Source organism: Calliopsis andreniformis, chromosome 2 (genome assembly GCF_051401765.1).
Source record: "Calliopsis andreniformis isolate RMS-2024a chromosome 2, iyCalAndr_principal, whole genome shotgun sequence".
NCBI classification, from domain to species: domain Eukaryota; kingdom Metazoa; phylum Arthropoda; class Insecta; order Hymenoptera; family Andrenidae; genus Calliopsis; species Calliopsis andreniformis.
The window spans coordinates 3,225,014-3,368,264 of record NC_135063.1 but is presented as its reverse complement, the minus strand read 5'-3'; the positions used below and the strand labels follow the sequence as shown (position 1 = coordinate 3,368,264).

Here is a 143,251-nt window from a genome sequence, read left to right as displayed (position 1 = left end):
GGCTTGTTCTTCGGGGTCATTGTCTTCATAATCCCAGTTCTGGTTTCAATCCTGTTTGTATTACAGTTGTGATTTAAAGCGATCTCTATTATAACATCTTCTTGGCATACACATAGTCCTATTAAAGGCGGAATCTGCTTTTCGAAGACGCCGCCTCTTTAGCCTCGATGAAAGTGAGACAATCCATCCATATTTACATGTCCGTCTCAATTTTCGACGCCTTCCAGCTTCCCTCCCTCAAATTCCGCGAATACTCTATTGTATGGGCACGGCACTTCCGCTGCTTTAATTCGCGAAAGAACACCAAAGGTAAACCCATCCTTCATTTACGTTCGCTCGAAAACCCGAGACCCACATTATATCAATTACCATTCCCCCTTTATTCATCGCATAATTCACGCAGACGAACGCGTGATTCGATCGCGGCAATATTCGGCGAGGCTTCGAGACAGGGAGCAAGGCGCGAGACAGGGAACGAAGGGGGCCAAGGGCGCCGCGAGCCCTCCGGTAGCAAGGGTAGCATTCGGTTCGCAGACCCGAGGGGGGTCCGTGGACTGGGCGTTCTTTAAGATGGCCGATCTCTCCGCGGCGCGGAATCAATATTGTTGGATTGCCTCGATAACGCCTCGTAAATATAATAAAGCCCTCGGAACCCTGTTCCCCTTCGAAGTCGCGGGGCAGCGCTGCCTAACAGAGATAATGGTCGAAGCCCTGGGCAGCCGGTAGGCCGCCGATGGAGGGGTTCAATGGAAGGGCCTGAACCCCCTCTACCCTGTCGCGCGTCTCGCTCGCTCCGGCTGAGCTTTCTCCCTCTCCGGCAGGCGCAACACGTCGCGGCTGACGCGACCACAAGCGAGTCAGTGAGATTCAGCTCGAGCCGGCGAGCGGTCGGCTCTCGCCGCGTCCTTTACACCCGCCTCGTCCTTTCCTCGCGTCCTGCTCCAGTCGCCGGTCCTTCTACGAACTCTTCCACGGCTGTGTGTGGTCCTCTGCCTTCGCCACCGGACGTGGTTCTCCGCAGAAACGCGATAAAAACCGTCCGAGCCGTTCAATCGACGCGATCGGCACCACCGAGTGTGACACTATCCTCTAACGAGACGGAGCACCTTCGTCGGGGTCGTCGAGTACTTGTTGATATCGCGTGGCTAGGAGAGACCGAGGGATCAACCGTGATCGTTGACGAGTTCGAGGACGGAGAGGCACGGCTCGTGGTCGACAGAGCCAGATCGCGGAGACTTCGACGAGCGGTACGAGGATGTCGCCGTCCGTGGACCACCCTGATTGTCGTTGTCGTCACCGTGTACCGGTGACGACGATCCTCACGGCGATCTCGCGGTGAGATCGCGTGCCCCCCGGGCGTGCGTGTTTTTGCGACCATTTTCGGAGTATACATAGACGAGTCTGTGAAGTTCAGTCGGTGAAGGACAGCTTTTTTTATCGATACAAGCAAAAGGAGTAGCGTCGACATTCTTCGAGATTTCGTGGTTCGTCGAAAGTGTGATCGGCTGTTGCAGTGAACGAAAAGTGATACGAGTTGGGTTGACGAGGACGAGCAGTCGATTGAGAGCTAGTGGCAAGTTCGATAGTGATTATTTTGAGCAATGATCCCGGGAATGACAGTGAGTCGGTGGATGTCCAGTGAACACAGGAACGTGTGATTTTCTCGGGGAACGAGTCGCGAAGAAGCATTCGTCGAGAAGTGCGATCTGAGCGATAGCAAAGCGCGTGTGCATGTACGCTGTTCTCCGTGGGAAGCTATACGAATCTGGGATTAATGCACGCCGGAAATCACAGCATGGAGGACATAGTGAGTACATGTTTCCTTTTGAATATACAACTCTTATTAGAGGAAAATTTTGTCGAGGAAAGTGGGAAATTATCGTGAAAATTTGATCGACAACGTGAGCATTTTCATGATCAGGAATTGCCAAAGCGTTCATCAATGATGAACGTCGTAATCACAGGTTCCGTAGAAATGATGTACGATCGTGTCGAATACTGCTGCGTCGTAGCACGTAATTACAAGACGAAAACTGTGCACGCGGCCTAAGTGAAGCTCAATGCGTGGTTCGAAACAAGGAAGTATGCAATTATCCGAAAACAAACATGGTTGCACAGCACGCTGAGGATTGTGATACCTGACAATAATATTCGGTAAATTCAAATTCCTTAATCGTTTAACCACTTACTATGGAACTGTCAATTATTGATAAACGTGTTCCGAGAAATGTCTTCACGATTGAGGCCTGTAATTTTTGATATCGAATACCAAGAATTACAAGAATTACAAGAACGATGCTCTGAAAATGATACACTGCTGTCACGGGAAAAATGCCAGTGGATATTTGAACGTATAAAATTTCATGAGCTATCCCAGCAGCATTCCTCTTCAGTGTCCAATTGAACCTTCCGACCAAAGTACTGGTGGGAATAACACTATAGTAGCCAAATAGTTCTCACTACTATTGGCAAGCTGTTAGCTACATACCTACGTTTAATTCTATTTCAAAACAGTTCTCGAGTACCTCTTCCACAAATCAAACCATTATTTCAGACATAGACTATTCAAGCATATCCACATTAATCAACATAAAGTCCTAAAAAAGTAGTTAATATCCATGACAAAGCTGGTAATCCAACCCCAGTAAAATAAGAATCATCACGCGTCCCTCAAGCAGGCTGACAATGAGTGTAGTCGGGCAAACGAAAACGAGCCCGCGAGATAAACGCGTCGCGATGAATCACGGGTCGAAATCGCACGTGGGAACCGGCAAATTAAAGTCATAAGAGAAGGGAGGCCGCAAGCGTGCGTCGTATCTGGCAGAAGTACTCTGGATGGATGAGCGTCGACGCGCATGACAGCCGGCGTATTAAGGCAGCGACAGACAAATTTCCGCAGCGGGGTCGCAAAAACCGCGCGTACACTCGCGGGACGACGAAAGTCCGTCGGGAAGGAAAGTGGTCCGCGAGAGAGGGATCGTCGCTCGGTAGCTCGTTACGCCCAGGTCGATTAGTCTTCGGGGCGGCTCACCTCGTCGGGATGCACGTGCACGGGGCTTGCGTACGCGGCGAGGAGAAGCAAATTCATTAAAACCGGTTCATTTAATAGGCGCGCGCATTACGCGCTCGCAGAAATTCAAGGGGAAAGGCGGACGCGTTCGTTGACGGAATGGTGTCCTCCCCCTTGAGTTTTTCTCGCGGAATGGGGGTGGGTTGGTGAGCTCGTTAGGAGAACTTCGAGAAATTGTTTTCACATGTAATTAATTTCTTCCTTTTTTGTTATCTCCGCACGTATAAGATACCCTCTAATGAAATTAAATTGAAAACAGTGATTTTTGAAAGCAAAGGTATTCTAAAATATTTTCTTTAAAGACTTCAGAACCTGTCGCCCATTTAATACCACAGGACGTACTGCGCAGAGCTGGTAAAGTTGCACCCGAGACACATTTTGATATAGTAATAATCTTGTGTGTATAGAGGATACGTCGACTCAATTAGTAGTAATGGCTAGCCAAGAATATGTTGCGTCTGAAAGTGCATGTGAAATCAATTGGTCTTATTTACTGTAATCATATCCACATTTTGTTCAGATACAATCTTACCAGCTCTGTACAGTAACATATGAACCGCACCAAATCAACGTCAACGTACTCACATTATTACATGTAGGTAAATCATATGTAGATACGTTCACCTATTCATAATATCACAGCACAACGCAACATCAATATTGTTATGAATAAGTGAACGTACAACATTTAAATTAGTCTATATTGCTGATAAGTTGGCAGACGGAAGGAATGCGGATCTGTTTGGTCGAAGAAGAAATAAGTTAATTTACTTAGACACGATTATGGAATCGAGCCACATGGACTGTTCTTATTGACCGAATCGGTTACATCTACTAACAATTCGTACTTCCCATGGCAACGAAGGTGAGATTAGATGCTGTCCCAACTACCATCTTACCAGCCGTATACAGTACACGCAATAGTATGAATTCATTGACATTTATCCGCTGTGGTTCGTCTATGTTGTACTACGAAACGGTCGATAGCTTTAAGTACTTCATCTATTCAATATTCTATATCGTATCCTACAATCTTAATTAAGTAGACATAAAAATTCAGCAATGTTTAGTAACAGCTATATTAAACTTCAGTAAATATTCAATAGAACACTAGAATAAGAGGAATCCAATTCCTCTTCGTTCCAGGTCGTTCAATTAGTCCCCTAAGAAAGGACACGGGCACGCGTTGAATCGACGCGTGTGCGTGGACGCGAGACGTGTTCGCGCACGGTGCGCTTATTAGTTGGCATTGGTCGGCTCTCGCGCCTTGTTCGCGCGGGACAATGAGCCTGGGATTGCATATTGTTGTTTATATTTACGCGTCGCGGCATAAATCTTCGTTTAACTCGCATTCAGTGGACGCTCGGCGTGGATAAGGGTGCGCGTGTGTGCGCGTAGTCGACGCGAGAGGATGCCAGCTAAGTGCGTCGCGGCGCGGCGCGGAGCGGAGCTCTCCGTCACGGATAAAGCGTGGTCTTCATTAAACCTAACCCTCTTTGCGTGCCGGCCGACCATTAAGGACCGAGGACCGGCCTGCGACTAATTTGTACTGTAAATGAGATCTCGAGGATCGTTACCCCCATGAAACAACGCCGCTTCGAGGCGACTCGAACCGGGGCCCGTGCGATCCTGGCCTCGAGAATTAGAGGCTGATAACGCGTCGGGCCCCGTCACCACTCGTCGACCTCGTTTCTGAGGATTTAGGCTGCTTTTCGGTTATCTTCGTAGCCTCTAGCTATCGTGTTTATTTCTCCAGCCGCGTGTTTTTAATCGTTTTAAGTAGAAGTGAGGAGGATGGGGTGTGAGGTTCAGTGGTAGCATACGCCGTCAGTGAAGGGGTTCTGGGGACCAACGCAGACCAGTCGGAGCTTCCCAGAATTCATTTTATGACGCGAGTCGGAGTGGTTGTAATAGAGTGAGAAGTACACAGGCCGATTCTTAATTGCAGTCGAGGGGTAAAGAGAAAAAAACGTGAAGCCTTTATACAAGTCCTCTGTCTTACCGTAGTTACGTGCATCCGTTCATCAAGCGAATCCTTCGTTGCCTAAAGCACTTAGCCAAGCAATCGTAATCTGAGTCTTCACCAATCATCGTTATACCAATATCGTAACAACCTGTTCGGGATCTCGAGTCCATAAATTGCGCGACCTGTGCCGAGCCTCCCACGTTACAAGGGAAACGACTCGATTAGCGGAAACCGCGATCGTTTAATAGCCGTTCTTCGTCCAGCATCGCGATTTTAGAGCTGCATCCCGCTTGAAATTTCTCTCGTGCATGCTCTTCTCGACACCGACAAGCCGCACACAAGGAAATGCATGCCCCTGGGCCGCGATCGCCCCTAACACGCCGTGAAATTGCAAGCACGGCGACTCGGCTCGCTCGAAATTGCGAGCCGAACGCGCGTTCAACGTCTTGAACTCTGTAAACTGCGATGACATTGTTGGCCTCCGCTGTAATGACACCATTTTAAAGATATTTATCATGGCGTCGATGCGAGACGAATCCCACGTCTGCAGCTGCACTCATGTCCCTACCCGAGATACGCTATTAGAACAATCGATAAGCTTGGTAAAGCTCATAGTGTTCACATTGAATGTTGAAGTAAGAAGAAAATCCTCAAATTTCTTTTCTCTCTCTATATAAACTTCTTCAAGATTCGCATTCAATTTCTGAATGCAGGTTACAGGAACATTATAAAGTTAATAAGATGCTTCTCTAAAGATCTCCGTCATTTATCAGACACATAGATAGTAACAGGTTATCACACGAAAGCTCGGTTGCATTAAAAAAACTTACCAGCAAATAACTTGGCTAATGACGCCTCAACGTTAAAAGGATAATAAAAGTGTTGACGAGCAGTATCACTCTTTTCGACTGTAATTCGTGTATAATGTTTCCATGAATTGAGACATTAGTATCGGTGGAACGTGTTCCGTGAGCGACGTATTCCTACGAACGCTTTTCCGCTCACGAGAAAGCGCGCGCATGTCGTGATGACTACCCTTGTGCGTTCGAGGTAATTTTCACCGGCTGACTGACTGACCTAGCCGCTTATGCGCGCCGCGATCAAGAATTACACCTATCCTTGGCCAGCATTTATATCACGGTGGGCAGACGCAGAGGCGTAGCGTAATATTTCGCCTGTCCACGAGTGAGTTTCAAGGAACGCAGCTATCAGTAAATTGCCGTCGCAAAATTACGTATATCGTGGCTCGTATTTCACCGAAGGATTGTTTCGCGAAGTATACACGAAGGGAAATTTATCGGTCGGCCCGGCGTTAATTTTCCATCGTGACAACGCGTTATTCCAGCTGGTCGTGCTCGTGCCACGGGATCGTCTGGGAATTTTCGTTTTCGCGAGCGTAACATCTCGGCCCTATCGTGCACTTTCACGGCCCCTGGCCGATGAAAGCGATTGCCTTCGGAACGACGTTGATGGCAACACCTCGACTTTCTCTAGGAAGCAAGTTTTACCCGGGAGGGAACTTTGATGACACACAGATATCCACAGATTTTTCTTGTCCCCTTTGTTCGTGGAAAAGGTTAGCAGACACGAGTTCTATCACGCTTCATAGATTGTACAGGCAATTTATTTATAGTTGCATGAAGAGTTTAGTGCGTGGGGTTGAACAGTGGGAATTGACACGTGAACCGGAAGTTACACCCTGGTCTCATGCAATCACTATTTTATAAAACTGAAGGGGAAATTTATGTGTTTAAAGTCTTTATAGACATCGGATTATTTGTCTGTTTATAATAGTTTGAATAACTTCCCAAACTTGCCACTTGTAACCACAAGAGAAACATTATTCAATGCCCCAGTGCATGAATGCCACCGATGATGGACTCAGTCACAAATCTGCAGCTTTACAATCCTCAACATCATCGAAGGCAAACACCTTCGCGTTTATGGAGACTACAAACGTTCATAAATATGAAACGAGACGCAAGGATCTCCGACTGCTCCAGAAACGGAGCAGTAACACTTGAAACACACCTGCAAGGTGTATCTCAGACGCTGGTAGCAAGAATAGCGTTCATAAATAATGTATCCAACGAAAAGGAATAACTGTACGCATCTGAAACACGTTTCCACGTTCACCAACGTTCATGCTTTACCCTGGCTACCGTAATAACTGGATTTCTAAGCAATTCCAAGGAGATATGCGAGACGAACGGAGGACTTTCTCTGAAACGCAAAAACGCACACACAGAAATTGCATACAACTTTAATACGTAATCTCATCGGGATTCGATTTCTGTTCATTAAGTCCAGCCCGTGTAATTATCGAAGTTTGTTCCGGCATGAACGAAATTGCATGGTGACCCCATACCGCCCGAGGTGCAAAGCGGAACGTGTGCCGCGCCGGGACGTTCCCCGCTTTCCCACACAAGGTCAATTACGCCAACTGGATTTAATTATCACGACTGCGGAACTCGAGCACGCCGTCGATTAATCGCGACACAAATTACACACTGTTTAATGATTAAAAATAAGCTGGATCGGAGAGGGGACGAACGGGGCGTAATAATGTTTCGATACGAGAGAAATGCTCTGCGATCACGCAACCCGCGGGGAACGCCATATGCCGCGAGTGAATTTTATCACCGTGGATCACGAACGGCGAACGGTTCGCTCGACGCTCGCGTGCGTATGGTATCACCCTCAATCGCACGAATTTTCTACGCATCTGGCACGCTCCCCGCGAGCTGAACAGCGTATATCCTTCGTCCTCGAGAAATTCACGCTGCAAGTTTTCCCTGGCGCTTTTTCCAGCCGTTCCTCGGTCGAACAGCTGCGTCGTTTCACGTCGAGGGGAGGCGATATGGTCGACCAACTTTGAAACGGGACCCAGGTTGAATCGTGAGCATTAACGAGCATTAAATGGATTGGGAGATGGTGAGCCTGTTTGGCTACCCACTTCTGGTGAAGGTGAATGTAACCTCCCGAGGGGCTGATGGCATAAAATGCAACGCTGCTTTATTCCCCGATTCTCACAATATTCTTGTGGCTAGAATTGGCCAGAAATTACGTCTCGGACGGTATGGAACATCGGTGAAGTAGGCAGAATGAAAAGTGAGTCACCAGCGAGCGGAGGCGGCCTGCACTCAGGTTTCCTCCGTTGGGGGCTCCTGCTAATTGGCAGTTATTTTACTATCCGACGTCTACCGGCGTTGCCCGTATACGCAGCGTCTGCATGCATATGCATACGAAGCTTCTCTGGAAATTCTTGGACCGCGGTGCACGGATTCGCCGCGATAGCGCGCCCTCTCGACCCCAGGCAGCTCGAGACCGATGCACCCTTGCCTGGGCCACGTTCCACCGCGGAAACTGCCAATCTATTTACATATCGCCGTGGTCCTTCGAGAGCTGACGAATCGATAACGCGGACACGACTTCACGACATTCCTTTTTCTCGTGATTCCGAGGGATACTGCTGCTGGGAAAGGCAAAACACGCGGATTGATGAGATGGGAGGGATGTGGTTTAATTAACGTTGGGATAAAATTGAGTGCTCGTGTCCAACTGGGAATTTTAATTCTTAATTCACAGGACATGGTAGCACGCTGAAAAATTACGACTCCAATTATGCGAACGGTCGCCGCTTGGCAAAACTACGAGTTCGAAGCACAGTAAATCACAAATATACAAGTGTCTACGTAATGCAAAAATGGCAAGGAAGGTTTGTACTTGGTTTTGACAAACATCGCGATTCCCTTAATTTATTATCGTAACGCGTCATAACAGTGATATATCGGTAACGAGTGTCGGTGTTCTGTCTAATGGCAGGAGGAAGGGCCACATTTTTAAGGAGGTTCGCTTATTAACAAAAAGGGGAGAGAAGTAAGGGTCAGAGTTACAAGAGCCACCGGCGGATGTATGCATATTTATGCACCAGCACTGGGAGTAGGTATTTCTTTTCGCGGCGCTGAAGGCTCATAACGCTTGAAAATCATCGGAGAACACCCTCCTGTGATGAATTCGCGTGCAAGAAATGTCATTAGCTTCCTCGAGAAATTTATCTTTCTTACGGGCGGACAGAGGAATCGTGCTTTCGCGAATCAGGACGACGCGTCGCGAGCTCGCATTCATTGTCGCGTCATTATCAGTACTTAATCACTGTCAGGAGGTGTTCGTACACTCCTTGAGTCTTTTCGTGAAATTATCTTGGTGACTTCTTAATAAAGCCCTCACGAGGGTGGAACGAAAGAAATAATCATGGAATATTTATTCACTGTCCCAGGAGTACCTTTCACCAGCGAATCCACTAATTATTTCGCGCGATCTAACTAGACCATGAACGAGTTATTAAGCGCGACGAATTCGAGAGGAATTCCATGCATCGCTCGTGCGTTATTACCTCGAAGATTATACCGTGCTCGTTAATTACGCGCTCCGCGCAGCTCAAGACCCTTTCACGAGCCTCTTCCGCTGTCTGGCGAACTGCATGAGACGAAACAAGCGCATTAGAGGCCATAGCCACGCGAAACTGTATACGCGAGGACAATTCGATACCCCATGGACACGACATCGCGGGATTTAATCGTTGTTAGATGAATTCAGCGGCTTCTTAATTAGCAAATCGTCTGTTCGCACGAGGGAAAGGAGGGATCGGCGCGAGATGCAGGGGAACGAGGAAGAGGCAGCATACCGACTCATGCATTATGTATAGTACGGAATACACACGGTACTGGACGCCTAGGAACATTTACTGGCTACTCGCCGGCACAAGGCGCACCGGTACCAGCATTTATAGAAGTACGCAAATTGGTTGCAACCGCCGGCGCAAACGCCTCTCGCGTCGGGAATATGCGAGTCGTGGAATCGTGGAACGCTTCTCCCTCGTATAATCTCACAAGGATAATTATAATTGTTAATCGTCGCCGAGGTGCACGGTAGAAGCTGACGATCCCCCGATGCGTCGCGGTTCTCGTGGTATTTTATGACGCCTAGGCGTCAATTATCGAGCGACCGGTGTAATAGGGTCGAGGGCGAGGTTGTTTCTTTTGCCCTGATGCTCCCCGCGTCGCGACGTCTAGCGAAATTGCTGCTTCTTTTAGGTTCTTTTTATGGGTGCGTTGCCTTCGGTGTTAAAGCGATTTGAAATTAAAATGGGGATGGGAAATTGTACCTACGGCGATAAAAGTGATTCTGGATTTTTAATATTAGATAGTTGGCGTTTTATGACTTCTTCCTTCTTGGTTATATAAGATTTTTGCAATCTGTTAAGTCCCAGTAGGCGTAGTGTTAATTGATCAATTTCTATAGATCATCTCCTTGTATCCTTCTATAATTAACTTTCTTATGATTATAACGGATATGAATAAAAGATAGAGTTGTAAAAGAATGAATGGTCAGAGAATCGTACCAGCTGGAATTAACTTGCTTCATTGAATTTCCCATCAACTGATCCAATTAATTCCTACAATGGTGTACGGTAGATCGATATCGCCAGAAGAATTTTCGCACACTTTCTTCTTCTTATGCAACCTGCGTAGCCCAAGCTTCTTAAGCGATTTCGCCGCCTCATTTATGACTCTATTATCGCAGCTCGATAAGCCTCGTGTACAGCAGGTATAATGAACAAAGTTTTACATAAATTCATGAAGCGATTCTCCGAGCTGCGGGCGTAATTGTACTTTCGTCGAAAATGATACATCGAAACACGATGCATTGCCTGTGTCCCCTTAATTGCACGCCTATAGTGGTGTAGCCAGGAAATTCGAAAATTATGAATCCCTTTCGTTATTCGGCACGGAAAAAACGAGCGCGTAATAACGCCACGCGGGAAGTTCTTATAATCAACGCGCACGTCCGAAGGCGAGTCTTTAATGAGGGGCTTGTGCAAATGCTCGAGCATTCACCACGGCCACGTACAATGTTGCAAGTCTTTGATACTGGTGATTAGGTATACCGCGATTCGAAATGCTCGAGACACGTGTCTGAAATACGGTACGTTAAGCAATGAGTTTGTCAGGACCTTTTCCCTTGCTCTTTAGAAATCTGCACTTCATGTTTACAACTACTGCCTACATGGCTATTATTCATCGAAGTGGTGAATAAAAAGTAACAATTGATGAATGTAGAAGCTACCAATCTCTAAGTTACAATTATATACAATCTTCTTTCTCACAGAATAAGTTATCTTGTCTGCTGCAGGTATCCAGATTCACAATTCCATGGATCACGCAAGTCTAAATGAGTTTATCATTGGATCTAATAAGATGCAATCCCTCGCTCGTAAACTGGAATAAACGGACGATAAAATGTTTGACGTTACAACACGCGAGTTCTCGAAGCAGCAACGATCGTGATAAATTTCTTTAATTAGATTCTTGTAGATAGAAACGCATTGTTACTGGTTTCTGAGCTGCATATACCGGTTCCTGGTTGACGATATGCATCATCTCCATCTGCCCAAGGCACACGAGTGATCTCGATCACGAAATGGTGGGATCACGGAAATTCCATTCCCCCAAATGCAGAACACCGTAAAATGGAAACGCATTGTTGCTCGCTAACGATTCTTACTTGTTCCCGACTAAAAGTCATAATTTCCCACGTTACGGAGCCAGAATGGCGAAGATTCGCGACGCGCGGCCTAGCTTTCTCAGGCGATCTTTCGACAATGCGCGTGGGTGTGTATCTTCCTCTTCTAAGATAACGCTTTTACGTTTGCATACATGCTTGTCTATAAATACTTCAGAACAGTAGGTACAAAAGGACAAGATTTCTTTATTACCAACGGAAGCATTGATAGTTTGCTTCTTAAATTGCATAAAAATTTCAACACAATCTACTAGATTTAGAGATCTAAGAGATCTACTAGAATTTCACACAATAACAGAACTATGATTATCGATGGAAAAACAGTCGAATCGGTAACAGGAATATCATCAGTTTCATTATAATGAGGATCAAGTTTTTCATTAATTACATTTACGCCAGGGCAAATGACGTATGACTCGTCATAGAAATTAAACGTAAGTTCTGCAACGCAACCAGCTGTGGTACGATAACAGACGTGAGTGTAATGTATTAATGGAGACTCGTGAGTACGATACGCGATCAGTGTCAGGCCCTAGAATTATTAGCTTTATCTAGTATGAAATTAAGACGTAGGCTGTTCCTTGCTGGTGTCGGAGTTACGTGCCGCGACTACGCTCGAAGGTGTGTACCTCGTGCAACACGTGCAACCCCGTATTAGGGTCGGAACACGTGTATACACGCTCTTTTTCGTGAGCAGTACGTGCACGTCCTAGACAGCAATCCCTGAAATCAAATTAACGGCTGACAATTGAACTGTGCTACTAGTCTCTAGCCACCTAGATTTCACTTTCTTTCGAACGTGGAAACAGTCTTTGAAAAATTCAACAAGCAATCTTACTATGTTGAGAGATATTCATTGAAAATTCAAAATGATATTTTTCTTTCATAGTGCATTTAAAAAATTGTGGGAGGACACAGTGAACCTTTCCACAAAAAACCTGTTCGCAATCGATTCTCGATTATGTAACGCATTCGTTGAATGCTTCGCTACGTGCAGCCATACTCGTCAATATATACAAATCTCTTATCAAGGGTCTCGGTTAACTATCTACCTATCTTTTACACAAATTTTCTTAAATAATTCTACTTTCTAGTTTCTACATTTCAACTGTTCTGACTGTTATCATACAATAACAGAGGGAAAGTATTGTGATGGGTCAAACTTCGACCCATCGTTATATTGAATATAGACGTTCAGTGAGTCTAAAAAAGCCAAAAAGCTGGTGTTTAAATTTTGTATGTAAGGATGCGTGTGTATGTGAATGTGTTGGTGTATATTTGACTGCATATTTCTACATTGGGTTCTCGGAATTTCCCTAAACTTAATATGATAGTTTCTGTATATGGGGCATTGATATCATTACAATTGTAAAAGATTTGGTTATAAGAGTAATGAAGTTTACCCAAACATATGTGTCTGGTGGCATTTATTTCGCTGTATATCTCTGAACTGGATTGTGGAAATTTCACGAAATTTAGTATGATAGATTTTATATACCGGGCTTATGCCATTAGAGTTGCAAAAATGCAATCTTCCGATAGTAAGCTAATCGCGCTCAATTTGCTTGTCAATTTTTCTATTGTATTTATCCGCGTAACTCCGCTATACAATTAGTTACAGAATTACGCGCAATCTAACTCGCAACGCAACGCTGCTTAGAAGAATCGCCAGCCTCCGACGCGTTCATTTGTAGCAAGTCTTCGTTCACTGAACCACGAAGCCGTAGGAGCGTAAAATGTTTCCTAGCAGAGCGGCCGTCGAAGAAGCCGAACGCGGTGGAGAGATCGGCTGCACTTCGAAACGCTTTACGAGCACGATGATGTATAAATATCCCGCGCGTTAAGCGGCGTTCCCTTTCGCGCTGCTGCTCGCGGAGCCACGTTTTCCGGTGCAAAGTACATCGTAGCAGACGAGCGTAGGAACGTAGCTCGCGGCATCATCGATCAGGGGGGACTCAGGAAAGCGGAGCGGGGCCAGGCATTCCGACCCGCAGAGGAAGAGTTCGCCACAGGCTGATATGCCCTCGAGGATAGCCGCTGGCTCGGCTTAACTAACGCCTAACTCGTCTGAAGTGCAAGCTAAGTGCGACGAGGGTACGCGGAGCAAGTGCCTCCCCTCGGCGCGGAGGATCGCGGTCGTTGCGCGTTAATCGTCCGCGTGAGAGAAAATCACAGCCTGCTCCTGCGATTCTTTCCACCTCGGCCTGAGTCCACTCGATAATATTCGCTGCGCTGAGAAACTCGTTAGCTCGCGCAGGTTAGCGCTAGACAGAGGAAGAGGGAGGTCGAGTGCGGTACAAAGAAGGGCTTCCTGACCGTGACGCCCACACGCAGCGAGACCCGAGTCAAGGCTACGTCAAGTTCAAGGGGAAAGAGACGTCTGCGTCGGGCCGATTGGACGAGATCGATATATCGAGCCGCACGGGTAGAGATGCCAAGACTCGCGTTTATGGTGACGTTAAATAGTAATGGCATTGTTGGCAAGGGCAATAAACTGTATTAATGAGGTTCGTTGATGATGCTCGCCGCTACGAGGTTGTACTGCGTTGGATTTCGTCGAGACTGCTCTGTACACAAGGATCATGGGGATTAGGTACTCTAGACTTCGTTTTGGAATACCTTCGCGGGAGAGCTTGCCCGTCTGTTGGCTAGAAACGCTCGTTTGTTTTTTCAATCTGTCAAGCGAGGATCGTTAAAACCTTTGTTAGATCATGTCTTCTAAGAAAAAAGATGGTCCGAAACGAAGCTACCCCCTGGACCAATACACCATGGTGCACCTAAAAAACGATAGGATGCAAGTCTAACGACGAATTCCGTGCCAAGCTTGAAAGAAGGAAACGAGAGCAACAGGAGGATACGCGTCCTGGTGGCGATCACGAGATCACGCAAACTCGAGGTGGGCAGAAATGACAAGACGAGTGGACAAGCGTTCCGATATAATTCGCGGGGCTGGATTATTGAGACATCGAAGGAGCCCATTGATTCCCGATGAAGATGTCCGGTTGTTAACGAGAGAGATGAATAGGGAGGTGGCCCTGCGGACCGAGAGGATCTCGTTCGGAGGAACTGCGGTGAGGGATCCGACAAAAGCGTTCTCGATGCACGCGAGAAGTGCACACAGGATGGAAGTTTCAAAAAATAAATTGCTCGATGCAGCGTGGCTCTCTCGCATGCGTTGCTCCCTCTGGATGCCGTGGTCGCGTCTCTCTCGTCCAACCTCGAGCAAAATCGTGCGGATCGGTAGGCAAATTAGGAGACCGCGAGGCCCGAAGGCGCGACGGCTTTCTAATGGAGACGTTCGTGATACGACAGAGCAAACGGAGGGACGAGCAAAAAGGTGACGAAGAGAAAGGGCTAGGAAAGGAGAGGGGTTAGGAGGGGGGAGAAGGTGGTCGCTTTAGGCGAAAGGACCCCGTGGTCGTTTTCCCAAGCGTGGTGGAAGAAGAGGATGAAAGGGAACCGCTCTTGGCTCTGGACCACAGAGGAACGAATAAAAAGGAAGCCGATTCGTAGGTAATTCGTTTCTCCTTTTCGAACCTGTATTTAGGCGACTGCCCCTTTCTCCTCGGATCTCTGCCTCGCTCGTATACGCACGGGCAAACACTCTGGGGATCCTTCGTTACGTCGACTCGATAAATGATCGAGAAATGTAGAGAGGATAATTCTCTTAGGATTTATTGGCGGATGTCGACGCTGAATGAAGTTCTTTACTCTAGAATGAAGTTCGCCACACTGATAATTAGAATTACTCAGAAAATATCTTAATATGCAGCCACCTGGGTCCACATTAAATGCATAAACGTAACAACTTTCATACAGAAACATGTCAGAAGCATTTCATACGTACCTCATTCGGTAGTTGTTTACATAAACGTGGGCCTCCAGCCCTTTTTTAACCGGTCCCATGTGGCCGAGAGCATGTGGCAAAGCGATGACAGTTGGTTAAAATATTGAAAGCAGCTGCCCCGTTATAAACAGTAGAATTTAATACACTGTACTGTGCTCAACCCTTTCGTAAACATTTCTCCGTCTTGTCTTATCCTTTCCAGAGAACTAGCCTCATTTTTTCTGTTGCTCCCACTGCTTCAAAAGGCTACTCGATCGTTTCTATCCACAGAGCGCAACCGCGAGGACGAAGCATCGAAATTCCTCCTGGACAATTTTCGCGCAGTGGAACACGCCCGACCTGCCAACCGACAGGCGTTCTTGCGCGGGAAACAGCGCTTAAAAGCCGCTATAAAAGGACTGAAACGCAGCTGGAACAAGCGACGCGCGCGACTCCACTTAAACCCCCTTAAAAAGAAACACAGATCCTGTTGAGAGAGGGAGCGAGAGAGCGGCCTCTCCGAGCCTAATTAGCGTTATCAACGCTCGCCTGGAGGAAGAGGCACGACTCTTGCTCTCTTGGCCAGACGCAGAGGACCGAGCTGCATTCTGCGAGCTGCTGGTGTACTCGAAAGGACACTCGGTGAACGAGGATGTTCCTGTTGCTACTTAATACGCTGCTTCTGCACTATATTCGTCGGAAGCTCTGGCAGAGCGGAGTACTTAGCCATCGGGTGGTACTATTAATGCTAGAATTGCCTTATTTGATGACTCCCAACGACATCCTCTTGAGGATATGTTAGTGAAGTGAAACTGGAGACCTGCGATGATAATAATAACTGAATATAACTAGCTCGATGCGAGACAGAACCACAAGTGCCTTCTTCGTTCGCAGTTTCGGGAATCAGGGCGCAGATAATGCCACCCATAAAACCGCAGTAAAGTGGTGGTAGCAGACTGCTTTCCCGCGAACACTGTAAACGCTCAAAAGGATCGTTTCCACGATGGGGTGCGCGGAAATCAGCCGCTAAAAGTAGCCTTGACAAGAACCGAGAAATCTGCTACAAAAGGACAACTTTGTGCTCGCAAATAAGTAACACGAATGAGATCTGCGAAGGCTTCCATGTTTGGAATTGCTATCCTTTCAGGCTCGTAGATTTACACTGTGTCCTTGTTGAAGAGGGCTCCGACACTTCTCAGATGTTGCAACTAGCCGAAGACATGCTGATACATTGCTGTTCGCGGTGACTCGATCTTAGCTTCCACACGCGAAGCCAGTTCGGTAACAAGACCCAGAAGAGGAGAAAAATTGACGATAATCGAGGTGAGGAGAAGATCCTGAGGGGCTGAAGGGAGCAAGCCGCGATCGGTTCGCACGATCTCGCCCTGACGCACTTAGTCCACAGGGGAGACACGACGAAGGCACTCCGCAATAAATATCCCATTAGGAACGCTGTGTTATGGCTAATATTATGTTAATTGCGTCCGACACCATTACGCATGTTTGCTGCGTACCACTACACAAGAAGCGAACAGCTTTTTGCCGGTGGTGTTGCTTGTCCCGTGCATTGAAACTCTCGAATCAGTGCTCTATAAAAGAATTCTAAAGGAGGAATTATGATAATTAACGTTTCTTAATCCACCGCATTGGTAGTCGCCGTAATGAATTATTCAAACACGGATTATCGGTGGAGAATCGAAAGGATCATTCACGACGAAGTTGGTGACGTAATCGAGCTGAGTATTGGACGTTTCAGGATTTTACGGATGATTACGGGATGTGTTAAATACAGCGTCAACACGTTTGAGTGAATTTCAACTGTTTCACTTTAAATTTGTGTTACTTTCGCGATTCTACTTCGTGACACCAGGTCCCCTTTAAATGGAAACTTACTCGACGACTTCTCGTCCCTGCTTTCTACCAACTTAATAAAGATATTCTTATTTGCCGCTGGAGGCTCGCGTAACCCGTGGAGATTTCGCATTCAGATAAGCATCGCCTAACTTATGTAGTGACCTTAGCGGTTTTTGCGAACTGAAGTCGTAACGAAATGAGGTGGCAGTACAAGGCCATGTGGAAAGATTGCTTCTTAAATTTGGTTGCAGAAAAATAAAATCACACATTTACTCCTATCAAAAGAGAAAGAATGAAAATTTATAAGGGGAATTAATTTCCTATTTACGTATTTTCTCATAATCTACACAACTTCATTATATCTAGATGACATCGAGGAATTCTTAAGCGTGTGCTTTTTTAAACAAAGCATTTCCTGCAAGCAAAGAAGCATAAAAAATGAGAGAGAAAGGTCTCGCGAGAATCAGAGACAGCGGACGGCGATGGCTCGCGCGATAGATCCTCGCGCGCAAGGGTACTCGGCGAGGTCCACGGGGGATTCCTAATTCCCATGCAAATCAGCCAATTTATTTGGCAGACCGGCCTCGAACGATTAGGCTAATGCGAGCTGCTTGCCCCACCGCGACCCTCCGTCGCTCGTAAAATTGTGTTCTCCGCTCGGCTGAGACTTTAATTCGCGGCTTCTTCTGGCACCGGATTGGCCATGGTGGTCTCACCTCGATCATCAACGATTCTTTCGACCGTGAAACGTAAGGATCCCCTACCTTTTCATTTTCTTCTTTTCAAAAGGCTGTGAAGGATTGCATAATTACTGATCAATCCAAGATGGGAGTTCCGATTTTGTGCGTTGATTCGAATAGTTGACGCGTTGCGTGGCTCATAGCCAAGACACGAGATTAGAAATTACGGTACACGATTGAAATTTATGGCCCATCACAATCCCAGATTTCATCTGAGGAAATCTCGCGATCGGCAGCTTGTGCGCCGATCTACGCCCACGCTTCGATCTCTCTACCGGCGTTCTCCAGTCAGGAAACGTCGACTAGAACAATGGATGGTACTGATGATATTCTTAAATCAAAGCTATCGATTAACGATAGTCTTCGGTTCATTATAAAAAAACAAGCCCTACTGACACGAAAGTTCTCTGTGAACTCTTCAAACACTATGCAAATCTATGCATTGATCATCTTCTCCATAATCATCTAATCCTAATCTGTCGAAGAAGTCATATTCCTAACCAATTCTAGCGCAGTTTTCTGAAAAATGGCTGCGAATTTCTAGTCCCATCAATATTCATACATTTACCCATTTAATCTAGTTTCACGAGGGCGACCACGCCGTCCGCCACCGACCGACAAAGTCCGAATCATTATGTCCGGCCCACGCATTCTTTCCGCGGCGGTCGGAGGTGCACAGGCCCCCGTCTCAGCTTCTCTTTTTGATCGTGGTCTCGTCGAGAGCCGAGGCGGCTGCTCCTCCGCGTCGGGAGAAAAGAGGAACGTCCGCGAACCCTGAGGGAGGGAGGACGAAAAGAAGGAAGGAGACGTGGCAGGAGGGAGAAAGAAGGTAGGAGAAGGAATGCAGGAGAGACAAGGAGAGACAGATAGAGGGACAGGGAGGGTAGTATACGCCGGCTGCACCGGCGGTCGAGGTGGTCCGAGCTCTGCTGGTGGCCTGCTCTCGCACTTACACACTCGATCGCACATTCGATCTTGGGTCGCGAGGCATCGCAGACGACCTCGGACCCTACGTCATCGGCTACGTGGAAAGAGAGGCGGCGAGGGCTAGTCGACGTAGAACGAAACGGAGAATTGGACCTGGGAAGCTGTTTTGGCTAGGTTGGCAGACTGACTGGTTTTTTGATCGAGCTTCAGGGTGTTCTCAGACCCACTCACTCGATTTTCAGTGAATGGTTACGTGTATACTAGACAGTAATGTTTCTTGTGAACCTTTTGTGTTGCCACTAATCCTATTAACCTTTGCATACGAATGTTCAATATGTATCTCGTTTAGTGGAAGTTTGTCTTTTGAGCGCCTCAAAATAAAGGTCATTCTCACAAGTGAATACTACAAACTGTGTTACAATATACAATTCCTCAGATTAGATCGACAGGTCATGTTTCTTACTTCGAAATATCACTAAGTAGGTACCATGAATACCATGGAAACTTCACGAAGTCACCACCAAGACCTCGTGAAGTCCCTGAAGATCCAGTAGATAAGAAGCTCGTCGAACCATACAGTACTCCAATAAAGAATTGTTGCTTTGGTGAACATTTACAACGCAAGCTAGTCGCCGCAAGAGGCAGCATCGCGATCTTCCCATGAAGGGTTAGCTAAGGAAGAGGAACCGTTAATGACTCGAAAACAGTTTCCCCTAATGAAGCACATAGAGATTGCGATTTACGCATGCATTTCCATCGTCTAACGAGAGGCATAAGTCTCGAAAGTAGGATATACCAGCGATCATTTTTCAGATAGATCCGCGGAAGAAGGGAATAAAAATATTGGCACGAACTCGGTTGATGGCCGCGTGTCGCTCAACTAATCGCTGAATAAGGCCCACTTGGAGGAAGTCTATCCTCTCTAATCACGAAAGACCGACGGTTTCCACGTATCCGATGATCTCGAGGCGATACCTGGACAGGGGCTGATTAAAACGGTGAAATATCGTCACGATCTTGCAGGTGCGCCTCTACTCGTTACGTAACGCAGCTAGAATGATGGCTACGACAAGATTGTAATTACTAAGCCTAATGAGGCTGGAACCAATCGATGATTGGCCGTGATTTGGCGAGGATGGCTGGGATCTTGGGCAACTGGAATCGCGACTCCGTTAGGCCGATCAGAAATCGAAACATGGATAGAAGAAAGCGAGATAAATGACAGGAGACATTATCCAAATGTCTGGCATTCATTTTGTAGTCCTGAACCGTACCATTAAGTGGAGAAATCTAAAAGATACGCATCTCTTCATTTGTTGGACATCTCGTGTTAACAAGGAAGAAAACCGCATACTTGAAATAGTTTCGTAGACAAATCGAAAATAATTTAGAACGTAAAAGGTGAAGAAAATTTGTTGGTATTACATCTGCTCCGTTCAATAAATCATTGTACTCGTTCTGTATGAAATATAAATCTGAATCTCGTCAGTGTGGTCGTCTTCTCCTTATGGTCGTTAAGTCGCGATTCTTGCGCTTCTTACGAGAGAAGGATGATTCCTCGCGTCTAACAGACCAGAAAAACGAACGAATGAAACCGGCACGAACGTGATTCGCGATGGTGAGTTCGCTCTCTCGCGTCAGCATCTTCTCTCGACTAACATACAAGACTTAATAGAGACGGAAGGTTTCGAGCGTTGAAATGGGATCAAGATAACACTGATCGCCGCGGGATCCTCGGATCCGGTGCGGATCAGTCGAACGAGAGGAGGGAAAATCTCAATCGTAATAACTAGCGTTTCTTCGTTGCGAACAGCCTGCAAACGGACTTCCATCGGCGGTGTTGATTTCGTGGAACCGAGATGCTCGTTCCCGATATCAGGACGGGTAATTAAATCGCTAGGATCGCGAACGATTTTCTCTCATTATCGTTGTCCACGGTTCATTGAACCACGATAACTATTTCGTATTGAGATACACCTGCCTCTCGGAATGGTTATCGTTAACAGTTTAAATAAATGAATTCTTAGAACTCCTACAAATACAATTGTGTATGTGAAATGGAATGAGATACCTGCATACCCAGGGGAAAGCAAATGTCCATCAGCGAAGCAGATAAAACTTCACGACGAAGCGTTTTGCGATAAGTGATAATTAATGAAAGTCCTCGATTTGGTGATTTTTTGGCTAATTGCAAGCAACCTGCAGCAATCTTGAAACGATACGATATCGGAGAAGCATTTTACCTTGTTAATCTGTTGCGCACACAAGAATCACGTTTGCCCGATACCAGCTGCAAGGATGCCCAGCAAAAAGTGTTATTTAAAACGTTTCGTGATCTAGCGGTATTTACCCGAAACGACTACAGTTTGAGCCTATAAGTCCTAAGATCTCCTCAGACACTAAAAGCCTTCAATCGATCGGTATCTTAAATCCTTCCTAAAACCTAAACGTCTCATCGACGTACCGAGAACCAGCTTTTAGAGGGACTTAAACGCTGTTTCAACCGAGCGATCTCTGTCGTGTCATCTCTATCTCCCTCGGAAATCAACTTTGACAGGTGCTAGCTAAAAACGCGACAGTCTCATGGCCCGTGGGTCGCTGCTATTTTCGAGGGAAAAGAAAAACCACGAGAGCCGCCAACGTATTTTTACGTTGCCTGGACAGACCAGAGTCTCTGGTTCGGAGTATCAGCGACAGATGCGTACTTCGAAGAGCCAATTTAACGGTTGCCACAAAAGCGGATCGGGCAAGCTGTGGAACGCGTGCAGAGACACCGAGGTTGCGCGAAGAGAGCAAAACGCAAGGGAGAGGAGTCAGGAAGAAGGAGGGGAGAAGCTGCATTAAATCTCACCCTCTTCTGGCACCCTTGCCCCTATGCATCGCCTCATGTGACGTGTATCGCGCTCACAAAAGAAACCGACCTGATCTGCGACCTACGAGAATAAAAAAAATACTGTGTGTACGGGGTGTTCCCTTTGAAGCGATTTTCCTAACCCACGTTTCATCTGAAAGAACGAATACATACCATAGACGAAGCTGGCATGCATGCAAGGGGAAACAGTGAATTTTGATGCCCTTTGACTTACTCCTTTGTGTACATTTTAGATAAAAGTGAGTAGCTGTTGAAGACAGCAGTTGTATACTCGTTTGAGGTGTTACAGATCTTATTTGCTTGTAGAAGATATTTATTTCCTCTGATTTCAGTGGGAATCCGAAAAATATTTTATAGTATACTCATCTATATGAATTTCCAAATGTATTTCTTTCCCATGATGGATCAAAACAGCCTGCCATCGATTATCTGTCAAACTTCTTTGAAAATGCACTTCAAATTCCCCATAGAGAACTGTATGCACACGTGTGTGCACGTGTGGTGAAAAACCAGAATCCGTTCTCGCGGTTGACCTATCCCGACCCAGCCTTTTGTAACGTCGACGCGTCGTCGTAGCGTAGGAACGTCGAGGATGTCCCTCGATCACCAGAGAAGGGAGCACAATGGCATTGCTCGCGTGCAAATACGCTCTTGTCGCCGCTCGCGGCTCTGTCCCGCGTGTCTACCTCGAATAGATACGTTTTCTCCAGCCAACAGACGCGTACACGCCTTCTTGGGACCGCAGAATAGAGAAACTGGTGGATGAAATGGAACGAATGGAAGGAAAAAGAGGGTTGTCCCTTATCGAGGTCCAGTGTCGAGGGGAGATCGGTGGGCCACGTACTCTACGACAAAATTGAAGTGGAGGGTGCCCAAATGATGTGGCTGGACACAATAGCGCTGCTGATTGCGGAGTCGGAAAAATATTTGCGTTACGTGATGGAAGTGGATCAAGGAAATCAATGGGCTGGCATAGGGAGCGACGGTCATGCGTTGCTTTAGTTTAGCATCTGTCGGTTGTAGGAGGCTTTATTTAACGTCTTTAGAATTCGGTAATTTAGAAACATCAGTATAATCAATGTAATGGAATAGTAACACGGTCCACGGTAATCTGTTTGCAAAATGGTAGCGAGAACACTAGTAATTTCGAAATGAAGAAACTCGAGGAGCCAGGAAGAGGGGAGGAAGCATGCCAGGGAATCACGCGATTCGTCGGGGCCGCCTCTGGCAGCTAAGCCCGAATACCGTTGATCGAAGTCGGCATCCTTTGAGGACGGTCCAATCCGCGGTGCGCACGAATTTAAAGGATTTCGTGAAACCGCGGCTAAGAGACGAGAGGGCACGGCGTATCCTACTCTCTTGGAGCACAGCTTGAGGCAGGATGAAGACGTCCAGAGCTTCGTGGCAGCTCAAGGTCTGCCACTTCTCCCTTCTCCTGGGAACGCTTCCCCTCTCCGACTCCTAGGTTCCCTCTTTCTCGCTCTCGCCCTGCCTTGTGCCCTCTGCTCAGTTCTCTCTTTCCTCGTCCCTCGTTGTCTTTGACCATTCCCTCTCTTTCCTCTGTCCGTGTGTCCGTCGTCTGTTCTCTCGTGCCGCCCTCGGCGGTTCGGCATTCGCGAGAAGGAGACTTGCGAAGAAAGAACGTGTGCTGGCTGGCCAAGAGGGAGAGGGGTGGCAAGGATGAAAGCGAACCACCGCGAGGAGCGACGAAGAGGGATATGACTAGCAGAAAACGGGGAGGGGGCAGGAACCCAACCGACTGAAATAATAGGTTGCGCCTGCGCGCTCATTAACCTTTATACCCCGCCAGGCTACAAGTACCACCGACCTTCTTCCTTTCTTCCTGCGATACGCTGGGGTGTACGCCTTGGTAGACCGATACGTGTGTTTGCTTTGCCGTGATCGAGCTCCGCGTGAGCCGCCGATTTCTGCGTTCGGCTCTGCTCTTCTCTCTCACCACCTTTTGTCGGGCTTCGTTTCATGTCTGAATCAAGGGACGCTCGTTGCCAGTGGGTTCAGCTTGTGTTGCGAGTTTCGCACAGGTATAGAGCTTTCGGAGGAAAATCTTTAATTGTCTGAGATACATGAAGATAAACTGTTCGTGTAAGTGTTAGTAGCTTAAGTTCAAGATCAAAGGAGGTCCACGTCTTCGAACGTACCGATAGCCCAAAATTCACCATAAATCAGAGCTCCCCAGTGAGAATTCACACCCCTGTTGAATCTCCGCCGGTGCGTCGCTTTGTTCCAAATTTAAAGCACGCCCTCGAGGCCGCTCCCCATTAATTTCAGCGACTAGGCCGCCAGTCGATCTGGATTTTTCGAGTCACTGGAATCCGTTTGACCGAGCTCCGTTCCGGAATTTCTGTCGGGTGAGCGCGACTAATGCGATCGCGCGGAGGCTCGCAGCGCGACGCAGGAAAGAGGGTTGCTCGTGACGCATCTATCGGGGCGCGTGTGCGTGAGCAGAAAGGAGAGATTACGGCTGGTCGAAGAAACGCCTCGGCAAGGAGCGTTCGTCGCCGAAGACCGACGTGTTTACGGATTAAAATGTTGCATTCTCCTCGACCGAGAGCCGTCGGCCCTCTCTTTTCGGGGATTATGAGAGATTCGATGTTATAGGCCTCTCATACCCTCTGTCGCATCGCCCTGACAAACGTCCGATCTTTTTGGATCAGCCATCGAAAACGATTTCGAAGAAGCTCCTCTTGTAATCGACGAGCGCCGCTGCGTTGCCCTTAAAACTGTCAGCGAGCAAATTCTTCAAGATTAGAGGACAATTCGCTATAAGAGTATGAAGAGAATATGTGAGATTCGAATGTTTGTAAAATCTTTGCATATAACTTTCTGTTGTGTAGTAAATCTCTACTGTAATCTAGGAAAAGTGAGACTCAGTTTCAAAATTAGTTGATTACGAGGGAAATAGTGAAGCTTATATTATATTATATTAGCTTAAAATTCGGGTTTTGAAGATTTGACTGGAGCGAAGGATCAATCAGGAACCGCGGTCTGCGTCAATGTATCGAAGCGAGATCGTTTATCGTCCGATGGTTATCCTGGAACGCAAATCCTCCGGGCAAAGAGGGCGCAAAGACACGGGTCCGCACCACGCGTTCCACCATGGCGAAATTCGTAAGAATTTGATCGATTCCAGCTATCTCAAGAAGCGACGAGACAAAGGAGGCGCGCACGGTAGGAAGCTGATCGCCGGCCCGTTTCGTACGCTCAAGCCTGTGCGCTTCCACCTGACAGAGCCCCCACAGATTTATCACTGTGCCTACCCGAACCAGATATCATCTCGCCTCCGCCGTTTACGTGTCCCGTCATACGTAATCCCGCCGCTCCGACAGCTCATCTATTTATGTGGCATTTCTTTTCTCATTTCATTCCCCCTTTGCCTTTCTTCCCTACCTTTTCGTTCCTCTTTCTCTGGCACCGCCTCGAAACCCCCCGCCAGGTAGACACTCCTTCCACCCCTCAGGGTTCCCCTGCTCCTTGGGACTCGAAGGATCTGCGTGGACCCGGAGAAAATTCGATTGACTACACTTTTCTATCCTTGTGGTATGTGCTGTTCTAAACTGTGCCTCAGGGAATTGTTTGTCTATCTTCAGGATTATGTAGACGTCGCCCAGGGGAGGTGAAAAAATTGTATCAAATCTTGAATTATGTGTAATTGATGGTATTCAGATATGAAGCACGCAAAGGGAAATAGTGGTCTCTGTGGCTAGGTATTTTATCACATCTACGACACTGCGTCAGCATTTCCGTTTCCTTCGCATACTTCTAGCAACAAAACATCAGAGTCCACTTTCACTTGGTGGTAGACACGCCATCGAGGACATAACGTTTCCGCTGAACCAACTCATTTTTTAGGCAGCCAAGCGATTATTAGAACCGAAGTCGAAACATTTCTCCGACTCGCTGGACGCTTGTTACCCGTTCTAATCTTGATCAGACACGAAAGTACCCAAAGGAAAAAAGAAACATTGCACAGGAGGCGTTCGAAGTCCGACAAGTTTGCCGCTGCCCCGCATATCTCTGAGAGATCAGTTTAAATATGAAATATCGCGGCGTCTATGAGCATGGCGACGTTAAAAATGGCGCCTGCTGTAGCGTTTAGGGGGAACAGGTAGCGACAACCTTGAAGGAGATTGTTTTCGTAAGCCCGCGGTGGAATTCGTTTTACAACGACAGTAGGCAGCGGAAAAATGCGAAATTAAGAGTGATACTTATTCGAGCGTCGTAAAATGCTCGCTACTTAGTATTAACGAGCCGTGAAGCGTGTTCCGCGTGGCAATAAAGATTAGGAGTATCGTTATATGACGAACAACAGCATTCTTCGCCGTTGGTCTCGTTAAGCGTGCCTTTTCATGTTCTTTTTAATGACTGGGATGTCGTTGCTCACCAGATACAAATGAGTTAACGCATGCTTGCTCACCGAAACTCTAAATTACTGCTTTGGATACAAATTAACCATGAAATTAACAAAATTGATTAATGCAGCGTAGATAAATAATCATATCACAGTAACTAGCTAATTTCATTTGAAGCATCAATTCTTCGACTACTGTATCACAATTTTGTTCTCTCAAAGAAATATATATACATGATCACAGAACATTGAACACTTTTATTTAAGATTACGATTGTTTTGAAAATATAGTAACAATGATGCAGAATGCGGTGATACAACTAAAGAGCTATCAAATTGCAGAAACAGAAAGTACCGGAAACTGGGGGAAATAGAACTCCCTGTGTTCCCCACTAGAAGGAAGCGAAGTATGAAAAATATGCGTGTTAATCTGCATACTCGCGTGCGCGGTGTTGCACTGTGGTAGCTATCTCGTTTATTTCCGAGAAATCTCTCGATTTCTCTCCGAAGCGGAACTCTCGTGCCGGCGAAATGCGGGGATCAAGAAATCACAGACGAGTTTCGTTCCAGTGACGTCGTTCCCGGGCTAAATCGCTTAATCGGCCGAGGATCTCGGACGTTAGTCGGCCTCTACACGCTGTCTCTCCCGTTTAGCTTCACCGGATGCCGGCTGTCCGTCAGATTTCTGGCGATGAATCGCGGGATGATGCCTTCGGCGTCGCGATGGATCGAACGCGGAGATACCGTCGACTCGGCGATGATAATCGCTCGAGCGAGATGTTGCGGTTAAGTTCATGACGCTTCGAAATCGATACACTGGGTGGCTCTTTCCTCTCGAGAACAATTTTCAGAACTTGCTGGAGAATTAATACACGCTAAGAAGAATATACGCTGGTAGCCAAAGATTTTGAGTCGCTTTGCTAATCAAGAAACACAAGGACTTAAATTTTTAAACGAATTAAACGTCGCTGGATATGTTAACTTCAGTTTGAAGCCATTGACAGGCTGTGTGAAAATTAATTTATAGCCTTTCGAGACGAGTTTTTCAAAATTCAGACACCTTAAATCTTGCCCCCTGATCTGACAACCCAATTTTAATCACCTATTGTAAATCGAAAGCCTTTGTTCGATGCTGTGCGAGATTGTCAGTGGCACTTGAAACAAAAGGTGCCATTATCTTATTTTTAGCCAGTTTTGCTGTCGCTGACGAATGCAGTCGTGCATAGTATCGTTGCACGAGGACTTGCATTTTGAACGACCGTTGAAACGCGTGAGCGGGGATAGCCGCGCTGAGTCGCGAGCACCGTAATCAACATCAAGAAACGCGAGTGGACAAACGATAATAGTCATTCGAGCGGATCGAATCGAAATGCCGACTGTTCACGAACATCTTATTTTCCACGGGATACCGGGGGAGCCAATAAGAGAAATGTCTGGATAGATTTAATTCACGGTTCCGCGTTGCACGCGTGGGCGTGGCTATATTGGAAGTCGTATGCCAGCCAGTGTTGTACATATGTGTTGGATACGTAGCCTTTAATTTCTACACACCGGTTCTAGCTGTAAGTAATTAGCCCTTTAGCAGTCTAATTATGTCTACACTTGGCATACTAGGCGCGAGGCTGGGTGCGACTTAGCTCCTTGTTGCCTTAGCTGCGTAACGAATTTGTAGTCGCAACTGGTAAATTATGGCTCATTGTTAATGCACATGTAACCACCAGTAAATTAACAGGGCTACCTTATCTGTACACTAAATGATGTTAGAGATATTCTAAGCATGTGCAAAGGTGGTGCTGCATACTAACTCTATTCGTTCTTCCATACAATTTTGAAAACTACCAATACTCGAGATTAATTACGAATATACATATTCTCTCAATTAACTTCGCCGATGTTACAAATAGAAGATACAAATTTTCCGCGAGCTTCATAAGCGCTGCAGATCCAGTCAGCCATATATGTTGCACTAATTACTACCCGTTTATCTTCGTGGGATAGCTCGTCAAGCCCTAGAGTCGAACGACTGCGGATAGGCTCATCGCGATTGCTTGCACCTCAATAAACTTGTTGGTTGTCCATTACCGCGAGCGCAACATTGTAAACGCTGAGAAACGACTTTTCGCCGCGTTCGTCGGAATCGTTGGAGATAACGACCGCGCTGGAGGATGGGGGGACGTTTTACCGGAATCGCGACTGTTACGATCGACGGTGCACTTTTATAAACTCGTTATTGCAGCCAGTATCGCGGCGCGATCGCGCCGTTAAAGTCCAGTGGAACAGCGCGAACCTCACACAGGAGGCGAGCATTAAGAATCCGGTTCCCTGTTCAATGATGATCCGAGGCCTCGGCATCGACAACGACAGCGACGTGGTTGCTGGCTTAATAATGTCCCCGACACGAAATCGTAACTTTGTGCGGCGAAGTTCGAGGCGAGAGGTAGCGAAACCGCCGGAGGAACGGCGCGCGTGAGAGAGCAAGAGGGAGGGTGGCGAGAGGAGATCGCGCTGAACGAGGGAAAGAGGAACCTGTTATTTCGGCGAGGCTTGAAGCCGAGGCGAGATTACACGCTGTCACACACCGTTCCTCGTCCGAACCCTTTCGGCTGCTCTCCGCGTCTCCGCGCTGGCGATTCTCTCTCTCTCCTCGGGCGTTCTGCAGGGCCGTTTAAAGGGGGAGACGGAACGCGGATGACCAGCCAGCATCTCGACGTCTTATTCGCGCGATTATCATCGCTCGTCGATTTGCGTTTCGTGGCCCCCGATCACGCTGCTTACCGCTTAATGCGGCCGTCTTTCGTCTTTAACCGATCGCCCCGAGTGTCGAGTAACGTCCGCCTCGGGATAATTATATTTTCTGTGCCGACCACGACAAGCCGCGACTCTGGAAACCTTGCTTCAGTCGCAATTAACGTGTATAGTCGGCTACAGGTGGGTTGGGTATCTTTCGCGACGAGGCGGCGAACTTTGCCGCGGAAGCCTAGAGGTAATGAGTGATAACAGGAACGTTTCTTTAATGCATGCTCTTCTGTAGTAGCAGCGAGGTAATTAAGATCTTTCATCTACTGTGCCAGTCTGTTCTTTCAGTTTTCTTCACTACATCTTCGACGAAAGGCTTTTTGCAAGGAACGCAATAAATAGCTCACCACTTGCATTTTTCATCTACATAGGTTTCAGCATACACAATATATTCCAATCGTAATGTCAATATGATAGGTACCTACTCTAGGGGACTGCGTCAAACTTTTTATCGGTATATACTAGCAAATTACGAGCGAAGCGATACTAGCGATATCGACAGTCGAAACATAGTAGTGATCCTAGCGACGGCGAACTTATCGTGTCATCAGTTCGACGTTATTACCCTGTCGCTGGTGCAAACGACGCCGTTACAACGTTTGCGCGCCAAGACAGTGAGGCGGGCCATACATCAACGTCGCGAAACGCGGCGTTATTGTTTCGCTCGCGCACAGTAGCGATAATTTCATCGAACCGAAATCTAGATTAAGACTGCAAGCGGACGCAGCGTGGGCACAAGGGGAGCGAACCGTCGAAGCCATATTTCACAGATCAGTTTCTCCTTTGGAGGAGCCGCGGCAGCCTTCGCGAAGAGGGAGACTCGCGCCGCTGAAAAATGACGTTTCGCTCTGTTAGCCACGCCGCGTCAAGCCGAACGATGGAGAGAGATTGAAAGGTATCGGCAGTTGGTAGTTACATCGGTAGCGTTCTGAACCGATCGTGACGTCGATCGTGAACGCCGATCGGAAGTAGACACGGTTTTCTGGCGCTCTCGCGTGACACTCTGTCTTTCTCGGCCGCGTTCAGGCGGCGCGGTTTCACGATGACGACGATGATATCGCGGCCCGCCGATCCGCATGAATACCGAAGAATCAATCACCGTGGCCGATCGATGTGCCCGATAGCGGGCCCGTTGGTCTGATCTAGATTCGCATCGGTGGACCCCGCTATTGAAATCATAATAATACGCCGATCCATTATTACCAGCCCCTCGCCAACGTGATACAGATGTCGTTTAACGCTCGGCGTTAGCCAGCCAATGCTCTCGCGGTAATTGATCCTTCGCTGCCGCTGTCGGACGATCTCTAAGGTCATTGGTCGTTGGATAATCATCGTGGAGGAAGATCCGCGAAAGTACTATATGTGGCTGGTAAGTTGACAGTTGGGACAGTACGTAACTCTACCTTTGTCGTCGTTACAGGCACCAATCTCTTATAGCACAGAGATGTCCTAAAAATGTCTTAAAGACATCCAGAACATTCCTAAAAATGTCCAAAAGACGTCTCTGAAATGTTTAAAGTTACTAATCAGTATGTTTTTAGGACGTCTTAAATATCATTCATAAGACGTCTTACAAACGTTCAGATTATGTCTATAAGATGTTCAACATCCATAAAATAGACGTCTTCAAGACGTCGTATGCTATCTGGAATTACATAGTAGATGTGAACGATTTACCCAATTAATTAATGATAGTTCATATAGTTATGATTATGTCCGAGTAAGTTGACTTATTTTGCTACGATCGATGAGATCCGCATTTATTTCGTCTGCCAACTTACCAGTTGTAAGCAGTACTTCGATCTCTTAACCAGGAAGCAAATTTGCACAGTGGCGTTAAGATTTTTAGTAAAATTAATGTAGTGTCACTGTAACCTTTTTATTAGTAGGAATTATTAGTACCTTCATATTATCAGTTGTCTAATCTCATTATTTTGATGGTTATCAAGAGACATTAATATGCCCCTACCACATTAGTAATTTATTATCGCAAGGTACATAATGTACAAATCGTTACCTAATTCCGCTGCCTTGATAGAGTCTACGTTGACTATTTTCTCTATACCGCAACCTGTTGATGGAAATTGATTCTGATAATGAACTGAAGTAGAACACCCGGTACAAAATACCACTGTAAGCCGTAGGGCAAACGATCCGAAAAGGTGGCGCGTGGACCGGTTCGAAACCACATTCCCCCTTTTGACAGAAGTGCCGAATCATTCGGCGCTGTTCCACTGTCAACGTCGGAACAGAGAATTCTTATCGACGGGATATTCGGGCGTAGCGCGGCTACTCTTGCGCAGACGATACGTCGATATCTTACGCTCAATTAAGCGATCATTGTGACTGTTTGAATGCCCCGATTCTTCGAATTTCTAAGAGATCGTTAAAGCAACGTTACGACAACTCGTGAATGCAAGTTTAAAGGATGAAGAGACGATGCGCGTGTGATTGAGTGTTATTCCAGATGGTCATATACTATGTGATAAAAGCCTTGTAATTGTATTTTTCCGTAATGGAAGTTGGAAGTGTCATATTTCGTAATATGCCAAGATTGCCTTGCGAAACAAATTATCTAAAGCTTATTTCCTGAATATCTATTATTTCATTTCCTGTCGATAAACAAACGTAAAACAGCCATTCTCAAATAATGGCATAGCTGAGCCAAGTATTTGCCATACTCGGACCGTTAACGGGTTAGGAATCTCGAAACTCGGCAATAAAAGCTTCAAATACCAAAAGGTATAAATGAATTTGCACTAAAAGCAAAGTAATACTAGTATGATTGCAGCGTGAAAGACCGTTAGGACGAAGATAGATACGCGTTTTCGAGCTCCTTCCGCAATTAAGCAAGATTTACGCGAACCTCTTGAACCTCCCGAGTTGGTCCCTGGAAACGTGGAAAGAGGATCATCCTTAAGCGGCACTGAACTTTCGAGCTATTGGATGCAGGCACCCGTCTTTAAATTCATAGGCGCATTAGTTTGCTGTCTTACGAGAGACCTCTGGACGTCGCGCGGCATCGAACATTACTTTGATAGCTGGGTGGTGGTTCCTATTTCACGTTACGATCGACCAACGGTGACGATCCAGCGCGTACCACGTGAATAACCAGCCTATGGTGCCGTATGGTAATCGCTACTCGGATTCCTCACCACGGGTCGCTGGATCATTGCGTTTCCTGGCAATAAATTGTCGAGCTGAAGCTCCGCGTGATACGTACAAGCTTCCACGGGACGGCGCGCTTTGTATCTTCTAATCTATGGATCCACCTTGTTAAAAATCCAAACGTTGGGACACGTACGCGCCTGTGTATCCCGCATTCCGACAAAATTTCCCATGCGTGAGTGCCCAGTGCCTAATCGCTTCCGCGATGTCCTCCAGCCCTCGGGGTAAGTTAATAAATCATCCATCGAAAACCTAGGCTTCTTTAAGCCCACATCGTCGTCCTGCAGTTGCGAGAAGAAATGGGAAAGCAGTGGTGAACACCGTCGACGAGAGTATCATGTTTGACGGTGCTCGAAAGCGAGTTTCAACGCTCGTAGATGGTATGGTTGACGAGCAATCAGCCACCGACCTTACGCTTCTGCCAGTTCGTTCCAGTCGTTCAGGGACGTCCGCGTCTCGTCGCCTGGTTCGCCCGTCATAGCAGGCTCTCGGTTCGTGGGGTATAATCACTGGGAGGGGTCGTCGAGCATTACAAACAGCGGCGTGTCACGCGAACTGGCCGAGTTAGCGCCGCTCCAACCGAGGCAGGGACCACGGATGCGAGGATAATGGAGACACAAATAAAATCGGTGGAAAAAATGGGAAGGATCAGGGAGGGTGAACGGCGAGATGAAGATGGAGCAGACCGTCTAAATGATGATGACTGAGAGTGTACAGATGAGGATGCACTAGAACGTCCTGAAACCGTTCCCTTTCTGTAAAAACCGTCAGCTGATCGATGATGACCAACATTTATTGTGTACCACCTGCGTACTGCTGTTGGAGGAAGAGGAACGAATTTCGAAGATTGAATTTCGCTTAAAATTCTTCAGTGACCATCGTACAAATGTATAATGTGTACACGATTCAAGAATCGCTATCCCCGCGGTCGAGAAGAAACGAATGAGATCGATACAAGCTGATGGAGTTAACGGTGGAAGCTGAATGAAGGAAATGAAGAAGGTTAAAGACAACGAGATGCGAGAGGTGGACTGGGCAGAAAGAGACCGTGACGAGGGAAACCGCAGGTTTCTGCAGAGGTCCAGAGTCTCCAGGTTTCGCAGTGAACGCGGACGAGCGGTATAATATCGACGCGCGGGAGAGAGCGTGGCGGGGAGGAGAGAGGGAAAGGAAGAGATCTCTTTCCTGGTGGTTGGGAAGAGAGGGTGGGAGCAAGGTGGATCGCGGATTGAGTCATTATGCTTGCTCGGAGGAGACCACAGGCCTTGATGCCGGGAACGGCTGCCATCGGCTTGTGAAAGGAAACCGACCGGATGATTCAACGTATACAGACGGACAAAGTAGACGCAGTGCTTACTACACGCTGCACTCATCCTTTCCGCGTCCCTATTCTTCTTCGTCTCCTTCATCGATGCCCTCTTCCTATGCCTGCCCGTCTCCTCTTTCCTCGTGCTCTTCAATCGTTCATAGACCGCTCGACGGAACTGGTTATAGCGTGTTCATCAAGTTTGGCTCTGCATCGTGTCACGCCGCGGAAGCTGAAGAGGGACGAGAACGATAAGAGCCTTTTTCGACCGCGACTGCTAATTTCTCCTTTCGATCGTCCAAATTTCTAGTGTTTCTTGTTTGCCATTTATTTCGTGGACGATGATAAACCAGCGAGACTCGTTAGAAGGCCTTTATCAAGAAGTTCAACGAGGATTGAAAACGCGTGTTCCTCCATGATCAGAAAAAGGGGTTGTTCTCCCTAAGATCAGGGAGGGAATCGGTATTCCCGTCAAGTAATTAACGTTGTTAATGAAAGATATAAGACCGGCATAAAAATCAATCGGTTCCCATTTTTGTTCGGCAGCGACGATAAAATCGCCTTCATCGTTCTTTTTTTGTTTCTGTTTGGTACAATAAAAGCGACCCCAGCTCATTACGCGAAAGTTCGTTAACAGCACCGATTCTCCTTCATAATACGTTGCGTAATTAAACCAGGTGTAATTTATGTCGGTCGCGAATCGCGTTCACCTTTGTTATTTGCCAGATAATTGACTTTGGTGAAACTGACCGTTCCTGAATTTTTTTCCCTCCCGGGGCGATAAAAATGCGCCGCATAATACGCGAAATGCATTTGTAAATTCTATTCGCTTTTTGCCTGTAATGCGGTCCATTGTACGGAAATAATTTATATTAATAACTCGGGATACGCTTTCACCATATCAAAAGGCTTCAATCTTTATTGCTTGGAATGACATTAAACTGAAATGAAATTGTGTCGTTAATAAAGGTAGTTTGTTGAATCCGACATTCTATACAAGCAATTTTTCACTGTAAATACTATAATGTTCTATATATCAGTAATTTTAAAAGTTATCTTCTTATCATACAGGGTGTCTCAGAACTGGTGGTACAAACGAAAAAGGGACGATTTTGCAGGAAAAGACAAGTCGAAAATATACAATAAACTTTCTTGATATCATGTTTCGCCCTCGAGAAAATAGAATTTGAATTATGGTCGGATGCAGTCGTACGAAAGTATAATTTTGGATGTTTGAAGAGGATAAGGAGAACACTCGGTCTGACCACTGACTGTCTCTATGTCATGTTAGAAACATTCTTCTTTCCCCATGTATCCATGAAACACCTAAAACTGTACATAGTTCGGTACACTTGTACTCTGTCAAAATTCAAAGTCAATTTTCTCGAAAACGAAGAATGATATCAACAAATTTTTATTCTACATTTTCGTCTTACTTTATTTTTTCATGTCTTTCATTAGACACTACTAATAAATGTATTGATGTTGGCACAAAAAGACATTAACAGCTAGCTCAATGATGTCGTTCGTTAAAAGGATGATAATACGATGAGGTTAAGGCGTATCTGTGACAAGGACACTATAAACGAACGTAGCACAATATTATGACATCGAGTTGGTCCATCAACGGGTTCTGCACCAATGCTATTATGGGACTAAGCCGCCACTGGATTTTATCTTGGTCCCCAAGCTAGTGTAAGCCAAACGAGCTGACAAGTCGTCGATTCGATAAAGAAAGGAAGATCGAGAGAGGAGGCGACAAGTACAAACGAACGAGAGAAACCACAGGTACCCAGCGTCGAGGATCCGAAAAATCCTTGCCTGGAGCCACGCGATCGATTACCTGGCCCTCGGAAAGAGAACGTCCAGGAATCTTTTGACAAGTCACTTTAGTTGACTCCGGGCAGCCTTCTTTTTCGCGGAATCGTTCCCATCGCTCCCAACCGATACCAATCTTGCTAACATATTGTCGAGACTACGGACACCACCGTGCGCGGTGAAATGCATATTTCGGTGGATCGCGTGTCGCTTCGTTCTACGCTCGTTTATTTTCCCTTCCTTTTTTCTTTGTCTCCCGTTGGAAATGCGGAGCGAGCGTGGACGTCCCGTGGCGTTTTCAAATTTACTCCCTCTTGATCTCGTTCGAGCGTCGGTCGAACGAGAATTATTCTAATACAAATATAAAATCGTGGGGAATTCGTTGGACATTTGTTTCTCATTAATCAGCTCCAGGGCGGTTGTGTGGGTCGAAACGAAACGGTAGAAAAAGAATTCCTCGGTAGCCGAAGATCGACTCAGTCGTAACGACGAGCAACGTGGCGAAAGAAAAAATACGGTCGGCTGAAACGCGTGCAGAAGACTTCATTAACTCTCCTTAATGCGAGGGAGTTGCGTGGCACTGCGTGCATCAAGGTGCGCGCGAGGTAGTGCACGGCGAACAGCGGGGGATTGCAATTTGCAATGTAATTTGAAGAGGACTTCGTATTTTCACGGACATCCCGAGCACTCTGCTTGCGAGGCGGATAACGGTACATTAGTATTACGCGTGAAACGAGCCGCATTGACGTTTTTGCTCGAAACCTCTATCTCGCTTCGGTCGAACTTCCGATGATGTAACAACAGAATTATTCCGCAGTCGTAACTGTAGCTTTTGAGAGAAATTATATATGATCATTTGGATTCAATGTATTTGAATATGGCATATATCATGAATGCCTTAATGCCCTTGGCGAAGAGAAATTCCAATTTCACTGTATGATGCGTGTAGATCAAGCGAAGCAGATGCTCGGATGCTCAGAAGCAGATGATTATGAATGCATAAAATCGACAACTGAACGAAAGAGTGTTCGTGTCGTTTGAATGTTACTAAAGTTAGGGAAGAACAGGCATTCGCTTACTTGATCTAAACTAAATTAGTGATCCTCAAAGGAATGATCGGACAACCACGACAAACTGCTCCTAAACGAGAAATTAATACGCATACAATATGTCCCTTTTAAATGTAAACGACATAGTAATATCTCACAAGCAACTAAATAATAATTTCATCACACGTGATGAAAAACGTGTTCCTACAAAAAGAGTTCTCACAGAAAAGATATTAACACCAAATGACATGTCCCATCATATCAAATAACTTTTGTAAGAACTCTTTTTCATAACTTGAACCTCTTGTGAGATATTCCACCGTTTACTGCTAAACAGGACACACTGTATACGTAACACAGCAGAAAACTTCAAGTTCATGGAAACATTACAGTTTTCTTTCTTTTTACATATTCTTTATCTCTGTTTACTTCCGCTTTAGGCTGCGTTTTCTGACGAATGGTGTTCTGACGACTATATCTGAACTTGTCTCGCTCATACGATAAATAGTTCAAACAAATTCGTCAGAACACCAGTTCCTTAGAACACGCATCCACAGAAACCGTAGCCTAACGTGCAAATAATTCTCAACCATCGCCATAATTCTCAGCGATCATCACCACCGTGTTCGATCATTCCCTTGAGGATCACTAGTCGAAACTAAACGCGCCATCAGAAAGCGCGTGTTGTTCGGAGACTTCGATGCTCGCACAAAACGGGACGTGTCTCGGGCACTCAGCAATTAAGCGGAATCGGTACTCGTCGCAGCGACGGAAGGGTGGGAGGGGGCAGCATGTCAGAGCCGCGTTTCGAGCCTTTCCGGGCATCGGGAATTGAAGAATTTACGAGGTTGACCGACCGAGCATTTGCCTTTTCGCCGCGCCTCCCTTAACCCTTCCCTTCATTGCTGGTATGTATCTACCGCATCCTCAGCCTCTCCCTCGAGTTCCGCCGAATTTCGCCGAGGCCCACGTCGAACATCTCTCGTCTCGTTCCGTCCGTCCATCCATTCGTCCCGTTGCCAGCGCGGATTCAATGTCCATGCAAAGTAAACGGCGGCCCGGGAATGGCTGTCAATTATCCGTTATATACGGCCCTGGCCCTCGAACCCATTCTTAACGACCCCTTAAACCCGGCCACGGTCCAGTCCCCCTCCCCTTGACGTGCATCGCGTCGAAAACTTGGGCCTGGAGGCCTGAAGGAACTCCCCGACGGCGACGACGGCGACGACACGACGAAAGGGACGAAATTGAAGAGGAGGCAAGGATTGAACAGAGCGGCTGCAAGAAGGAGGGCAGAGCAGAGGCGGTTTCCGGGAATCGTTTGGTATTCCAACGCTACCGCCGTCCGCGGCACCTTCCTCCTTCAAACTGCGGACAGATTCCTGCTGGTCGTCTTCGTGGTCGTCTTCGTGGTCGTCTTCGTGGTCGTCGCCGCGCTGGGCTCCCGATCGCTTCTATACCGGCGCGCCGCGAAGTGTGTCAGAATTGCAAATGGACAGCGCGGCAGCCGACGAAACACAGGGACCAGCAGCTCGGACGGAAAGAGGGCGCGAATTCCAGCGTGTAATTCTCTAAGATGGATTCGAGGCGGGAGCAAGGAATTTCAGCGTCAACAGGGGGAGAAGAGTTTCGGGAAAGGGCGTCGAGGTGGACAGTGGGAACGATTCGTCGCGGTTGCAAGAGAGAAGTGTTTCTTTGTTCGGTAGAAAAAGATCGTTTCCTCTTCTAGCTGATGTGGTTTTTTTGGCGAGGAGACGAAATCTCTGGTGGCTGAGAACTTTAACGTTTCGCGGAATACTTCTTGTTCCTAGCTGTGATTGTCTTCCGAGGATCATGGATTGCTTCGTGGTTTCAGTTTTGGCGGTTTGTTTCTAGACAATTGCTCAGATTTGATTAAAGTGTTGAAAATGAAATTTAATTGTAAGAAAACATTGTCGGTACGTTGAAGATCTAATTTTAAATTCACGATGGGCTAACCGAAGATAACGAAAGCTAACGAATCTTTTAACGACTCAACATCGATTAAGCAGCAGAGCACGATTGGCCAGTTTCAAACGAACGTTGCGCTTAACAGGAACGAAGCATCACCCCCTCGCTCGTAAACGCCAACGCGTCGTAATTATAACGATACGTCCCGTTCGAATGTAACGAGCAACACAGGATCGAAAAGCCATGGTTAAAGCTTTCAAGCGGTTCGTTACGGTAATAACGCAGAAACGCAAATCAATCAATTTCTCGTGCTTTTTTGAACGAATTTATCGACTGGCGCATATCGGTAATAGTGTCAGCTTCGTAGACACTTCGTTACGGTTTTGTAGCTAACGCAAATTAAAAGTGTTAGATATTACTTTCACTTACCGAGCAGGAGATCCCCAATGAATACTTTAGAGGGTGATTGAATTAAACTTTGGTTAAGGTGTTCACACAACACTGATTTGCCTTATTTTCGTAATCAAAGTATTCAGTCCGATTTTATATAAAAATTCTAACTTTGTACAATAATTCAATTCGGAGTAAATCACTGGAAAAATTATGGTAACAGTAACACGACAAATTTTCGGAAACTTAAAATCAACATTATATCTATCATGTATGAAGATAGCAAACAACGATGTTCGACTATCTGACTTGTGTTTTATATACAGGGCCGTCGTGTATAGGTGGGAAGGTTGTTCAACGCACAAGGGCAGCTAATCGTAGGGGTGGCATTTTGATTGCAATAGTATTTATTCTTATGCAGTGTTGGGAAAATTGTATTTCAAATAACGAATAAAAACTTCAAATTTATTCGTGACTATCATATGGCAATTTTATTCGTTGAAAAATTACTCGTTAGTCGCGAATAAGTATTTAGCGTTATTCGAAACAGGTTTATTGGCTACAGTTATATTCATTATTCGACCTGATTGAATATTGATACATATGTACATTGATAGAAGGAGGTAATCGTAGCAAATCATTGCAGTAGGAAAAGCATTTGTGAACATTTTAAAGAAAATAGTCGACCTTTATGAAGGACAATTAAAATGTAAACAATTAAGAGAATGTGCTTGTATTTTAGTTACCGAAATTAATAATAATTTAATATATTCACAGGGTACATCGTATAATATCAATGATTTTTGCGTTTACAATTTAAAAAATTTATAAAATTAAAAACTTTTTTTATTCAAATGTCATGAATTATTTTATTTTACTTTTTTTATAAAACCATACATTTTTCTAAGCATCATTCGATACAGCTAGTTATTCCGTATTAGAAGATATATTAAGTTATTTGCCATAAGAAGCAGTAGATTAGAGGATGCACAGTTTTAGCTTCATTATTACAAAGTGGTCTTCTTCAATTGCACACAATATTTGTTACAGCAACATGGTAAAATATAATTAGTTATAATTATACATTTTCATTATAATAAAATTACAATTATCAAAATATTTACTTTTCCATTTACTTTTATTAATTTTGGGGGGAGGATTTTTAAAGATTGCACAGGGGCAACTCATACGCATGCGCTGACACTATTTATATGTACACATAGATAAGTACAGAATGTTTTGGAGTTTTCTTACAGAAAGAAACAAACCTAGATTGCATACACACTGTGTTTGAATATGGAAACTGATAGCATTAATCGCGGCATCTGTTATGTTAATGGATTTATTATCCTTATTATAATTTTCATCTTTAAAATGAAAATAAGTGGATAGGCTAGTGCAAATATTGCACAAATTAAACAATCGCGAATGAATTTAGGTACTTGAAATTTCCGGGGTTCTGAACAAGGTACATATGACATCACCAGGTGTGGTTTTGTAAACGAAACGATCTAAATATATCCAGTATTATTTAAAGTATGTAATCGCCATCCACGTACATGTATTGTTAAATACACAATCATAGTGACATCTGTTGTGTTTAATCGTGATTATTAGTTTTGATATCGCTCTATGTTTCTTATACGGGGACCATTGAATAAGAGAGAGGGAGAAATATAAAATGTTGATATGGTCATAATCGTTTGAGTTGGTCGTATCAGTTGTAACACTGTGCACGTTTTATATACTTTATATATAATTTGTGTGAAGCGTATATCGCTACTCCTGAATTACTCGTACTGCAACACGCTGTTATCGCTTCGTGGAAAGTACTCTCAGTGTGTTAGCGACGATCAAAATTCTTGTGAAGTTTTTCCAGACATGAGATCCGGCGCGGCGGCGACGCGTCAAGCCGCACGTTTTTTCCACGGGCGACGCGATTGAAAGCACCTGAAGCGTGGAATTCGCGGTGATTCGTCGGAGTCGCGTTGCCGCGCGGATAATGGCTTATTAACAAAGCGTTGCTGAGCCGCGCGAGGAAGTGACAGAGCGGTCGCGGACCGGTGGGGAACAAGAAAAAGAAGATTGAAGCGTCAAGAGGAGAGGAGGGCAAGGCGAGGAGCGAGAGTCATGTTGCCAGGAGTCCAGTCACGGGTTTCGTCGACGCCTTCGAGAAAAGGGTCTTGACACAACGGGGCTTTAATTACGCCGATATCACGGTAATTAAGCCGATCAATGCGTGCCATTGTGCGGTGACTGCGGGGCCCCATCGGCTCTTAAGGCCCATCCATACCGACGGCCGTGGACCCCCTTCGTTCGACACAAAAGCACCCCGTCCCCCGTGGGACTCTGGGATGCACTGTGGCTGCACTCAGCCATCCTTGTCTACGTAACTTCTTTTTGTCGAGAACCGCGACAATGGACGAGCGAAAATTGACACGTTCTGGTGCCCGTGATTCGACTCGTTTAATTGAAACTCGAACTCCTTCGCTCACCCAACAGTAGCCAAAGTCACTGTGCAACTGAGGGAGGAGTTAATTTCTTGCGAGCAAGCGAAACGAAAGTCTGGAATACATTTCTTCTGCCCAGGCCCTTGCTTTTTAAGAGACCATTGTGGGATTATACAATGCTTAAGTAATTTGCGTTCAGAGTATGGTTTCAATCTATGCATTTAGCGAGACATTTGGAATTGCTATTTCATGCCTCGAAAAAATAGACTCGTTCTATAGTACAGGCTCTCTAAACAAATATGCTTCAACCAGCAATCCCTGTCCAGATAGTCTTCTTCTGTATTAAGGGAGATCGTCTGTGTGATATACGTCGCTTGCGGCGCCTCAAAGTAATCGCAGCTTTAGCAAGCAATGGTACCAGAGAATTGCTCAAAATCGCTGCTTCTCAAATCGTGCTAGCTGGGAGGTTTGTATAGTACACGACAATGTTGCATTAATCGTATGAGATTGTATTTCAATCATCCAGACGATACTTTTCCGCAATGCGCGCGCAGATGTGCATACTGAATTGATTCCTTGAGGCTTTCGTGGTTCAAATGTTAGCGGTTGGTACAGATTGATCCAAATTACAGACGAGATGCTTCAAGGCCATAAGGAATGCCTATTAAGTTAGGGTATGACTGAATAACTCTAAGCGATATCCAAGTGCATAATATCCAGTCATGAATGCATCTCGATGCAACGTAAGCACGAGATAGACCTCGGAAAGAAAAGGAATATCTCTGAAGATGCAACGTCATTATTCCTTTGTATGCTGCCCCAATTACAAGAAACGTTTTCAAGGACACGCATTATTCAGTCGATGATGAGTACTGGAATGCTTTGTCACTGTTTATCAAGCTCTAGCCGACGTGTACAACTTCCGAATGCCAAGGGGAAAAAGGGACGAGGGAAGGGATGAGGATTTGTTTGCCACCGCCCGCACAGTTTTCATTGTTTGTCGTACGAGTTAGGCCAGCGAAGTCCTCTGAAAGCGCCGCTTCGTCCGACAGGTTTTGTGCCGTTCCAAAGAACAAAACGAATCGAACGGTACACTTTAGTCTTCTCCATTACATATTTGCACCAGGATTTCACGGTATACAGCGGAATATAATCATCAGTCTGATTGCTAAGATATTGGAACATATTGCATTGCTGAATCATAATTGAGTAGGCACTGAGAATGGATTATGATTACATCGCGAGTTGAACGACAGTACAAGTGTGAAATTAACCATTTTAATACATCTAGACCTTGGAGTCACAGTGTATTAAGTCATATAGAAGACAGATAGACTTTATACACTCTGGGCTGGAGTTCAGACATATTAAGTGCACAAACCTACACCTTGGGATGAAATATTTTAAAGTGTGGTTATTGAACTTGTACCAATATTCTATTCATTGATTTAATTTTTTTGATTACTTATATAATATTTCTGTACCTCAAAGTCAGAGTAATCTAAGTCCAGTTTTTTCAAAATTAAGTTTGTTACAGGATCTTATTGCTTTCTTTTCGTTTTATTAGAATAATAGGAATTTAGTTAAGTTACGTTGTAAATCAAGGAAATTTAATAGTATAAATTACTTCGAATACTATGTTAATAAATTGATAATAGCATTTGTTTTTCGACTCTCCTGAATAATGACAAAAAAGAACTTGGATTACTCTGGCTCTGAAATACAAATTTTGTACAATTCTAAGAAACAGAGATCTTGTTATAGGTGACGGTTGCCAGCACGAGTACACCGAGCACCAACACGGTGCATCCAAGTGTCAATGACATGGACTGGTTCGCTGGCGTGGCCGAGGAAGAGCTGTTGTATTACACTGGCGTTGGCAACGACGTCGATTCTCTTTGGGCTGTGATAGGAAGTTTCGTGCCACCGCCGCCTAGGCCACCTTATTTACCCGAGGAGGGTATCACCACCGACGGACTTACCACCTGTGATTTGTGCTCGTGGGCGTGGAGGAACGACAGGCATTCCTTTTCCCTCGACGGTACTCTTGGTAAGTGCTTCACCACTGCACAGTTATTTCCTTAGTTGACGCTTTCACGTTGATTCCGATGTCCATCAATGTCAAACCTTTTCAATCTATCGTCATCGTATTCGCGCGTAGACGCTCGTTCGCGTCGTTTATTCACCTAACCAAACGTTCCAACGATTATCCTCTTCCAATTAAGACTTTTTCTGAGAATATTTTCGTTCGTTGATGAATCTTTGTAGGATGACATTCCCCGATGTCTCCCACGTGACTCGTTTCCCTTGTCAGCACTTCAGACTTGGACCTTTCTCTAAAAGGGTTGGGAAAGCATCGCTGGTCGCGACATTAGGGACGTTATTCCTTCTGTACATACTCGAGCGTATTTGTGGCGTGTTTGGTCGGCAAACAGCTTTTCTAGTCCAGTGGATACTTCAGAGAATGTTTCCATCTGGTCTCGACTCAATTGTGCTGGCTTCCCCAAAGTATATCTCTTCTTATAAACCCCATACGAATCGTAAATTTTTCATGTACCGTGTGGCGAGGTTGTGTGTGTTTTAAAAATTTCCGTCGAAAATTGCACCCTGCCCAGTGCCTTCTCTCCTCGATTTTTGCAACGGATTATTACACGATGCAACGATGTACAACAACTGAGAAAATTATGCCTATTATCGGACGTATGGTGTTCCATCTCGCAGCCTCTCGATGGTCCCTTTTTACACACGAAAAGGGCTAGCGATTTCATTACGACGAGATCTTCGAAGTCGGTGGTTAGGCAGCTGTGGATACAGTCGCCGCGTTGCGAGCCAGGCTGCTATTAGGGGGCAAACGAGGTGAGCAACCAGCGCGTCAGCCCATTAGGATTTAATGACGGGTAATAGGACGTTAGGATATGTATGTATCTCTAAAGCAAATATTGAGTAACCAAAAGGCGACCAGCTCGATAGGATCGAGCTGGCGAAATAATCGATCAATTTGCCTGGATAAAAGTTTCGCTACGAAGACGTGCGTAAATTTATACGTGATGGGTACCATTTTCTCCTCTATAAATTACAATTGCCTGTTAGTGAAAACCTTGCTTCAGGCTGGCTTCTCTATGCTTTTTTCGCGCATGTAATTGGTGATGCATTTATAGTTACGTAGTGGACATCAAACGAGCAAGGCGTACATCATCTCAGACAGCCATTATTTGGCACGTCACTTAGTTGTGCCTGAAGAAATTCGCTATATTGCTTCCAACCAAAGTACATTTTTCAGTGTTGTAGGTCCTCAGGGTCAGAGGTTAGCGGTTGGGCTCACCGTGGGAGGCCCGCCAAGCTTCGGGCCCGTGGGACTCCATTCCCTCTCTTTCCTTGTCCTTCATTCGATTCGCGCTAATTCTCGTGACGGACAAATTAAGACAGATAATTCGAGGGCTTCGCCCTCGCTTTGGTCCGACCTCTACATCCGGTGCTGACACTTCCACCAATCAGACCGCTGATGCCACCGCTAGTATGGCGTTTTTTCTGTCACTTATAATTACAATTCCTTCTAAATTATCGGTCTTATTAGCGACAGCAGAGTATATGATCTTATCTATCAGAGAAGCTAATGTATTCGGCTACCAAACATTCGTTCACAATATGGTAAAAAATTCCATGGCTCCGACTCCACGGAAATGAAGCCACAAACGTTGGAAAGGGTTCTCAGGCGTCATAGGCCGAACTCCACATCCGGTCGAAAGAATTCGGCCAATCAGAAGGCCGAGTTCTCGCCCGGGCAGATGGTGGTTCACACGTACGCGAGGGGGATACGTAAGTTTCCGCGGCGTGGCAGGGTGCCCCACCTCTGGTTCCGGGCCCTTCTTCGCCCTCCTGCCTTGTTTCAGCCCCTGCGGGCCCTCATCGTTCTCCAGCCACGCATTATCGCCATTACCATGAATTCCAGCAGTTATTACGCCTCTGTTGCGCCGCCACGAAAATGGCGGCCCGGTGCATTCTACCGTGCAACAAGGAGGAGGACGCGCTCTGCGACTCTCTCCTCTTCCTGTATTGACGCCTGCGGTCTTGGTGTGTCGTACCTCCCGAGAGTCTACAATTAACCTGGCGGAATGATAGCAATTCTTCATCCTTTCGTTGCTTCCAGCACGGAAGACAGATTCAACAATCTTCTCGAACTATCCATAACTTCAATATGCTACTACGTTAAATACCAATCGAAGCCTAAGGTATACTCTACGAGACTACTTTCCATAAGACGACGGGGACCACAGAGATGGTAAAACGGGACGCAATGAAACACGGTGGGAAACAAAATTGAAATTTATTTCCAGCAATCGGACGATCCTCCCGCGAGTGATGGATAGCCGGTAATAAGCTGTGCGGCTGCTTTCGATACTGTTATTAAAGCGATAAATCACGCGGAGGGAGCCAGGGTGTTTCGAGCACAGATAAGATCGTTTGCCTGATCCGCGGCGAGAAACGCCATTGTCTCGCCGAAACCGACGCAATTACGCGAAACGCAAAGATGAAGTGGTGGGGCAGAGGGAGTGGGAGAGGAGAGGGAAGGCCGCGAGATGGGGGCTCTTTAAAGAAGCCCCACGATGGGGTAATCATCGCGTCACTTCGCATCTTCCGCGACGTAATAATTACGAGATCGCGCCTCCGCCTCTTGGGCCGTGGTACCAGCGTGAGCCTGCTTGCCGAGAGGCGGTGAAGGAGGCAGAAGGTACGAACGGACGAAACGCAAGGGACAGGGAGAACTTAATTCGAGCTCTCGAGCTTCTTCTTTCGAGCTCTTGTAACGACGTCCTGCACGAATCGACGTGACTTTAATGTCGGACCGTTTCCTCTTGTTCGTTTGGGATTCGTCGGGGAGAATTTTTGTGCCTCACGAACGGACCTCGAACTCGCCTCGTGTATCAAAGGTGAGCTGTTTCAAGCGTTGTTGCAATCGTTTTGGTGCATTTGTTGAGGATCTACCGCCATGTGAAGAACACTTCAAAAGATAATAATCACATAGGGACAGGGTCCGCAGAAATCCACTCCATTGCAGAAACAGAGACAAATGTTAAACAATTTTCATATTTTCAAATTATTTAACATTCAAATTTGTAATTTCACTATTTTCAAATTATATTAAAATTTTTTAGTTTACAAAATTTTTAAAATTTGTTATATCTTTTTTGAATTTCATAACAAATATAGTGAAAATACCAAGTATAATAAAAATACTTTCTTCTTCTTATCTACGTACATTATAATCAGAATCAAATGAACCACTACAGTCGCTAATTTTACCTGGTGTTCCTGATCGATCAATTCCCAAGGTGCGAAGGAAAACACTTGCATCCCAGAGGGTGTGACATCGCAACTCGATGAGAAGGAAAGAAGACAAGGTAGAAAGACGCTGTCAGAGAAAAAAGGAGGACAGCTGTATACATGGAGTAAAAAGAAGCAGGCTCGTTACGTAGCCTGGTTTCAGGCGTATACGATACAAGATAACATCAGCCCAAGACGAATATACGTAGCCACGGGTGTATAACGCGAATTAAAAGATGACTCAGACAAGGGCGGTCCCTATTTTCGAGTCCCGAAGATATCCTAACGAGCTTTCGAGGAAACAACAAATCCATGAACGTTTCCTTAACCGATAAGTGTCGTTCGCTGCTAGAGGATGAAGATGTTCGTTGATTTTGCACGCATCAGCTCTCGTCGCGTTTGTTCGACACGATATCACAATCAACAGCTTCTTAATTGATGGCCTGCGATCATTTTGAGCGATATCGCGCGATGAACGTGACGAATTGCTTCGTTTGAAACCGAGCTTCACGTGGAGATTCCTATTTCTCGCAACGAGTGCTTCTCCAGTCGTTAATGGACGCTGGCAGCGCCGTGTATACCTTCGCGTCCGTTGATGCGTGCGAAATGTTGTGCTGTCGATCATCGATGGGGAAAAATCTCGCAGCGATTTCTGATGGAAATGCACCGCCTCTGGGTGATTCCGTCTACTTAGCATCCTGCACTCCTTCTCGTCCTGTTTTGCGCCGATCACGAGAGCCGTCGTTTTCCCTGCGATGACGCCATTCCCTCGAACGAAGACGTATCGACTTAATTACGAAGTAGACGGACAAGTCAAATTGCTCACGGAAGCTCCAGGACGGAATTTCAACCTGAATCTCTTGCTCAATTGCTGCATTTATTCCAGCCCCGCCGTTTCCCCTTACTCCTCCACTTTCTTTTGCCTTCACGGCAATCCGTGATATACATACACTATATCACTTTGTATCGAACTCCCGAAGTGACCGCAGCTTCTACAAATGTTCCTAAACGAGCAACAGCGGTAAATCATTGCAAAGGACGCTTCAAAAAGTGTCGCCTCCTTAATTGAGCCCCACATCTAATCGAGGGATCCATCTTACTTAGTCGTCCTTTTTCCCCAGAGTCAGGACGCGTCCTGTACGCTCCTCGATCGAAGAAAAAGAAGGAACAGGCAAGTTCGCGCCTGTAAAGTGCGAGCTCCGGAAGGATGCAAACGAGAGCGAGCACCGGGCTTCGGGGCCCCTTTCGTGCGACCGAAAATTTTTCAGGGCCCCTCCCTTTATATGCTCCCGAGCCGCGTACTTTTAATCTTAGAAGCGATCTCGCCCACGTAGATTTATTGGCAGTGGCCGTTGCGCGCTGCAGGGCTACCGTGCACTCGTGTGCGTCCCTTTGATTGCGTGCAACCCGATTCATTACGCGCCCGATCGTATTTATCGGCCGCTCACGGCTAATCCACGCCACCCCAACGAATTGTTTTCCCCTCGATTCGGTCGGGGAATGCGAATAAATTATGCGGAAACAGTTAAACTGTCTGTGGTGCGCCAGATAGGGAGTTATAGGGTGAAAAGGGATGATAGATCTTCAGGAGATAAATCCATTAAGCTCTGAACCGCGAGAGAATCGCTTTAAAACTCCAAATAAGGATCGTTAAATTCTTTGGTCAATGTATATACAGCGTGTTTGTCGGTCGTTAAAACACAGGAAACAGTAAACCGACTACAATGCATAGAAAATGGAGAAACAATAAATTGTCTTCTCGATAATAAAATACATCAAAGTGTGCACATTTACAATGTAGATAACTGAAGTGAATAGATACCAATTATCCGTGAAATAGACAGGCGTTATTAATATGCAAATAAACGGCTGTTAAATAAATACCTAAATCATTAATACATCTAATAACACGTTCGAAGTAGCACATCAAGTGCATAGATTTGTGAATGCCATATCCCATTGCTGCGTCTAGCGCACGTGAGCGAACGAAGCGATTTCACAAGTATCCCGTCTCGGAGTCTAACGATGATTGGATTGGAATTAATTACTATCTTCCCTCGGGTTATGCCGTTGACAGTGCGCACGAAGCGATTTCTTCGCGACATAAATTATGCCAGGTTTGTTTTATAACGCGTGCAAGTCATAACTAGGGAGGTGTTGCTATAAATTAAAAGACACGATAACGAACACACGATAATTAGCGCAGTGGAGCACGACACGGTTCGTTAAAGAGGAGAAAATACCGTCGATGCACGCAATAGAAACCGATAGAGTGATAGATAGTTTAATCATTTACTCTCCGAGATTGCACAAATCTTTTTGTGTTATTAAAATAAGAAATTAATAGGTTCCAATAAACTCTTCGAGTTAGTTTTAGACCCCGTATAAATGTTGTGTGAAGATAAAATTCTTGTACTCCTCTACCATCCTCGCGCAGGTGTGCTTCCCAGTTATCAGCCCATTTACGATAACAGCGTGCAGCACTTAACAAGCTTCTTTTTTGAAGAAGTCATAACTTGGAGCCGAAGCTATCGGACAAGTTGCCCGAGATGGGTGTAGATTTTTATACGGGAACGCTAAAGAGCAATTTACCGAAAAAAGAGCGAACTTTATGTTCCATTTAACGAAGGGTTTAGGTTATTGATCCTTCGGAAATATCAGTTACCATGTTTTCTTCCATTATATCTTCTTTAGTAGTTACATTTTGTCTTTTGACATTAGAAACTAGTTGTATTGGTCTATTGTTGCAGACGCTCGTTCACTGGCTCACCCATTTACTCGCTCTTCCACACAAAAGATCGCTTTCCATTTAGCTTTTCACTAAAGCTATCTGGATTTTAGTGGTCAGTTGCTTTGTACATCTACCTACAATATCAGAGACTTAACAAACTATATTTTAATCCTTTCCATCATGCTACAAGAATCTACTTCTTCTACATATAAATATTAGATACATAGCACTTTGTGCCCCACTGCCGACTCACATAACAACTTCAGCAATCTTTAATCGTAGATCTCGAACACACTCCGAAACGCAGGTGTACTCTTCCACCCAACCCATTTCCCTAATGATAGCGTCTGGCTCACACTTAGTGTGGGTTCTCACGGGGATCGCACTTAACAAGCTTTCTTCTACGCGGCTGAGGCTAGAAGACGGCCGCGTTGATACACCGACCTACGCGATTCTCGCGGCGGTATTTCGGGTAATTAAGATTACAAGCCCCGTCGATTACACGGAGACAGGCTGTCGCGTGTTTCAGCGAAGAGGGCCTCGGGGCCCTCTCTGAAGACCTTTTATCTTCGCCACTTACCGAACTATGCCGAACTTAGACGTCTTATCTCGGGGAACACGGGCCATCCACCGGGTTCCGGAAACATCCGCGTTCCTCTCTGTTCCCTCTCGCTCTCTCGTTCGTTCCCGCCACCATTTCGCCGCGGTCTGCGGTGACACAGCGTCGCTCGTTTAGGAATTCTTGTCGGTGGATCGGATAGCCGGGAGAAGTGGCCTCCGTTATTTATCCCGGCCAGTTTTTTCGCCTTATCTTGTTTCACGCGACGGGCGCGCTCACGAGGAGGAGAAAGAGTTGTTAACAGCCGGTGTATATCGCTACATTAGAAGCGATAGAAATACCACCGAGTCCGCGGCGGTTCGGCGACGGGACCTGGGCCGTGAGTGGAGGTCGGTTCGCCGAAACGGCGGCACGCATTGCTCCTCCGCTTCCTTTCCGCCTAAACGCGCGACTCGTTAGCTAAAAGCCACCAGTCGAGACGCGCCATTTATTCGGTGCGCCTGCCGCCGGCCACCCAGGCTACTTTTTCTTCTTCTGAACCGTTCTCCCCGATTCTGCGCCGCTTATGATGTCGTGGGAAGGGAAATAATTGGGTATTCTGGTGGACAGTTGCTGCAACTGATTGAGCTATTCAGCGCGGTGGGAGATTCCTTCTCGGTAGACTCTGCTACTCTCAATGGGCTGCGTCTACTGGGTTATGGATGGATAGCAGGCTGGTTAAACCGGTACACGGCGAATCGTAGATGGTTACGAGTAGTGGAAAGCTTTTTGTTATGGGAGTGCAGCAGGCGACGGTAGGCGATAGAAGTGGTATCAAGGAGGATGGTAACTGAAGATTGATTACCCATTTCGTAGACAGAGTTTCTAAGCCACGATAACGCAAAGGAGCTGAGAAAGCGTTTTGGTTTCTCTTGTTTCGAGCAAATGGAATCTGGTTTTCGCCTTTTCGGCGTTTCCAAGATCGGTCCTTGGATAAAGCGAAAGCCTCTATCGCGTGTTCACTCGTTGTGAAACGCGTATGACGCACACGATCGGCCCTTCAGACACTATAGACACCGAGGCAATGGAGCCATCAAATTACAATTGCTCGTTGATCTATTGGAATCGCTACAAGAGGCCGACTTCCACGAAAACGACAATGCTGGCTTTGTTTTCGCGTTCTGGCCCCCATCGCGTTTAGTACCGACTATGAGTGCGCCTCTCGAGCCGTGCACGTCAACTCGAAGAAGTACCTGAAGAATACGGAGAACGTCGAATCTATTCTTCCACTTTCTGTCGACGCAAATAGAACTCGACGTTGACGTGTGCCAAGTGCCTTCGCGTCATGATCGCGAACAGTTGACATGCACTATGAACGATTCCGTTAACTCGATGAGCTTGTAGATTATTTCTAAGGAAGCCTTGAAGGGTGCTTGGAGTGGAAGCTGTTTCTTTGAGCATTTTAATTCGAGAAAGAGAACGTGCTTACTTCTATGGGAAAACGAATGTTTAATAACTGAAGTATTTTCCTATCATTCCAGTTTTTAATTTCACCCGTGGTCAACACACGTATTGGTTGCAAAAGAGACAATAAATTACAATTTTAATAGTCCTAGAGAATTTTTCTAAACATCAGGTTCTTAACCCTTCGTTAGACCTAGTTGAATTGTAACCCTGATAACGACAGCAGCCAGTTCGTTAATGTGCTCTGTTCCACAAAGAGTCTTCTAACGCATCCCTATAATGCGGGTAATTTATAGCGGTTACACAAGTTATTGTGTTATCGCGTAGAAAGACTTTCTTGGCGCATAAGATACGCTCTGTGGTGCATGACGTTCAGTGAGCCAATTATGTACAATCTTGAGCAACAGTAATCACTTAGCCAGCAAATTAGCGATTCTATTAAACCCGTGCCTGTGTTCTGCAATTAACGAAGACTTTAGTAAATCGATTCCACATGTAATTTAATCAAGTTTCCAGAACGAATACTCTTCTCGATCTGAGCTTCGATCCCAGTTGCAGCGACGATGAAAAATGAAAGAGACAGCCCCTATCCATCGTTTTTGATCCTAAAAGATCAACGCTTTCATCTCTGGCGCGTTCATAGACAAGTGAAGAGGCAGTTGACTGTCAGTTCGGCTATCTTCCCGGCCACACCTTTATAGACAGCATGGATAGAGAAGAAATACGCTTGGAAGCTGGCGAGGCTCCAGATAGGATGACAGATAAACCGAGCGATCGATCGTTCAGTTGGTGATGGATCTGTTCTCGGCCGTTCCTTTATTCTGCTCTCTTGCTCCGCGTACTGTACTGGACACACCGCGGCGTGTGCACTTTACACGCATACTTTTCCATCACGATCCACGATCGTCAGACGTCGTACAGCTTTATCTCGATTATAGTTTCGAGATGGCAATTGAGGCGGCCGTAAAAGCAATATAATTCCATCGTCGATGGATAATGACCACGCCGCGATATAGTAATGACACGATTGCTGCACCATTAATGCAGACGTTGATTGTAGATTAATATGACATAATGCAACATCCAGTTACTTAGTTCACGTGCCAGAGTGCCGAGGCTCAGGATTTCTTATCTTTGTTATTTCCCTTGCCTGAAGTTTACTTTGGAGCATCTAAAGCTATTCATCTTTTTTCTATATATTTTCATAGCATTCGACAAGTAGAATTCAAAAATGCTACTTCTAATTTTAGAAATTCAACGACCAAAAAATTATGCAGTGTCTTTAGCGTATTTGACAAATTACCTCGACGCCATATTGACTCCTATCCTTAGTCCGCCCAAAGAGTGCAGTCGATGACTGTAAGTAAGTGCACGCATATGTTGCCAACAATTGTTTGGGCTTTAGACCTTTTTCACATGGCGATTTGGGAATCGCGATTCGCGTTCGACAATTCTTTCATTTACTGATTCCTAAATCGCGATTCACGTCTATGGTTTTCTTTGTTTTCCAAATTACAAACAACGAAGACATTTTTAGAAAAAAATGTTTCCAATAAAAGTTAGCTTCAGGAGAATCATCGTGTGAATGCTGCCACTGAATTATATATAATATATGGTCCGTATCTATCATACGTGAATCGCGATTCACGAATTGCCGTGTAAAAGAGCTTTTAGGCAAATTAATTGAATGAACATAGCAATTTTTGTTTAACCTATTCGCAACCGTATTTCTTCATTTTAGTACATGTTTGACGTATCAGTACGTCATTGGTTGTCGATGGTTCAAAATAGATTCCTTCATTAAAATTACTAAAGTTCAGAGTAATATTTTTGGATTCTATTTGTCAATGCTACTAGATGACAAAAAAGGCAATAATTTTGAATGGCCCGAAATATAATCTATCCTATTCCTTGGTATTTTGCACTTTATGTGACGATTGAGCTTATCCACACATCCTTTAATCAATCTCCTGATCACCTAGTTCCTCACCTTCAAATCTCAGCTCATAAATCCACGATGGAATTCTCCAAAACCTCAGAGTTATAGATACCTCCTGTCGTTATCGCACACGTTTATTACCACTAAATTCTATCACAAATACCCTCCGCCACATACTTCGCTGCTACTTTCCCCAATTAACTCGTTAAGGCTGTTAACTAAATCAGAGTGGTCACACGTCCAGCACTTTAGCATGCGTCTCAATAGTTTTTGGGTCAACGATCGACGCAGGGAAATGATTTACGCGCCATTATCTTGACCCAACACGCTCAAACCGTTTAGGAGCGAGGAGCTAGAACGATTAGCGGTGAAAGTCTGTGGCGTGTGAATTACGGCATGTCCCAAGGGGAGCGTGTACCCCTCGTACGCGGCGGGGAGAGCTACGGCGTGGAAGCGGCGACTTCTAATTTCTTGAAATGCGTATCGTGCCTGGCTGCATTGTCGGAAATAGCCCTTGGAAACGACGCTATAAAATCGCAAGTTAATGGCCAGCTGACAACGAACGGAACGTATTTCGATAATTAACATCGTCTGGTTGATTTTGGGGAAGTGTTGCGAGTACATTAGTTTAAAAAGGTGATACGTCCCAGCATGAGTAAAAAAATAGGTAGCGAAAAAAAATTGTGTGAGCAAGTGCTCCATTAACGAGGCGATGACAGCAGGGATATGTCTGAAATACTAGCATCCTGTTGATGGCCAACCGCAGTCGTAAATCCTAAAAGACAGCCGTCAGTCGTTTTTGGAACACGATCTGTTTACACGAGCATTTAGGAAGCAAGCTTAAATATCTTCTGACATCCGAATAGCCGGGTAGAATGCAAGGAAGCTCCTGATGACTCTCGGCGCGTCCCTGCACCGGTTTTCAGCCCTCTGAGACTCGTAAAGGGGGAGCACAAGTGATTTTCTGGCGGAACGCGTCCTCCCCTGGAAGCATCGTCGTATATCTTCTCTGTTCATGCATTTTTGCGTATAATTCGGTCGTAAATAAACATAAGACCGAAATTCATCGCAGCGATTTAAGAACGAAATTCGCAAAAATTAGCCTCACGGCTAATTAGGTATTGGGTTTTACAGATTCTTCACTCGATAATTTCAATATACTTTCGCTTCGTCTGCTACCATCATTTTGATGTTTAAGAAATACTTGACTACGACAAGAGAGTGGAAATTTTAAAAAACGAATCGCGATTAATTAACATGTCTCTCGAAATTTATGTGTTTGATATCGCGAAGCATCAGCGTCATTGATGAATAAATTCAAGCGGTATTCGTAAACACGTATCTTTTTATGAATCACTAATCGAGGAAATGGCGCCCACCGCATCGGTATTAAGACATTCAGCCGTGTTGGCTTAATTGCTCGGCCATGCTTGCGGTTTCTGTGATTTATTCCGCGCGACTATTCTCAGTAGCGAGTCAAACGAGGATAAAGTCGTGAATTTATAATGAATTGGCCAAAGTCACTGGTATATTAAGCCATCAGACGAGCCTATCGGGGGACATTCTTAAAATCCCACTTTTATTTACGACCGGCCAAGCGGCTAATTTCTCGTGTAGTCGTGGGAAACTGGCATCCTTCTACGAAACGTGGTGGTTCAAACGTTTTTAGACGAAAAAAGACATTTCTGTTACATATTTTTCTGGATGGCCCTATAATTTTCTCTGAGCTCCTAAATTTAATTAGTACAACAGTCTCTTTCATGTTTTTCTAACAATTCAGCAAGGGAAGTAAGAAGCAATTTGGTTAACCAACTTTAATCTTCCAAATCCGAGGGGCTCAAGACACAAGCACCCTCGCCCCAGTCCAAGCCTCATTAACTCAGGAAATGCTAAATTATCGCAGGCCACAGCGTACCAAAGAACCTCCAGTGCCCTCCCTCATCTTCTAAATCCTCTAAACTCGCCATCAGTAAAAAGCCAGAGCTCCAATACGTTAATAATCCACGCAAAGGCAAGGCTGCACCATGAACCGAAAAACAACCGATGAAATATCCTTAAGAGCGCGTAATTGTCGGCTTCCCTTTTCTCTCGAGCCGCGCGAGGTGCTCGCAAGCTCGCTGGCCGGACAGTTACAAAGCGCGCGATTAACAATAAAAACGAGCAAACCTGCAGTGGGGTAGAGTAACAAATAGCAGGAACACGAGGCGGAGGAGAGGAAAAAAAAAAGGTCGAGCGAAGAAAAAACAGAAAGGGAAGAGGGTACCTCGGGCTAGAAGTGTCCAATCGGGGGAGATAAGGCGGAGGCAGAGAAAGAAGAAGGATTGTGGCTTGAGCGAAAGGAGGCCAGGAACGGATTCGCGGATTTCGCCCGCGGAGCCAAAAAGCCGAGGTCGATTAAAATTGCTGGCGGTGGCGGGAGACGGCTCAATTATCACCAGCGTGCGGGCCCTGCGCGCGAGCAGCCGCAGAGCGACGCGATCGGGGGGAGGCTGGAGCCCCGAGCGACCAGCGGCGCCCGTCTTCCCCGATAAATTATTGTTGTTAATGACATATTTATTGGCGGTGCGCGCCGGCCGATACTGGGAAGCAGCGGCCTATCGATCGGTATAATTTGCTGATTCGAGGTAAGCTCGATCCCTCTCGCTCTCCCCTGCTTCTTTTTCCCTTCCCTCGGAACATCTATTTTTCTTTCCAAGCGATCGTGTTCTCTTGGTCTCGTTGCCTCCTCCAAGACTGATTAATCGAACAAGGGCCGCCTCGAGCAGCCAGAAAATCGCGAATACACCGATCGAGTGGCGCGCGAAGAGTAATTGCTACTTTGCGGCACGGCGCGGCGGTTGTTCGCGGCTCCAGTCGAATCTCGCAGAGTCGAATCGGAGCAGGCGCGTGTGGACGCGTAAAAAACGCCGCTGGTTTTTTCCTTCGACCTCGTTTGTCGTGGCCAAATACTCGGTACTGTAATTAGAGGGCCTGCGAGGACGGTTTTTAATTAGCCCACGGCGCCATTGTTCCAGGTCTGTCCCGATGGTAATGAGTTCGGAAGAGATCTTCGGATACTCATTTGAACCGTAGCTTATTTTCTCTATATTTTAAGTGTAGCTTGATGACGAATAATTGATTGCTCTGCATTATTAGTGGCGCTGATACTTCGGTTTTATATCGCCAAAGGTGCGAGGAAACCAAAAGAGTTTAGCTGTAATGAATTTATTTCGTCAGCAGTCACTGTGCTTGAAATACCCAACAGTAACGTTTACGTCACCATCTTAATTCCCCATTCGCGAGCGGCTGAGAACTTCAACAATACTACTCGAAACAAACGAAAAAAGTGTTTCTTTGAAATCCTGAATGTCGCCGTCGCGTCGGTTGCGCAAGTATTCCTTTCACGACGTGAAATCTGTCGGCGCTCGATAGGCAGATTCTCCCGTCGCGAAACGCTATCAGGACCCACGAATCGTTCCTTAATGATGATTAATGAACGTCACGCAGATACGTAGCTGCGCCACTCGTTACATAACATTTCTCAGTAATTAGCAGACGCAAATATAACTCAAGGATCACGATTGTGAGGTCAAGTCGGTCTTCGAGCCTTCCTCGGTGCTTAATTATTTTGTCGCTAACCGAATGGCCACTGCTAGGAGCTTCGCTCTCGCGACGTCCAACGATTTGCTTGTAAGTCCTGTAACCACTGACAATACGCGAAACAGGTGAATGATTTCTATTCGTGCTCAATCCCTCTGACAACATGATAAACGCTCGTAATTAAACGTTGCCGTGAAATATGGAAGTTACGGATGATCGCATGTCAGACCGTTTGACGATCGGCTGAATGGCGTCTCGAAGCGGAAGCGAGGGAATGAGTCGTGCAATCATCGGTAACCGTGTGTGCTCGAAGGAAAAGTGGCGCCGCGAGGAAGTTGATTCGATTGGATGAATCACGAGATAAGAGGCACCGTCCTTTCAGCGAGATTGAAATCGCCACCGAATTAAGTTATAATCGCGTTACCGGCCAATCTTGCCAAGTCGTATTTTCGACATTTCACTGTCTACTCATTTGAGTCGCTGTAATACGACGACCTTAATCAACCGTCCCGAATTTATCGAGCCAAAATGAAGGTAATGAACGCGCACGAGTGAATTGTATGGCAGAGCCTGTCCGCGTCCGCGAATCGAAGGACGTTAAAAATAATCGTGCCTGTAATTACCGTGGTTACGGGGTTGTTGGCTCCTTTTAGAAAAACCATCGAGGAATCCAGACGAAAGAAACACCTGGGTGGTATGGGGCACTCTTCGTCGATGTGCTTTAAGAGGCATGGACGAAGGTGATGTCCATCGACGGACACGGTTTTTGGTCGAGAGAAAAAGGCCAGCGCGTATCGACGGAAGAGTGGAGTTACGGTAAATCTCTAATTATCGTGGCGCGGTCTTAGGGGCGTTCGGTTTTTTCCATCCGTGAAACGTGTCCGTGATGCGAGGGATGGCCTCGAGAAGGATAATGACAAGTCGCTGTAATTACGCATATTGAGCCGCGGAGTAATTTTGCAACGAAAGGGAGAACGTGGATGGTACGCGGTCTGAGTTGCCCTGTCAGCTGTTCACGACCTTTACTTTTCGACTTTTTACCAAGCGACAGAATAGTAAATAATGGCACTTAGGAGGGTATTCTGACCTAGAATCTTAAGAAAGTCGATTTTTTTAATCTCATTTTCTGAAAGTATATGCCTTCGACAATATTTCTGCCAATGGATATTGGTGGATTCGCAAAATTAATCACGTTAGAAGCGTTTGTTCGGAATTTATGATGCAGCGTTGTATAGTATTAGGTACACTTTAAACGCGATTTTCTCGAAACTAAAATAATGCTTTATTTTTAACATGCCAAAGATAGAGATAGGTACAAAAAATCGGTAATCTGACTTTAATGTGCTACCAAGTTTTTTAATTTCAATATTTTTGCACAATTCTAGTTCCGACTATAGCCACGTTCATTTTCAACAGGGTTATTCTCAATTGGTTCCTTTTAGCTAAGCAAAACGGCCGGAATCATGGCAACTATGAAGACACTTTCAAGAGAAGAAACTCTACTAAAGCAGCTATACCTCTTACAATTTGCAATATTTTTACACTAAAAAAATTGTGTATACTCCTTAAGTATAAACGAGAAATGTTCAAAAAAATCTAATATAAAAATGTGTTACCATACAAAAAATGATTATGCCAAAGAACACTTGCAAACTTACGGTCTAGACTAAAATACACTCTTAATGGGAGATTTTACTGCAAGACTTTTTCGCGAAGTAGGAAGATGTGCAAGTAAAAATGACATTTACGATCAACGTACTTCGATAAGTTCTTTGCATAGGACGCGTTTTTTACGGGAGGATTAGGTTTTATTGCGTTTCTCGGAATCACCGAAGCAGTGACGTCTCGCACTCGATTTCGCGGATGTTGGGGAAAAAACTGCAAAGCAGCAAAAAACGCTGGATGCGGTCCACGTGACGAGCTTCAAGCTATGAGAGAGAGAGAGAGAGGGAGAGATATGTCAGATATTTCATCTCGCTGTGTTCGCCGCCTGTACGAGAACCGGTTTTTTCTACTAGCCTGGCTTGCACAAAGTAGAAAATTTACAAGCCCTGCTTTTTCTAGTCGGCTTGCAGAGAAAAGGAATACACAGCAAAAAGTGCACAATAGTGTCGCGGCTTCAGCCATTTTTATGAATGAATACGGGTGCATGCATAACTAGTGGCATTTACACGCTTAACTTTTTAGTTATTATTTCAAGCGATAATTGTCTCGATGTGGGCTATGTATCATTTATTATCAACAACCTTTCCTTCGCTCTACTTGCGTCACGAACAAATAGCTTCGTAGATCTTTGAAAGACCACCATTGGTTGATCCATAAAAAGCGCTGTGATACAGAGGCTGTCAGAGAATCGATACATATCAAGATGATGCTGATGATTAATGTTTCGAAGACACTTGTCCGTAGCTTTGAATCGAATCTAAGCTCGAAGTAGTACCACGATTCATCTTAAAATTAATAGGTTTGCGTAATAGATTTCGGAATATGTTTCGCCAGTCTCCATTTAACGCTTCCGTTGGGTGATTATCTGTTAGATGGAGAACGGTCTTGTCTCGCCATTCGGCGGAAGCGCCGCCGTGTCCATTAATTTAGGTGTTCCGATCGACAACGGCGTAATCCGCGTAATCGTTAATTTGCATAATGGTCGCGGGAATCGCAGAAAACTCGTACGAGATATTCTTTAATTTCATTAAAAATCTTTCATTGAAACGTATCTAAAGCGAATCAGAGGCGAGAACTGTGTAATATGGTTTAAAGAACGGAATGATTCAAGAAGAAATAATTATTATAAAAACGTGTAAAATCGAGGAGAAATGATTGATTGTCAAGTAACTTTTCATAGGAACTTTACAACATAAGTTTTCATATTTAGCAGATATTTGTATGTTGCAACGAATTGCGTAAAGGCTGATCGACTTAATATGGATGCCAATATTGGAGAACGATATAATCAAGTGATTATTATCTACCTAATAATTTGAACTTAGTAATAGGTAGGTGAATTTGCTATTATAATAGCATGTATGTATAGTTAGACATATTGCTAGAACCACTGCTTTATCAGATATACCTATCAGTTTTACGTGAACCTACATATTCAGCAGTTGCTTGATTCTGCGAATTTAATCGATCGATCAATTATGGTGACATCGTTATCATGATCTCTGGACTTACACACATGTTCTACGCCGAGATTGTGAATTTTTCAGAGCATTCCTTGGTTTCGCTGACTTTGATCGGCGTCTTTCTGTCCCACTGACTCCTTCCACCCCTACAAGGGTGGGCATTCCTGATCTCCAGAGGATTTCTGTGTTTTCTTTCTTTTTTTCTTAGCTGTCTCTATCCGTTTTTCTCTGCTTAGCCCTCACTCTTCTCATCTACGTCCTTTCTCCTCAGATTTCTCACCCTTTTTCCCTTCTTTCTTCCCTCATCTCACACTGTCCTTTCCTCCTTTTCTTTCCTTTCCTCTCTTTCCTAGCGCCTCCCTACACTTTTCTCATTCTTCTCTTCTTAGCGCTCTTTGCTTTTTCTTTTCTCCTTTCTTCTTTCCCCTTTGTCTTCTATATTCTGATTTCAGTTCATTCTTTTCTTTCGTCAGTAGATACATATTTCCTTTTTTCTCTGAAAGAAATAAGAGGGTAGGCGGAATCGATGATGACGGAAGAAGGAGAAGATTCAGATGAAGAAAAGTTAGCTGTGCTAGGAAAGACCAAGAATGAGACTATAAACTGAGACTTGTAAGAAGAGTGGATAAAGAATCAGTTAAGATTAGTAAAGGGACGAGGAATTAAGTGTGATGATACACAAAGGAAGAATGAAAGAAAAGTTAAGGGGATAATCCCTCTTGAAAGCAACTTTAGGCGCTCTTGAAAATAAAGACTTATTGTGCAAGGTGTTCCAGAACTGGTGTTACAATTGGCAAGGGGATAATTCTACACGACAAAATAGGACGATGATGCGCAATAAAATTTTTACATTTTGAATTTCAGTAGTTATACGTGTTTGAGAGGTAAACGAAGAAAGGGGAATCATTGCAGGTTACGGTAGACAGTCACTGATCAAACCGAAAGTCTTCCCATATTGCCGTGTGCTCTTCAAGCATCCAAAACTGTACTTCTGTACACTTGTACCCGATAATCCAAACTCAGTTTTCTCAAAACCGAAACATGATATTAAAAAAATTTATTCTATATTTCGACTTAATTTTTTTATGTAGGATCACTCACTTTTCGCTCGTACCACTAGTTTGGAGATATCCTGCACAAGCACAGATCAAGAATTTTGATATTTTTCTTGCATGTTCAGTCATTTTTCAAGATAACATAGTGTAATTTTTATCTAATTATCTTTATTATTATTCAAGTTATTCAATGTTTTCCACAGTGTATTGTTTTGAAAATTCAGAGATACTCTTAATCAATATGAGTGTAGTGAAAACGACAAAAGGGAACGATTAAAAAAAAGTGGAAGAAGAACTAGAAATTGATGAAGATGACTGAAGAAGAAAAATGGGCATAAAATACGAATTTTTCTGAAGCGCCACTAGTTCAATTTGTTTCCTTCATTTTCAATAAAAACAATTCGTAACGTCTAGAATAACTGCAGCTCTCTGTACGTACTATGTACCTACGTTGTTATAGAATTAATGAGTTTATCTTCTAACAGCCTCGTATAATCTTCATATTTCGTTTCATTTCATGCTGTTACAATTTATCACTCATAAGTTCTTCGTCGTAAATATCTCCAACAACTTACCTTCTTCCCCTACGAAGTTCTTCCGTGAAGTTGTCGCGCCGCAGGACGATCGCGCCTCTACCCGCTTCCATTCGCACCTGTTCACGGTCGTGTCCCACGAAACGGACGATATTCGCATAAATCCTGCGAAGCATAAGCGCGAACTCGTTGCGTGTCGTGCGTGTGCATCGCCAGTGGCAGAGAACACGTGTAAAATCGGGCCCCAGAACGCGTGTACCAGTTGCATTCACGTCTTCTTACTTGTCGGCCCCCCACGAACATTTACAAATCAAAGACTAGATTCTGCTGACCCGTGAAATGAAAAAGGCAATCAGCGAGGAGAAATTAAGGATAGAGGATTTATTATTGACCTTGATAATTGGAAGCTTTGAATTTTGATATACGAAGCAATCTGAAGCAGTACTTCGTTTAAAGTAGACGGAGATGCAAGAAGCTGAACTCACTAGGTGATAATTAAATTTGTTTAATGCAAGTTTATTATTATTACTATTTGAAGTACTTCATTTAAACCTGTTATTGGTATTAATCGCAACACGCAAAAAGCAATATATTCTTGGACAACTGTGCTGTGCGTAGGATTTATACGCATTTCTAAATAATTAAGTGGTTTTCGAATTCGAGATTCTTGCAAAATAAGGTATCGTTAAAATCTCGACAAGAAACCGTCCACTATGTAACAAGGTGATCAGGGAACTGGTTGAAGAAAGAAAATCAAATTTACTGGTCGGAGAAACTCGTTGAATCTAAGTCGTTCCTGCTCGTTGAAAAAATAATAGTGCAAGAAACGAGTTCGTCCAGTAGTTTTGTTATCAACGCATTTGAATAAATATGATTCTTTCGCGTGTTACTGTGCAATGTTCCACTCAACGCGCCTCCCCGCAAGGACCGTGTCATTTGCGGAAGCTTAAGGAGAACTCTTTAGCCCATTATGTTACTACTTCATTCTTATTACGATCCATTTACAATACTCTCCAAATAAGCTCCGTGCACATAGTATTTTATAGCGACAATACAATTTAAATTTTGGATAATGTTTATAAAATCGTTAGTGTTGAAACAAAATTCACAACTCCTGTTTTTGTTACAACCCAGTTAGATATTAATTTATCTATTTATATCAGCTCTACTTTTAGATATATATATAGCAACCGATCGTTTAGAAATTTATAGCAACTGATCTTTTAGATATTTATAGCAACCAGATTTAGTCTTTATCACCTACGATCATAAATTCAAAATTCTCGAGTGTCTAACTTCGATATTTATTATGTCTGCTTCCCTTTTCTGAACAACTTTCAAACTCATCGCGAATAACCTACTAAACGCAAGTCGATAAATTAAAACCGGACAGAGCGTAAAATTTCACACGAAACAATTTACAGGAACTTCGTGTATGATGATGGTTGTTTGATCCTGAAACGAATGGTGGTAACGCGTCTAACGAGATTAAACGATCGTAGAACATCAGGGCGAAGTTCCTGTGTCGCTTTTATCTCGATGGAGTTAATGGCCGATCGTTGACTGAGCTGAAAATGGCAAAACATCAAAACGATCTCGTGTTAAAGCATGATCGAGACAAACATCACGGCAGACATTGCGATTTATTATTATTACCGTACATTTATTTTTGCAATACAGGAAACAAGCCATTCTATATTACAGGAACCTGTTGAGGAAAAACTTCCTGTTTCAAAGACTTTGATTGTATGCGTGATAAATTCATTTGAAATTGCTTATTCAAACATTATCTTGACATTTTAATAAATGCTCAATTTGTTCTTATTAAAATTGATTTATATCTGGTAATTCTGGATCATATTTAAAGGAGACAGCTTTTCTTTTTACGATCACCGCAAAAAATGCCACAGAATATACGTTCGATTTTCTCGATACAAGTAGCAAATGAGTCGATTCATAGTACGTACTGCTTTAACTAAGGAACAATACAGAAAATCTTATGGTCCGATGATCGAATGGATTCATATGAACGACCAAAAATCTACTAGCATACAAAGAGCAGAGCACCGCAGAAACCGTGTCCCCTTTTTATACGCTTGATTCGTTTCTGACAGGGAATCCGAGATGAAGGCGCGTTCCCAAAATCGAGCAGTCCTTTTTTCCCAGTTTATCTCCTGGCTCGTCGAAACAACGTTGTAACCTGACACATAGCGAAGCTGTTCGCGCGTCTCGGAGCTGACACGAATTATCCTAGGTGGCCAGTCTCCGCGGGAGATGATTGATAACTTTCTTGTAAGCCGTTATCAGCCGTGGCGCGCGCGTTGTTATGTTCCCGTCAGAAACGTGACACTGATAGACGGGCCTGTTCTTTTTCCTTCTGCGTCTTCCTACTCCCTCATTCTATCAGTCATGCTCGTTTCTTCGTCTTTAGGAGCACTCTTCCACGTGACCTGCTGCAGTTAATTCAATCTCACGTACTGCTGCGTTGAGCTCGAATCTTCTTTTTGATCGACACTCCTCTGCTCCTTCCTAATTCGCCTCTCGACACGCTGGTAGAATTGTCGATGTGGAAAAAAGATTTCATAAAAAGAATCGTATTGTGAAGATTGGTTCTGTGTTAAGAGATCTTTCAGCAAAAGCAGTTTAAAATTTTCTGCACTGATGTATAGTTATTAATGTTCTAAAATTGAATTATAAATAAAATGTAAATTGAAAGCTTAAAAAAATCGGATACTGTTTCCTATAAATAATACCTACTAGAATGTACGTATAAAAGTAAGAATACACTAGAGTTCGTGAACTGTTCAGGAACAGTATGGAAATTAAATTTCCTAGCAATCAACCCTTCGCGTATCTGTTCGCATACTGTTTTTTGGCGTTCATGGAAAAGTCGAGTAAGGCTGATAAAAAGTTTGCGAACAGTGTTCACAAACTGTTCACTGGAGTAGACCCAGCTTAAGATTCATCCAACTTGTTTTAAAGTGATCGCTCAGGTTGTGCTCCGCACAAAGGGGCGTAGAACTGTCGGCAGCTCCCGAACAGCCACGAGTCGAAACGTTACTCGGTCAGTCGACGTCCACAGTCACGAAGGAAAGCAGTTCTAGCGGTGAATTCTCAGAGTCGAACGGATTACGACCAGCCCTCTTTTCCTCTCGAACGAACCCTTTCATGCTCTCTCTGTCGCGAACGATCGGCACATCGCCGGGCCCAAGCACGCGTGCGTTTCTGCACGAGGCGACAAATACAATAAACTGGGTACAATAACGCTTTCAGCCGTCCCGTAACGGGAGCACCTATGTCTGTCGACGTTTTATACGAAGGGAGAGCTAAAATGGCCTGTGAGAACGTATGGACTCGAAACAAGTTGTGCCTTTATGCATTGTGTCTTTTAAAGTAGGTGTCCAGTGAATAAAGTTTGAATAAATATGTAACACGTTAATATTGGAACGAAATACGGGGCACACGTTACGTTTTCAGTTTATTGTCTAGGGGAGGGTATAATCAAACATCGACGTCGTAACTCTAACACTTGGATATCCTAGAAAGTCTATCATTTATCGGTCACTGGCATTCATTACACCAAATGAGTATTCTTTTTTTCACATAAAATAGGATGTCATCAAGAGTATTTCTGTTTTAGCTACTATCTTGTTTCAACAGAATTGCACCTCTTCTCCTATTTGCGATTCCACCGGCAGTAAACTCGACTCGAGGACTCGTCCCGCGGAAAAAGGTCGCGATGATTACGATTCTAAATTAGGAATGAAGCAGAAACGTTTCATTAAAGGATTAAGATATCTGGTGGAATCGGCAGAAGCTGGTCGCTAATGAGCGCGCAGAGAGCGGAGTAATCGTCGCGAGGATCGTGCATCGACCAGACAGAAGCGGTAAAAGCGGCTCGCGAACTGTGAGAATCGCGGGACGAACGGTCTGAAAACTGGTTGGACGATGGCATCCACCAGAAAGGTGGCTCGCGGAAAATCATTGAATCGACTCGCGAAAGAGCGCGCTTAAAGCGGCCAGTAAGTGGTTTTGTCGTAACACGCTACTTCCATTTCCCTTTCTGCCTGTCCTCCCCGATCGTTTGTTTCGAATCTCGTGCAGTCTTTCAATTACCGACGATAACTTCGCGCCTGATTGCATGCACGAGTAGTAAGATTGCTTGGCCGAATGGAGGCTAGGGGGTGAGGGTTTCGGTAGGTGTCCTCGAAGAAATAATACCAAGACTGGTGTAATAAAGCTGCTAGTGTCCCGCTGAGCGGAGACTGAACGCAACTCTGGACCAATTACAGGGTGTCTTGTCGAAGTTAACATGCAATCGCAAGCTGGTTTACTCGAAACTGTCGTTGGATATTTGAGCAAAATGTAGGGGGGAAATAAAGTCTGAAAATAGTTTGACATTTTTTATTTAATGACTTTATTCAATTTTAATATAATAACAAAAATGGGCAATAGTAATAAGTAAAAATGTTTGTAAAATGAACACTAAATTAAATAAAAATGATTCTGGAGTATACTTGTTACGTTAACCGATAACATTTTTCCTTTCTTACAGAAGCTCCTGGAGAACTGGGATGGGTGCTCACTCTAGTGATAGTGTCCTTAGTGTCGGCTGGCATCGGCGCCGTGGTGATGGTGACGCTCCTCCACTGTCGAAGGTCAGTACACTCTATCGTTCATCACCCTTTTCTCTCCTATAAATCGTTCAAATAGCAATAGGTTCTCGTGAAAACGATATTCAGAGAGCGTTCGAAAGAATGGGGTACTTACTCGTAACTCGTAAGGAATCCGATTAGCAGCATGCTTGGCGCCAACGAAGTTCCATCAAATCGATTTCGCAGACGGATTCAATCTACCAGTGGCCCGACGGGGGAATTTATCCGTTCGATCGTGGAATCCCGAATTGAAATATGAGAACGTAAACACCTGCGCGCACGGTCGGTTTCCGCGAGATTGCCTTCGAAATCCGTGCAAAGAGGAAGAGGCAGCGATGCAGCTCGATACGGATCGGCGATCAGGTAGATCCGCGAAACGATCGCGGTTTAGCAGGGCTCTCGCAGCCAACTGGGCCCGATCGATTCCCTTAAATTACCACCTACCCGCAATGCATCAAAATCCCGAGGCCGCTTCGGCAGCCGTAATAAGGAGGGCGAACCGGTTGCTAACTAGATCAGTCGATTTGAATCTGGTCGAGTGACAAGACAAAAAACGCCCTCGGGGAGAAAACGGGGGAAAAAACGGATCGCGAAGGCGTACGAAGGACAGTCGTAACTACTGTCGTGTCTTCGTTACAGCATGACGAGAAGCGGTGGATCTTTATTGCGATCGGCTTCCTCCGACCGAGATCGAGACAAAGACTCGAAGAGAGCGGTTGCCTCGAATTTTTATCGGCACGATTTTAATGGCTCGTTGACGAGAATGCAGGTGAATGACTCGCGAAGCATCGTGCGGGATGTTTGTGAATCGCGTGAAATGGTGGATAAGTGGGAAAGCCATTAAAAACGAATAAAATGTGAGAACTTTAACTGCGGCTTTTTTTATTTCTGTTCTACGATACAGAATTAATTTTTCTTTCAGGATTAACTAACGATTGCTTCGGTGACTAACAGATCCGTGTTTTTTGTGTGTTACAGAATGAAGAGCGCTGGTGGCAGAGGTAAGATTACGTAAATTATTATAAACCTTCATAACCTGATGGTCTTACGGCTACCCTCGTACTTGTTTATTAATACAGCTGATAGGATTACCCAGTAAGCCGCTTATTGAGGTTACGATTAATGCAGCCATGTATGCGTACAGCTATTATTACAGGCCGCTATCGGCAATACACGGATTTTTATCCGTTTATTTTTGTAATATAATAGGCCTGTACTTTAACGCAGGGAAATTATGCCAGCCCGTTCGCGAATTCGTTTCGTTCGAGAAAATCTTAGTCATATTTAAGAATATTATCCTCTACCGTTTTTCTGCTGCTGGTTAATATTACCGAGGTACTTGTAAGAAATAGAAAACTTGTTTGAATAATAACGCATAGATGGAACAATTATGGTTCAATTACACATAATTGGCATAATGGAATCGAAGCGTGTCGGGATCACAGACCTAACGGATTATACATACTCGAAACGATTTGCAATTATGCCAACCTCGGCCGGGATATCGGTTCACTGTTCCATTTATACTTCGGTTCCTTTGACCTGCCGTTAAAATATGATATCCGGCTTCTAATAATTCCCTTTAGAACCCCCTTGTTGAATATTCTCTGAAACCTTATCTCTATTCAAAAAACTTCGCCACGTGTGCTGCTGACGCTGAACCGTCATCGACAGAAGGGATTCGAGCCCTTGTTGAGGCAACCACTCACCCCTGTCCTTATTATAATGAATATTATTATTAGTCGCGGTTCAGTAATCATATAATCCTGTACAATAGAGCCAAACTAAAGAAAAAAAAAAAAGAGAACAAGAAAAAGACATACTACTAAAGACAGAGATAATTACTATAGCCTCGCCGAGGGTCTTGCAAAAGAGTACAGATAAATTAAAAACTCTCTCGACTCCAGTAAATCGAATCCAACTTAGCAAACAGATTCCTCCAGATTTACTCGAAACGAAACGAAACGAAACGACTGAATCGATCTGTTTCCCTGAAGCAAGAAGACTAAAGCGAATCTCCTTACATGTCAGTCGTACTTCGTTCATCGCAGACGTATCCGGATGTCGTTCTCGCGGCGTCCCGGCAGTGACCAGCCGTGTGGCAGGGGTGAAGGAAAGGCCTCACATACGGCGTCGATTGGTGCAAACGAGAAGCATAGTAGAGCCGTGGCGTCTCGAGTGTCAGCGTCGATTGGAGTTTAATTAGTTCGCATAATGAAAGCCGCTCACGGCGGTATATTCAGGGCTACCGGTGCTCTCGTGCTGATCTCGGGCACGTTAAAGGGTAGCGGAGCGACGCGACGGACGGGCGACATAAAGGACAGTGAAACGCGTCTAATTAACTTTCTGATTTAAAATCACCCGCGGCACGATACGATCAACGAACGGAGGCGAGCTGGGACGTCGGGATGGTTGGACGGAGAAGGGAAGAAGGGCAAATGGGAAGGGGCCGAGGGCAGGTTACTACCGGCCCGGGATACAAGGGTCACCCGAATTAATTATCCGACACTCGTTTTACCGAACCTCCCTGGACTACGTCGTCGATCTTCGCTGATCCACGATTTGCCTCTTAAGTGCCTTTCACACCGAAACGTCGTGATTACCGTTCCAGCCAATGCTAACTGCGCCCGGCGCCAAACGTGTCTGCGTCGTGCTGCACCGTCGAGGAAGATTTATTGGCTGGAAGTGTAATCCAAGCCACTGATCGCAACTCGATCATTTAATGGCAGAGTTAACGCCGGAATAAGGGACTAATTGGTAACGTGTCGAGGGACTTGTTGCGCGGAGAATGCGATCAGAATTTGATCACGATTTCATATTGAATCGACGTTTGAGGAGCACCTATGTAAGTACTGTTGGAAGCTCGAAAGATGTCAGCGGGACGGCAGAGAAGCAGGAGAGATTCTCGACTCGCTACAGGTAGCGGTTATATCAATTTGGCTAATAAGGGAAGTCCTCATGTACCGCCTTTATGTGATGCTTTTTTCTGGGAAGCTAATCTAATACACTGACATCTTCTAAACGAAGGATATTCTTTCAAATTTACGATTAAGGGAGCCGAAAAAATATCACTAGTTCAACCCTAGCTGTCACTAGTACAGGAAGTAGTAGCGATTAAAGCTTTTCCTTATTCCTTCATTTCCTTTAATCGCATCAAAACCGTAGCGCCAAAGGCTCGCCGTGTCCAGGAGTTTATATTCATTCACGGCCTCTGTAAACTTGTCAGCATTGAAATTATAGCCATACTCGAGTATGGATATAATTGGAATTCAGCTGTGAGTACACTGGGTGGTATAGCGGGTTCGTTAAATAAACGTTGGCCGATGTTGCGCGCATTGCTTGCCGAGCAATTTCCCGGCGCGGAAAAATGAAAGAAGAAAAAACGAATTAATGAAAGTCGGGCTGATGCGTACGGCCGCGTGCGAATGCCAGCGGACAAGAGAGGCGTTAATGGACGGCTGAAAGCGGCTGTTGCGCAAAAAAGACGAGAGCCTGAACACGTTACCTTCCCGTACGATCGACGAGACACAATGGCGATTCGAGGAGCCGGGTAGAATAGGTGAATCGAATGCGTTAATCGGCTTATCGCGCGTTTCTGCTGCTACCAAGCCGAATCAGCTGCCGCTGCGCATCATGAAAAAGTCAACGACAGGATCGTGCGCTGCTCGCTGAAAATCCTCATGTTCTTTATCATTTTTTATGTCCCTGGATCTGGTGGCGCTAGAAAGGATTTGCTGTGCATTATTTCACGGAAAAGCTGTAACTGGGATATAAGTTCTGAAGGATCATATCAGATGGCAGCAAGCACCATTCAGGGAGGCTTAAAGGTGATTCCTAGAGCAATCTCGGGTTCGCATAAAGACGCACATGAAACGCGTTGAGTATATTAACTCTGGAGCTTTGGGCCATGAAAAAGGGAATCTTGCTTCGCTTCTACACAGACCTCTATAGAAATCTGTTCTTTGAAATCTATTTCAAATCGAATGTGTTGTATGTACGATGTGGGAGATGCTCCGGCATTCTAGTTGTCAAACTGGCTTTCTATCCCAAGATAGTCATACTCGCTCTCCATTTCGAAACCTGGAATCGACGCGAGATTTCCACAAACTTTTATAGACAGACGTTACACGTGTATACTCCTACAGAGGCTCACGACCGAGAAATATTCTAACGCGGGAAGGCTCGCTGGTCGTGCATGAAATTCCAAAAAACCTCGGAACCCAACTGCTTCTCTCGCATCACCGAGAATCTTCCTGACATAATGACGCCCGAAAACGAATCGGGGTCGGCGTGGTACGTGGCTCCCTGAAGCACGGACCCGTGTATCCACGGTTCTACGACCACGCAGACCAGGAAATAGAATCCGACTAGGCGTTCGAGATCGACCAGCTCCCGAGGAGGACGCTTGCCCCCTGCTGTCACGACACGCCACGATTTTCACGCGTCCCGTTTACCGGGCTAACGCATCCGGCGTCCAATTAATATTCGAAACATCTAATCCAGTAAATCACGCGGGGTAACGCGTCCACGGAGGGACGACGCGAAGCGACAGCCTGGAAAGGGAACGGATCCGATTACCTCACCTGGTAGGTGGGAACTATGGCGTAATCGCGGTGAGACCGAACCTCTACGCTTCCTAGTGGCTTCCTCGATCCACGACTCGTCGACGCCAGAAACGGAGCACCGAGATCCTTGTGACAGTCGGACGTTCAATTATAAACGAGGACCAGTCCCGTAAATGTTACGCTTGGCGCACCGATAAATCGACACTATTTTATTTACGATAGCAATAAACGGTGGAACGCTCGCCCGCGGAATGCTAAATTGCTTGCCGCGTGCGTGCGTGCTTCGACTGGGTGTCGTGGACCGCTGGCAGCGATAAATAACACGATTACACCGCGCTCGTGGACGTAATCGATTGCAGTCGGAGTTCTAGGCAGTCGCGGGACTTTCCGCGTCCGCGATATAGCACCTGGCTCGCTCCTGGAGCGGCTTCTAATGAATGAAGGTTGATCAAGCATCGCGAGCATGTGCGTTTGCGGCGGTCGAAGTCGCTCTGACGTCGGGGACACTGATTGCTTTCAATTGAGCGAGAGTTCAGGTGTTTCGCTTTCAAGAAGAGAGGGGGACTACAATTTACTATGCACAGAAAGTGACAAATTTCTATCGATTGTTAAAAGAGGAACACTTAAATTGTCTGGTGATCCACTTAACAGTTAAAGGAAAGTGGCATTGTTTAAATTAATTCATCCCAGTCCTAGATATCAGATATACTATTTGAAGTTTCCATGAACCCACGATAGTTACATTTCATTCTCGGAGCACGTCAGCGACATGTCAGAAGCAGCGTCTTGCTCGAAGCAGACCGTTCGCATCGTCCTATTACCAGTTAATCTCTCACGTGTTGCATAGATCCTAATTATGCAAATTGCCGTGTAACGTCTCGTTATAAATATCCAGGAACGGCGGCTGAAAGCATCGTTGGAATTAAATTTCTCCTCGGGTACGTCACCCTGCTTTTCATTCCGGGACGTTAGAGCGCATCAGCGATTATCCTCGCGAGGCTGTAGCCGTTCTCGGAAAGAGAGGACGAAGGAAATGGCGTCTAGACAAGTCGCGTAAGCAGAGGAGAGAAGATCGCGGTGGTTGCACGGTCTGGCGTGCGTGCCGGTGGTGTAAGGGCACCGGCGATAAACGAGAACCAGTCTCTCTATCTCCTGGCAAGTGACAGCCGCCAAGGCGCGCGTTGCAGTCTCGCCAGGCGAGGACGACGAAAACGACTGGCGAGAGAGACCAGGAGGGCACAATGAGGAGGCTCGTACGTGCGTAGGTTATGAGGTACGCCGATGTGAAAGAGAGACACGGCCATGGGATTCCCATAATCTCGTTTTTTCTCCACGGCATTCTCATGCCTACTTACCGCGAGGCGGCACCTCTGATCTATGAATTCCGAATTCCTTTTTTTTCTCCCTCTCCCTAAATCTCCCTCGCCCCCCTTTCTGCCTTTCTACGACCGTCACGGTTCCTCCAACCGCCCCTTACGCTCTTGCTATCCACCCCGTACCCTGCCACGTCTCTATAAGGGTCATGACGGCGCGATGACGGCTCCACAATAAGGCCATACAGAAAACAGCCGTTTTTTCCTGTCTCTCCCCTTCTCCCTCTTCATACGCAAGCTCATGTCATAATTCGAGCTCGTGTGTACCCTTGCGCGCGTGTAGGTTCACGTATACCTCTCCGCGGGTTCATAGCTGTGCGCATACACGCGAGTAAGCGCCTGGCCTCGTGTAACGTAACAGGACTCTCTGTCCGAGCTCACCTGGCACTTCACGAGCTTCATCTCGACCCTCCTCCCGTGAAACTCGAGCATAACTTTCGCGTACGATCCCGCCAACGGATTTTCCTAGGGAATGAGACTCACGCGAGACATGCCCCTTTGTCTTTGTTCCAGCGGGCTGCTGTAGCGTCGGCGTCGAGGACTCGAACGGTCAGGAAGCGGGTGGACCAGGTGCCGGAGGCGGACCTGGCGGCGGAGTGGCGGTTATACCCGATCGACCACCCTTGGAACTGGACAAGCTGCCGCCTTATCACGATGTCGCGCCTAGTCCTGGTACGTATCACTGACCAACGCTCTAGCTATCAGCAGTCAGGGATGATTGAATTAATTAACGCTGAATGGGCTTTCATTGGATTGTGAGCCAGTAATGGATCTACCGGTAGTACTTTCTAAACTACATATATTCTACTACGATAGAGCTTCGATTAGCTTCGATTAGTTTGTGCGCAATCTCGTTTATTCAGGATAGCTAATAATAAGAGTAAAGTAAACTATCAGACTTGACCTATGATTTTATAGTAACTAGATGAGAAATGCGTTTTAAGATTCAATCATACATTAAATTAGTACGTTCCTCCTACGTTATTAATCCTAAGTTAATGTATCAAAATCCAACATCATTAATTTTAAATTCTCAAATTTTATATTTCCAAATCTTCAGACTTTCGAGTACTTAAAGCATAAAGCCTCAATGTCTTAAATGTTCCAATTTTAAACTTTCAAATTTTGAAATTCAATTTCTGGGTTCCAATGCTTGGAACTCTGTCTTTGAGTACTGAGTGACCCCTTGGTATGATACGGAATACACAAATTATGGAGATATCCACGAGCCCCTACCGCGCAGTAGGAGACAAATTTACAAGAAGAAGCTTAAACACATTCTATTGGTATCTAAAAATCGGTTTCAGGACACAACGTGTGGTCATGGCTGGGTTCTCGACGCGGCGGTGGCACGCCACGGGTCGTCACGACGCCCCTGTCGCTTCCGCAACATAGACGGGCGATGAATCTACCGGTCGAGAATCACTATACCCACATGCAAACGGACGAGGCGTTATACGCAGAACTGGACTCGCAGGCCGCGAGCTACGCGAGCGATCTCCAGCTACAAATGAGAGGAAGCTCGACGTACGGTACCACTTCCGGCGGGCAGGAGGACGAGTATCACGAACTGGATGCCGCGAGGTTACACCGTCATTATGGTGGAAACAACGAAGACGGATCTTTGCAAAGGGACACGCTCCGTACGCGGCACAGTAAAAGGTAAATTGGCTAACTGTAATTAGATTTTTGCGCGCTACGAACTCCACGAGCAGTAATATATCTCGTAGTGGCCGCTTTATATCGGCCCAGAATACCTTCATGAATCTTCGGGGCATTGCGCTTTAATAATTTCAAGCGGTAATCGCGTGGTCTTGCCTTCCTGCTGTTCGTTTTGCGCATTAAAGCGGTACCGACTGATTGTGTATCAATAATGTAGCAACCGTGAGCGGTCTATTACTGTCAGTCGAAGAATCGTGCAGCTATTACGAGGACAAGGACTTTCGAGCTTCAATCGTAATTAGCGACTTGGCAAGGTAATTAAAATTTCATTTTGTGTTTTAAATTTGTATAATTCTTTTGGTTGTAGAGTAACATGTATAATAATACAATAATTTCCCTATACAATGATCACTCAAAAAGTAGTTCTTTCTAAATCTAGTAACTCTTTGTATCAGTAAAACCTTGCCAAGTAAGTTTCATTCGTATAGAAAAAACATAACTTATCAAAATGCAACACGTTGCAAGAGCATGCATAATTACCCTATCAACGCGCATACCTGCGGCTCAATTAAATCACAGATACTGCAGAGAAAGCAGAATATTACAACTATGAAAAACTAGCCAGACATCAGTTTCTGAAGTGTTATCGAGGTGTTTGATTAATTATACATGTATTCACGAACGTGCAACTTGTTTGACGGATAGATGTTTGAAGCGTAATTTTAGACCATTGCCAGCTACAGTGTTTCAAGTAAAGAACTACGGTCGATTCTGCTCACCGGTTAGAGTCTTGTCCTATCGTTAAATTCTACATAATCTGCTTCGTTAATTATCCAGACCCTATCTCTGCCATGTGGCAACGGGTCGAATGACGCGCGAACTCGTCAAACGAGCCAATCGATCGGCTCGCTAACGTTGTAATCCGATCTTTTCAGGTTACAAGAACCGGATTACGAGATGTACGAGAACGGACCGTCGACACCAGTGCCGCCAGGTCAGATGCAGCATCATCATCACCACAATCATCATCACAATCATCACCACCACCATCAGGAGTTGCGGATCGGCAGCAGGAATGGCGAGCATCCTTCGTACCAGAACACCGCCTACACCGGAAGCGACGCTGAGCCGGATGGACCGACGCTGAGCAGTGCACCGAGTAGCGCGTATTACAGCGACCTGAGCTCAAACTCGACCAACCAACAGATGCCTTCTGCGGCGGCCTCTGGCAACAATACGAATCTGCATTTGAATCCACAGGGTCTGGAGACTCCTCAGTATCGACTGGCCGCGATAAACGAGAGTTCGGTGCCTTCGGATTACATCTAGAGACTGTTGGACTCGGATAGGGAGTTCAAGGAACCTGTTCCGACAAGAGTGTGTTCGTCCAGTGTTTTTATCCCTTGTCATGTTTTCTGTGATGAGGAGATAATTGATGGTTAGAAACATGTGAAGAATAGTGATTCCTATGTTGACCTGTGCGAAGATTTTTGAGGTAATAGCTTCCAACGATAGTCAAGGCTCAGGAATATTTTTGTACGAATTTTGGGTAATTCGGTGCTCAGTGGACAACTTAATTGGCCCATGAGTACTCGCTATACATACCTATACAATCGTAAAGTATTAAAATAAGGTAGTAGTACTCGCAGCCGAATTGGTACCTTTCAGTTTCTTCATTATACTAAGAAAAAGGGAAAGGAATGAAGTGCACTTTAACACAAAAGTATACGTCTCCTTCGCTATGTGTGCGAAGAAATGGTGCCATAATAATTATCAACGATCACGAACACATATTAAGTGCCTATCAATAATTATCTGCCTATCGTGCATTTCTGTCGTGCGACCTAGATCCCGGAATATACACATGGATACTGTCACTTAGTAAACAGTATCACGTAAAAATTAAATGAAATAGCGCCGTCAACATATCTTTATTTCTCGATAGAAATGCATAATAAAACGTTTATGCATAATTCCAATTAATAAAAGGCCGAAACTGCTAAGTATCAGCCGTTATTGTCCTCTCAGGGAATGGCCGTCCACAGAGAATTCTTCGTACCTATTAGCTCTCATAACGTATCGTTTATAGCTTAATGAGCATTGTTTTTCTTACTCCAAGGCAACGCTACAATTAGGAACACGTGAACGGTGGCATTCGCGAGAACGTTAGTCACTCCGTGCATCTTTAATCAAACGGTGGAGGGTAGGTTAGCTGGCGAAATGGCGAAATAAGAGGGTGTTTCACAGGGAGGCAATAAGAGAGCACGAAACCGATCAGAATGAAGTCGTTTCGAAGAACAGGTGTTTCGTAATTTGACGTTCAAGGGCTTCCAGTGAGCGCCCTCGGCAACATCCGCTCTGCTTTTGCATTTCGAGCGAATTGCACGCGGTGCTCCACTCTCCTTTCTCTTCTTTTGCCAACAATGCATCGCTTTCTCTGCAATAGAGTTAGTACATCAAAGATTTCGGGACTATTTCCAGGACAAAAGTATATTTTTAAGCTTCACTCTGTACGCACATTTTGCTTAATCCTCTCCTCGAGTTCTCGAATTTTTAGTCGAGGATCGTGGGCACAGAAAATGCACAACAAAGCGTAGGAAGTCTGAAGTGAACGGCAATAGAGGGAGATCGTGCGAAGGTATTCGTCACTGAATCGTTAAATAGAATCCCCTGGCCTCCATCAGGCTAAACCGTTTATCTTCGACCCTCGTTCGACGGTAGAATTAATTCGTTTCACTCGATTCGGCAGGACTCGTTTAATCGTCGCCGTCGTGTTCTCTTAATTACCTTCCCTCAGACAGTCCCGATTGTTCCGTCGACAGAACACGAAGTCGAGGAGACGTTCTACCTCGAGATTCTCTGCTTTGCCCGCGTTTGCGTCTTTCATTTGTGTCTCACCTGCGCCAACCTGTCGGCTTACAATCACCGTACACCTCCGAGACGCGGTAATTCTTGCCTTTGCATCAACCAGATTCCCTTACAATCGTAATTTATTTACGCGACTTCCTGGCAGTCATTAGCCTGCACGCGAGTTCAAATACTAGAAATTTATGTTTTGAAACCTGAACGTATTGGAACTGTGGTGAGTTATTTTCTGGTTGTAGTATTTGCTTATTTAGATCTAGCTTTATTAGTGTTCTGGGTACAGAGTTTCTGTATTTTAAAAATCTAAACGTACAAATTCTACTGATCTAACGTCTTTGTGCTTTCAGTGTCTCGGATCATTAGGTCTCTAATCTCTACTATCTCAAGACCTACATCTGTAGTTGTAACTTTTAAGGCAAAATGACCTAAGTCATATTCTAACTCTAACTCTTATTTTTAAGTGAAAAAATTTATTGAATGCCCTTTCTTCTGCCTAAAGTTACAAATTCTGTATTTTAAATCTCAATTGAGTCACTAACTCGAATTTTTTGAAAATATGACGTAAGTCGTTCTGCCTTACAGCCACAGATATATGTTCCACCTATTTCCAAGGTCTAAATCTACCTCTATTTCTTCTATAAACTCATATCTTCTTTACCTTCTCAGTCCAAATCAACAACTCTCCCACATTCCATATCCTAGACCCATCGTTCTTCCACATCTACCTTGTCCTCTCCCTCCTAGATCCACGAGACCCTTCGACCAAGAACCGCCTCGCAAGCCAATATATCACGCCGCTTACCACGTCACATCGAAACACCCAGAACAAACCGTACATTTTTCTCTTAATTGTGCGCGTATCCCGGTAAGTCGATGTAAATTACACCGAGCTGCCGCGAGCTCATAAATTACCAGGGCCCTTGATCGCGTAGTACAAAGAACCGCGGCGTCTCTCGTTCGCCGAAAATCGTTCCGCGGCGCAGAATCATTCACAGCTCCCCGGTTAGCTGTACACACAAGGGATCCTGGATCGTGCAACAACAGATGCAACAATGCACTCCCTCGCGGGCACGCAATAATTAATTGCGCCCCCGCGGCCACAATGGCGTTAGGGAGGGGAAGGGAGACTGCCGCGGCTGGTGCTGGCGCATTATTTCACCGAAAAAAATCCCACGAACGCGCTGCACCGTCGGACGGGGGCTGGCTCTTATCGTGGCCGTGTTACGCGAACGGGAACGTATTATGGAATTCGTCGGCGCTCCGCGCTTAATTAAGGTCCGCCTTGCTCCGGCATCTTCCGCATTTGCGCGACAGCCTCCTATCGGCCGAGGCGTTTTACATCTGCCCTGAGAAATTTATGTTGCGACTCGAGGAGATTCTAAATAATAAAATCTTCATGATAGGAGGCACGTGCATTTTTTCGCAAGTAGTGGTCGAATAATCAGGACTTTGCGCGAAAGTGGAGTTTCTCGTGACGTGAACAGCATCGTCGATGCATTCAACCCTTCAACGAAGGTGTATTTTATCTGCAGATGCCCCGTGCAAACGGAAATGCAGTTATATCGTAGAGATCTATGTAAAGGCGAATTTAGACTTTTCACTTTGAGTGATCGTCCATAGTGAAAATGAAAGATGAAAGTTTGAGTATTCACACCAGTCCAGTGATTAAATTCACTTCATTAGTTTTCAATATACTGGCGAGTGTAATATTGAGTGTCAGAATCGAATTAATAACTTTATTCCCTGTAGAAAAATATCGCAATATATTAAAAGTACTAGTTTTACATGTATCAGTGCAGCGTCACTATGAATGAATCATCTATTTGTTTTATCAAAAGTCGAGCAATGCTCTACTTCTTTCACTGTTCGCTCATTTCGATGAAATGCAGATTGAAACAACCTTTACACTTTTCACTGTGGATAAATCATCCACAATGATCACCCAAAATGAACAGTCTAAATTTATCTCAAACTGGAATATAATCGCTAGAAACACAATTACAACAGCACTCCTTTTTTTATCTAGTGGGTAAGAAGACAGTCTGTATGTAAAGTTTCCAACAATGGTAAACTCAATCTGTACCCAACATTAGAGAGCATGTATTTTTTAAATTGAATGATTCATACATATTTTCGAATTATTAAAAAAATGTTTATGTAATTCTGCTAAGTACAACCTCAGTTCGATGCATGCTATATCTAGACCCCAGAACCAGAATGTACTAAGTGCACTTGCTTTCTATGTAACTTAATACACTTTGGCTCTGGGGTCCAGATATGCATTGGACGGCGATGTAGAAACAAAATGAGAGTCCCCACGACGAACGGAGCCCGCCGCTGAAGGGTTAAAAATAAAAACCGTGTTTCCCGCCAAAACGTGTAGAGCCAAGTAACTGTACGAAAAGCGTTCCTCTCAAATCGCCATTGAAGAGCAGAGGAATCGACAGTGTAGTGAGATCGTGGGAATCCAGACGGGTTGGATTCTCGCGAATTTCTCGATCCACGAGGAGAACCTTCTATAATGGCGGGCACAGAGCGTGCAGTCGCGCGCTCGCGCGCAAAGGATTACATCCGAAGGATACGGCCGTAAGGACGTTAGGACCCGCCCTGGCTGGGCGCACACCATCTTCGTTCCAGCTACGGGATATATAAATTATACATGTAAATATACGGGCGGCCTGGTCGAGAGAGAGATCGAACCGTGAGATATCGAGATATGTGTTGGCGACCCGCGCACACCTCGCCGCTCCTTTCCCTCTTCCCGCTCATTCTCTCGTCTCTTCTCTCCCTTCGCACGCATAAACTCACGCATCTACGTGCCTATAGCGAATACCTTTGTCGCTGCTGCCACCGAAACGTTAGCCCGCGCTTATGCGCATACCGCTCCCGCTAATTCCTATGCATTTTTCGAATTACCCAATGAAATCGCAACAGTACCACGTTACTTCGTGCCCGAGGCGTTCCCACAGAGGAAAAATGCTTGTGGAATGGGCCCTTCCCCCTATCGCGAGGGGTTAAATTGTTCTCAGGTGCTTATGGTACATCGCGTGCCGTGACACTGAATCTTCCTGTCGGAAGACGACAAGTGGGACTCGAGATTAAGCATCGCGGAATTGGGTTCCTGTTTCGCTAGCGAATCGCTAGAATCGCTGTACTGACTCTCTTGGTTACCATCCCTTGTAATATTGCAGATTATGTAAATAATGTAAGATTATTACTTTACTGCCTCGCTAAATATTTTAACATTAAATGTTGCAAAATTTTTGTAAACGAATATTCCGTAGAATTGCCATTGTAAAGTTGTGTCTCCATCAGTGATAGTTCAAGGGTATCAACTTTTTATAACGATTACTCGGTGACTCGATGTTTTTTATGCAAACAGATACGCGAACAGACAGTTTCTAAGAAATTGAATTTCTATACTGCTCGCTAACGCTGGTGGAGACCACCTTTGAGATTGCATATAGTTTCTTACAAGTGTCAATATAAATACAAAATGATGCAATAGGAATTGATCGCGATCGTGTTGATACTTTGCAACGTGAATTGCGTAAAAAACAGTTAGCGATCGATTAACATCAAATGCATCGTTGCGAAAGCGACAGGAAACCCTGCGGCTGCTTATCGAAGAAACCGCCATCTCGATCGCGACACTTCGTGATACTTCACGGTACAAATCGCCCGAGAACTTGAAGCCAACCTCGGTAATCGTTCTAGAGGGAAAACCATGTTTCGAAATTCGATTGCTTCATTGAAAACGTTCCTGTGACAATCGTCCACGATTGAATTATACGTATGAGACATTGAAAGCAACAACAGACTAGCCTCCCTGCTCGGAAAAATCGAATAAAGAGACAGATCTAAGACATAGGGTTCCTTTATAATAAATTAATAATACTACTAATTCAGTTTTGAAACAAATGTAGCTTAGTTCACTTTTGTACTCAATGTCTCATATGTATATGTACTTTTATATGTGATGTGATGTTTCTTGCCTAATTCTGTAATTACAAAGTGTGTGTAAAATGTAATATAATGGATACCTGGTATAATTAAGTTGCACGCGATAATGTATAAAAACTATGCGAACGTGTAAAATCGCGTTGTAAAGACAAGAGTTTGTACGTTGCCGATATACTATATTGTAATTAGTATCAAATCACTTAACATCGCGAAAGGTGCTAAAACAGATCGTACTTATATTATCCTTTCTTGTAATTTACTTTATTTGTTTCGGGTTTCCCCAACATTTGAGGATGCGTTTTTCGGAGAACCTGTGAAACGATAAACTTATGTGAATCCTTTGGTTGTTGTGAATATAAATTAAATGTTTTAGATTGTGTATAATATCATGAATTGTAAAAAATGAAGCTATTTTATTACTGTGTACATATCTGCGAAGTGTTTGTGCGTGTAAAATTCTATGCGCGACAAAGTCAATTACTGCTATCAACGCAGCCACCTTGTAAAAGCATTGCACATCTGCATGTGAAAAATTGTACAGTGAATAAACGACAATTTCATTTATTTTTTATTTTATTTGCAATCTTGGAATATAAAATGGTTACTAAAGCTCATTATACAACAATGTCTCATGCAAAATTATTTGTTTCTTTTAAAAATAGGATATAAAAGGTCCCTTATTTGACAATCTCTTAAAAGCAGTACTTATTTTTAATTACTTCCACATTTTATAAGAAAAAATGAATGTAATTGTAATAGTCGAGGCATCCAATTTTTTAACATGCTTTTAGAACTATATTATTCTTGTAGTAAATTTAAATCAATTAGTTTCTCGAAAAATATTCATATGTTTTTGAATTATATAATATTTATATGAATGTTATTTCATCTTTTTGTCCACAGTGGACAAGTTAATTGTACTAAGCCCCGCAAATTCTGGAGGCAGCAGTGCTTCAAAGATAGAATAATTTTTCTTATTATATATTTATCTGTAATTTAAGAATTTTACACATTCATCAAATCTCACAATATATTTTGCAATACATTTGAACATTAAAATTTCTTTATTTATTACAAAAAAAGGTATATAAAAAATTGATCTAAACATGGATATTAAAAGTAATGTAATAAAAGGGCACTGGGACCAAATGATACGGTCCTTTATGTTCAATAGTTCTTAGGTGTTGCCGCTAGATGACTACATCATTCCATGTTCACTGTATTTGTACCTGTTGTCGGTAATATTATTGCAATTTTATTTACATTTGATAACAGCGGAATCTGCTATTGTTTCAAAAACTCTATCGGTATTCTAGAAAGTGATGTAAATGTAGGAAAGATTATAAGTGCATAGATAGCGTCTTATGCGTTCTTTCACGTCACAAGGCTCTAAACGTAGTTAAGATGACCATGTGGTTGCTAACAAGGTTATATTTAATAGTAAATTATAATTTTTTGTGACAGTTAATGATAAAGGACGTGTACTTAAATCTGTATTATATATTTTATTAGCAAGTAATAAAAATCAATATGAAATTTCATACTGATTCAATAAAGGTTGGTACCGCGAGAATCGGTACGCTAACAGGCTTTTTAAAGATGCCTGACATTAAATTCGAAACTCCTCTTGTTCTAATGTATACAAAGGTAATACTTAACAATCTGAAATTATCTTAAAATAACACTTTGTTCAAAATCGAATTTTTAATAGGGAGGCAGTGTACCACATTTAACCAAAGACGTTTTCAAAATGATCACTACAGATTCACAACTACTATCTATTTCATTACCTTCCACAATTTCAATGTTAGAATCGATTAAAAGTACTAAGATTTCTTTTGCACAGTTTGTTGGTATGCAGGTATGATACAATATTATAATTTCTGACATGTCTTGTTAACTATCAGTTTCTATTTAGTGAATGTAAACTACAGAAGACTTATTTCAGGAGTATACCAATTTTCTTACTGTTCAAGATCCAGCTTGTCTTACACCTGCAGGTTTTCAACAATTAGATGCCATTTCTATGTGGTCAAAGGGTGGAAGACAATTATTATCAGCTAATAAATACATGGATATTATTGAAGCATTTAAACCAGATCTTTATGTCGCTTTATGCGATGGAGATACTAATATCAATAGCAGTAGAAAGCGTGTTATCAAAGCTGTAGATCGCAGTAAAACATTATTTGAACAGTGTTTAATAAGACATTCCATGTCAGAAACTTTACAGTCAGCAGGAATATTAGCTGCAATTGAAGGTGGTTATGATGTAGAAGCTAGAACATCATCAATACAGTATTTAAAAGACAAACCTGTAATAGGATATATAATAGATGGGTTACATAATAATGGACCAAGTGTAAAAAATATCCCATCCAAACAAGTTGTACAAATAGTAGAACATGCTATAGTAAGTAAAAAATTCCTTGTTTTATAATGTGTCTCATAAATATATTTTTAAATTTTCTTGTTAGTATCCATTCTTTTAGAATCTTTTACCTATAAATAAACTGAAAGTGTCAATGGGATGCTGGAATCCAATTACATTATTAGACCTTGTTGAAATAGGTGTAGATGTATTTGATACATCATATCCTTACATAGCTACAGAGAATTCAGAAGCTTTAACATTTTTATGCGATCATGATGATTGTAATAATGTGGCACATGTAATGTCTTTTACAGATAAAAGGTAATGTGAAATATAATTCAATTTATAAACATATTTTTGTATTAACTCTTTTTTTGTGCTAGATATGCTGATGATTTTTCTCCAATATGTTCACACTGCAAATGTCTCACATGTAAAAATCACACCAGAGCATATGTTCATCACTTATACAATACCAAAGAAATGCTACATACAGTGCTGTTAATGATGTAAGTATCATTTATGTAATATATTTAATAAGTTATCAGTATTGCAATGCTCGCTAATATATTTTATTTTCAGACATAATATACATCAGTACCTTGAATTTTTTAATGATATTCGTAAAAATATAAAAAACGGTACCTTCGATAAGTACAAGAAACAGATTTCTTTAAAGTTTAGGAATAATAATGATACGCATTGTAATAGTTATACAAGTTAATTAATACACAAAGTACAAAATTTTAAAATACATATTTTTTTAGAGCAGTATTTAATTTATTTTAGAATTACTTTTAGAAATGATTGATTGCTATTCTGGCAAAAAATTAGGGTCTAAATAATTGTACGAGGAATTACTAAAACTTTGTGGAAAATAATCTAAATCATAACTTCTAGTATACTGAGGTGCTTTTATGGGAATAAGTTTATGTAATGTATCGTGTAATGGTTTTTCGGCTTCTAATTGTGCGACCGCACAATCGCTGCACAAATCAGTTCCATCTGGGCAATCTACACAATGCCATCTTATACCGGTTAAAGGTTCCTCATCACACACAGAGCACTGTAAAGAAAGAGTTAATAAATTCTATGCCTTATCAATCAGTCATAATAATTCATGTACCTTATATCCAACATGTTTATATACAGGAGATGAAGTTTCTTCTTTCTCGGCTTTTACTTGTCTTAACAATTCTATGTGCCTTAATTCAGGATTATCATCAATGATACTATTTCCACCATCATCCTCCTATAAATATAAATAGTGACATAGTAAATCAAATTACACTCTTACTAAAATAACAAAATTGATTGAATACATACTGATTCTTCAGTAACTGGCTGTTCTTTGCTTTCATCAGGCATAGTAAAGGAAATATCTTGATGTGGAAAAAATGTAGAACGCTTAAATAATGAATAATTACGCTGATGTCTATGACCCATTCCTTTTTTAGCATCTAATTTCATCTTTGGACCTCGACCAGGTATGGGTAACCCAGCTCTCAAAAGTTTAATAAAATATTTCTGAACTCTGCTAGAAACTTGCTTTGGAGTCCTGTTGCCTATTTAAAATAGTGAAATTAGCTTAAATGTTTGATATAAAATATCAATTGCTTATGTACCTAAGGCATTAGCTATTTTAGTCCATCTTCTCATTTCTACTTCTTCTGGTGGATATTCAATCAAAAGTTCCTCCAATCTCCTCTGTTCCTCCACTGTCCACAATTGATTAAATGTCTCTGGCTTACTTTCATCAAAGGCACGTCCTCGTACCAAGATCTAAATTATTTTAGTATATAAGTAGATGTATTACTGAGTATGTACAAAATGTAACATACCTTTCCATTTTCTTGTTCTGTTTTTGTCTGTATGTGAGGTAAAACATTTCCATGCCTCGTTTGTGGCCTCATACGCATATCAGGTACAGCTATGTTATATTGGGTCCAATCAATATATGGAATTTCCGCGATTCTTTGGGGCCCTGGTAATTCTGGAAGCTCACCATTTTGTATTTGAGCTACGAATGATATCGGATCTTTCAAAGCTTTTGAACGTATCGACAACAGCTTATCCAAATCTTCTATGGCTTGAACGCGTTGCGCTTCGAGTATTACAATCGTTTTTAAAAGAGTAGTATAATCCTTATTCCCCTTCAATGCTAAATGGTCAGACTCGAAATAAAATTCACTCGGTTCCTCGTCTGGAGTCTTTTTCTCTTCATCTTCCAATTCCATCGCTAATGTCTATTAGGTCTATTTAACTAATGTCTAAATGTCTATTTAACGTACTTGGCAGGTTATAAATGTATCCAGTGTAACACCTTAACCTAAATTATTTGTCAAAATAACGGCAGAATCACTTAAAATACCGTGTCAAATGGGATCGGCATACATCGATTTTTCTTCATTCTTAGTAAATCCTTTATGCAACGAAAGTAGAATTTCAAATCAGCAGAATCGCGAGATGGATGTCTTCATTAAATCAGTGGAAAACACACCCACTCCATTGAAAAGTCGGACACGTGGCGCGACATTCGTTCAAATATTATCTGAACAAAGATAAAATAGATATTACATCGGTCTTCTATTAAATTTTGTATGTGCAATTGTAATTTCAATTTAACTTTGAAGCTCTCGACTTGGACTTTGCCTTTGAAAAGATTTCCAGGTATGCATATATCAGATAATAGGTATATGAATGAATGAATGTTCGTAAAGCAAATAGATTACGAATGTAATCGCAGTGACAATTGACTACCTAAAGGTCTAGAAATACCATGAAATTACAAAAGCTTCCCTTTTCGCGACAGATAACAATGTCGATTTATGTCCCAGTAAACAACTTTCGTACACAGATAGAATGAATCCTATCATCGTTCTATACGAATGTGACTTTGAGATAAAATTGAATGACACATCTCGTTGTTGCGAAGAATTTTTACCGCGTTTAATCATCCGGTTAAAGAGCATGGAAATTAGGACAAAGGAAAACCAAAGCTGGAATCGTTATGTTTCCCATAGGTAAAACATAGCTTCTAGACACATGCCACTCGATCTATAGTTTTATCTTATCAAACATATATCTCTTTATGAGAAAACTTCTCGATGCTAAAGTTCAGAAAAATAAAACATCAAGTTTCATTCTTGATAATTGATTACATTTTCTGTAAGTATCTAGCGACCACTTGACTATAATCGTTCTTTAATTAGAACGTAAGTAGTTATATTCGAAGTATATAAAAATTCAAACATGGAATTCGGAAATGAAAACCGAAACTTATGTAAAAATAATGACAATATTTTATAAATCTTTTACAAACACTATCCATACGTAATTAGATATTTTAAAAATAATCTACGTTCACGTTGATAGAATGTATTTCAAACTGAAACTGCCTACCGAAAAATCGCAAATTCAGCATTCCTCCTTCCACTGGCCCATTAAATTCGTGCAAACACATCTTTTAACGCTTATTAATCATTCGTCCATCGGTCATGAGAGGGGCGCATCGTGGCCCAGCTGTATTGCCTCAAGCATAGTCTTTATCTTGAACCTTTTCACGCGTGCCTTTACAAGTCCCCTCTCCTAGCAACTTTGTCAAAGAGGATCGCGTTTAGCTACTGATCGTTAGAGATTACGGGCCCACGGCAAATATACGAAGTAACATGGTAGTCTTATCAGAGGGAATCATTATGTCCGTCGTAAAAATAGGCAGCTAACTGACCCGTTAACATTTCAGTCTCGTTCTGGACATCTTCCGATAACGTCACACTGTCTTCGATCTGGCTTGAGGGCACGAGGAAGCCGACCGTCGATTCGTCGTGTCTTCGTTACGCGAATCGAACGCAGAGCCGATCGAAGGCAGCCTATAAATCGTTGTACGCGCGATGGACCTTTGGATTTAAAAAACACGAGTCGTTGGTGAATCGTTTAACGACGTAATTTGGTGGTAATCGGTGGTAAAGTTCGTAGATAGTTGTGCGCGTGCAAAATGGGCCAAGACGAAGAAAAAGGAAATGAAAAGATTGCGCTGAAACGCGAGCTGGGACTCTTCAGTGCAGTGAGCATCATATTGGCTGTTATGATCGGTACGAACTGATTTTGGAACAACCACAGTCTCTTATTGACATTAATTTCGCGTTCTTTGAACTTCCATCACAATTACGCTTAATCGAGCACGCGAAAGAACGAGCGCGTTCTTCCGGCGCGACGCAACCCGTGGCGTATAATATTCACCTGAATGAATGAAGGAGTGCCACTTGACTATTTCACTTTTCTTTTGGTTTACATTGTGTCAGCGGAATTGGCGTCTGTCGTCTGGCTTATTAGCAAGACGTTCAACGTGATCCTCGAAGGTTGCCAATGTGTTACCGACGTTCATTTACATAACGAAACTTAACTCCCACACTATAGAGTATTCAAGCAGCGCGCGTTTATACAGTGGTACTTTATAATTCTTTGACCGCGGTAATTGTCGCAGTGCCTCTTCGTGCAGTGTAATTTCTTCATCGATAAAATTCAGGTTTCACGTAAAAAATTGACAATCGATAATGTCATGTTTACCAATAATTTACGTAAAAGTCACGCGGTAAAGACGATACCGAACGTGTTCGATAGTTAAACATGTAGAAGACGTTGTTTGATTTAACGCACATGCTGTCGAACAAGAGTGTCGTCGCGACAACGTAGATGATGGTCAATCAATATCGGATTGACACAACTGCTTTTCAGAAATGGTAACAGGGCCACCTTGTTTAAATTTAATTATCCGAGTATTGAAGACGACGCAACATCCTCGTTATCCGCTTCTCATAAAGACATTTCGTTCCTCCTTTTCTATCAATGATTGATACGATCGATATAAGACGATCAACTACTTTATGTGTACACCGACGTTCTGCACATTACATATTGAGCGTAGATAAGGATTTGTTACGAATTATACATATCGCTTCGACGTTTCCTTTAATCGGACTTAACAGAATGATTAATAACATGAAACTATTTTATTCGAGGAATCGTCGAGGGTTAGTGATATCCCATTACGTTCCAGCGTTCCAACAACATATTGAACGCATTGAAATAGTAATTTATAGTAATTGCATAATTGTACAAGTTTGAATAAGGTCTGGCTTTACAGTAATAATTCTACTTGATTCGTCTTCTTCAATGCTGATTCAAAGAGCTACTTGTCGCTTTCTCACGGCGTGGCATGATTTTTATTGAAGATTTCCTTCTCAGTTTGGGTTTATGCCGAATGAAAAATCGACTGGATTTTATTCTTTATTATATAATTTGTTTTTTTGCCATCGATTGAAGTGATTTCAAAAGAACGTACATTATCTGTATTGTCTTTTTCCTGGCACGTGCGCTGTTTATCATATTTATTGGCTTTGAAGTATCGTGAATAATAACTTTAAAAAACGACCAACATTTGTTTTAATGAACAACAATTTATTATATACGAATTATCTGGTCATAAAACTTTTACAGTTAATTAACTAACGCTCCAATATTTTATGAGTTTATAAATCAAGTGTGTATTTTAGTCTCGATACATTATCTGAAACATCACAATACAATCTGATGAAGCTTCTCAAACAAGATCTGGATTACCCTGGTATAATCCCGCCAATCTGGCTGTGACAAGATTATTAGGCATTAGAAGAAAAAAATAAAGTAAAAATACTTGATGTATCGACGCTTTAATCACTCGACCTACATTATATGATACACCTTTGCTCGAGAAAAATATAATCCTGACGTAACAATTCGGTAATTACGTTTAGTGGTTTGACACGATTACGAAGAAACTGGGTTAATCAAGGTTAATCATTGCTCTGCACGCTGCAGTATTACAAGATATCCTTCTCAACTACATTTTAGATTCTACTGATTTTGATTAAGTGTCGTAATTCAACAAATTTATTATTCTTTATGTTTTATCTGCAAACCTTAAAATTATAGACAATAGCGATCTATTTCGACACATATCATTTAAACACTTGCTATTTCAACTTTGAAGTAACGAACTACATTATCTTACTCCATTGAAAGGAAGATATAGGGAAGAGACTATCTAAATTACTACGATAATTGTAATTGCTTTTCGAAACTAGAGATACACACTTAAATGGCCATTAGAAAGACATAAAAATAAAACATTCTTTAAATTTTTGTAATATAATCACTTTAAAACAGAAATGAAAGAAACATTATACTTATCGTTATATATTGTGTTTAAGGTTCCGGAATCTTCGTGTCCCCAACCAGAGCTCTCGAAACATCAGGATCCGTGGGTCTCTGTCTCATCGTCTGGATAGTTTGCGGTATACTGTCTCTGCTAGGAGCTCTCGCTTTTGCTGAATTGAGCACGGTAGTACCACGATCAGGGGCCGAATATGCTTACTTCATCGAAGCTTTTACACCCTTACATCGATACGCTGGTCAAATACCAGCTTTCATCTGTTCCTGGGTTTATGTGGTGCTTCTCCGACCAGCGGAAGTAGCAGTGGTAATGCTGACATTCGCCGAATACAGTGTGCAACCATTCTCTGGATACTTGAGCGACATACCCGACGAATACATGCTCCGATTGAAAAAAATTATAGCCATCTTAGCTTTGGGTTTAATCACCTACATTAATATGACCAGCGTGAAATTGTACGTGAAGGTACAAAACGTGTTTACGGTATGCAAAGTGATTGCCTGTGTTTTTGTAATCGGAGGTGGAATTTGGTGGCTGGGTACAGGTCACACGGAACTGTTAAAGGAGCCATTTCGCGGTAGTACAACTTCTCCTGGTAGCGTGGCACTAGCCTTCTATAGTGGTTTATGGGCTTACGATGGATGGACTTCCGCGGCGATCGTCACAGAAGAAATTCAGAAACCAGAACGCAATATTCTCAAAAGTATTCTAATTGCAGTGCCCTTAATCACTGTTTTGTATGTCTCAATGAACTTGATGTACATGTCTGCGCTAACGATGTCGGAAATGGTCACTGCGCCAGCAGTTGCAGTTCTCTGGGCGGAAAAGGTCTTGCCTTCGTGGCTAGGATTTGCGATACCTCTCGGTGTCGCTTTAGCTACTTTTGGATGTAGTCTTAGCATTCAGTTCAGTGTGTCCAGACTTTGTTATGTGGCTGGAGGAGAGGGTCACGTGCCCCGAGTGTTCAGTTTTGTGCATGTCGAAAAAATGACTCCTGCAGCTGCTGTAGCATTCCAAGGACTACTATCGTTGGTTTGCCTGCTCTTAGGGAATATAATAGCACTTATTGAATTTGCGAGCTTTTTGACTTGGGTGTTCTATGGACTCGCAATGGTAGCTCTATTAATTATGAGACGAACAAAACCAGATGCACCCAGACCATATAAAGTACCGATTGTAGTACCCTGGTTGGTACTGTGTGTTTCTATTTTCCTGGCTGTAACTCCGATCATACACGAACCATCGCCTAAGTATCTCTTTGCACTGCTGTTCATTCTGTTTGGTCTCGCAGTTTATCATACGTACGTGTACAAGAAAGTCAGAAGTATGTTAGCAGGTAAGTCAATAGGAATTTATTATATTTTACGAAATGTTTGCGTTATAATGAATCATTTATTTCTGTTTTTTTTTTCAGTAAAAATCACGTACCTGATTCAAGCCTTATGTCTTGTTGTGGCTCCAGATAAAGAAGACTGATGCGGTTTAGGGTTTCAAGTTATACTTAATGTAGATAGCGAAATATCGTTTGTTTATAAATTTTATTATAGCGTATTAAAGTATTGAAGTAATAGCACATGGAATAGATCAGGGTATAAATCAGGGTATAAATAATAGTTTAAAAATATAAGGTTTATTTTCATTATCGATCTTTATTTTAAAAACAAAGGTATGAATAGGTAGGTTCACACAAGAATATTTTTATTAACTTTATATTTTGTAATTAAAAAGTTGTATATTTCTATAAAACATAGTAATTAGTTCCAAGGTATAACAATATTTTTTTATTGTGCAGTATTTAAAATGTTTTTGTAAAGTAACTTCAGAGATATAATAAATATTAACTATATTACAGAATTCAACATGTAATAAATCTAAAACATAATTTACAGAAATAGTGAAATATTTATTATATCTGTACATAAATATCTTTCTAATATCATAATATTGCAATAACAAATTCATTTACAATCATGACAATAATAAATACTAAAGTATCAATTGTAACTCTAAAATTGCAGTCATAATTATATTAAGATGATATAAAAATGTTACAAAATACATCAAATTTTATGAAATACCAAAGATTAATATACTTTGGTATGTATGCATAGTAAAACTGTTATAGTATTCATTATCATCTGTTCCTTGATGTCAAAGCATATTGATTATTAAATAGACAATATAAATAGATACCTATGTTCATAATTGTAAGGCACCTTGATAAGGCATTTATGTAATTAAGACGGAAATTATATTTACTGATAGGAAAGCTCAATGTACTTATTAATCTAGATAATCTTATTTTACTTTGCATAAGAATTAGTTTTGTACGGATCAACATAGTTATGACTGAACGAAATCGTGTTGCCTAATTGAAAGTTTAGAATATAATAATAACATCTATAATGTTTCATCTTTAACAAATACCCTCTATGTAACAATTCATCATGTTATAGCAACATAATTTTAAAATATGAAGTGGAAAATATCTACTTATGCCAGTCTCCACATAATATGGTTTATTGATACTTAATTTTAATTTTTAAATTAATGAAAAATTATTACTGAGATGCACCACAGTTTAGACAGGTTTGTCTTTCACTGAAACAATCAGCGAATACCTTAGATATGCAAATATTTAAAAAGTATTATATGTTTGTCTGTACTTTATTATTAATTACCTTAATATTTGATGTAGCTTTTTTTGAAGTTCATTGCATAAAGCTCTTTCAGCTGCAAGTGCAGCATCTCGTTCTCTTAACTGCTGTCTTAAATGATATATAGTATCCTCTAATGCTTCAAAAATTGCCTATAGAAAAAATAAAATTTAATTTACTGATTAATATCATTTACTGCTTATAAAACACTTACTCTAGATTCTTCTGCAGTATCGGACAAAGCAGGTGGTTCATCTAAACAAAAAAATTCTCTAACACATGCTGTTCCTATAAGAAGTGGACTACTTAGTATTCCATTAACAAATGCTTGAAGACCATGTATTCTTTCTTCTAAAAAGCTTGGAGCAAAATTATCTCCAAGCCACTTTTTCCTTGGTAAATTTAAATGTGATATAGGGATTTTCTGTCTTCTTAATTGTGATAGTAAACGAACAAAGTCTGTATATCTTCTAAATACAAACCAACAATCTCCATTCTTTAATTCCACTCTTAACTTATAAACCTAAAAGAAATGATATGTATAGAATTTCATATAGCAAAAATTATTACATAAATAATACATAAGAGATTTATAAATACTAACTGTAAATCTAGCTCTCTCTTCCATAACTTCATATCCAACAATGGGTATTCTTAAGTCATCGCTAGTCAATGGTGGATGCAATATATCTGAGTTTGCATGATCATTACCAGGATAATTAAATCTCTGTACAGTGAACGAATTGGAATGACCAGATCCATCAGAGTCAGGACTATCAAGTACTCTCACTGTGCCTGATTGAGAACCCCTTGCTTTACTAATTGCAAGCGTAACTTCACTAATACATCCAACACCAGATTCTGACGTGGACATTTTACCACTGACAAACTAAATGAAACCATGCATACTTAAAACAAAAAATGAAAATCAAATTATTACAGAAACACACTGTAGCAATGCCTGTATTGGATAATGCAAAAAATATAACATACAAAATATTCAATTCTATGTTAAAAAATATTTAATTTTGCACAAAAACGTATTAAAGCATTTTTCAAGAACATTTATTTAAAAAAAGCAATTAAATATTTAAAACACTCCATTAAAAAATATGAATAATTTCACAAACACTATAGCAAAACATAAAAGAACATTTGTATAGCGTTTCATAAAAGAGACTAATATCGTAACAATTGTTCAAACTTAAAACACTTAACATTAATTCTCACACTACTTGTTAACTGAAACAAAACACTAACCTCAATATGAATAAGGATTGCAAAGTATTATTTTAACTATTTACTACTCAGACTTTACTTAAAACGTAAAGTCATAGTCTTAGAACATATTCCATTTATTCTAACATTGTGTATATTTTAAATATAAAGGCACTTATTTAATAAGGTACAGAGTTGACATGACATATTGAAAGTTTGCAAATATAACTGCTCCATAAAATAGGAATAAGTTAGATAGTAAACTAACTGCAGCAACGTGGATATACGTATGGAAGTGAGTTTCAAATTTATTATGCCTTGCAAAATTTCAGAACTTCAATCTGCACACAAGTAAAAATAAAATAAATGAGTAAAAATGCTTTTCAATTCTAAATACATAACTGATAGTTCTTACGGAAATTCACTATATTCTATAAAAGAATCACAAAATATGACGTCAAGATCAAAAGTACGATTAAGTATGCATTCTGTATAGTTGATAAACGTAGGTATGGCTGTGCACATATGCTACGTGACAGTTCCGGAATAAATAGGTTATAAAACCGAATGAATTTCACAGTAAGAGTTTTACATGCTCAAAATGAGTGAAAAAAATACTAATACTGCTTTGGTTCGGAGGGTTAATAAGTTGTTGGAGTCAAGGGTGGAACATGACAAGGTATTTGAATTGTATTATATTACGTATGCTATGAAATGTGTCGGTATTATTTATTAATGAATAAATAATGTAAATAAATACGTTTGTCTGGTGATTTAATTATACTTAGGATACTCTTGAAGCTCTGAAGGAGTTGTCTACATTCTTTACGGAAAATACGTTGAACGCCCGACGAAATTTACGTAGTAAAATCGAGAGAAGAAGTCTTGCAATAAATGAAGAGTTTCTTTCCGCTTTTAGAGAAGTAAAATCTTCTTTGGATGAAATATATCAAGACGTTTCAGCTATGAATACTGCAGTACAATGTATGACAACTCGATTGCAAACTACAAAAACTCAAACATCACAACTTATTAATCAAACAACCAAACTTCAAAACAAAAGGTATGTTTGACTTATGAATTCAGCTATCAAATGTGGTAATATAATATTGATGTAACATTAATGATTTCAGTCAAACATTATCCATGCAACAAGAAGTTGCTAGTGCTTTTATTAAAAATTTCCAGTTGACTCAAGCTGAATTAGCTATTTTGCATGGATCTGGTAGAGAATCACCTATTACAGAAGAATTCTTTTCTGTAGTGAATCGTGTTCAGGTACACTACTAAATGTAAAAATATTTCTATGATTCTTAAGAAGATTTTTCATTAATTATTTGGATTATAGGAAATCCATAGCAGTTGTAGAATATTAATGCAGTCAGGATATCAAACATTAGCTTTAGATATTATGCAAAGAATGACATTGCTACAAGAAGCAGCTCTTGAAAGATTATATAGGTGGACTCAAAATCAATGTAAACATATTGAAAATGAACGTTTGGCACCATTGTTAATTAAAGCAATGAATAAATTACAAGATAGGCCAGTTTTATTCAAGTATGTATTCAAGGTTTAGCAAATATAGCAATCAATTTATCTATATTTGTTGCTATATTTTATATTTGTGTTTGATTGAATTTTATAGGTACATTTTAGATGAGTACTGTGCATCTAGAAGAACTGCTTTAGTAGGATCATTTATAGATGCATTAACATTGGGAGAAGGATTTGGTGGGACACCTAATCCTATAGAAATGCATGCAAATGATCCTAAAAGATATGTTGGTGATATGCTTGCTTGGCTTCATCAAGCTATTCCTGTTGAAAAAGAAAATATTCTAACTTTGCTGAAGGGCTGTGATAAGACAGGTAAAAATTGAATTGTTATCTTTATTCCTTAGCTTTCCCAGATCTTACATTATAAAACATATTTCAGATGTATCAGATCAAATTCAACAATCTTTAAGTAACATTACAGAAGGACTTTGTCATCCTTTGAAATCAAGAATAGAACATGTTATTTCTATGGATGCACCTGCAACAGTATTATACTCAGTTACAACTTTACTTAGATTTTATTGTGCAATAATTCAACAAGTGATACCTAACAATACCTTAGACTCAACATTGGCAGATTTATTAGTTTTAAGTGAAAAAAGTTTTCTTAGTAGACTTCAAAAGGAAACACGTATTGCACTTGGTGAACGCGCAGAACCACCCGGAAACGATTTAGTGCCTGCTCCATCTGTTTCCCGATTACTATCGCTTCTTAATGAAATTCTGTCCGTAGCAAGCATTGCAGAAGATAGAGAAAAAGATATGTTACAAGTTCGTATCGTAAGAATGCTCAATGACTTTATATAGCTTTAGTTTATATCCAATTATTCTTTACATTATTTACAGATAGTATCATGCATTATCGATCCCCTTTTACAAGAAGTTAATGAAACTGCATCAAGATTACCTACAGTAGACATGGCTGTGTATCTTTTAAATTGTATGCATCAAATACAATCTACATTAGCATTATATGAGTATATGGATCAAAGATTAGAGAGATTACAGGTGTCTGATTAATTTTAACGTAATAATTCCATATATATTTGATCATTTACTAAAGTTGTATACTTTTCAGGCCCAGTCTGATGCTCAGATTGATACACTAACTTCAGAACAGGCTAGTTCCTTAGTTGCACATTTAAATCTTGGTTCTATCTATACAATTTTGCAAGGACATGAACAAGGTCCATTATCTTCCATTCCTGGTATGGATCCTTTGAGTGTAAAGGAATTTACAGTAAGTAATTTATATATATTACATACAACGTATCTAGATCTTTTTTCTATCATCAAATATTTTACAGAATAAACTAGAAGCTTTTCTGGGAATGCCAGATGTATTGTTACTGCCACAAATAAGCTTATTACAAAGCAATAATCATCGTTCAGTGACACAAAAACGTTCGTTTCAAGTAATTGGAGCTATTTATAAACAGCTGTACGAAGCTTGCCACGATCCAAAAAATTTATATCAAAACCCAACGAGTCTATTCTGGAGAACACCTGAAGATCTTTTACGAACATTGGTCGCTGAATAAATAACCATGTACATTTAATGTACATTTATAGTCACAATCATAAGCAAATCCAAATATGTAAATATACAACTGTAAAATAATTTTTAATAAATCCAAAACGGATTACGATTCAGTTGCCTAATCTACATAGCTGCGTCGTTTGATCACCCGTAACCTCGGCAGATTTCACATCGGAGATAAATAAACAATACTTGTTGATAGGTTAATCCAACAGGCTTAAGTCTCATTTGTTTAACTGCATTTCCCGCTGTTTCCGTTAGATGCAATCCGCCAGAAGCATTCATTCTTCCCTTAGTTCCTTCGGAGTTCACCAATGACCATCGACCATTTCATCGCCCTATCGCAGAGGCAAGATGATGAACGCGCCTTTAGCAACCGTGGTGGGGGCACAGTGCGCGCGCCTTGGGCCACGATTGGCCCGGCATTTTCCGTCAGTCTTCAGTCTGGTGCGGTGGAATGCGCTCGTGCGTCTACGTTCCGTTCGCGAGCCGCGCGTCTTTCATTCATCACACCTTTGTGGTGGTGTAACTCCTCCGTATCGCATCCTATTCGTAATTCTGCGCGGAGAAACGTCTCGCGGATGGGGCTGGACGTGCGCGGCGATATATGAAATGCGGACAGTACCAGCCAGACGGCCGTCGCAGCGTACATTGTGCGTGTTGTAAACACAATGGACAACGTCGTTCCATGCACAAAGGACGGATAGAAAGCAGTGAGTGAGTGAGTGGAGTAGTATAGTGTCCAAGATGGCGGAATCAAGCTATTATCAGGTGAGTCGCAGGTCCATCCACGCTCTCCTTACGAACTGGTGCGTGCGTTGGTGGCCGCCAGACCGATCGTTTCAGCCGCCATTAATAAAAGATCGTTCTTACCTGCAATTCGACTGCCTTTCGGCTCCTTTTATTCCCGCGACCTTTCTCTCACGACGCGCTCGCACTTGAGCCTCTTTTTTCTCCCACTCTATCTCTCTCTCTCTCTCTCTGCTTCTCTCTCGCTTTCTCTCTTTCTTTTTCGCTCCTTCCTCCTCGAAGGGAAGTGTTTTCCAACGACACGACTATGATCGGTATGACTTCTTCGCCGATCGTACCAAAGTATCAACTCCTCCAGCGCGGTCTATGTTAAACGAACCATAACGGGTTGTGGGTGCTTGCCCTCCGTTTAATCCGTTTAACGTAGGGGCAAGAACTTTCCAAATAGGCCTAGTCGCACCTGTTTCTCTGTCGGCAAGTGGTATTTCCTGACGTTACGAGACAGGCGCACCGCTTGAAGCGCGTTTGACAAAGCGTAGTCGAGCAACGGTCAAGAATCGTTCTGACAGGAGCGTGATCGTATAAGGTAGCTCCATCGCGGCACAAACAGTGCCTGGCTTAGCCATGAAATTTCTAAACTGATCACACCGATTCGCGGTTCTAGTTTTCATGGGATCGTGTCTAGGGTACAAACAGCGAGTTGTTTGGCGAATGAGATCACCGATCGTGAGTGGTGCTCAAGACACCGGCTTCTTCTGGATAATTCTTCTGGATAATCTGCATGTTACTAACAACTGAAAAAGGCTAAAAATTGATAATTCTGTTGGAACTTGATGAGTTTTAGCTTGTCTATGGTTTTCAAACTGTGTAAATGCTGTCATAATTGCTGTTGTATGAGACGATTGTCCAACTTCACAGAGATATACGACACTTTCGCAATGGAGCTAACAGATGCTTTGCGCTGTGCGTAACCCAAAAATAAAATGGTACCACGTCGGTGTGCGGTCAGGCCCCGCGCGCCGCGTCGTTAATCCCTTGCGTTCTATTTTCTTGTAACGATTAATCATAACGGCATAGGCGGCTATGATTAGAATTTTTGGGAGCGCAAATTTTCCGCCGAAGATACCTGTCATTTTCGCGTTTGAATCTTTGGATTCTGTCGAATACGAATGCACGAACGTACGTTGGTGCTAGTGCATCAAAGTAATTTTAGTTGAGTCAAGAATTTTTTATGATTCGATGGAAACTTACGTATCGACAGACAGAAGATACACTTCCGGTTGTAGGGATTTTTATGCGTGTTATATAGTAATGCTCGTAACGATTGTTGACCTCTTATGATTATTATGCATGGCACACATATTACGGAATGCATGAAAATAGCTCATGCGTCAGTGTGTCAAACGTATCCACACGCACGATGCGTTTGTATATCTCGGAGGGTTTGTTGCTTCTTCAAATCGTTCCACCCACTTCGTGGTAACTTTTGCTCTGCCTGGGAATGTGTTACGAGTTGTTACCCGAAACTAGTTTTTATAGAATGCTTTACAGAATCCCGAGAATTGCAAAGTGTAGATAGGGTGAATAAAATTCTGAAAATCATGTTAATTGGATCGAGTCTTTAGTGAAGATTCCTTGAATTTCTTCTTCTTTTCCATTACGTCGTCAAGAATAACTGTATCAGATATAGAGAACGATAAAAATTTTGCAGAAGCCTTCCCGATTGGAGAGCAATGATAAATATTGTATGTTTATATCACTCAAACTTTGCACTACCGTTTTTTCGTGACAAATTTACTCAGCAAATTGTTACGAATGAAATGTACATTCAGTTTGAAAAGAAGTAAACTAAAAGCTTTCTTACCTTAAGGAAGTTGTAATACATACTCGTAGAATCGAGAGTCACTGTTATCGTAACTCCTGATAAGAGATAAAGCATCGGCAAAAGTCTTTTTTAGTCGTGCACGAGTGCTTGAATTCGTGTGACACGGGCGGGTAGAAATTATTGTTGTTCTATGGTAATTCAACGAGTCGCGATTACAGTGGAGTGGTGCATTCTGCAAAGTGCACTTCGCGGGAGATCGTCGCGAAGATAAAGCGTTCGTAAAATCACACTTTTCCCGCAACAGGTGGTCGAAGAGTGCGATCTAGATTCTGACTGAACTTGCAACGAACGATGAATATATGTGCTCGTTTTATTATCTCTCCGATGGGATGGTTATAGTAATCGAATGTCTACCAAATATTAAATACCGTTAAGTTAACGACCTTTTAATTGTGAATGATCTTCGCGAAAGAAATTCCAACGTCAATGGAAGTCGGTTACTTTTTTACAGTGGAAATGTGAATAGGTGTTTTGTTAAAGGTGAAAAATAAAGAAGAGTTGCCGTCGTGCGTTATTTATAACGTCGGATAGGAAAGTTGCACAATGTCATTTATTTCTGTGCACAAGAAAGAAAAGAAGACGATTAAATGTCTACCTTTATCGGTAACGAAAGAGGGCAAACCCAGGTGCTTTTGGGCTTGCGTTGCACCATGTACGGTATGTTTCTTGCATTCAATTTTGAATTGTACCATTTCGCCAGAACTCAATCTCACGAAAAATTCAAAATTTTATCGACAAAATTAGATGATTTCTTCATTTATCGAACATGCAGGGAATATACAATTTTGACTGATACAATGATTTGACTGATACCGGTACAATTTTGATTATACCGGTATTCGAATGAAACAATAGTCCAGTGATACGAAAATAATTTCATTTTCAAATTTAGCCCGAACTGCGTTGAAAGTTAAATACGTGAAAGTCAGACCGAACATGATTGTTTCGTAGATTCGACTTTGAATTCGAAGTTTCTACTTTGTACGATTATATCAACGAGTCATTCAGAGATATAGATACTGGCGAGATATACACGTTCAACGTAACGTGATGGGGCTATTAAAAATGTCTTTATCAGGGTCAATTAGGAGTCGAAGGATTGAAATATCGTCCGATCGTCGGTATTAATAGTCTGAAAGAAAGTATTTGATGCTAAGTAGCTGAGGACGCCGAGATCGATATTTCCTACCTCGATCACGGTTTTATAACTGTAGACACCGGTGTGTACATCCGCAGTGCGCGCCAGACAATTTCCGGCCAGGCATGTTCCGCGGTGTTTTCCTCTCAAATTTACAACCCATCGTTCCACTTTAATATTCTTGGAAAAATCCGAATGTCAATGCCAATTTTGTGCAGTATGGAAATAGATTCGCACGTAGGTTGCACGAACATGACTCAAAACCTATCGTTACCCAGAAGCGTTTAATCCAGTTTATTAAAATAGACAAGTGATCCATGAAACATTTATTGGCTTCAAATAACAGCCTCTTAATCTTTTCCATATTGTTTATTAGAAAGATACCACTCCTTTTGCATAAACTTAAGAGGAGGAAACTTTAAAGACTATTTTGTAGAGATCGTATTAATATTATTAACGAATCGCTATGCATAATATAAGTAACAATATTCTTTTCTCAAGAGGATACACTGTATCTTCTCTGAGTCATTGAATAATCGCTTCATATTCGCAGTTTATCTTTCTTTTACCTTTAAAATCCTTATTCAACGATAATGTTCGGAGGAAAAGAGGAAAGGGAACGAATAATCGAACGTGGAATCTGTTTCAGGGCGATTACATCAGGCACCCGGTTCTTTACGAACTGTCGAGCAAGTATGGAGTGGCTGGCAGTGACCAGGTGCCCTTGCCGGCTCGTCTCGACGAGCTCCGGGAGCACATACGCCGAGAAATACGCAAGGTACGTCGAGTTTCGCTTATCCCTCTTGGCTACACCTCTTCTCCGAAGCTCTCTTTTTTCTTCGCGCACAGTTGTACACACGGTAGCAGTGCTCGCATGAGAGCACGATATCTTGCACAGAGAGGAGAAGTAGGAGACGAGAAGAGAGGAAAGTTTATCTTCGTCCTCCCTTCTTTCGCGTCTCCTTGCTCCTCTGTGGCTCTCCTTTTTCGTCTCTCCTCGAGAGAAGAGAGGAAGAGTGGAGCCCGATATGTGTCAGACCACCGTCGATCCGTGGCACGTCCGCTGAAAACCGGCACGATCCACGTGACTAATGGATCCAGAACAGAATTTATGGTCATTTTGGTGGAAAAAACGAACCCTTCGCGGGGTACAAATGAGTTAAGGAGTTAGCAGCGCGATTTCTTTAGCTCGAATGAGATCGGGCACTGTGCAAGTAGATTCTACCTAGAATACATTGAGTATTTCGTCCATATTCGTTAATTGTGATTCAACAAGCTGCAATAATAGAGGCATTGATTATCTGTTAATATAAAAACAGACTTGTATCGTTATCGTAAATCTCCGCAGTATTATCTCTGTTTGCGAGATTATTTCTGCAAAGGCGATACAACTCCGAATCGGGAGCATACGATATCGGTAGAAATAAACAAGAAACGCTAGTATAGCAAGTGGAGTAACTTTGGTATTTAGCAATTCTTGTTACATAATTTTTTGTTATGATACAATCACGCGTCAGCTTTGCAAACACACAATTATCGATGACCTTTTTTCGTAGACTCAGCATTTGACGAACAAGTTTGCCAGTCATTTGCATCGCTGAAGCAGAAAATCGCGCATTGAATGATACGCTCCAAAATTCCTCAAATCAATCTCAGTCTTTGCAAGGTAACAGATGGTGTGAAGCACGCACAATGAATGGAGTAAAATATTTCACGATCTTAGCTTCATAACAGGCACTGGTTTCATTAAGCGCCGCTCGCGAATATTCACGGCTCGCGCGCGCAATTAAAGGGTAATACAGGCTCTGTCAGGTGTGCTTGCGGAGAAAAATTATGGCAAATCTAATAGGAGTTAATAGAATGAAAGGATAAATCAGTGGCATAAGCTCGAGTAATTTTACGTCTCATTTATCTCAGGAGAGGAGTGGTCTGCAGCGTCGGGGACGCGCTTAAGCGATTGTTAGGGCGATAATAATAATTATGCGGAATCAGAATTCCGTGAAGCGAAACTCCAATTTTGGCCTCCTCCATTCGTTCAGACACGTGGCAGATATTCACATTTATATCCGCCAAAAACAACAATTCCACCGTGAAACGAGCGTAGGAACCGTGTACTGACTTTGTTGCAGGAGCTGAAAATAAAGGCCGGCGCCGAGAAGCTGAGAGAAGTCGCGACCGATCGTAAAGCGCTGTCCGACGTGGCGACGATCGTGAAGAAGGCGAACAGCAAGCTGAGCGAGCTCCAGGCAGAGCTTCAGCAACTCGAGAGTCAAATTATATTGACGCAGGGCCAGCCGCAGTCGCCCCAGCAAAATCACTCGAACGGTCAAGGTAAGGCGAAGTCGCGCACGATACCGCGACGATACCATCTTTGTAGCGGCGTTAAACTCGCGTCGCTCTACGCGGCATTGACCGACAGGGTAAGCCAGACTCGTACGAGTCTAAACGGGTTTTATGTAATGCCGCGCGGTTAGACTTTCCTGCCGATCAATTAGGGCCTTTTCAGACGAGACGCCGTGCCATTTGCATCCGAGACATATTCGCACGCTTTCCGTCTTCTCCTTTTTTGCTCGACGCTACGTAATGTCTTACTCTTGCTTGTGAAATCAGTGGCGAGAGCCACAGTTCTCGATCATTAGAAATAAAAAGTAGCGATTTTTGAAAAAACCAGCGAGATTGATGTAACTATTGTGCAAATAGATTTTAAATTGAATTAGTAAATTATTGTCCCGTGTAAAAAGGCCAGGTGGTACTCTCTGCTTCAACTCCACGAGTGCGCCATTAACGATATTCAAACGAGTCTAGAGATTTTTACAAATAACCATGCGAAGTACGGTTCGACGAGGAAACAGGATCGCATCGTTCACAACGGGATCGTTAAACAACGATAAATCCCGAGCGTTTAGATAACATTACGTAATTGCCATTTAAAACGACTACCCCTAGTGAGCAGGAACGCTCTTCGTGTTCGTTCTGTCGTAAAGTCCACTCGACGAAGTACCACGGCCACTTTTCGACATATTAATTAATGTTTCTGCTTATTCATGGCCGACTTATCGATGCATCGAGGCAACGAGCAACGTTCCGGTGTGTTTCCTCCCGTAGTAGGGCTAACGACTGTTCTGTGTCGTTAACGAGCTGCCGCTTAATAACTCCACCTACTAACGAGCCGTCGAGACGGCGACGTCTTCGGTTTATAAAGCTCAACCGTGCATGCGAGCTACCGCTTCATTCCGCCATCGGACGCGGGCAAATCGAGCATATCCAGCTCTCAAGCCATAAACGTGACTGGCCAATCGTCGTGACGACGATTCAGCGATGCGTGGTCTGATAAATTACGCTGAAAAATCGTTTGCGCTTCGAGCGGTGGCATTTCTCAACCCCCGTGCCGTGCGTACTCTGTCTCGAGGGCGTAATTCATTTGGAATTGCAAGACACACGTCGCTGGTACTTTAGGACCGGTAGTTTTCCCCGTTTAGTACACGAGAGGTGAATTCATATGGCTGGACGGTATGTACGGCCCGTTCGTTCTACGGGACACGCATTTACAGTGAACGGGAACATTGTCATCCGGAAACGGTGCTCTAATGGCATTTCCAGTCAGCGCGGCTGGCCGTTACCCTCGCTCGAAGTACTAGCTGCGCGGTTACTGAACATAAATTAGGAATGATTAACTCCGATCCTCGTAATCGTGGGTCATGGTACGCTGAGTAGTCACGGGCGTAGCGTTGAATCTCTGGGATCGCGTCATTGATATACAGTATTATCTGATAGGAGAATCGATTGCATTTGTAATACGAATATGAAGATTATAGGGTGTCCCAGAGCTGGCGGTACAAGCGGAAAGCTCTAGTGATTCTGCATGAAAAAATAAGTAGAAAATATAGAATTAACTTTTTTGATATTGCACTTCGTTTTCGAGAAAATTAACTTTGAATTAGAATCAAGTGCAAGCGTATGGAAGTACAATTTTGGGTGCTTGAAGGGTACACGGGGTAAGGGGAACACTCACAGCCTAGCCATTGACTATTTCTACGGTAAGCTACATAGAAGCATTGCCTTTTCCTCGTTTATGCCCCAAATGTTTAAAACTGTACTTTGGTCGTACACTTGTATCCTGTTCAAATTCAGTCATTTTTCTCAAAAGCGAAACACGATATAACAAATTTTTATTCTACATTTTCGATTTATTTTTTCATGTAAACTCGTTCACTTCTTATTTGCATCTACTAACAGTTCTGAGACACCCTATATTATACAGGTTGTTCTATAACGTATAGTCATTGATTCAAGAGTGAATTTAGCATACAGAAATAATGAAGAAAGTTTACAGATATCCTCATTCCCAGGTTACCTACATTGTACTATGCACTTTGTCCTCACAGTCTATTATTGAACTTTGAAGTTCAGAATTGTATGATCCTCGAAGACAATGAGGTACTCGAGAAAATTGATCTCACCTTAGCATTTGCATCGACATATTGATCTGGTAGTCAATATTTAAAACAATCGGTACGAAAGTATACGACTGTACGTTCGAAATCAGTAGTTCTCTCCGTTCTGTCGACCTTGAAAGACTAGTTACGCCACTGGTGGGCAGTTTGCTATCGGTGCCGCTTCGTGACGCGCCCGAGGCTTCGTACTCTCTCGCGACTAGGCGAAGCATAGTCTTGTGTTCTCTTTGAATTGACGGTAAGTGGTAGCATCTATTTATACCGTGGGCTCAGACGCTCTATCCACTCCAGTTAAGTCAGTCATCATACATTCTCGGGACCAGCAACCTGCCTCTGGGCCACCTCATTCACTTCCCTTCGCGATGGAACGTGCCATTCAGAGCGGTCCTAACAATGCGACTGCAACTGGTACGAGGCTTCCTGTATCGTAACCTCAGGGGGAACGACTGGTTCGAGATTCTGGAACTCCTCCTCAAAGTGGCCCCATTAAGCATACAATCATACAGCTGTTTAATCTGTAGGTTTGACTTTAGTCGTATAATTGTAGTATAGTATATCCATATTGTGAGAAATAGTACAAGACTTTTTACCTTGTCTAGATCTGAACGCTCATCTAATACAATAATAGGTTATAAGAAAGAATAGATATAGTCTATTACATACGACATTTATAATTGTTGCCATTTCATGCCGAGATTTTCTTTGATGGCGATAAAAGATCATTAGTATCTGTTCTTCTGATTCGATTTAAAAGGAATGTAATCTTACGAAAACTATGGAACCTAGTTTTATTTAACAATAAATTAACAATTAAGAAGACAATTTTTTCGATGATAGATATGTTCGAGACTTTTTAGGCAGCACTATTTCCCACGTGCCACTATACGAAATTGTTCCCAGCGAACAAATGGAGTACAAGAGTTCGTTTAGAATAAGATATTGCGGATGAGACACCACGGGATTCAGGAGAAAGTAGATTCCCTCCTTTCGTCCGTGAGTCCACGGAAACCAATATCGAACGCTGTGCACGAGGGCTCTCGGTTCACTTTCCAGTTCTTCGAGTTCTGCGTGCGTGTAATACGCGCTCTGTTCGCAAGAGACAGTGAAAACGCTTCGGTGCGATTTGCACTACATAGGGTGAATCTAAAAACTGAACTGATCTTGGTATTCTCTACAAATAAAGATTGTTATTTACAAGTCTCACGTTTCATCGCGTTCTCTTTAACTGAGCTATATCAAACAGCAGCACTTAGCACCCAAGCAGAAATCGCAATCGTGCAGCAACTTTTCCCACCTTCTCTCAGAATAGCACAACTCAAATTGTAAACCCACTCTGTACGTTTGGATTTAGATAATACGATCAAGAGTGTGTTACAAGAGGCGATTGGTCGAAGGATCGCGCGGTACCGTTGCGCACTCGCGCGCGTATTTAGCCCGCGGCTCTCTGGCTTCGTTGTATATCGAGATCGCGTTTCAGCCCGAACCCACGCTTTCGCATTCCTCGCTGTGTCAGGGAGGCCCTGCGGCCCTCTCCCGTTTAGGGCTACCTGCTCTCGAGAGCCTCCGTGAGCGGCCGACGCGAACTCTTGCATCAGCTTGCGAATGGGAAGTTTAGAAATTTAACGATTCCCGCGCGGGTAATAGAGATATAGCGACACGAGTGTATTGCACTCGAAGTCGCCTGCATTTATCCCTACCCGTGAAATCACAATGCTATTCCATAAGCTACGCCACTCACTGTGTACTTATCGAAATAACGGTACATTCAGTACCATTTTCGTAATATACATGCGTCGACTAGTGCGTTCTGCGTACCCTTTTGGGTTTGAGTATGAGGGTAAATTTCTACAAATGGCTAGTTATTTATCTATGAACATGAACTGGAACGGTATTCTGAACTTTCCTCGAGCCCTGAGCATATCTAAATAGTGCTCGAAATAATGAATAGTCACAGTCTTCTAATAAAATTAGTAATATACCTATAGATAAGTATATACATCGCGTAAGTACAGATTTCTCTCTGTACCGCATAAGGTAATAATTACGTGATTCGATAAGACTGCAGCTAAATCTCTCACGACTTCATAAATTTAATTCAACGTGCAGCTGGTAATTGCTCGTTGCTCCACGTCTAAAATCTTGTTTTCGATTAAACCCAACGAATACTACTGGTCTTGGTACACAAAACGAAGCCACGTTTTCATATTTCGATATTGCAGTTGTTACTTCTCCTTCTTAACACGTTATCGTTCCTCGACCGACATTTAAACGTGACTTCAGATAAACGCAACGTGGTTACATAATTAGCAGTCGTGAATCATGTCACTCGAATTCCCAGACAGTTTCAAGGATCGGTGATTGGACTCACTTTCGATGTCTCGGCCTGTTCAACGAATTTCCTCGCAAAAACTTTTCAAAGACGGTACACGCTGTTATCCTTTCACTAGGTAGCCCATAAACTCAGGCCAGCGCAAACTTAATCGCACGGAGGTGCGCGCAGACCCGATTTTATGTGGCGCAGCGATTGCATTTACGCGCGGCAACGTCATCCTATTTTCGTCTCGTCTTCAAACCCACTGCATGGAACTAGTTACGCAATTTTTCTGAGGCGGGTCGAAACACGGTAGCCGACACGGGCCGCGTAATTATGAAGTTGATCACGCGTGAAATGTACGATGAAGTAATCGGAAACGTATCTCAGATGTCGTTTCATCGGTCGATTTCCATGCAACGCGTGAAAGGTGATTTAAAGGTTCACGTATTCCCGGTATGCACGTGTCGTCATTGCGTGATACGGCGAGAAAAATCGATGATCGATAAGGCCTGAGTCACGAATTACAAAAGTCCTCTGTAACAGCTGCCCCGTTGACGTCTATTGACTCGTATCGACGTGTACACGCGCGAACGAATCGCTTCTGTCGCGATTATATGCACGTTTGAACGCCCACGGCCGCTCAATGGGAGAAAACGGTCTGTAAGATTTGACTGATACGAGGTCCTATTTTATCAACGTTTTATTAAAAGCCTCCAGTGAAATTGCTCCGCGACGATTTTTCCGGTTCTCTGAGAAAGCGTAATTTACGCGGTTAAGCTGTGTTGGGGAAAGAACGGATTTTATGCAGGACTGTGTTTCGTCGTAGTTAGAAGCTTATCGGGAATATTATTCGAGGTCGCCGATAAATACGATTTATATCGGATAATTGATGGTTCGCAGAGAATTGATTTGTCCGCGACTAAACCAGGGAGTATTTCATGTGGACATTCTTCGTGAAACCGGCTGCGTAATTTTCTCGATCGGTGCGAACGGTAGCTTTACGTTAATAACTTAAACGTTACGGTATCGCTAAACGTTCTCTGTTACTTAACACATTCTCTTGGTGTGATTTCAACTGAGGAAGTAATAACAGTCATATAATGCTATGGAAGCAGTAACAAACTTTGCGCGTTTAGAAAATTTTACTCTTTTCCTGACAGACGAATATGGTATCAAAGTATCTTATTATCGTAAGTCATCATCAAAGAAAAGAAAACAGGATATCGCTTCGCCAAAACGAGTACATCGATGTCTCGCCTTGCGCTCGCCTTTTTCTGCTAACGTAGCTGACGTCGTAGAAAAAAATATTTTTAGCCTGGATTGTACAGAAATAGAGGTTGAAAATTACATTTCGAGGACGAAAATTTGTCGTTTCCCGAATCTATTTTTATTGGTCTTCTTCAGAATACCGCAGCGTCCCCAAAATGATAAACATTTTCTGTCAATCGCGTAATACAATAGTTGGAAGCTAATTAATTTCGAATTGGGTTTCACGAGGTTCGACAGATTGATGCAAGCGATTGTTGCGCGAGCGTACATCAGGTTTCGCTAGAACCAGGTTCACGCTCAGTTTATAGCTAATTATTTTAATCAATCCGGGTAATAAGGATGTTGCAGATCACACTCCATTCCCTTTTACGATGCAGGAACAATTACTCTTTGCATTATATTAATATATGCTTGAGGAAGTCTAGCCCTCGGGTTACGGTTTGTGAACGCGCGTCTTTGTGAATCGCACGGCTACGCGAGTATAAAACATGCCCGACGCAGGCAAAATCATGAATGAGCGACGAACGAGCAGTTGGAAAACGCTCCTCCGCGGAGGAAATCGTGTTACAATTTAGACGATATCGAAGATTAAAATTTGTAATTTTCCTAGAATCCAGTATCCTTGCGGCGTCTCTGAGTCTCTTAATTATCGCGGGGCTCTGCTCGTTGCTTTAATCGAGCGCTGTTCCCTATACGCGTCGTGGTTTTACAAGAGATCGAAGCAAAGCGAAGAGCAAAAGAAATATCTTTGGAAGCCTTTGACTACCGAGTTTCACGCGATGCGAGGAAATTATGTGCGCTCGAGGGAACTTGGTACGCCGAGGCGTCCCACCTTTTGTCCCGAGGGGTTGCGTGCGTTGCACCCTGTGGAAAAGATAGCAGCAGAGGAAAGCTCGTTTTGCGTGTGCCTTTGGCGAAGGCGCGTACGAGCGCGTCGGATAATTCCATTCATTGTTTCGCGCAAGGGGATCGTACAGGGGAAAAGAACACGCAGGGACAGCGTAGAGTTTTGTAGTCTGGAAACAAGGAAAGCCTTTGTCGTTGACTCTCGGTCGCAGAAATGGAATATAATGGGGCACGTGTTCTGGCAGTGCGCTAATGACATGGTTTCGTGGACTCCTCGATGCAGCATTGTCCGGAGCACTCTCTTCCATCATGCCCCGTTTCCCCCTTTTGCGAATTATTCTTCCTCCCCAACGTTCTCGTCGCGTTCCTCTTGCCTTACTTCTCTGTTAGTTAATTTCACTAATATCGTAACCCTTTGTCTCTCCCCCATACCAGATCTTCCTTCCGCTCTGCCTACTGCGGCTTCCTGGGACACCGCGTCGCGCCTGAGTAAATTCGTCGGGGGAATTGGATTCGGAGACGATACATCCGTGTCGGATCGTTATTCCATAAACTGGTTCTCTCTTGTAATCCACTGCAATTCAGTACAAGCTTTTATTTAAAAAAATCACTTGGGCTCTATGAATTAATCATTCCAGTGTTCCTTATTTAGCCTTCAATTTTTCTGCGATCTTTATAAATCTAGACTACTAGGAACGTGTGAACGTGTCGGGATTTTAAAAACCTACGCATCTGAAGCGAATCTATTTATACTTCTTATATGGTTATGTAAAATTCTCCAGCAGCGAGTATCACAGTCAACATCATCCTCAGAATCCTCGACACTCTTTTCCTAGCATTATTCTTTTGCAACCGTGTCTTCCTTCCGTTGTCCTCTCCGATGGTTTCTCCGAGAACCTGTTCTCCGTGTGAATCCGTCGCGGGAAAACCCATTCCGCCGATGGCGGGTGCTCCCGTATGCATTCCCATCGAACGATATCCTCCTCATTTTCCTCTCCTGCTCTCTGTCCCGCACCTTGGCTCGCCTTATTCGGACATGTCAGCCCAGGCGGTTGTGCACCGACAGTGCAAGTGCGGTTGTCCGTGCACAGGCGTCCCGTGCGCGCGTTTACGTGTCGCTTTGTCGGCGATGGTGTACGTTGTGCAAGTCATTACCGTTGTCTCTTCCGTACGGCTGGATAAATCCCTGTACGTTGCACGCTTATTGATGATAAATCATTCCGAGCGGAGGCCTTCGCGGTCCGTTGAGCTCGAAAGAAATTTCGTCAGCTCGCGTGGAAACCGACAGAATTTTACGCGCTTTTGACCCATTGTTCTCGATAATCCTTCGAACAGCGCCCGCTAATGGCCAGCTAATAGATCCCTAGGCTGTGAATAAATTTGCTCAACGCCGAGGATCGATATTTCGTCGCCACTGGAAATGTATGCTCGCCGCGCAGGAAATCCGTGTACATACACCACGCGTTATAGTTACATATCGGCTACACGGTCGAGATTAAAGAAAAAGTAGCAGGGCGTGCCCAATGTGTTAAACCAAGAGTCGCGTATGTTTCGCAAACACGAGATATAATTACGTAAGTCGAATTGATTACTGTAATTGTTCGGAGTTCCGGCCTGCCCGGAAGTCGTGCTTAATAATTCTAACGCTAGACTTTTCGAAGGCTCACGTGCGATCTACTTTCTTGCAATTGGTTCTCAGATATAGAACATAAATTTGAATGGAATTAGTGTACGCTCGCGAAGGCTTTTGTGTGAACCAATTAAGCTTGAATCTATAATTCTGAAATGCTGCGTGCATTCGAAGAACTTTTATCATTTCCCACCGCGCTTATAGTATGATAATCTTTCCAAACGCCAACATAAATCCGCGTCGTTGGCGAACTAATAATAAACTAGTTTAATTTATTCGCCTCGTATTGATTCAAATTAGACAATACATAATTTTGTAGCGCGCGACCTTAATTTACGCCTGTTTAATTGCGCTACAAAGGATAGACGTTAAATCTAGCGCCTCGAACCGGCGATTTATGCACGACGATCACATCCACGCGAGGTTGCACGCGAATCGCTTACTCATATACGCATTCTTTTCTGTAGCGACTGTAAACAGTTCCCGTAAATCATGCAATCGCGCGTGTATAGGTGAGGTTACATATTTTACAAGTGTGCTTGTTCGGGTAATAATCTATGCTAAATAGTATCAAAACGACTACCGCGCGAGACTATTAATTGCGCGATTTTAGTGAGATCTAGCGCGATTATTGCGCTGTAAACCGAACAAAAGTTATTATTTCATAGTCAACGGACATTTACAACATCGGCCGCGCGGCGTGGCGAGGCCAGAGTGAAAAGTGGCGGTGGGAAATTCGCAAGTAACGGTGTACACGCGAAACAAAGAAGAGCAGCGACTTTTTTCCATCTACGCTCGCGTATTGTGCCTAGGGGCTGCGTTAAATACGTGGGAGTCTTCGAGACTGCCTCGGAGATATCTCTAGTGGGTTACAGGAAATGGGATTCGAGTACTTTACGATTTCACTATTGGATACTCGAGCCTCTCGGATGTAACGAGATGCACTTACGCGAGTGACGCCCACGCGACTTAAGCTTCAGGCTTGGTGCAATGGTGCAACAAAATGTTTCTCTTAGCGGTTTCGTAGATAAAAAGTTACGCTCTCTTCTTTGTTCAAGTAAAATTTATTCTCGTAGAGATGACTCAGAGACGTTCAACTTCTAGATTTCCCAAGATATCTATATCTAGGTACTGCGATTTCCGATAACAATTATCGTCAACAAAAATTGCGCTACAGTTTCGTGGAAAAATAATCGAAGTACATACTACTTTCTCGGTGATCAAACCATGTTGGATTGGATCAAGTAGCGGCTTTTTATTTTCAACGCCTATTTTCGTTTCAGACACGCCTCTGTCACCAATGGGGCCGTCGTCGCCGAGTCAGGAGGGTCTATTCACGGATCTTCGTCTTTTGTCCTTGGAGAAGCAGCTCAATATCGAACTCAAGGTAGTCGTCGTTTGTTAAAAGAGAGAAAAAAAGGGGAAGGTGAACAAAATGGGAAAGGAACTGTTGAGTTACGGCTGGTATTAAGATTTATTTAAATTGTATCTCAGTCCGCGAATCGTTACCGAATATGTTTGCAAACTTTTTTGCATTACGATTGCAGAAACTGCATCGACCTTGATAATCCCGTTACTCATGTCCTTTTGAACGTAACAGCGGATATGCTTGCAGTTTACGCGCACGATCGATTATGACTTTGTTATTTCGTTTGTTCGCGACCACATGGGTACATTGTGATAATCGCGGTAACACCATAATAATCAGTCTGCAATTAATGATTACCCGCTAGACGGATACAATTCTAGTCTCGTTCTCATACTATGAATCAGCAGTGAATCGTCGACATTTTTTCCCACCAAAGATAGCTTCCCGTTTCGTCATGCTATGTTTTAAATTAATCGGAGTACTAAGCTTTGAACTTTCTTTGTGATTTCATCGGGGAATTCCATTTAAGATAAATAAAAGGATTAGAGATAAACTTTACGTAGAAGTTGAAAAAATGTGAATTATTGATCTTGACCGTACGCCAGTCGTTCAATGTCAATGAATTGTCAATATCTAACATCTGATATATATCCATGTGAAATCGGTTTACGTCATATTATACTGTTTGGAAGCCTAAATAGGTTTAGCTATCGAACTGGTGAATACTTACAATGTTTAGAAAACACGTAGTCGTCGATCAAACCTTGTTAAGGGAGCAACAGAAATGCCATTGGAAATGAAATTCTGTTTGAAAAGGGTAAATCATATATATAGTTCAAGGCACAGTCGCGTATCAAATTCTGTTTAATGAGTGCGATTTATTTTGAATAATCGAAAATTCCTGTGGTTCTGGTACTCAAATTGGTTTCTTCTTCACGTTGAAGGTAAAGCAAGGAGCGGAGAACATGATCCAGAGTTTGACGAGTGGCAGGGACAAAAAGTTGCTGCAGGAGGCCCAGCAAATGCTCGACGATTCCCGCGCCAAAATCGAGTTCCTACGCATGCGGATTATGAAGGTGCGGCAAGCACGTCAGCAGCAACATGCACGAGGTGATGCACCACCACCGAATGGCGAAACCACTAGCAATAAAGGTACAAATATTTCAGAGAACTATTTTCTCTTAAATTTCTAGAAAATATAAGATATTCAAATTGACCTAAAAGTTTCTATTTGTGCAGTTCATTTGCCAAATCGATTAACTCCATAAAACAAAAATGTTTATATTTATTTTAAATATAAAAAGTTAAGCATCAATCAGGTGTTTTGGCACTAAAATTTTAAAAAATTCAAAAAGTGGAATTAATCATTTTAATCTATGAACGGCTCATATAGAGATTGAATACCCTTCATACCAGTAGTGTTCTTCAGCGTCGTCGAATCACATTGTTTGCCGCATAAGAATCTTCGTATGAATCTATTTCAGTTATGCAAACTCGTGGTCAGTTCGTATCCATCAAAACGCGTCTCTCTGACTTAAAAAGTCCAACGTTATTGCTTTTTCCTCTGGTTTGATTGGCGCGCCAGTGAAAAAAGAGCCGAATATATCGAACGATGATTCGGAGGACACCGTCAGTCTCGCGTGACGTGAAAACAATCTCGCCCATCGGTGTAGATATCAAGCGATCACAGTCGTATTTTAGTAAGTCACCCGATCGGGGGCTCGTAATTCCCTCATATCTCTATGTGCTGTCGGTTCTTTTTCTCTCTAAGAGAGACGCGTTCAGGCGGTCATGATGCGACATTCGCGTCATTCTGTAAGAATTCAATTACTTTACTGTATCTAAGAAAAAAAATTGTATCACAAACATGATCTGTAATATTTTCTCTGATTACAGATAGGTACGAGCCCAGCTTGGAGCTGGCATTGGAGGAACGGGTGGAGGAGTTAAGACATCGTCTACGAATCGAAGCCGCGGTCGTGGAAGGGGCTAAGAACGTGATACGTCTTCTACAAAGTGCCAAAGTCGCTGATAAGAAGGCCTTAACAGAGGTACGTATCATTTCCTGTTCAATACAAGCGATGATGCGGAGCAGGATGCGAGGGACCTGACGTCCGATAATGAAAAGCTTTTGTACGTCGCTCGATGCAACGTCAAAAGCCATTCATGCCATTCTGTTGACAGACACGTATTATTTACGTGATACTATTTTAGAACATATTCGAGCCCGACCTTTACGCGGGGAAATTCATTGCTACCGTTTTCTATTTGCAATATCTTGTGCGGGTTCGAATACCACAATAGGGAACTGGCTTTGATTTGTAAAAAAATCTTTGCAATAAGTTTCCAGTTACTCTTAGCTTTTTTTCTTCTAATTTGGAGCCATTTATCAATTAATAACGGCACCCAGAACTGCATAGCATAAATGAAATCGAAGTGGTTTATTTATACATGTTTACAAACGATGAATATTCAGTAACTGAGTTTCTAAGCTTACACGCGGTAGGGAAGTCCCGAGTCCAAGCATACATAAGAGCAATTGATAAAACATAAACGTTTTTATATCGTATTATCGATACTGCTATCAAGTTTCAGGTAGACTTAAATTGGGTAATAGAAGAAGTTACAAATTAAGACTTTTTTTGGTATATCGAACTATTGGAATGCTGATTTTCAGAACTGGAGATAATTAATAAATAATTATCTCAATAGGAAAAATAACACGTCAAATTATATCTCTAATTTGAAGAAACGTACTCCAACTCTGATCTGAATCATAAATGACAAAACAAGCAAGAAAAGAATTATTTTGGCTAAAATTTCCCAAATTGATTCTTTCTTCAACATTTTTGATAAGTGGATAAACGAGGCCGACGACCAAATTCGTCGGTGGGTAAACGATTTGCCGTGCGTATGAGTTGCGCGAACGTCTTCGACGTAGACGACTACGTCGGCTTCGTGGTCGGTGTGCGGCGCGTACGCCGCTCTCGAAATAGCCACCGCCTAATCCCCGCTACCCCGTCGTCTTCTATGACGCCTTTTCGGGTCGCGCTTAGTTACCACCTCTCGAGGGGAGCTGACACAACCCAGTCGTAAGCAACGCGATAAACCAACGACATGTGCGCCAATCAACCGCGAACAGATTGCTGCTCGGGATATGCGTGTGCCCGTATGGAGGACATCCCTGAAGACATCGTTCGTAACCGCGGATAATTCCATATGGCGGACCAGAGCTATGACCTGAATTCTCCAAGACTGACTTGAACCCGCCCCGTGGTCTTACTCCCATCGGACGTCTCTTCTCCGATCACGCTTGCACTCCAAGGAAGACTGACGTTCTGTCTCTTGAACGAATCAACAGGAGGATACACTCGGCTAATCGAATTCAAGATATACGTATACCAGTTCCTAATCGTTCATAGACTCTGGCGCCTTAACAGGGACATTTCTTACTCGCGAACCTTGTCGATTTCCTAGACGGAAGCTGACGGAAGAAATAGAGGATATGTCCCGTCTTCAGTTACGTGTCAATGGAAGGTCGTAGATTGTTTAAAGAAGTTGTTGTCGTTGTTTGAAGAATCGTGGAAGTAAGATACTGGAATATGTGCATTTATTTTAGACTGGTTATGGATAAGTATTATTAAACTTCTGGAAGGCATAACTGTTGCTGGACATTGATGATAGTCACCAGTAGAGAGAACGATTATTATAACGAATGCTGCATTGAAAGTATCCGATTCCAGGTATATCTGGTACGACTGTACGTTGCACCAAATTTATGTTGCGCTAATTATACCCCGCTCAAATGTATGGTTTTGTCACGTTACGAGAGACTAACAGTGGCAGTTTAGAGTCTGAAATTCGCTAATTCACTGTGACACAAATGAAAATATTTTAGATAAAGGTTGAAGACGACCAATGGGTACTGAGAGATTTAATCGTTCCATTAGGACGATAAAAACGCCTGTTCTCAAGCAACCGAATGGCACCAGCCACGGAGCATTATTCGCACGGTAGACGTTGTTTTACAATTTCAGTACGTAATATCGAAACGATACAAGTAGTACCGACAGTGCTTGAATACAGTAACACAGTTCTGAAAATAGAATCCAGAGGCGCAATATCACAGAATTGCTGTCTTTCCGCGAAGAACTGAAAGGTGTAACATTCATATAGACTTATGAAATACGTTCTAAAATTTAAATTCGTTCGAAGAATACTTTTCGCTTTTTCTTTTATAACGGTCACGCAACAATTCCACCTCTAAAACGGTACCAAGAATTACAGTGGATTATAAATACACTGAAGGAAACAAATAGAGCAGACAAGTTGTTATGACGCTTTCATCTTTCACGAAGAGATTGACGTTGAATCGATGCACAGGAGAACGATACTGACGACAACACGTCGAATTCTCTTCGCAACGAAGGGGAGAGACAATTCGCCAAATGCATTCTCGTCGCAGAGCCGATTAGACGCTCGGAACGATGATGTTTTACGGTGGATAACAACGTGGAGGAGGTTGAAGAAGGTACGACATGTACGGACGCCAGGGGAACTCGAATAATCCTCAACAACCGCCATGGTTGGTGCGCGCAGAGGTCACCATCCGTCATGGCACTCCTGTGACCTCGGAATCGGGGCAAACACCAGTAAATGTGTCTTCCACTGTCACAGACTCGAGTGGGGTTCGTATGGTATACCGATGGAACACTACTCAATCGACTCCTACACTAACAGTTCCAGTTCCTGCTCCGCCTACTCAGTCTGTTCCATCCTCATCGTCCACGTCGTTCGGTTTCCAACGTGGGAACATACTATTCACTTCAACATCACCACCTAGACCCTCTTCAGGATTCTATACGATACCAAGATCAGGGTCGTCAGGGATAGATGAATCCCTGTCATCCAGAGGTAGAGGCGTAAATGTCTCTGACTCGGGATACACCAGCGAACAGTTCTCTCCACAGTCCTATTCGAGTTTGCCCTCCCGTCGCCCTACTCAACAGTATAATCGTCGATGCAAGAGCACCTGCAGCATTGTTCTGTCCGCCGTTAATACGTCAGATGGCTCTAAGAACGAGACCACTAGCAAGATAGCCACCAGTGAATCCGTCAGACATTCGTACGACAATTCTTGGCGTCATCATTCAAGCCATCAGCATGTCTTCTCTCGTCATCAGTTTCATACCTTACCTGATGTTAGCGAGGAGGGTGCTGAGGGGAACGCGGCAAGCTCCGTTACCACACACTTTTGCAGCAAGGATAAAGTGACGAACAAATCGACCACTGTCAGTAAGGATGCGTCCTCGCAGACGACGGATATCGAGTCTCGGGAATCGTCGATGATTGTTAGCAAGAATAAAGTTAGGAGGAAGATGGTTACTGGTCTCCAAAGGTTGGACGAGCAGAAGAAGATAAAGGTAATTTGATTTTTTTTTTATGTGAAGTTGTATTATAGTGGGATCTTCAGTCATTTCAACTTGAAGATTAAGTATTAGAATATACTAGATTTTGTTTCATTTTAGCAAGAGAGTCAATCGCCCTCAACAGCCACCGAGACCACAAGCTTCGGCCCATCGGCAGAATCAGAGAAGTCTGATTCCTCTACACAAGACGATAGTACGAAACGTAAGTCGCGAACCGTTCACATCGACGTGTACTGCACTGGCTCCGACGACGACGAGAACTCAGATTCGTCAACCGACAATGAACGTGATACCCCATTGACCGTATTCGAGAATCCAGACGTCAAGGTGATCCATACGCAAGTTGCTGGCAACATTCTACCAAGAGGATTTCAAGATGATAAAGCGTTCCTGAAACGTGCAACAGAACGGCGATGCGATAGTTTCAGACACGCTCCAATGAGGATGCCTTCCTTAGCCAGCTCTAAAGGATACGACAGCGACGACGTCCTCAGTTCACTTTATCCTTCGCAATATAGTTCTTACAGCGCTCTTCGAGACATAGACTCGACGCCTTGGTCTGCCGCGTCCTCTAACACTGGTTTTCCATTTGACTATGATTCTACTATTGCGACTTCGTCGAAGGATACCTTTTCAGACATAGAGTCTCTAATAAATAGCAAGACTGACTTAACTCCTTGCGATAGCTTCGAGTATGCCAGTTCCTCCGATCGCGAGCGGATACGAAGAATGGAGGAGGTTTGGGATAGGTCCGAGAAAGAGAGGAGCAAACAGTGGCGATCGCCGCAAATAGAACGCAAATATTGGTTGCAGAAGAGGAAGATGAGAGAGAGTATAGAAAAGCATGAAGCAGGGTGGTCTTCTGCCGATAGTGGCGAAGATTCTGATGAAAGCGGTACGGTTGGTTGGAGTTTCGTGTCCAGCGAAGAAAGTCAGCGAATAGTGAGGAAGTCGTCGACCGTTCGACGAGCGAGTAAAAGTACCACAGAGTATACTGAGAAAGATACGAGCAATGTAAAAGAGAACGAACCTTCACGGAATTCGCGAACCGATCGTTCTGATTTTGGCGCTCGTAGCGATCAAATTTACCAACCAACTGCTTTACGTGAACAGATTGGCTCGTTTGGTTCCAAGAGCCCATCTCCGCTTCCCTCGAAAGTGCCCTCGCGAGTTACTTCTCCCTTCATGACGCCTCAAGGCGAAAGGACTGATCATATTTTAAAAGCTTCAATATTTGGTGCGGTCGTTAATGCGTTTCGAAAGCCAGGCCATCATATAGGACCTTCCAAGAATCCTTCGTGCTCTTGTGAGCATTGTAGAAGATACTTCGAAGAACTGAACTCACGGGAACGTTCTAGTTCCATAAGCGAATTCGAGCGACTGACGGGCATTCGGTTCCAAAGAAAGATTGTTCGTCCAGTTGCAAAGAATTGTAAATGAGAACTCAACTTCTGCCACATCTAATATGTTTCTAAGGCTTATATTTAAAGTTATATCGTAGTATTTCTTGTATTAAGGGAATTGTAAGGTTTTATTATGCAGTACGTAGCGTGTGTTTAAATTATATTTGCTGGTTACAATATTATATTCCATATTTATCATGTTTTTTTATTTATAATGATTATCAAATTTGCCAAAACATTCTGCTGATTATGAAGCATTTATAGAAGCTAACAGGTACATACAAATATTTATGCTGTTCACGCTATTAATAAATATTGATTATATTATTAACGGTATTTTATTGTATAAGGTACCCATCTCCATACCTGTAGCCGTGTGGGTGAGAACATGTTTTTCTATATTCTTTTTAATTTAATTCAGGCTCAGGCAAGTCTTGCAGAATCAAGTAGGAAACTGGACCTATTGAGATTATCCCTTGAACTTAGAAGGCAAGAATTACCACCTGACAGTGGTACAGCCATTCAATTGAAGAGAGAATTAGCTAGTGTGCAATCGGCTAGCCCAGTCCCTGTGACTTACACGTCGTTGCAACCGTTCCGTGGGCCATTGGAGGGCAGAGCTACTGTGCCTGCTTCAGTATCGAGATGTGCTGCCGTTACTGGACAATTAGAAGTAATAATAAATGTCTATGAGAATATCCTTAATTTTTTAACTATCGAACTTAAATTAAAGATTCTAATTGTGACTTCAGGTTAGACTAATGGGATGTCAAGACTTGGCGGAAGAAGTACCTGGGCGTACGAAAAGGGAACATCCAGCAAGTCCAGATTTACGTAGTTTTGTTAAGGGAGTTACAGGGCGTAGTTCGAGCAAGTCGTACAGTGTTAAAGATGAAACGAGTAGTAAGTTGTTGATATAAATGTCAAATGTTTTTACAGGTTTTGCAAAGTACTCACTTTTTCATGTACTACAGATGATATTATGGCGGTTATTAAGCTGGATAACCAAACGGTAGGACAAACTAGTTGGCGACCGTGTTCCCAGCAGGCTTGGGATCAAAGGTACGTACTTATTATATAACAGTTTTTATAGTAGTAACACAAATACTATTAATATGCTAATCTATACGAATGTATAATTTCTTTAGGTTTTCCATCGAACTAGATAAATCAAGGGAACTTGAAATAGGCATTTATTGGAAAGATTGGAGATCTCTTTGCGCCGTAAAATTTCTACGTTTAGAAGAGTTTATTGATGATGTTAGACACGGAATGGCTCTTCAATTAGAGCCGCAAGGTCTTCTGTTTGCTGAGATTAAATTCTTAAATCCTATGATATCGAGAAAGCCGAAGTTGCAACGGCAACGCAAAATCTTTAAGCAACAAGTGAAGAACTTCCCAAGAGCTAATCAAATGAATATTAATGTTGCTACTTGGGGTAGATTACTAAAAAGATCAGCTCCTTCCTTACATAATACAAGAAATTCTGAAAGTCCGCCATCAGGTACCTAGAAATTTTATTCTTGTATTATTAAACAAAAGTACGTAAATTTATACATATCAATTCGTATTTTTGTAGGACCTCAACCATTGCAGCTAGTTTTTGATACATCAATAGAAGATAAGCCTGAAACACCGGGAGAATTACCTGATCCAGAGAAAGGAGGATTAGGAGGAGCAAGGCCTTTAGGTTTGTCAACGTCAAGTAGTAGTCCAACACTGCCACGCCCCCCAGAACATCCTCCACCACCACCACCTACGATTACAAAGAAGCCTTCAATGCCGGCACCTCCGCCACCACCAAAACTAGATCCAGAGGTAAGTCTTATCAGGTCCACTTTATTTTTATCTACATTTATTTTGGAACTTTGTATAATTGTCATTAAATTACAGTTAAATAAGAGATGATGTTAGAAACAAAAATAATTTTTACCCTTTAGTAATTTTTCCACTACTTAGGTCATTAGAATATTTTTAAGTTTCCTAGTATTTCCTATTACTCAGAAGGTTCAGGGTTTGGTACACTGGTTATGGGTTAAAACCATGTAGAACTCTTGCATACAGTACATATATTGTATTCAGTCAACTCCATATACTGCCTAATGTTTGTACATAGTAATATATATTTTGACAAGGCATGTTAATACATATTATATACTTTCAACGGCGTAAGGTAGTTATTGCTTTGGAAATACTACAAACATACTATTTTATAGGTACCTAGAAAACTGTAGGATGCTATTTATAAAATTCAAGAAATCATTGCTTAAAATATACAAAGTTTTATTTACTTCTTACATACAACTTCAATTTTTTATTCTGTTTGCTTCTTTTGTGCATAGCTATTTTGGCAAAGTTCAGCACCCATGCATACAAGTCCATTGAAATACGCAATATACACTGTACAATGTGCAATATTCCTTCAGCAATAGTATCTGTTACAAACTCCCTTGAATTCTTAAAGAAAGTTTACAAAACATACAAATGTAAAACTTAACTTGAAAAAGTATTCCACTTGTGATACTTACTACATTGAATTTGGTGTACTACAGTTCAAAGCATATTGCAATTTGTAGTAGTATTTAGAGTTAAACAGATAGTGATGTAGTTGCAGAGTGCATTAAGGGAGTTTGATTTCCTGCACAACGAGGAAAAGGGGGGGCCTCAAGGCGCAAATTTGAGGCCTCTGGTTACAGAGCCTCGTCCTGTGCTGATTGCACCACCTTCTCCACGCACACCCTCGCCCCAACCTGTCGTCGAGTTTCCTGAAGATGAGGTATATACCTCTTTTACACGCAGCTTTACTTTTTTCTTATGCTATTCCTATGTTACTTACACATTAAGCGAACGTCTTTGTTTAGTTTCACTCCAATTAATTCTATGGATTAACAAACTGTTCTTAATATTTATTATTTTGTTAGGTTTCTCAGTAAGCATAGTGAGCATGTCATTCAAATGTGTGTATATTTTATATCAAAGCTTTTAACATTGCATTTGTACATGTTTTGCCTAATCTCATACTAATCTTGCTTCTAGTGCTAATTCTCTGGCTTAACAGTTATAAATATTTTTTTAACAGTTACTAAGAATATTTTTCACATATATAAGCAGATATACGTAAACATCATTGGTTGAATACACTAATAAAATATACATTATTATATCTCTTATTAACGTATGTTTAGAATCAGTTAAGTAACAAAACTTAATACTGGTAATTAATCTATAAATAATTAATATTTCTGTAATAATTGTAGTATTTGTTCTATGATGAATACTTTAATGATTATAGGTCGTATATGAAATGCCGACTAAGATGACACAATACAGAGATAGTGCCTACGAGTCTAGAAGACATTCACAACTTTCTGGAATGACTATAGACAACTTTAGGCTACTTTCAGTTCTTGGTCGTGGTCACTTTGGAAAAGTAATTCTATCACAGTACAGAAATACTGGAGAATATTTTGCAATTAAAGCATTAAAGAAAGGAGATATAATAGCAAGAGACGAAGTAGAGTCTCTACTTTCGGAAAAGAGAATATTTGAGGTGGCTAATGCTACGCGTCATCCCTTCCTCGTGAATCTGTTTGCTTGCTTTCAAACTGAGGTAGGAATTTTGTTAACTATTTTTACGAACTTACAAGTTTACGAAATATTTAAAAACAAATTCATTTTTTAGGCACATGTATGTTTTGTAATGGAATATGCAGCTGGAGGAGATCTTATGATGCATATACATGCAGATGTGTTTGGTGAACCGCGAACTGTGTTTTATTCAGCTTGCGTTGTGTTAGGATTGCAATATTTGCATGAAAGTAAAATTATTTATAGGTGAATGTTCAAGAATCTTTTAAAAATTATACATCAACATTTTGATGTAAACTTTATAATAAATTTTCTTGCATTTTCAGAGATTTGAAATTAGATAATTTATTATTGGATACAGAAGGATATGTAAAGATAGCGGATTTCGGTTTATGCAAAGAAGGAATGGGATATGGAGATAGGACAGGAACTTTCTGTGGTACACCAGAATTCTTAGCACCTGAAGTTCTTACAGAAACTTCATATACTCGAGCTGTGGACTGGTGGGGTCTCGGTGTACTGATTTTTGAAATGCTTGTGGGTGAGGTAAGTTCAGCACAGTTTAATAATTTTGTGCTATCATTTTTCTGAATTGATCAATTTTTTTTGTTCAGTCACCATTCCCTGGCGATGATGAAGAAGAAGTATTTGACTCCATTGTAAATGATGAAGTTCGTTACCCACGATTCCTTTCGTTGGAAGCAATAGCAATAATGCGAAGGGTAAGTATCTTTTTAATATTTTTTCTACATAATAGCTTCTAAATTACTAAAGTAATTTGTAATATTTACATATACTTCCAGTTGCTAAGAAAGAACCCCGATAGAAGATTGGGTAGCAGTGAAAGAGATGCAGAGGATGTTAAAAAACAAGCGTTCTTTAGGCACATAGCGTGGGATGATCTACTTTTGAGACGCGTAAAACCACCGTTTGTACCAGTAATTGTAAGTATTAAATTTCATATAAAGTTATAATAAAATCATCCATGATTGTTACTACATTGTATTTAAACGTCTATTTCAGCATTCTGTGGAAGACGTTAGTAATTTCGATGAAGAATTTACGTCAGAAAAACCTCAATTAACTCCGCCTAAAGATCCTCGACCACTTAGCGATTTAGAACAAAGTCTATTTAAAGATTTTACATACATGGCTGACTGGTGCTAGCCATAAAAATAATGTTGATCATCTTTTTTGTTGAATTTGATACGAAAATCATTTAGTATTCTATTAATTTTTCAGACATCATTTTAGGGGCAATCGAATAGCAATCAATAACGCCGGTAACTATATATATATATTTGTTTAATTGTCAGAATATGTTCCACATTTCATAATGTTATGTATTGTACAGATGTTTTATTTTTAATGTCGTGATATGATCAGATGTAGAAAATTAAAAAAAAATGTTCTACCGTTGAATCTCAGGTTTTTAATTAATATATGAATTTCAGGCTTTTAACTCGTAGTTTATACATGCAGATTTACATTTATCAGAATTATTTTCAATCTACAGTGTAAGAAATATTTGTAGTCATTTGAAATAATTTCTTACTCACATTTAATCGTTCGAAAGAAGGAAACAGAAACATAAATTATACTTGTACTTTTATAGTATATTCATATTTTGATACGAAGCTATTGCCGTTTGGAATCTAAATTTATAAAGATTTCTATAGCTTCCTCAAACTTTTATCAGATCTCGTAATCACAATTCTAAAGATCGACCAAATTGTCTGAAATTACTTCTGCTTAGATCAAAGTATTATTTTATAATATTCATCATACGCGTATCATTTTCATGTATAGTAATCCTATTCAAGTACTCCAGATTTATATTCTCCTGTATTGTGAGGGATATTCATCATATAAACATGTTAAGATTCATAAAGTGCAGAAAATAAATCAAAATATAGTTGTATTTGCTCATGCTCATGTGATAGGGAAATTAAATGGAGAAATGGCACTATGTGCAACAATCTAAATTACATGTACCTAATCATTGACATAATTAGAAATTTATATTATTTACAATTAACATCACACAGTGTTAGAATATCACTTTTCTTCCTTTAAAGAACAACTTCCACAATTTTGATTCCTATATAATCTTCTTATCCATTGTGTACTCTATTTAGTTACATATTCTCATGTCCCCAGTATGTGATAGAATACTTATGGTGTTCTAATTCTATACCTTGTAAATATGTAACCAAACGTCAAAAAGTAATTTCATAAGATCCATAAGTACAATAGTTTAACTTGATATGTTATACTCTTACTGTATCTCTTAAGGGTAACACAAGTTCATAGTACCATATCGTTACTACTCATATACACGGTTCTACTTATAGACATCACTCTACAGTTTCCCTACTTATTTTTTTTTGTACTCTGGTTTTATGGACAATTGACTACCTTGTACAATCATCACAAATATATGCATTACATCTTAGTTACTGAAAGAGTTTTATACTGATATTGTTTCAATGCCTTTTTAGAATCTTTATCTTCTACATTATATATATTTATTTCAGATTATATGTAAACCTATCTTCCTCTATAACAGTCCTAACAATCTTTGAAGGTATCTTTAGTAATGTATAGTATATTCATCTTAAAATTTGTTTTTTTTTTTTTTTTTTAATTCATATTTAATTGTCTCATATCAGTCATATCATGTTAATTAATATATAAATTTTGCTCCAAAGAATTTTTTAAATGGAACCTCTCAAAAAATGACATGATTCTACTGGTAACAATATTCTATTACTGTAGAAAATATTAGTAACACGAAAGGGTTTCATTTGGAATTTTCTTATGTCATGAATTTAATCATATGAAACTGAATGAAATTATACGCCCTTGGGAAACCACTATTTATGATTGTAAAACGAGAAGTTAATTATACCTCTTATAATAGTTTCAAGTACATACACCACGAGTTCGAGTTGCCTTAATTCGTAAATTAATAAGAATTTGGTAACTATCTTATACTGAGAGACCTTGTGTATTAAAATGAAATTTACTTATACAGAGGTGCTCATGAACATTATTTGTAATGTGCCTGTTTTTTATATAATTCTCATACATGTAGATTATAATAATAGCCGAAAACCAGTATGTTTAGTTGAAACATAACAAGGACCTTGAAAACTATAACGATATTTCATAGTATAATAGACAAGAAAATATGTGGCCTCTGAATAATTATAAAAATTTAATAATTACAATATTTCAATCTGTATTGAACTGAAACATCACGAATTGATTTGAAGAAAACGGAGTACAGTATACGTGAAACGTTTTAGAATTTAGAAAAAATTTTTATTTTTTATATTTGAAGAAGTTATATCATTTTTGTTTCCTAACAGTCGAAGTACACATTTTTATGAAAAGTAAATCGTTCCTTATTGAAGCAATATTTTCTTGTCAGTATATCAGTATAGTACATGCTATATTACATTTAAAATATATGTATGCATACGTATCGTATACGAAACATGTATTACATATGTGTGTCTTTTTATGAGAGTGAAGCTCTACACATATTTACTGCAATATTAAATATTAAATATCGTTCAAAAAATAATAATTGGAGAATGTATATGTATATAATGTCGTAAATTTTTTGTAGATAACTCTATTTTTAACACACAAAGTAGAAATTTGATTAGACTATAGCTTCATTATTTTTATATACACAAGATAGCATAGTGCTATTAAGTTTTTAATCCCTAGTAAAAGTTGTAGCTACATATATGAGATAGTAATGACACACAGCATGTGCCTCTTAGTGTGTATTAAATTATATGCACATTAATATCCCTATACATATAAAAGATGCCTACAGAGGATTTTTAGATTACTTACGTAATTTATTTAACATACACATTTGTAACTGCAGCTTAATACATATCACATTAAGTAATTAAGGAACACGTAGTAGTACTTCTCAATTTTACAATAATATTAAATATACAAGTATTACTGGAATAATAAAGATTCAAAAATGATACACAATTACTTTGTACTTAATTCATTAATTACAACTCCTTGAAATGTAGTTTTACTCTTGTATTATTTTACAATCGGTGCTTACACTAGATTCAGTATCTTTACAGCTACTTTCAGCATTTAAAGATTTTGCCAATTCATATAAGTTTGAAGTATTTTTCCTGATCTCTTTTTCTAAACTTAATTTTTTTTCTTCCTTCTCCTTCATCAGCTTAGTCATTTCTGGAGTCATAGGTTTCACAAGACCTTTACTCACTTTGTAGATAATGCTGGTACTATCTTCTGATTTAAAAACAAATGTTACCCTGTTACAAAATGAATATATCATATTAAAAAATACAATATGAAATACATATTCCCTTATATTCTTTCAACAATGCTTGTTCTTACTGTTCAATGTTTAAGCCTTTTTGTATTTCTTCTATCTTATTAAGAGAAATATTGTATAGTGTCGGCCAAGGTATATAAATCTCTGTGTCAGAATTCTTTCTTCTTTTAACTTCTAAATATAATAAATCCAAGTCTTCATTGTACTTATAATTAACATCCTTGTATCGCTTTCCTAATGGAAAATTATTAATTAATTAAGTTACAGGTAGTTTAAAGTTTTAGTTTTATAATATTTCAAAGTTACCTTCACAGAGATCAATATAAACATAAAATGTTGTAGTTATTTTCACTGGATCAGCGCATCCAAGTTTTCCAATGTGATAGAACTAAAAATATGAAAATTCATTTCAACTATTGCTTACTGTTAGTATTTAAATATTGTCTTTATTTAAAAATTATGTAATGCAATTTTACTTACGCTAGGATGACATATATCATACATTTTAACAAAAAACTAAAATATAGTGCAATCAACTTTCAGTCTTACAACTATTTGTTTAAATTAGGTTAAGTAGAATGAATTTCTAAATCCATTGGCAGTGAACGGTATTATGTAAAATCAATGTATTTTAAATAGACAATTCATAGCTACATGTTTCAGCTGTTACAATTTTATACTACTTATTTATTTATATTTATTTAAATTCCCATGTTTTACTATTTTTCTAAATATGGGGCTCAAAACGCTATAGCCACCTAGCGGTGAAGTCACTACATCAAATCACTCTTTCGAATTTGAATATAAATTTACAAATAGTATTTATTTAAGTATTTATTAATACCGTTACGCAGTTCTTCGATTTTCTGGGTAGACTCACAAATATCCCACAATAACTTTCAGATTTTACTAATTGATCTGCAAAAATCCCACAACAGTTTTCAAACTTTGTGGATCGACATCCACAAAATTTTACAATGATTTTCGGTTTCGTAAATCAACCCACAAAAATCCCACAATGGAATTCAGTTTTTGTGGGTTCACCTAGTAATGGTTTTCCGATTTTATAAGTGGCAAAAATGTGGAATGTAGCAAAAAAGGATTCAAGAGAAAAAAGAGAAAGGAAAGAGACGATAAAATAAAGCAGAGGGAGTGCTGAAGAAAGATGAGAGAAGACTATGGACAAGAGCTTACGGAGATTGAACTGAGAGTAAAGTGGAGAGATTTTTGGAAAGATAAGAGGGGCATGGGTAAGTGGAGAGAAAATGGGATCAGAAGATCTCCGGACTCCGGACGATCTGGGAAGTTTTATACTCGGTGAAGCCAGAATAGGATTTGAGAAATTCAGAACTTGTATTAATAACTTTTTAAGAGAACACCTGATAGAAGTAATTATAGTCGAAATTATAGTAAATTAATTCCATTCTTTCTTTAATAATTAATTGTATGTTAAATATTATTATTACGTATTTATTGAAATTGTTTGCAAAGAATATTTATGAAATTTGCTCAACTCAGTCAAAAAAGTAATAATATGACAATATTATTGTAAAATAGTAGTACTATAAGATTATATGATATTAAGTTTGAATATGACACGTAGTTCATTAATTACTGTGTCACTGATTATTTACAATCAATTATGTAAATGTTTCAAGGAATTTTTTTTTGCATTTCAAAGAAGAGAGTAGTTTATAGGTTCTACGGCTAGATGGCCCTAGTGTTTCGTGATCCACGAGGCATACAACCACACAAATAAAGATGAATTTAAATACCTTTATATTTCAAAAAATCATACCAAAAAACATTCTTGCAGAAATGCTTTTAATTATTTATTATTTTATTCAGCTTGATCATTATATATACATTTCATTTAAAACACTTAAAGTAGAAAAAGTCTATATATCTATTAATAATGTGATAAATAACACAGACTGAATTGTAATCTGAACATACATATTTCTAAAAAACTACACACCGATCAACGCGACCCTTCAAAGCGGAAAAACATATTTTACAAAACAATTGTGCGCAGTATACCCTGTGTTGAATAATCGTAATCTCAGTCTCGCCAGCAAAGAGAATACGGTTTTGGTTTTCACATAAGAGTGGACATAAATCTAAATCGCTGCTTCTGATAAATAAGGCACTCTCAAAAGTTGCGGAGCAAAGGACGTATGTGTCATTACTGCAATATAGAAAAATATAATTTTCCATAAAAAGTATTGTGCAAAAATCCCATAAAAAATCGGACGAGAACTGTGTAGTGTCGATCGATCATTATATCAACCAAACGACAAAGTAGGTGCTCACATGTTTTCCCCATAGCACTGAACTATATGATTAACTGACATGTAATATCCCCAATGAACTACTTATTCTCAGTTATTAAAGAGAATTCTGTACTCAGTACAATAGTTACATCTTATCATCTACATTTGATCTATGCTTAATTTCATCAAATTTCAGTCTCTTAAAATAGAAAATTTGGCAGAAAAAGAGAAACTGTGTATCATCGCCAGCCTAAACAGAGACCAGAATAAAAGGTACACCGTGATTCGATAGAGCCTCTAGATTCATAATAATGCAAAAACAAGAAAAGACGAGGTGACTTATAATTGTGCGGATCCTCGCCACGCGGAATCGAAACCGCACGCGGTGTCTGAATCTGAGTCGTTCTGCTGTGTCCTGGGCACCGTAGAATTGACGACAGTAGTGGAAATCGGTCGTCGATGATGGTGACTGGATCGAGATCCTTTCCCTTGTAGTAACGGAGTGCTAGGCTGACTGGCTGCGTGCTGATCTCGAGATGATCCAAAATCCTGCGCTCTTCGACTTCTCCTTTTCTTGATGGGTGCGTACTTCGGTGGTGGCATCATCTTCTGGTCCAACTTGAAAAGAACGACAGAAACAGTGTTACATGGAGAAAGAACGACGACTGTGATTTCTGAACGATTTCAGGAAGGAAGTTTCATCATTTACAAGTGGTGCTATTGGTAAGGATTTCATAAAGTTTCAGCAACGTAAGTTAAGTTTCTTTTAATCATTATAGATAGGTATGCAAGGTAGGTGATCTCAATTTCATCACGCAAATGTTTAAAACATTGTATAATATTTCTAAATACATATGTAGCGAAATTATTGAATATTTCATAAAGCTTAGAGTCTTATCTGACATCAATAATAAATTATTACTGATAAAAGGGATTTTTAATTATAGTTTAGAATAAAATAGTAAAAGCCTGCAACTGGCGAAATTGCCACACTTGGAGTAAGCAATTTCGACACATCGTAGCGAAAAGGTTTGCTAACTTGGTCTAACAATTCTGTAAGACAATTATTTTTTAGAGTTTACTAGTTAAATTAGAAGAATTGTCAGCCCTAATACGAAAAATTCATGTTCGAAACAAGACAAGTCTTACTAAACAAAGGGTTTCATGTAAGTCATCTTGAATTCCTTACGCAATTATGTTGCGTTTTACGACAATGTTTATTATTCACCAGCATATTGTAAATTTTAGTTGAAACGTTGTAGAATGAAATTCATTCTCTCTACAAACCTTACACTACTGTTAACTTGCGATTTTATGAATTAATGATATTCTTATAGGTAGCGAATTTGAGAACACTGCTGAAATTTTGGGTCACCTACCTTAGTACCATCTTTTATCAACTTTTTGTATAAACGTTAATTTTCTACGAAAATGAGAGTAATAATTTGTTTCTTTTGTCAACTAAAGAATTCATGTACTTCTAATGAAAATAGACTAGTCACAATAATGGAAAAGACTTCCCTTCGTTGGTCGTCGAGGAACATAATCAAACGCTAGAAAGCGACAATTTTCGATTAAAACCGTGCTGAGAACGATGTCCCTGTTTTTATCAGGTCTTTTTCGCGAATGGTAATTTCCCCTGTATCCTCAGCCGGGCGGAAGCCAAGTGTTAATATTAAAAACGAGCTCGCGTATTATTCGTCGCATAAAATTCGAGCGCGATGCAGGCTGGACTCGCGGTCGTTCAGGGGTTGGAATAATTATAGAGGGTCAAGCGGGGCCCCGGAGTGGTTACGGGGGTAATTTTCGAGAACACGGCATCAAGCTGTACCTGCACATTATCCGCCGATCCCCAGCTCTTGTGTATCTTCTCGTGGTTGCTGCTGGCGCTGCTAGTCGCCACACCCAGGAACTGGCTGAACGCTTCCGTCGTACGCTTCACGCGCACGTTCAGCGAGCCAATACGCAGGAAACCAAGATCTTTCTCTGCGTGTTCAACCAATCATCGTGTTACGTTGTTGCAATCGCTCCTTGCACGCCTCTTCTTTCTATCTATCTTTTTAAGTTCGTTCTATCTTCTATGTCAGAGGATGCTTTCAAATCTGATGGCCACGTTTCTTTTATCGCTAAGAGCGACGCGAATGGGCCAATTCATTGCTACGAATCTCTTCGTTCGTTTCAGTGACGAATAAGTTTTGCATGCATTCGAAAGGGGAGACCGGAAGTGGTCCTAAGGGAGTTACGGGGAAGTCGAGAACTTGAGGAATTCCTGAATACTGTATGGGAATTGGCGAAAGGGAAATCTTAGGCAGTTACTGAGATATTGGAGCTAGATTAAGGTTGAATCCTTTGCATTCCATTTTTGGTATGATAAGAATTAGAGATATTCACTTAAAAATATGTAGAGAGCAAAGGGTTACTATGAGAGTGGAAAGGTATCAGAAGGTATGTGCTGAAAGGGACTGTGAACTATGTTTGAATTCTATATAAAGAAATTGGGTCAAAGAACTGTGTCTAATACTAGCCTTACAAAATTTACATAGGGATGACTAGAATGCATAAGATGCAAGGTGATTCTAGAAACTAGAAGCGAATATTTTTTTTATATGAAGATAGAAGGAATTAATGAAGACTACTATACACTAATTACACAAGATCGATAACCCGACCCACGGTTTTAGAATTGCCTACCCTATGGTTCAAGTTGGTTATGAATTGACTCTCCAGTTTCCATCAATCGTGGGATACTTAAATATTCAACTATTAAAAATTCACTTGTGTCGTTTAAATTTGTCAATCATCTCCACGATTGCTAGAGAGACCAAGAAGGGAAAAGTAGGAAAACTGAAGAAGAAGGCTAGTCCTCACCAAGCTGTACATACTTTCTCTATCAATTTTCTCTACTTTCACCCATAAAAGAGTTGTAACCCTCTCCTATATTTAAAATAATGTTTCACTGATTGAAAGCTCACAAGAAATCTTAGAGGAAAGTGAACAGAGATATCAGAGGCATTAGCCAGGGCGATAGAATTTACTTTGGTAGCAGTTTCGAAAATTTCGTTTCCCGTTAAAAAAGTAGAAAAGGGCAGATCAAAGTACTAATTGAAAAGTCTAAGAGATCTAGCAGCAAAGTTTCATAAACTAAAAACACATTCTACTGATACGCTGCGCCGTCGTGCTATGCCACAGAACGGCTGCATCACATGCACCGAATTAGCTTCAGCTAAATTAGTGATCGTCCCATGCGGATTATTTCTTACCTGCATGCTTTTTCCTTGCTTTTATTTCTGAAATAAAATAGAAAATCATTTGAGACTGTCCCGTTTGTGCCGCTGGTCGCGGACATCGCAGAGGAAGATACAAGGTGTTTCTTGAATAAATTATTAGGAATTAATAAAAAATTACTGGGGCAAAGTTAGTGATGTTAGAACGATCGTTCTTGGTATGTACTCATGAACTGTCGCTTTCGGTTAATGAGGAGTAGAGAAGTTCGAGTGTTCAGTGCTGAGTAAAGGTTTATCTTCAAGATACAATGAAACATATAGAATTAATTATGTTCAAAGTTATTACAATATCATTCTCAGTGCGTTGACAATATTCAATATGAAAATGATATTGTAGATACTATTTTCGAGAATACTCAGCATTGACAAAGAATAAATTCTTTCCATAAAATTTGTATGTATTAAAATAGAAATATCTATAATTGTCAATGAAATGTTAATCTGGTTAAAAAGTGTATCAGACTGGAATGATTACGCGACGATTTCGAAAATCGATCCTTCCGTGATAGTCGATTCACGAGAACGAACACAGTTTCAAAAATGTTCTCTTGTTTTCACTGATGCCCGCGGAGAACAGACGCGAATCTGGGAAACTGATGGCAAGTACGCCCTTTTCTCATGCTCACGTGTACATGCTTTATTATCGTGTAATTGTAACAGTGACAACAAAGAAAACACACTAACGATTATCCATAGCCAGCGATGCGAAGCATTCCGAATTTTCCACTTTTCCTTGCATTCTTTACTAACATATCACACTTAATTTGCAAAAGTAACACATTTGATTCACTGAAGACATGAACGAGTCTGTTCGCATCGCCAGCCAGAAGGTTAAATCACATTTTCTACGGTGCTGGGTACTAGTGTCTCTAGATACTACTGCCACTCTTCGATCGTTCGCGTTTCACAGCAACGTTCCGCAGAATTCCGTTCGAATTTTTACGTCAGCTTCCGTCCACGCGTGCGTCACGAGGTACTTTACCGCAATCGACGATTCAGCCGTCACAAGAGTCGCATAATTGGAGAGCGTTTGACTGAACGATAAGCGCAGAACACGTGGATAACTCGACAAATAACATCAATGAACTGATCACACAGAACCGGCACTCTTCACGTCTCCTGCTGTTACAGAGGTAAAACGGAGGACGTCGCAAGAGTACCGTGGTGCGTTTCGTTAAGCGAAGACCACAAGAACATGACGTACACAATTCGTTTGGATTGGCGGGAATGAACGGGTCCACGAACGAACGATTATTCGCGAGTAAAAGATTGAGCAAAAAACGACGGCCGATCGCGAGCCAAGCAGGACGCAGCCCACGATGGCGGACGAGTGGACCCGCGGATTCTCCAGAGAATACTCACGTCAGCGTCGATAAAAGTGACAGTCATATACGTTACTTTAAGGTGCGGCTACTTTAATCTTGCGACACAAGCGCTTTACTACTTTAGCAGAGGTGTGCTTCTGAACTTGCCTGAGCGTAGCGGCAGCAGTAATCCCTACAACAGAAGAACACATCCAGAGCCCCATCCAGATACTCACCAAAGACAAAGGGAGACAGAGGAGAATACAGAGAGAGCCCGTAACCATTTTCTCCCGTCTATTTCAATCGCGTCCACGGCTAAACGGAACCTGTACACCTTACTTGTCCTAGAGGAGGATCGCGACGAGCAAGCTGCGAGCGCATGTCGCTGCATCCAGGGGATACGATCTTCGTGCTGGGGTAGACTAGAGAGTTCTGCTTTGAAACGGGAGAGGTGATCGAAAGGGGAGCGTGGGAGGCTGTTTGGTTGTCTAAAAGCATCAGAGGGGCAGGGGGATCCAATTTCTTTGTGTTTCGATGTAAAACTTGGATCTGCATAAACGTGAGATTGTTAAAAGATTCTAGAAGTATAACAGATTATTGTTAATAATAGATACAGGTACAAAATAGATAACTGGAATAGTTTAAAGCATGTCGTGTATAATTCCCTTGATAAAAAGGGAAGATCAATTTCATTTCTATGACAAAAAATAGGCTTGAAATATTAAGGCTACACGGAAAAAATGGTTATATAAATCTTGCAAAAGTCTTCTAAGTAGAAATCTACTTTACTAAGCAAGGTAGACTTTGTAGGGTCTGTTATAGACCTTTGTAAAATTAACGAAGGTAGCTTAACTACAATCAGAGCAGCTTTGTCAAACTACAAAGTCGACTCTTACTGATTTTAATTAAATTCAGGGCTGTTAGAGTATCTTTGTAAATTCTACAAGAAACTTCAATAACCTCAGCTCAACATTTTTTCCGTGTACAAATGAAACTGAACATCCACGAAATTATCCAAGATCTTCCAGTTAAATCCTGCACCCTGTAAGAGTACTTTAAAGTCTCCAGCGGGGACGAAATTCTATAAGACATGATTTCGATTAAGATTTATCCATTGACTGTGTCTGAATCGAATGGAGGAAAGAGTAGTCTTGATTACTGGTAATGTAGTTGTTAACCAAGAGCAATGTTCGCGAATTTAGTCGTTCGTGGCATGAGGGGGAAACCTTTAAGGTGTTTGGTCGATGCTCGAGGACGAGTTAATATTTCATGTGCATTAGTTGCAACAGCATGCTCCTATGGAAAAGTGTGGGGAAACTAGGAAGCGAACAGCGCCGTTGTACGGCAAGCGAGTTCTTCGAGGCGGACAGCCCGGAACATGCGAACGATCAAAAGAAAGCCGATAGCGAAAATAAGCCAAGAAGACCATGGCCGAGGCAGAACTAAGCGTATGAAAGCCGTGCAAACTGCGGTGTACCTTGGGCCATAACTTATAATTGGTTTATCGTGGCGATTGAGTATTGGCTTTGCCGAGAACAGGGATGGCTAATTTATCGCATCGTTTCCTCTAATCCTTTAGTACCTATCGAATACTAACTCGGAAAAATAAAAATTCTTTTTCCACCGTTTACAGTGTTACCTCCATATAGGCTCACTGCTAACTAGCAATTTTACAGCGTGGACTCACTCTGTTGCACTTTGGTTTTTTTTTTCCAAAAATTGTGAGAGATAGTGCACACAAATACAACCCTTCTGCTCTAAATAATTTCAGATTATAAGAAACACCATCGAGACTATAAAGAGGTAATACTGTATATGTATAAGAGCTTAAAGAAACAGATGAAAAATATTATCCTCAGGGCGCGGGGAAATGGGTTACCGTGCTATTTATCCTTGGGCTTCCACGATACGTGTAACTGACACGATTTTCATTCTGCTCGGGTAAGAAAAAGCTTCCACACGCGGGAACGCTTTCCCCTCGCGTTCAAATGTTCACCTCTTAGCGTTACATAACTCTAATTGCGAACGTTCGACGACAACAGCATTGTTACAGCGTTTAAACGTACGTTTCTCGTTAGGTGTATCTTCTCACGCTCGCGATTAATGCAAAATTAATACGGCGCGATCCCCGCGGTGATAACGGGAGACAATGATTCCCTCCGTACCGTCCACGAGGGACTAAAAATGCCGCGACAAGAAGTAATTTGCTTCGCGATTTCGCGTAAATATAACGAGAGTCCCTTGCGTAAAGTATTATGAAACTGTGACGCGTTTTATTTACAGCCACCGGCGATATGATCGGCCGATCGTGTACTTCGATAGGGCTAACATTACGACTTAACCATCATTAGGATTTACGACTGCAATCATCGCGTTTTCGCGGGATCACGTGGTACTTACTGCGGAAGGTGTCCTGACTGACGGCGGCCTCCTGAGAAACCAAGTACTGTCTCGCCTTTTTCCCGCTGTAGTCGCGAATTTCTTGATTCGCTCCTGGAACCACGTGCATTTAACGAGGCACGAATTACGAGAAACATTAAGCGAACTTACCATAAACTTGAACTAAAAGATTGAAGATGTTCTCATGGTCGAATTGCATCGCTATGTGCAGCGGCGTGTATCCCTGCAAGAATCGGTCACCAACCTGTATCTTATTCCTATCAGATTCTTCCTTATTGCTAGAGTCACTCGATATGAATCACGTAAGAAAGAAGAAAAATTCAAGAACGGTAAGTTACAAGCTACGGGAAAACCTGTCCATCGGCGTCTTATCGCAGCTTTCTCTATACAGGTATACTAAGAAGAGGGAGGAGGAGATGAGATCTAGCTGTAAGGTTCCTGGAAAAGAGGCGCAAAGGAGGAAAAACCAGCAGACACAATGAGGAATTAATGACATCGCGTTATGAATATCACCTGGAGCGTGCGAATTCGCATTTCCGCGACAACAATATTATCGCCGGTTATTCCGTGTGCGTCCACAAGCGAGGTTGAAACGCGATGCCGCGAAAACGAACCTTGCGTGCGATACATCGACGTGCGCATAAGTTTTCCGACTTTCATCCGGCTCTTCAACATGTTCACCGTTATCTTCTCTATTCCCCATTTATTACCCTTAACAGGATTTTAAAGTTACGAAGTACAGCTTAAGAAATGTACATGTACATTTTCAAATCCTCTTTCATGGGTGTCAAGGGTGACGAAGGACCCCAGCCCGAAATTAGTCATTTTGTGAAATAAGTGATTTTCGAAAAATGTTGATTAAATGTTTACCATGTGAAAATTACGAGTGTCTGTTTATTTTCATGTATATTCCTACTTGTGTATTTTCTGGGGGGGTCAGTCCCTACGTATAATGGCTGTTATATTTATGTTACCGATGAAGGATTAAAATTAGTAAGTAGTATTTATCTATTTTGCTGATATGTTTAACATATATTTTGGTGCATATTGGTACAAGTATCCCAGACGTCTAGACGTATAGTTGACGGCAGGATATAGCGATTTCAGTAAAACAGCAGGATATCGGTCCTTCACACTTCTAACAATTGACGTTACGGAGACGAACCGACGTATTTTTTTTCTAATTTCTTCCAATTCGGAGCCTCAGAAATTACAAAAAGAGCGTTATCATCAATACAGCATTGTCAATTAATTACCTGGTATCTAATTATGTAAAAATTGATAAAATTCACCATTTAACATCTACTTCACTAAAATGTCAAATTTTTATTTGCGTTACTTTCTTTATTATTTATAATATTTGGTTAATTATTAATTCTTATAGAATTAAGACTTGTTTAGCCCTTCTGCTATCTCTAGGTCCTCGAATTGCCAGGAATCAGCAAAAAATACGTTGGTTTGTACCTGGGTCCTCAGTTGGCCACCGCAACGTCAATTGTGAAAAGTATGAAAGACCGACACCCTGCTGTTTTACTGAAATCGCTATACCTCGCCGTCGACTATGTCGACCCGTTAAAGGGTTAACAATACCAAAGGAGAAATTAATCACGACCAGCCAGTCACGTCAGAGGACAAGGTTCTCCCACTATAATTACGAAAAGCAGAAAGAGATACGAGCAAAAGTGACAGGCTGGCATGTCTGGCATAAAGAAAGATTACAGCAGTTCCCCATACCCTCCGACAATGTAATCCCTCATCGTGCTCTAATAACACGTTCTTCCGTTCGTAATACCGCTACAGGAAGGATCACGGTGCCCCGATACACGCGCGACACGCAATTACGATGCAAACGATACGGAACGAGCGTCTTTGGTGTCGCGGCGAGTGCACAAGCGGGGACGAGCGCAAACGCTCATGAAGAACGATGCGAAATACTGCGAAGTGTCGCGTACCCGTCGCGAATTGTCGCCACTACAGTGAATCTTGTCCCGTCGAAGGAAATATCGGCGGGGTACGTTATCTCGCAATTAGTATCGGCGCGGAGGGCGGCAGGTGAGAGAGCCGCTTTTCCTCAGGAAACAGCTGCCACCCACCTTTGCTCCTCTCGTTTTTACTAAGTACTAACAATGCACGATGGACGGATCGCTTCGACTGTTTGATTAATGGACGCTGCTATCGAGATACCTGCACGTGCGACCAATAATGCCTATGAATTAATAATTCAATAGCTCGTGCTTACGATTTTGATCTTATGAATAAGTTAGACAGACACTATTAATGATTCATCGAGAACTTTTTTTTAAACTTCTCTGTTCTGTAGGTAAGCTTCAGTAGAATACTCTATGGAAATGGATTAGAAGTAGGGAAGTATTTATGTTAATCACTTAAGTTAGAATAACGTTTCTCACATGTGATGGCTATTTCGGCATAACACTGAATTGCACATCTCGTAAACGTGATGTGGTCTTTTTACTTGGATAAATGTTGTTCGTATTATTGTGTACGATGTGTAGACACGTCCATAGTTGTTCTCATTATTGTTTTTGTATGAATCAAATAAACATTATTTTATTATAATTGATCTCAAATAAATGTTATAGGTAGTATTCTTTCTAATTTATTTGAAGAATTTTTGTGAACACAGATTTATATCCCATACAATGCAAACGAATAATTGTTAACAGTAAAATGTATGTTTTTATATTACTATGATTACAAACAACATACATATTTCATTTTATTACTTTATCGAATATTCTCCTCAGTTAATTACTGAAAAATTAAATAGCCAGAATAGCCACTCATAGTTCACGTATTCGTTGATTAAATTCCAACTTAAGTGGTTAAATATTTTCTCAGACAATAGAGAATACTTTGGTGTGTGTATATATCAGCAGCGAAAACGAAGGAAAGATTCTTCCGATTCTATAAAACAAACACCACTTGCGAGCATGTACAGTAAGGATATTTGCTCGTAACGTTCGAGCTTCAGGCGCGAGAACGAGTAAAAAATTGAATCAAATCCTCGAACGCGACACCATAAACAGCCTCTCTATAATATCGCTCTCAATATCGTATTCCGCAATAAACGTAGTGACAAATGCGTCGAAACCACGATCACGAGCTAGGAGCGAAAGCGCGTCACCCTTCGGATAGCTTCGAAAGGGGTTGCTGTGACTAGGGTGAGAGTTATTCAGCGAGCATCGGCTCTAATTTATTTCACTTTAAAGTCCCCGCGTATAGGTGGGCGAAAGTCAGGGCCACACACGGGGAATAGGAAATGGCACGTATGGGGGTCGCCGACTCGGCAGAGTCACCCTTTTCCCAACTCCAATAGCTCGCGACACGTGTGTCCTCGCGACAAGTGGCGCGACACCCTCTGCCTTCACGCATGCCCACTCTCCTTTTCTCTTTTTCTCTCTCGCCCGTCCCTATTTCGTCCTCTCTGCTTTCATCCTCCCTCTTTATACTTTCGACGATATATTTTAAAGTAGCATTGTCCCGACACGCGGAGTCACCGCGCTTCGAGACAATATCGCGCCGCCAACCCCCGTGAAAACCCTTCTTCTTCGTCCCAACCCCGTGGATCTCCTCGCGTTCCCGCTGTCTCCGGTTCCTGGTTCCTCCTCCGTCGTTTCCCTTCTTTCTCGCGCGACACCGCTCGGGAACGGGACAGCTGCCGGCCACCAATATCACGCACGCGTATATCACCGTTGAGGATTTTCAATTTTAATATTTTCCTACATCGGTCCGCCTTTACGAGCAGCTAAATCATAACGGCCCTACCCAACCGAGATTCCGACATTTTGTATTTCGACACCCTCGGATATTGGCTCTTATAATGTGAACTCTATTCTCTTTTTTTTAAAGCGCTTTTTCAGGTATTGTGATGGAAGATGTCCTGGGTATAAAAGTGAGCACAAACCGTTGCGTGAAGTAGAATGTACAGGCATATTTTCAAAAATTTATTTCAGCAAGTGTATCTATCAAATTAATTTCTCCTTTCTTAGACTTTACGTAGATACGTTCCACAAGTTCTAGATTACTCTCAAAGATCACGTTAACACATCTACCATACCAAGCATGTTTGGTGTTTATGAGTATAAGACAATCCTATAATAAATTTGAGACGTTTCTTTTTCACAAGCAGTCGAGGAAAACTAGTGATTATACCTATATGCAGCATTTGAGGCACATTTTCTAGAGAGGACACCTCCGTCGTTTCAGAAAATGGATAAAAGGACCAATGGGGAAAATCAATCTGTTCCAGAGTGTTATATTAGTCGCTTTGACGAAGTATACGCGGGTATTACTTATCCCTCAACTTCGGCAGATTTTTGCTTGGAAAAGTACTGCGCAAACAGAAGTAAAAATTGCACCACTAGAAAGCTTATGTCTTCCAAGTTAAACGATTCACAAATACTTTACAATCTTTCCTCTTTATTTAAAAATACTTTCCTGAATGGGCTGGTAGTGGCGCATATTATACGTGTTTGAAAATGATATCAGAAGAAATGGAAGTCGATATGACACATGGAGGCCACCGCCGAGGAGTTAAATTCTCAGTCTTGAATATCAGTAAACACTGTACCATATTCCATCACATTTACAAGCAAACCTTCTTACAATACAGCGCTTCTTTCCATCCAGTAACCTCGTTTCAAATAATGTACGACGTTTCGCGCGCGTTCGAAATGGGTCACCCGGTGTACGGCGCGCGGACAGATTCCGGCTGTGTCTCGGGGGCCCAGCTTGTGGGATCGCCATTGTCGTTGGCTGTCGTACGCCGGGCAAGGATGCAGGCGCCACACGGGCGGCTTACGGTCCCCGTAGGGAACGGGCACCGTTTTTTGCGGGGATTAAATGCGAGCCGATGCCGCGATAAGCCGTAGAAAACTACAGTGGAAGCGGTACCGGTGACAGATTACGCTCGTGACCGCGATCCACTGGTCTGTGCGAACGTATCCGGCGCACATCGAGGCGTTCCAGTCCCCTAAAACGCCGTCAGGAATCACGGTCCGCAAGAAAGAGTCCGCGACGAAGAAACACCGCGCCGAATTTCGGGTGATGTGTCTATTGCCGGGGTAAACGAGGCGGTCGCGGAGGAATCGAACAGCCGACGGGTTACAATGCATCGATTCACAACGTGACTTCTTGCTCGGTTCGTTGCGCCGAATTCTCCAGGCTGACTCCTTTCAAAGGGATTCGCTCGGGGGAACAAGAAAGCGCATTTTTTGGCATCAGCGTCTTTGAGTTCGCGAGGCGCGAAGAAAGTGTGGCCGAGAGAATCCTCGTGGCCTTGGATAGGAAAATTACGAAAACGTTTTTTAATTTTTAAGAATACGTTTCATGGGTACTCGAGTCTATAGTTTAACCTTTTACTTGCATTAGATTTTGAGTATCTAAGTGTCACCATACCTCGTCAGAGTTTCACATGTAACTGTTTCAAAATTATGAAATGAACTGGAATTAAAATACCTTCTGCAACCTCAACAGTCTCCGTTATCGAACAAAATGATTGAAAAATGACTTTACAAGTCACGAACCTTGCGTCGTTCGACTGATTCTCAGGAGAATAAACCGACAAGAGCTCATGGTCCAAATGAATCATGCTTCGTAAGAAACACCAAAAACCAGGGACCCATGCATCTCAGCAAGAGAGAGAGACGTATCCCAGGGAAAGAACGACCGTGCCAGATGATGGGGCCAATTGAAAGGGTAAAAAATATCGGGCGTGGAATCCGTTCAATTTGGAACGGTTACACGGAACGAGCAAGATATTACACGGTGTAGAATCGCGGCGTCCTACCGAGAAAGATACGCGACTTTAGGATTCAGCGAGAGGGACCGCGACTCAGGCGTTCTCCACGTTTTTCCCTCTTTTTCATTTGCCAGAGTATTAAGCGAGAAGCCGACGGTGGCGAGAAGGACGGCGGTGGTGGTGGCGGGATAAGCCGTAGAAAACTACGGCGAGAGCGGTGGCTGTGACAGATTACGCCGTGCCACGATTCACCGTCTGCTGCTCCAAAGCCGCTGGGAAGGAAAAAAGGCGAGCCGGGGATAGAGGATGGATCCATTCCGGAGTGGATTAGCCGGTCCACGTTGTTGGTACCTACACGAATACACGCGTATTTATTAAATCGAGCGTTAATCCCTGAAAACAGAGAGTCCGGTGAATTCTCGGGGACACGAGTCGTGTTTCAAGAGGGTCCGAGCTACTTGATCTTCAAGTGTTAATGCTGGGGGATGTCCATCGCGTTCCTGGCGCGCGTGAATCATCATTTTGATACACTCTACTTGTCTCGTGATCAGGATTTTTTGTACATTGATACTAACATTATTGATAATTTCTTTTAAGTTACGAAATAATAGAGAGAGCAAAGCTGTGCAAGGAACTCCACTGTACTGTAAAAACTGGTTGAAAGATTTCTAAATGTCTTTGGGATTATTCGAGACGTGTACATTTATTCTACCTCATTTCTCTTAATTTATGCAGAATAAAACGCGTGGTCCGATGTTATTCGTTATTTTAGCCAGAAAAATTTGACATCGAAGGTGGGGATGGAAGGATAAAGGTGTCACGGTGCCGACAGGCCTGCTCAGGTTACACCGTGAGAATAAATGAGCCTGTCCGTGGCAGGGAACGATAGGCAGACACACGAATGTGCTTTAAGAACGTATAAGATTCACCGCTCGGCGAATATGATCGCGATTAGATGCGATCTGCAGCCATTATGCAGCTAATCGCCTTAATTGCCATCTGCATGGTGCAGAGGAGAACCGGAAAGAATCATATACAATAAACGGTCCCTGATAAAAATGAAAAATACTACTGCGCTCCAAATTAATATCTTAATAAAAGGTAACAGCCATGACGTATGTATATTACAGTAAAGTAATAAATTCGCGTAAAGAGCTCGTCGTTTGTATCGTATCAACGAGGGAAAAAATTGGTATCTACAGGGTTAATTCTATTCGCTCGCCCAGTTAGGAGGTCCAAGGTAGTTTCAACAATGTTTGTCGCGAGCCGCTAACGAGCAAGCTCCTCTCCGTCTCTCCCTTCCGCCCCGTCCTCCGTGGCTCCTCTTTTCTGCCCTCCTTCTTTCCCTCGCGAAGGGCACTCCAGCTTATATAAGTCTTATAAAGAGCAAAGCGGCGGACCACACACATCCGATCCTATCTGCAGGCTTCTCCGCGCGCTGCGCCTACCTTTCCCTCTCTTTTCTTCCTTCCTGCTGCAAAGGAGAAACTCTGTCGTCTCCTCCGTTTGGGTCGAGTAGACGCGCGCCGCGCTCTCGTAGCTCGCTTAAATACGCGTCCTGAGCTCCTTTCGCACGACGGCCACTCAGAGATTACAGTAGATACCGTCGCGATACTCGCTGGCGATTTATTCTCGACGAGGCCGCGGCAGGCCTTGCCTCACTTTCCGTTTATCGATCACTCTTTTGCCTAGCTCGCCTATTCATCTCGCCGCTCTTGCGCTGCCATATCGCTGACGTTCACGACGGGTGTCAACCCTTTGC

The 143,251-nt window shown here is 42.3% G+C and overlaps 10 protein-coding genes across 16 annotated transcripts; 6 read left to right on the top strand and 4 right to left on the bottom strand.

Moving 5' to 3' along the window:
• Nucleotides 1-42,344: 42,344 nt before the first annotated feature.
• LOC143188321 (uncharacterized) lies at nt 42,345-74,988 on the top strand. Its single transcript, XM_076392527.1, has 10 exons — nt 42,345-42,359; nt 42,407-42,540; nt 42,607-42,645; nt 42,721-42,778; nt 42,880-43,165; nt 65,960-66,062; nt 67,038-67,060; nt 72,511-72,669; nt 73,305-73,659; nt 74,595-74,988. The coding sequence occupies exons 1-10, from the start codon at nt 42,345-42,347 to the stop codon at nt 74,986-74,988; spliced, it is 1,566 nt and encodes a 521-aa protein (XP_076248642.1).
• Nucleotides 74,989-81,891: 6,903 nt separating this feature from the next.
• Nucleotides 81,892-83,965, top strand: LOC143188480 (queuine tRNA-ribosyltransferase accessory subunit 2). Its single transcript, XM_076392772.1, has 6 exons — nt 81,892-82,134; nt 82,199-82,348; nt 82,436-82,900; nt 82,980-83,182; nt 83,245-83,370; nt 83,444-83,965. The coding sequence occupies exons 1-6, from the start codon at nt 82,018-82,020 to the stop codon at nt 83,583-83,585; spliced, it is 1,203 nt and encodes a 400-aa protein (XP_076248887.1). The 5' UTR covers nt 81,892-82,017; the 3' UTR covers nt 83,586-83,965.
• On the bottom strand, nt 83,676-85,294 carry LOC143188481 (ZZ-type zinc finger-containing protein 3-like). The gene is made up of 6 exons (XM_076392773.1): nt 85,233-85,294; nt 84,703-85,100; nt 84,487-84,643; nt 84,188-84,426; nt 83,988-84,113; nt 83,676-83,927 (listed from the first exon to the last, which is right to left on the bottom strand). The coding sequence occupies exons 2-6, from the start codon at nt 85,096-85,098 to the stop codon at nt 83,676-83,678; spliced, it is 1,170 nt and encodes a 389-aa protein (XP_076248888.1). The 5' UTR covers nt 85,099-85,100; nt 85,233-85,294.
• A 1,277-nt stretch (nt 85,295-86,571) lies between these two features.
• Nucleotides 86,572-90,876, top strand: LOC143186545 (b(0,+)-type amino acid transporter 1). The gene is made up of 3 exons (XM_076390233.1): nt 86,572-86,952; nt 89,110-90,408; nt 90,487-90,876. Exons 1-3 carry the CDS (start codon nt 86,856-86,858, stop codon nt 90,546-90,548), a joined length of 1,458 nt encoding a protein of 485 aa, XP_076246348.1. The 5' UTR covers nt 86,572-86,855; the 3' UTR covers nt 90,549-90,876.
• A 665-nt stretch (nt 90,877-91,541) lies between these two features.
• Snx16 (sorting nexin 16) lies at nt 91,542-93,163 on the bottom strand. Its single transcript, XM_076392335.1, has 5 exons — nt 92,990-93,163; nt 92,334-92,637; nt 91,944-92,252; nt 91,754-91,881; nt 91,542-91,673 (listed from the first exon to the last, which is right to left on the bottom strand). Exons 2-5 carry the CDS (start codon nt 92,601-92,603, stop codon nt 91,634-91,636), a joined length of 747 nt encoding a protein of 248 aa, XP_076248450.1. The 5' UTR covers nt 92,604-92,637; nt 92,990-93,163; the 3' UTR covers nt 91,542-91,633.
• A 337-nt stretch (nt 93,164-93,500) lies between these two features.
• Cog6 (conserved oligomeric Golgi complex subunit 6) lies at nt 93,501-96,055 on the top strand. Of its 2 annotated transcripts, XM_076392333.1 has the most exons (9): nt 93,501-93,626; nt 93,736-94,010; nt 94,081-94,225; nt 94,296-94,507; nt 94,596-94,819; nt 94,887-95,278; nt 95,354-95,515; nt 95,586-95,747; nt 95,815-96,055. In XM_076392333.1, the coding sequence occupies exons 1-9, from the start codon at nt 93,540-93,542 to the stop codon at nt 96,046-96,048; spliced, it is 1,893 nt and encodes a 630-aa protein (XP_076248448.1). In that variant the 5' UTR covers nt 93,501-93,539; the 3' UTR covers nt 96,049-96,055. The 2 variants fall into 2 exon arrangements, with proteins under 2 accessions (XP_076248448.1, XP_076248449.1); XM_076392334.1 differs by lacking the exon at nt 95,815-96,055 and having other exon boundaries at nt 95,354-95,447.
• A 449-nt stretch (nt 96,056-96,504) lies between these two features.
• Nucleotides 96,505-124,577, top strand: Pkn (serine/threonine-protein kinase N). Of its 4 annotated transcripts, none has more exons than XM_076392873.1 (18): nt 96,505-96,818; nt 100,470-100,598; nt 101,950-102,151; nt 111,617-111,720; nt 112,647-112,854; nt 113,599-113,753; nt 118,956-119,207; nt 119,287-119,437; nt 119,509-119,596; nt 119,683-120,038; nt 120,114-120,352; nt 121,149-121,310; nt 121,827-122,144; nt 122,217-122,368; nt 122,449-122,668; nt 122,737-122,844; nt 122,926-123,066; nt 123,146-124,577. In XM_076392873.1, exons 1-18 carry the CDS (start codon nt 96,795-96,797, stop codon nt 123,287-123,289), a joined length of 3,153 nt encoding a protein of 1,050 aa, XP_076248988.1. In that variant the 5' UTR covers nt 96,505-96,794; the 3' UTR covers nt 123,290-124,577. The 4 variants fall into 4 exon arrangements, with proteins under 4 accessions (XP_076248988.1, XP_076248986.1, XP_076248989.1 ...); XM_076392871.1 differs by having other exon boundaries at nt 121,143-121,310; XM_076392874.1 differs by lacking the exon at nt 121,149-121,310.
• On the top strand, nt 115,923-118,837 carry LOC143188538 (uncharacterized). The gene is made up of 2 exons (XM_076392876.1): nt 115,923-117,125; nt 117,231-118,837. The coding sequence occupies exons 1-2, from the start codon at nt 116,241-116,243 to the stop codon at nt 118,569-118,571; spliced, it is 2,226 nt and encodes a 741-aa protein (XP_076248991.1). The 5' UTR covers nt 115,923-116,240; the 3' UTR covers nt 118,572-118,837.
• Nucleotides 124,578-126,184: 1,607 nt separating the features above from the next.
• LOC143188539 (tRNA-splicing endonuclease subunit Sen15) lies at nt 126,185-127,206 on the bottom strand. The gene is made up of 4 exons (XM_076392877.1): nt 126,948-127,206; nt 126,774-126,855; nt 126,530-126,701; nt 126,185-126,444 (listed from the first exon to the last, which is right to left on the bottom strand). Exons 1-4 carry the CDS (start codon nt 126,969-126,971, stop codon nt 126,192-126,194), a joined length of 531 nt encoding a protein of 176 aa, XP_076248992.1. The 5' UTR covers nt 126,972-127,206; the 3' UTR covers nt 126,185-126,191.
• Nucleotides 127,207-128,286: 1,080 nt separating this feature from the next.
• Nucleotides 128,287-135,954, bottom strand: LOC143188107 (uncharacterized). 3 transcript variants are annotated; one of them, XM_076392171.1, is made up of 6 exons: nt 135,879-135,954; nt 135,729-135,821; nt 133,497-133,521; nt 132,001-132,027; nt 130,572-130,726; nt 128,287-129,358 (listed from the first exon to the last, which is right to left on the bottom strand). In XM_076392171.1, exons 1-6 carry the CDS (start codon nt 135,879-135,881, stop codon nt 129,080-129,082), a joined length of 582 nt encoding a protein of 193 aa, XP_076248286.1. In that variant the 5' UTR covers nt 135,882-135,954; the 3' UTR covers nt 128,287-129,079. The 3 variants fall into 3 exon arrangements, with proteins under 3 accessions (XP_076248286.1, XP_076248284.1, XP_076248287.1); XM_076392169.1 differs by lacking the exon at nt 133,497-133,521 and having other exon boundaries at nt 135,879-135,948; XM_076392172.1 differs by lacking the exons at nt 133,497-133,521; nt 135,729-135,821; nt 135,879-135,954 and adding an exon at nt 132,709-133,416.
• Between the last annotated feature and the right edge of the window lie 7,297 nt (nt 135,955-143,251).

Coding starts and splice junctions, on each gene's coding strand:
- LOC143188481 (XM_076392773.1), bottom strand. CDS start 85,098: ATGGAATTGGAAGATGAAGAGAAAAAGACTCCAGACGAGGAACCGAGT. Junction 84,644..84,702: donor CAGAACAAGAAAATGGAAAG/GTATGTTACATT, acceptor AAAATAATTTAG/ATCTTGGTACGAGGACGTGC. Junction 84,114..84,187: donor AGCCAGTTACTGAAGAATCA/GTATGTATTCAA, acceptor TTATATTTATAG/GAGGATGATGGTGGAAATAG.
- Snx16 (XM_076392335.1), bottom strand. CDS start 92,603: ATGTCCACGTCAGAATCTGGTGTTGGATGTATTAGTGAAGTTACGCTT. Junction 92,253..92,333: donor AAGAGAGAGCTAGATTTACA/GTTAGTATTTAT, acceptor CATTTCTTTTAG/GTTTATAAGTTAAGAGTGGA. Junction 91,882..91,943: donor ATACTGCAGAAGAATCTAGA/GTAAGTGTTTTA, acceptor TTTTTTCTATAG/GCAATTTTTGAAGCATTAGA.
- Cog6 (XM_076392333.1), top strand. CDS start 93,540: ATGCTCAAAATGAGTGAAAAAAATACTAATACTGCTTTGGTTCGGAGG. Junction 94,226..94,295: donor CTGTAGTGAATCGTGTTCAG/GTACACTACTAA, acceptor TTTGGATTATAG/GAAATCCATAGCAGTTGTAG. Junction 95,279..95,353: donor GAGAAAAAGATATGTTACAA/GTTCGTATCGTA, acceptor CATTATTTACAG/ATAGTATCATGCATTATCGA.
- LOC143188107 (XM_076392169.1), bottom strand. CDS start 135,927: ATGCAATTCGACCATGAGAACATCTTCAATCTTTTAGTTCAAGTTTAT. Junction 135,822..135,878: donor TCTTTTAGTTCAAGTTTATG/GTAAGTTCGCTT, acceptor ACGTGGTTCCAG/GAGCGAATCAAGAAATTCGC. Junction 130,727..132,000: donor AGCAAGGAAAAAGCATGCAG/GTAAGAAATAAT, acceptor TTGAACACGCAG/AGAAAGATCTTGGTTTCCTG.
- LOC143188480 (XM_076392772.1), top strand. CDS start 82,018: ATGAAATTTCATACTGATTCAATAAAGGTTGGTACCGCGAGAATCGGT. Junction 82,349..82,435: donor CACAGTTTGTTGGTATGCAG/GTATGATACAAT, acceptor GACTTATTTCAG/GAGTATACCAATTTTCTTAC. Junction 83,371..83,443: donor CATACAGTGCTGTTAATGAT/GTAAGTATCATT, acceptor TTTTATTTTCAG/ACATAATATACATCAGTACC.
- LOC143188538 (XM_076392876.1), top strand. CDS start 116,241: ATGTACGGACGCCAGGGGAACTCGAATAATCCTCAACAACCGCCATGG. Junction 117,126..117,230: donor ACGAGCAGAAGAAGATAAAG/GTAATTTGATTT, acceptor GTTTCATTTTAG/CAAGAGAGTCAATCGCCCTC.
- Pkn (XM_076392871.1), top strand. CDS start 96,795: ATGGCGGAATCAAGCTATTATCAG. Junction 120,353..121,142: donor CACCAAAACTAGATCCAGAG/GTAAGTCTTATC, acceptor ATAGTGATGTAG/TTGCAGAGTGCATTAAGGGA. Junction 121,311..121,826: donor TCGAGTTTCCTGAAGATGAG/GTATATACCTCT, acceptor TAATGATTATAG/GTCGTATATGAAATGCCGAC.
- LOC143188539 (XM_076392877.1), bottom strand. CDS start 126,971: ATGTATGATATATGTCATCCTAGC. Junction 126,702..126,773: donor TTATATTGATCTCTGTGAAG/GTAACTTTGAAA, acceptor ATTTTCCATTAG/GAAAGCGATACAAGGATGTT. Junction 126,445..126,529: donor AAAGGCTTAAACATTGAACA/GTAAGAACAAGC, acceptor ATTTTGTAACAG/GGTAACATTTGTTTTTAAAT.
- LOC143188321 (XM_076392527.1), top strand. Junction 42,541..42,606: donor AAAGTGTGGTTATTGAACTT/GTACCAATATTC, acceptor TGTACCTCAAAG/TCAGAGTAATCTAAGTCCAG. Junction 72,670..73,304: donor CGATGTCGCGCCTAGTCCTG/GTACGTATCACT, acceptor AATCGGTTTCAG/GACACAACGTGTGGTCATGG.
- LOC143186545 (XM_076390233.1), top strand. CDS start 86,856: ATGGGCCAAGACGAAGAAAAAGGAAATGAAAAGATTGCGCTGAAACGC. Junction 86,953..89,109: donor CATATTGGCTGTTATGATCG/GTACGAACTGAT, acceptor ATTGTGTTTAAG/GTTCCGGAATCTTCGTGTCC. Junction 90,409..90,486: donor AGTCAGAAGTATGTTAGCAG/GTAAGTCAATAG, acceptor TTTTTTTTTCAG/TAAAAATCACGTACCTGATT.